Raw genomic sequence first — 126,843 nt, 5'->3', positions numbered from 1 at the left:
GATTTCTCACCCTTCACTGTGAACTTTCACGGCTCACAAGGGTGCTTTGGTCAGAGCAAGATGGCCTCAGAGGGGACAGTTCTGTTTCTCTGAATACCGCTGACTCTTAGAAAGACTGGATTTGCTGCTCAGTCTTTGCCCTTAGAGCAGCAGCCCTTACCCAGCTAAATTCGGCTGGGGGAATTCCACCTGTAAGACGTGCAAGTAAGGGCAAAGACATCCTCTGCCTTGTCCCTGTCAAGTTTCTGCTCCCCAAGGCCTTGCTTTCTCTGTTGGTAGCTCCTGCATGCAGCAGCAAGTCTGCTCCCCATGTGTTTTGCTAAAGCCGAGATGCCCACACATTTTTTCCATTGTGAACCTGGCTACATCCCTGCCAGCTCATGCAACCAGCTATTGTTAAGTAATTGTTTGAGTCATCCACTGAGCCCACGCCCAAGCAGGCTTTTCAGATTTAACACATGGGAGATTCACTACTGTTGGCGTGGCTTTGGGGTACTCTGCTTCCTGCCTCCCCCCAGCAGGGTGACAGCAAGGGAGACACACCAGATGGGCTAAATGTGGCCATTTGCACGACCATCCTTGGGTTCTCAGCTCCCAGCCACCAGTAACATGAACTTAATGTGTTACAGAAGAGCCACCAACTTGCCCCATGCTGGAACTCGCGTTTGCCTTGTGACGCTGCTAGAGATCAGAGGTCTCCTTTTCTTTGCCTATCCCTGCTGTCATTACCAGGTAATGCAGAACAAATATCAGAGCTCGTTCCCCCACCTGTGATGATGCCTTCTCCTGATCCCTACTTGACGTGTGGGATTTATAGTTCAATTTAAGTCTGGCACGTTTGCTACTCCCCAACTCCAGCAATTAGAGGATTTGAGAAGTGCATTATGGGGCCCTGATTTTTCATATGGTCATTCCGGCTGACACCACCCTTTTTACCGCCTTTTTACATACACAGCCAAACTGCTCGGCACATTTTCAGAACAGGCAAGATTAAAAACCCAACCAGAAAAGGCCCAGCAAAAAAAAAACCCCAAAATGAATTGCTAAAGTTTATAAGGCTAATACTTTATAGGGCTAGTATGCACAGGCCTGGGGCCTTCAAGATAATATAATCTAATACTCGGAGATCCCCTGATGAAAGGCACTATATATGCAAAGTGCTTTATAAACATTAATTAGTTAATGTTGAAAATTTTGCCCAGGGCAAAAAGGAAAAAAAAAAAAGGAAAAAAACCTACCAAAATCCCCCTTCCCTCCCTCCCGCTAGTCCCTAACTATGCAGAGTTAATGATCCTGTGTGTGCAAACTTAGAGCACATTTTAATTTCTGTTTACTTCTGGGGAGATGGAAGCACTGGAAGTACTTTCATATACATTACTCTTCTGCAAGCATTGGTAACAAGGCTGCTTCTCCTATCGTGTGATTTAAACTTCATGCATGAAGACACTGCAACATCTACAGCATAACCTTCACCACAGGGTTTGCAATCAAACTGCCCAAGAATTACTAGTGCATCCCTTCGTACTCTGTAATCACCAAACAACCAACCCATGTGTGAAGGTCTTTGTGATGATGGCTTTCATTCCAGCCCACCTTTCCAAACCTTGGGCAATCTCAAGCACAGGGCAGCTGTTTTCAGTGCCATCACCAAATCATATGCCACCACGTAATGTATGCACAGAGTGCAACGGGTAAAGTAACAGACTTGTCAGTTATCACAAAAGGAGGGAAACTGGCCAGTCTGAAGGATAAAGTAGACCTTGCTTTTGTAGCTGGTTGCATTGTAGTCTGGCCTCTTTCCTGGCCAGACTTCTCTAGCACGGGTGTCCCCAGAGCCTCTCGGCACCACCAGAGAGTAGTGGCCAGGCAGGTGAGTGACACAAGAACTCATCTTGAGTCATGAAGTGAAGAGGTGAAGAGGTGAGTTACTGAGCTTAAACAATTGTTGGACGATTGTTTAATGATTGAGCTTCAAGGAGCTCAGCCTTAGTGACAGCCTCCGTTAGTATCAATGACAGCTATTGATGGGGTCTTTGGAGAATCAAAGGCTGCAAAGCTTTGCCCTGGCCTGGTCCAGTCATGGTTCATCTGAACATCCAACTAGGGAGAGCCATCTCAAGGGAGTTCTGCCTGTACACAAATGCAAGATCAAGCTAGCAGAGAGCAATCACTTCCATGCATATCTAATACAGACATACCTGACTGGACTAAGTTATAGTTTCATCTCGTGCAGTTAAGGATGTTTAATTTTAATCCTGTGTCAATGGGAAATAAAAAAAAGGTATGAAGTTCTAATAAATAAATCATGCTGCCAAGTGCTCAGATCAGCACATCCTTGCTAGAAGCAGTACAGAAAAAGCCGCCTTCCAGCACTACAGGCTGCTTTAAGACATCCTTTAACATAGATGTTATTGCAACCCAGTGATACACCAGTGCTGTTGTGTTGACTTGAGATTTTGCCATTCTGAGGGTGTGCAAGAAGAAAAATGTGAAATATTTGGTAGTTTTCAATGACTGACTCGAGAATTCTTGAAGAACTCTGGTTTTCCGAAACCACTGCACATCTGCTCTCAGACAGCCTGGCTGCTTTCAGGTGCATCACGCTGGGCACCTGCCAAGGCAGTTGCTGAAATCACAAGTCTGCTTGGAAAATCTAGATGGGAGATCGTGATGGAGGAAACTGTCTACACTGCTATTGCTGAAGTTACTGATTTTTACCTCCTCTGTTTTTAAATTACTTTGCGGCATTATTCGCTCTCAAGGAGACAACTGGAAATTTAAAATGAGAGAAGACGCCTTTTGTAGTGCAACAGGCGAAAGACCTGATTTTCCTGGGATTTCTTGAGTGCTCAGACCCTGGTTAGGCTCCCACGATAGCAGCTAGCACAGAGAACTGTTACGTCTCAGATGCTACCAATTTTACCAAAGCCACCAGTCTGTACCACAGTAGAGTATTTGCAATATGTATTAGGACGAAAGCTGTTTACCACCCACTGATGAGCTTTTATGTGTAAAACATCCCTTTCACTCTGTGCTGAAGCAGACACTTGCTTTGATAGTTATATGAAAAAACCCTTCACTTTGCTTCGGGATATTTATAACCAAAACATGCAGAATTATTGCAACATAAAGTCTGCTTCACTGGGTCTTGCTGATATAAAAAGGAAAAAAAACAAAAAGGAAGAAAAAGAAGGTTAATGTAATACAGAAAAAAAAAGACAGATGAGTACACGGAATACAGTTCAGATATACAGCACTGTATCGCCCCACCAATGCCACCAGTCCAATTTAAATCCTAAGGAAAAATCTAATGCTATTAAAGCACTGCAAATTAACAGCAGCCCTGGCCTTGTACATCACCCCTCCACGACAACCGGCACATCAAACACCTTTGCTCCTCTGCACAGAGACAGAGCAGAGGAAAAGTAGTATGAAAGTAAAATGGTTTCTCATCCTCTGCCCTGCCAAAGGCAAATGCCAGCTCTTGCTGTTGTAAACTGTAAGGCAAGACAATTTACAGTGTTATGGAAAGAAAACGAATAACACACTAGCAGGCAGGCAGGAAGGCAGGCAGAATGAGACAGAGATATTTTTAATTGATGCTAGACGAACATAAATAGATGAAGCTGGCATTAAGCAGCACAGCCCTTTTTCTCTCTCTGCTCATAACCAAAGGCCAACATGACATCAGAAGCCCTATGGTGTTTTGCCTTTGGGCAACAGCCGGTAAAACTGGTTTAATCTGGCAGATGAGCGTGTGAGCTGAGGTAATTGGTGTGCTCTTCTCTGCCTCAGATTCCTTATCTCGTCCTGAATATTCCCATAACCTCCCATTTTCCAGCCCTTTTGTTTCTCAACAAAAAAAATATTTACATTGAAATAAACAGTGGGAGCCTCTAGATCGCATCGTTGGGGAGGCACAGGTGCCGGTAACTTCACAAATGAGCAATGCAATGACAGCTGCAGAAAAGATAAGCTGGAAATGGGGACTTTTTCTAGTGGGATCTTTCCTGCTAAACAGAAGGGGTTTGAGCAGACCCCGTCTGATAAAGGAGCTTTGCTCAAAACCAGCTGCTGCTCCATTTTTCTTTCACTCCAGAGATCGGTTTGGATTGTGTTTCTGCTGTGTTTTGCAATTGAAGAATAAAAAACATCTGAATGTAATGGGAGCTTAATGTGGATGTCTTTCCTTCTACACACCAAGGCTGGAAACAACCAGGGCTGCCTATTTCCAGAGGCTGTTTTGCCAGCACAGTCAATCCAGGTTATGCAGAGGTTGAGCAGGCTTCCCATGGGCATCCCTCACATCAGCCCTTGCTTTGCTGGCTGAGAAGAGCAGGATCATGGAATAAATCCTGCCAGCAAAACCATATTTTCTAGCATATCACTGAATGTACATTACAGGGTGGTGTTGTTAGATTAGCTATGTGGATGAGTGGGCTTCGCTCACCATAGCTGTTTTTCGGGATGGCCACAGCATGTCTACAGGATACACATGCTCAGAAAACTACCGGAGGGCAGCACCACAGTCTGGTAACAAGTGAGTGTGTAAGCTGGGTGATGGGACAGACATTTCTGGCTTTCCTGAAACACGTGAACCTCTATGAGCTGCCCATAGAGAGAGGTCGGAAGGCAAAAAAGATTAAATCCTTCATTCCAAATGTACTAGTGATATATATAAATGTAGCAGAAGGACTGGGCACGATGCCTAGCAGAGACTCACTGGATAAGGTCCCTGCTCTGACGTGTTGGATCAAACAAGGTAGGATGCTGTCTCTGTCATCTATAACCTAGGGAAACATGGTGGGCTTTGCAGAAACATTATTCTTTCTGCTTACTGGTCCCTTTGGAGCTGGAAGGTGCTGGGATCATGGAGTAACTTGGGAAATCTGGCATAGATAAACCCAGACACTTAGTTTTAGCCTCTCGCATTGGAACATTTTGAATGTTTTCCCCTGCTCCTGTGGAAATCACTGGTGAAGCTTCCCACTGAAGTCAAGCTGGATTCCAAGTCTGTAAACCTTGACATACAAGAGGGAGAAGAAAATGCAGAACAAAACAGAGAAAAGGGAGCCCTTAACCTGCCAAACAAGGCTAAAACACAAATCTAGTGGTTATGTTAAACAGTTCAAATGAAAATTATCCAAATGTAGAGGATTATAAGAGAAGAAAGAAAACAGACAAGTGGAAAAAGATGATGAAAATATGGGCTAAGGGAGGAGGAAGATATAAAAGATGGGAAAATCCACCCCAGGATGAGGGAAAGAACAAAGAAGATGTGAAAAGACGACACAAGTGGAGGAACACTGGTGTGAAACACAGGAGGTTCTGGGTGTGAGGGTAGACCCAGGGGTTTTGACACAGGATCTGAGCCCCATTGATGGCAGGAAGAGACTCTACTGAGGAGTATTTACACATCCAGAGAGGCTGGAAAATGTCTAAGCTTTTTGTGGTCTCGATGGAAAAGGACAGAGCAGTAATGGGGCATGAAAGGAGCAGGGAGGGTGTCCCCTTGTCTTGCCCACCTTGCTGGACATGTCCCAAGGACCAAGCCCAGGCAGGTGCTGCAGGAGCCCCTGCTTTATCCTGAGGGGTTTTAGCTCTTCCTGCAGGACTGAGGAGCACAGGGCAGGGATGTGCAGCACAGGGAGCAGGGCAGAACCAGGTGGCTCCTCCACCCTGCCCTGACACACACATGCGCACCCCTCTTTGCACCACCCTGCTGCTCTCAGTCAGCAAGCCAGCACTGGAGAGGGAGTGTACCTCAACTCTGTACTGCCTCCCCTACATGGCACATAGATATTTGGGAGTCAGGGAGCTTCAGAGGTTGCTGAGCTAACCCCAGGGGGCAGCTTTCCCCACAGACCCAGCCCTGTAAGTGCTGGGCAGCTAAGTGACAGCACGTGATGCTTCTTGGCCACCGGGTTTTAAACCAGGTCTATGCATATGAAGCAAGGAGCTCTGTTTTGACCTCTCCTATTTCTGTCCTCTCCTCTGCACTTGGAAAGTTTTGGCCACAGTTTGGCCAGGGTCTCAGCAGCAGAGACCCTCCTGTTTCCCCTTCTCTTCAATGAAATACTCCCCAACATACCACTTCAGCAAGGAGACAAATGCCTCATGTTCAGAAAACACATTCTGGACTTTTAAGAACAGTGAAATCAGGCAGATGCCCATTGTGGGCAATTTAGCTTAATGTGATACAGAATTCAGCTGTTTAATATACCCAGATGCTCCGGCAGTGAGTGTATTAAAAAAAATCCTCAATAAATAATTGAGATGTGAATAGGGGGGTCTTGTTTGTTTGTTTTCTTTTTTAATGAAAATGGCAAACCCAGGAATTTGCTACTGTACATCAGTTATTTAACATGACATCTTGCTGTAGTAATAATCCATCAATATCCAGTATTACATATGGGTTCATAAAAAGGTTTATGCTTGTGTTGGTGCGTTTGCTGTCTGCCAAACCAATTATATACGTTTTACGATAAATTATACATATTGAACTGAGAACCTGCTGTGTTAATTGCTCACATTTTTATAGGGGAAAAATGTGGTCATGAAGTGATTTTTCCTTTTAAGCATATTGAGAACATGGCAGAAGAAGATGCTGTCTTCAGTTTTTCAGAGCTGAAAAAGTCAATATTTAGCCCTACAATCAGTAAAACAAACAAAAAATCAGGAAGAATGAACTTTGGGGAACATTCTCCAGTGTCTTTTTGTCCCTCTTTCCTTTCGGCATCTGTGTCTTAGCTTGGCGAGGTATGGAAATATATGCACAATTTCAGTACTATGAAGACTAAAATTCTACTGTACCAACAGCTAAGGACACCCTGAAATGCCTTCCCAAATTGGGGCCCCACAAAGGAGCTGTGAGGAGCACTGGGTCTATCTTTCTACCTTTCTTGAAGCTCTGCTCCTCGTTTGTTCTTTCTTCATCCACAAAGTCATGCAATTATAGTCTGCAGCTTTGCTGTCCGTAGCTTTTCTATGAGTAACACTTTAAATATAGTTTATTACATCAAGCTTGGCACTGGCACCCAATGGCTTTCAGCCCCCACTAGGATGGCATCCCTATCCTGTTCCTTACTGAAGAAAATGTTGTAAAAGATCTCTTTGGATTGAAAGAAAAAACAGAGAGGACAGCATTAAACAGTTAGATAATATGACAAGGGGAGAAAAGCAGAATGAAGTGATGTCTTAGTTTTAAGAAGATAGAAGACAATTGTGGTGCTCCAGGAATAAACAGTGTAACATAACAGTGACACTTGGAGGAAGAAATGCATTTGTGGTCTCTTTGGATGGCTGAGAAGTGCAAGGAAGCATGAAAGCCCTTTCCCTGCTGGTTTTTATTTTTGAGGCAACACACACAGACTATTCTCTTTCCGACACTGCTTGAAAGACTCTGATTTTATTTATGCTTGTTTCATTTATGAGTTCCTAGTTGTCGCCTAGGAGAAGAGCTGTTCCTGCAAGTGAGTGTCATCAACTTTATCCCAGTGTATGGAGTGGAGAAGTTCTTCCTATGCTTCCCAAAGCAAACCTTTACTCAGGCTCTGCCCTGCCCAGGTCTTCTCAAAACACAATTAAAAGCCAAGGTGAAGGAATGGACAGACACTTTTAAGAAAAGCAGTCCTGTGTTAGTGTAAATAATGATTGTTTTTGAAAAAAATCCCTATATAGTTTCTATTTCTTTTGCTGAACTTTCTTACAGTCCATAGCACATTTTGAGCAAGACAGAATGAAGCGATGGCCAAGCAGACTTTGTAATTAATGTACAGATGGTGGTAGGAGAAAGTAATGAGAACATCATCTGTAACAAAATCTGTAGACATAAGGATGCATTTTCTTTTTTTGCCCAGCATAAAGTGGCTGGCTTGAATTTTTTGTTGCACTAACAGGAGTAACAGTGAAGTTTTGCTTCTTTAAAGAATGAAAGCAATCAAGATAATTTTCTCCTCCACGCATTTCAATCGGATTACTGTCTGTCTCTCACTTTGGCATGCTAAGGAAAAAGTATGTGCTAATCACTTCCTTGCATGCACATTTTACTTGTCCTTACTGTTTATCATTCCCACGTTTTGCCATCACTAGCCTGAATTAACAAGTGTCACACAAAGCATAGGCCTAATACCAGAGTTGCCATTGGCCCTGAATGCTTCACCTGTGACATTGCCGTTTACCATTTTTCATGACTTATAGCTTCGTTTTCCAACGTTAAGATCCTTTCTTGTTTACACAGTGTTCTTCCTTCCATACACTACTTCCACCCCTACAGAGCTGAGCTTGCACTACAAGAGCAGCAGGACTGGAACCCAGGGTGCTGAGCCCTCCATCCAACTAACTACTCAAGCATGCACTAATTCTCACTGGGGGACACAGCTGGCTCATCCCAGTAATGCCTTGCTCACATCCCAGAGTGCTTCACCAGCACGCGAGGCCTCCGGGGAGGCCGCAGCACCTTTCCACGACAGGCTTTGATGCCCTTCTCCAGCCTGCTTTCCCCTCTGTAATTGTTATAAACAAGTCTTGCCGGTTTATTCAAGGTGCTGTGAGCACCAGGTTTACATTAATGCTGTTTCATGCACACTTCTGTAGCCAACACTATCACCCCTCTGGAATTTTTTTGCATTACTGGTGCATTGCTCTGCAAAAAGAAGAGGACCTTGATGGCACCAAGTAGGCAAGTAGGGCCATGTTCCACTCTCCCTGGCAAACCTTTCACATCTGAGTCAGCCCAATCTTCTTGGAAATGACAAACAAAGAATGGTTGAGGTTGGAAGTGACCTCTGGAGATCACCTTGTCAATGCCCCCTGCTTGAGGGGGGCCTCCTCAAGCCGGTTGTCCAGGACTGTGGCCATGTTGCTTTTGAGTATCTCCAGGAGACCTGGAAGACTTGCCTGGAGGTCCCAGGACACCTCACTGCCAGCAGTACCCCCCACGATGCTGCCTGCAGCCTGGGCAGTCCATGGCAACAGGCTCCGGAGCTGTCTGGCCTGCAGCCCTCCCTCATTGCTGGTCATTACAGCCACAGTGACTTCTGAGTGGTTTCTCCTCACTAGTGTTGTTCTTGCAGCACTGGCTCATGCAGCCAGCTGTGGAGGTGACCATTACAATGGGGCCCTTGGTCACCCATGCTGATTGGTCACCACATCTGCTGCGCGGAGCATCAGCTGAGACCGGACCCACTGAGACTGCTGCCACAAAAATAAAGCCAAGGCAAACACTGAGGACAAGAAAATGCCTTAATTTTTAATGACGTGCTTTGGAAAAGGTGGTTCATCTTGTGTTGCAGCTGTTATCAGGCCAATGAGAAACACAACAAAAAAAAACCCAAAAGCAAGGATGTGGCTAAATCTCTCCAGTTAAAAAATAGATGCATATTTTAAATGAATGCATACTGCCTAAAAGATGCTAGAAAAACATTTATTACAAATATATGCAGAAACATATTGCTGCTCAGTTCCTCATCACGACATGGCCCCATATAATGTCTTTGTTGGAAGAGATTAGAAAAACACCAACAGAGAACAGGAAAGAAGCATTTCCTAAACACTTTGCAAAATGCACTTTTTCCCCCTACCAAAACAAACTGTATGCTGCTCTGATTGATTTATTATTTCAGCAGTGCCCTTTGGGCTTAGTGGATATATTAGCAGGTAAAGACTTAAGAATAATTTAAAATAGAGTGCAGCAATCACAGGCTGATTTCTGCTGTTGTGTGGTGAAAAAGAAAGAAATGCTCTACTAAATATAGAGACAAAGACAGTTGTGTTTAAATATGTTGGTGAGAAGGTGGTGAGACTACATATGGCAGTGAATTCACAGTCAAGCCTGCGTACGAGCAACACAGTGCAACTGGTGTCACCGAGAAGGTCCTTCCTTTGAGACTGACATCCGTTCACTCTCCACAGAGCAACTGGAGGATTTTTCCCTTTCAGAAAGTGGCAGATCAATCAGGAATGAACTTGAATGCTTGAAACATGTTAAAACCACCAAGTTACATGCACTGTGTTTGATTTTTCTTAAACATTGTTCCTTTGTACTTCCTCGCTAGCCTTCAAAGTACTCCAAGTACTCTGCTCATGCAATATCTGGTTTCAGGCAAACCAGCGTGGCAGTTTGCCTGAGCTGAGAAAATATGCTTGAAGTCTGCATTCACAGGCAGCTTCAACATCCTAAGGAAAATGCTTTGTTTTTGTAGCCTGAAAGTATGTCACAAACATGAATAGAATTATACGCTTGCTCTCCCTTGCCCTCAATCCTCTTTACCTTAGGAAAAAATTATACACTTCCAATTACAGGGCCAGTTAAAATCAATACAAAGGTGGGAGAAAACAGATCATTTTTCTTATGAAAGTAACTGTTTTCATTAATTTTTCATTAGTCCTGCTTTTGTTGTGCTATCCATCACTGAAGGAGCTGGTATGCAGTAGATTACATTTAGGTTATCTTACATGCTTCCAGGATTTAGTAGATATTGCCCGATAAAGCTGCGAGCTTTATGGCTTTAACTTACATCTATCAATAATGCATCAGAAGAGAATTTTTCTGCAGAACAGCTGTCCCTGAGCCAAGTAGCTCTCTCCTGGAATAGCTGCACTGGTTATGGTGGAGACGATAGCACAGCTTTTAAACTACTCATCTAAAGGCTACAACTGTGAGAAAGAGGAGCAGATGCTTAAGGAGGAAGATAATCCATGAGGGTTTGAGCCCTCGTTTCCCACTGTTGTAATTTTTTTTTTGAGTGTTTGAAGCCATGAGCCAGCTGTGCCTTGTCCCATCTCAGCAACCACACCTGAAACATGTTTCTGCCATCGATCATCCTGGTGTGCACCAGGATTATGTTGTGACCACTATCTGAACGACCGAAGCTCTTTCACAAATTGCACTGGTGCTTTTTGTTGTTATTCCCCTCTCCCTTTCCTGCCATAACACCTGAGTTCTGTGTCAAGGAACCAAAACATCATAAACAGAAAATTATAGTCATTAGAAGAAGAGCTGAGCCAGAGGAAGGAGATGAAGACATCAGTAGACCCTACTTAAAACATGAAAGGTGAAGCGAATTTTATTTCATTTGTTTTTCTCTCACTTGGGAAGGAATTAGGAAAAAAAAATAATCCCAAAGGCACATCAAGCTGCATCATGTAGTGTTACTTTTGAGCTTATTTAGACATCTTAAGGATGCCTCATATTTGGTTGAAGAGCTTGCAACTCTCAGCTTTAAAAAAACGTGTGTCATAGCACCTCACTGATTCCAACCTCTTTCTATACTGCGAGAGGGATTGTGAAAGAGGGTGGCAGCTGAGTGCGACTCTTGAAGCACAGCTTGCCACCTGGGTACGTAGAAGTCGAGCCTCTTCTGCCTTCCCAGCTGCAAGATGAGCTTCTTGCTACCCTCTTCCCTTACAGGTAGAGAGGTGCTTAATTGAAGGCTTGTACAATGCTTTGAAGAGACCAAGCATGGCACTGGCCAAAATTATTATTCTTGAGCTGCCCAGGCACACACCCAAGCAGAAGGAAAACAAGCCTCCTGAAAGGAAGAAAGCGAGGGGAAAATGCATAGATACTTTTGTTATTTTCTGGTAATAAGTATTTTTAAGGTGAGCCAACCAGAGCTGAAGTATTTATTCAGAAGTGGCAGGGATTAGGAAAATCACAGCTTCAGATCTTCAGAACTAGTGCCCACACTCTGCTTGTTTTGTCTTTTGTTTTTGCAATTTCTTAGAGGTTAATCAAATGAAGTATCAAACATCCACTGGTGATCCTTGCTGAGCCCTCTGGTTTGAACTGAAGCCAGAATGAGTGCAGTACATGAGTTTAGGGGACTTCAGCACATGCAGGTTTTAAGTCCATGCCCACTTGGCAGGTTGCCGTCCCGCTCCTTAGACAGCATCCCAACAGCAAACAGGCAACGCCAGCTATCCCACACTACACGCGTTCCTCAGGACGATTAATAACAACACTGACAAGCTACTTAATACAACAGAAGCTTAGAAGACCATTTTGGATTGTAGATGAGATCATTTATCAGTCCAAACTCCAGAGTACAGAGACAAATCTCCCTTCCTCTATCTTTTCCCAGACCAGCAAGCCAGAGCTGTGCTCTGAGGACCAGGAGATGAGTCTCACTGGGCTGGGCAAGGGCACCATCACCCCATGGTCCCTGAGGGGCACAAACCTAGCCTCTCCACGCTAGCAACAGCCTCTCCGGAGGGAAGAGGTCATGGACATACAGTTTCAGTGGGGCTGAGGGAGAAGTCTGATCAAACCACGCTTCCTCTGATCTGTTGTGGAAAATAGCTTTTTTTTGTTTTTTTAGAAGCAAAATGCAACCGAGACAACATGCTACGGATGTCGATGCAAAGATACTGACCACCAATCACCATGCCATCCCTCTTCTCATGATCCCTAAATTACAGTAATCTGTAATTCAGATCATAACTTCAGTGTGGGGCAAGTTCACCATGAATATGGAGGGCAGAATATGGGATCTGGCCCGTAATATCTGACAGCAGTTGAAAAATAAAACACTCTTCATTATTTTAGGGGCACAGAACTCAATAACATACTAAACCCCTAGTCAACAAACGTGAAAACAGAAAAACATAAAAATCACAGATTCGAGGAAAAGTGGAGATTTCCCCATCTGTCAGAGGACATCTCCCTTTCCAGAGCTCATCTTTGCACAAACAGAAAATGCTTCAGCAGGTTGGCAGTGGGTTTTCACCCCCAACATCACCATTAGCGTCATGGTTACTGGCTAGCAGAGCTAGTTCATGAACTATAGAATAGTTTGGGTTGGAAGGGACCTTCAAAGGTCATCTAGTCCAACCCCCTGCAATGAGCCAGGACATCTTCAACTAGATCAGGTTGCCCAGACCCACATCCAGCCTGGCCTTGAATATCTCGAGGGATGGTGCATACAGTACCTTTATGGACAACCTGGGCCAGTATTTTACCACCCTCATTGTAAAGATTTTTTTCCTCACATCCTGCCTGAATCTCCCCTCTTTTAGTTTAAAACCATCACCCCTCATCCTATTGCAGCACGCCCTGCTGAAAAATCTCTCCCCGTCTTTCTTATAGGCCCCTGTAGCTACTGCAAGGCTGCTATGAGGTCTCCCCAGAGCCTTCTCTTCTCCAGGCTGAACAACCCCAACTCTCTCAGCTTTTCCTCACAGGAGAGGTGCTCCAGCCCTTTTTACAAAGGGATGAACTTCCGTACTATGTGTCTGCATCCTTTTTCTTTTTAAGAGGAGTAGGGACATGATTTTAGCAGTTTCACTCTCAAATAGAGGATCCCAAATGCTAAGTCAGCTTTGGGGTCTTCAATAACCAGATCAATGAGGTAGCAGCCAAAGCCAACACAGGGACCTGACGCAACATATTGATTTTTGGTGGCGGCGATCCCTCCAGACCCTCAAGAAATAATAAACCACTCAAACTGAAGTCTGAGAAAAAGCAACTGGTCCACAGGCCCTAAGGATGTCTTGCTTTCATTTCCACTGTAAATAAACCTCAGGCAGCATGAATGCCGACATACAAATACCAGTTGTCCCTAGAAATAATTCATAATATAGAATTCCACAGTCAAGAAATGACAGATGGAAATAAATGTTTTTATTTCTCTGTAAGACTGTCCACTGGTCAGTAAATGTGTTTCTTTTTCTCACCCTCAAAAAACCAAACCCTTCTTCCCTGAAGTCTCCAAAAATGTGAACATTAAAGAAAAATGCACTTGACAAGTCATTTGGATGAAAGCAAGAACCCTGTAATTAGTATAGCAACCAATTTTTAAAGGTTGCTGCAAAAAATTATGCTCATGAACAAAATGTTTCTCTTCAAATTGAAATTGGTGCCTGTTTAGCATAAAGAAAAATAATTGAATGGGTGGCTCAGCTTTCATGTTTTCAGAAGGTAGCAGGTTGTCCTCATTGGATTCTATCAGGCATCAAAAACCAATGCTTTGACTACACCTGCTTGTGCCAGACGAGCACTGAAAAAAATGATCAGCTTCCTTTTAGACATGTGGCAATGGAGAGGAAAAACATTTGCCAGGCCAGACTATCTGGCCAGTAAGTACCAGGAGATAGAATAAATTAGCAGCACGTATTTGCAAGTAATGCTTCTATAAAGAGCGATTAACCTAGTGACTAAGTGGGACTTCATTTTCTCTTGTTCAGGGTAAACTTCAATGGGACACTCACAGTTTAAAGGTTCATCCAAGCATGCCAGGATCCACACTTGCACTGCATAGCTGTTTGGTGTATTAAGGAGGCAATAGGAGAACTAAACCATGCAGAAATCCAGCATTCACGTTACCAAAACACAGGTGAAGACCCAGTTCCTCTGCCTGTGCCTCATTGTAGGAATGGGTGCTAGGTAGCATCTGCAATCTCTGCATGTTCACAGCAGTTCTGCTGGCAGCTGCTCAACCAAGTTGCTGAAGTACAATGCTGGCAGCTACTGTTCCACTGCAGCTCTTCCTCTTGTTATTAAATACAGCACCACTGATAGCATAAAATGGAGTCATAGTTTTTAATAAAAAATTAGATCAATTTAAACTATGGTACATGTCAAAATTACTAACCTCCAGAAATGAGCTGACCATGATCTGGTCCTTCTTGGTTTCCCCATTTTCCCCCTTCCTAGATATATTGCTCATTTGTCTGCTGATCATATTTTCTAAAGGACATTTTAAAAACACATGGTTACAAGCCTCAATTGCAAACAGGACTAATCTCCTTTGCTTTCTAAAAATCTACATCTAGTTTATTCCTGCATACATTTTTCATCAGCCATCACTGTTTATTCATGACCTCTTGCTCCATGACCACATTGTGATTGCAGAGACGTTTACATTCAGGGTCTCAGAGTGATTTTTGACTTCATCAACAACAAATGCAGTGGGAGGGTTGGTGGGAGGGTGACCAGTCAATCAGGGATTTGGGAGGAGCACAAAGGTATCCTCAGTGTCACTGAGTTGGACAGGTACGTGCTGACCAAGCAAAACCACCAGCTGAGCACAACCTGCCAGTTTTGGAAGCAACACAACAAAAAACATTAGCGGCAAAGCTCCTCTCCCTCCACACCCAGCCTGTGCAAAGGCTGCAGGTGCTGCCAGTACTGGGGAGGCAATTTCAGATTTCATTGAAGCTCATGGTCAGGCAGGCTTGGGGCACCTGCTCTCCAAGCAGCAGGGAAAGGAGCTGCAGCCCCCTTGGCTCCAGCCTACATAAAAACATATGCCCGTACATACACATGGCAGCCAGCATGGTAAATCTGGATGCGAGACCACCTTTGGGCCTGACAGTGTAAACATATCCCTGGGTACACTGTAGAGGCCCTGGAAAGCAGGGCTCCACCTTGAAGCACAGGGAAGATTTCTGCAGCAAACAGTCTCTGAAGCACCACATAGCTGTGCAGTGGTACCCATGTACTAACAACCCATGGGCACTGGCATCTTTTTTGACACAGCAAATTTCATTCCACTTCCAAGGGTTTGAAGAGCTGTTAAAAATACTTATTCCCCAGGGTTTTAGCTTTCCAACTTCTATGCAAACTAACAACCAAATTGTGGGCAGCAAGAGCAAGCATTTGTTTATTTTGTAAGAGGACTACTTGCCGCTAATTGAAAACAAGCATTTTCAATGAGGCAGCTGTTTCAGTACTGTGAATAGACAGATCAACATCACATTGAAGATCTAATAACCCACTAATGAACCTTAATTTTTGGAGCCCCCTCCCTAACCCATTTCCATATTTCAGTAATTTCAATGCCATTACTATGTGCTGCCAGACAGTTATTCAAGTGTGCCCTCTAACATATCTTAATAAAAACCAGAAAAATGGTAGGGTTTTTTTTGAGTTATCAGACTATATTAAAAACCTTGTTACATGTATTTAACAACTTTTTTTTTTTTTCCCCTTAAATAAATAGCGAACTGTCACCAAAATGAATGGAATGCCGGCACCATTGCATCAGTAGAAACTTCCATACTAGGATGAATACACAGTCATATTGTGGAATCTTGCATAAAAAGATGTTTTGGAGGAAAAGTGGTGGTTGCTGGTGCATCTTAGGTGGTGAAAGCATCAACCCGTGAATGGTCCATGTAGCAGTATCGTGGCATACGGCCTTTGCAAAATCTCACCATCCTGAACCAGGCAGCTGCAGTGGTGGTCTTGGTGAGACTCTGCAAAAGAACAGCTCGCAGGACATCGACTTACCACCTGCTATTGAGAGCAATGCAGCTGATGGTGTAATGCAAGGGGCTGACCACCTCACTCTCCAGGCAGAAGAACACTAGCTTTAAAACAAGGGAAATGAACAACATTAAAACCAGGCTAACACTCAGCAGAGCAAGGGCTGGGACAGTTGAAGCCGACAACTCCTTAGTCAAGAGGGAAGGATGTAACTATTCACTGTTCCATTGAAGGTTACCGAACAAGGCATCTTCTTTTGATGGGTTTCCCTGGGCTGAGCTGGTGTTACTTTTAAGTCTGATCAACAGTCTCTCTTCAAACTGAGACAGAGCTTTAAAAGGGCAGTGCTGAAGGAAGACCAGTAACACAGAATCATAGAGTGGTTTGGGTTGAAAGGGACCTCAAAGATCATCTAGGACCAACCGCCCTGCCATAGGCAGGGACACCTTCCACTAGACCAGGTTGGTTACAGCCCCGTCCAACCTGGCCTTGAACACTGCCAGGGATGGGGCAGCCACAGCTTCTGTGGGCAACCTGTGCCAGAATCTCACACCACCCTCATAGTAAAGAACATGCAGCACAGGAGACAGATCCCACAATGGCATCTGCTGCCTTTGACTCACTCCACCGTGCGCAGGCAGCACTGCCTGCCTGCTGCCTGCCCGAGTGGCCGCCACTCCACGCACTGGAGCGCAGTGAGATAAATCCCACCTCTCTGCTTCTGTTGGCTTAAACCAGACCCTCATTATTTTAAACAGAGTTTATTGTATTTAATACATTATAAAATTTGAAAAAATTGTAGGAAAGCAGCAGATTCAAACCAGAGCATCTCTACCAAATATTAATTATTCTGGCCCCCTTTGAAAAAACCACAAAACTAAACAAAAACAAAAAAAAACCCAACAAAAAAACTCATTCAAAAGAAAAGTTAACCTTTCACATCTGTGAGGGCAGACAAAAAGTGTGCGACTTCTGTACAAACTACATTTAAAATTTCAGTTGACTAGCTTTCCACTGCAATGGATGGTCATTCCTGAACTCCTGCCCATCCACCTCTAAAAAAGACAGACATAAACCTCCATATGCAAATAAAGTTGAGTCAAGGTGTGTACACATTAAAAAGTGGATGGCTGTTTGGCAATGGAAAATGGGTGAAGAGTAGTCTATGCATCCCCCAATGGTAATGGCTTGTACACTGTTAAGTGGGGCCGACTAAGGCCTAGGACACTTAATGGCCATCACAGCACCAACCTCACCCACCACTTTTTTGTTGTTGTGTTTCCTACCCTTTGACATATACATACATATATATATGTACATACATACATATACATACATATTTTATATATATGCGTGTGTTTTCTTTTATACCTTGAGGTTATTATTATTACTACTATTCCAAATGTTCCCATATGAATTCAGGTGTGGTCTCTATATTTGATATAAATGTGTCTTTTATTCAATTTTTGTTCCAGGACTTGTTTGGAATCCAAACTGCACATGAAACGTCCCCCTTTTTATTAATCCTTTCTCTCTTTTCTTTTTTTTTTTTTTTCCATAAAGAAACATGTCCATTTTAGTCCAGAGGCTCTTGCTTTATTCGAATGACGGAGGGTGCACGAGATGTCCTTCTGAGTTCTCGTCTCAGTACGTATTCACTGAATTGGGAAGAGTCCACCCCACCTCCACATGAGCCAACAATCTCAAACCCTCTTTGCTGTAACCTCTCAAGTACCTGCAAAAAAGAGGAAACAAACACTGATGTATAAGTAAATAAACAGACTGTTTGCTGTCCTAGGATGATAACTGCTGTTTTCAAATGGATTCAGCTAGGAAACAAAAGAGGTTACACAGATTCTCTAACTGGTTCCCTCAGCTTCATTGTATTCAGCTGATTTCTGCTCACTTTGGCCACCGAGCAATAAGAAATAAAATGAAGAAAAATATACTTTGTATTTTTGGTCCTGTCAATGAATCCCGAATTCTTCTGGCCACAGAAACACGCCTGGAAAAATGCATTCTCTGCTTCACAAAATTTACAATACAAAAGGGCAAATACAGGATTGCACAGTGGATGTTGGAGGATGCTGAGCAAACACCTCAACTAAATGGTGACAATGCAGATACTGTGGTCATAATTTCAGAAAAGTTACCACCGTATTTTCTAGAGACTTCAAAACCCAACCACAACTACGAAGGTTTGTGGCTAGTTACCTGTGGTAAAACCTGGGACCTATTAACTTTAATTACAGGAGTAACATGTTCTGCCTAGTCACCTTTTTTCCCCTCCCTTTTCACAACCTGAGTGCTGCTTCTAGTGGGAAATACAATGGCAAAACCAAAAAGACAGGGGGAAAAAAAAAAACACAAGGAAAAAAGAAGAGTGAGGCAGAGCTCTTGGGGCAGCAGGAGGTTGCACCCAACACAGCTCATCCAACAAATGACAGCGCAAAGACCTTAGCTCCCAGCACCAGCTCCAGGCTGCTAAGACCATGGTCTCCTTCCACACCGCTATTCCACTATTATTCTTATTTTTTGAATTACCCATGCATGCTGGTTTACTGTAAGTGCAGGGCTGAGGAATTTTCCCCCGTTTATACTCTTTGGTACTTTTGTCATCATAGGATCATAGAGTGGTTTCGGTTGGAAGGGACTTTGAAGATCATTTAGTTCCAACCCCCTTGCCATGGGCAGGGACACCTTCCACTAGACCAGGTTGTTCAAAGCCCCGTCCAACCAGGCCTTGAAGAGTGCCAGGGATGGGGCATCCACAGCTTCTCGGGGCAACCTGTGCCAGGGCCTCAGCACCCTCATCTGTTGTGCTGCCTGGGCTCCCTTTGCCTCACCTTTACCTGTGGTAAAGCCCTTTCGGGTCAGCTGTGATGGCCACCAGCCCCAAGGGGAGGAAGGCTGATGCTCCTGCATCCTACAGGACAGGCGACCCTCTGTCCAGCATGACTGGACTTCACTGGAGTTGTGCTGGGAGTGGGTGCCTGCCAAGTCTTTCCCAGCTATTTCACCCATTAGCAAATTGGCTTGTATGTGTGCTGGGACAGCAAGGGCAAGCAGAGCAGCAGAAGGCTGTACAGGATTAGGGTGGGAGGAGAAGCAAGCTGCGGGTTAAAAATGCTTAAAACAAGATATGCCACGTCTTTACTTGTATTCTTCAGGTCAGCAAATGTCTTTCCAAAATATCTGAGCAGGGCTAGTTGCACAGCAAACAAATCTCAGAAAGGAGAGGGTGGGAAAAGAGACTCAGAAGCAACCATCAAAACTTCTGTGCAATTTTTGTTTACCCTGATCTTTAGCTTTCAACAATATAAGCCAAAAACCCCCTCCCAAATGTCTCAGTACAAGCCATTGAAAAATAGACTTCCTACCTGAACTGAGTTGAGGTGACAGTATCCGTTCAGTGGAAATCGGATGACGTGCGTTGAGTCGTGATTCCAGCCGGCGTTGACAGAATTACACATCACGTCACCGATTTCTGGAAACACTTCTTCTATCAATGACTTATCACCACTCAGTGTAATCCTCTCTCCAAGATCTGGAGCAACTCGCACCACCAGGCACTCACAAGACTTTGAGAAGCGGCCACTCTCCCGGTCCTGTTTCCACCTTTCCATCTCTCCTAGCATGGGCTGAAGCTGGAAATACTTTGCTTCTTCATATAACAAACTGTAGTCCTGAAAGACATATATTACTGTGCACAATTAAGAAAGAGGCATTGCTAATGTACCCCTTAATGTATATAATTATCCAGGCTAACACTGCTCTAGATCTGGAACCCTTCAGACATAGTTCATAATTACTTTGCAGGAAGGTAATAATAAATAAAATAAAAAATAAATAAAATAACAGTGCAAGCAAAAAGTAACCATCAGCCTCTTGAGGCAGACTGGGTATAGCAGCACTCACAAGGGGAGGGAGAGGCTGTGTTTGCTCAACTCCTTCCTGCTGTGGAATAATCCAGGCAAAAATCTCACTTTTCCCCATATTTTATCCCCACAGTGATGTCATAGAATAATGACCTCATTGAACAGATGGAAGAGAATTCAATCAGGATTCAGAAAATTCATCACTAGGATCCATAATTTCTTACAGCAATACTAGTGGGCATTGTAACAGGTATAAGAATGTAAATGAGGGAGCCTGCAATGGTTCTTAGTGTAAAATGATGCAGATATTTGCATAATGGATTGCAGATATTAATGCATTTTAAAAATTAAGTATTTTTTAATACCTCCCCATTTCGCCAACAGTATTGTTTACTACATTGTCTCAAATGCCAGAGCACACATTTCTAAGCATAGCCAGTACAGAAGGAACTTAGAAGTGATGACGTGGAGTCTGTCTACTGCCATTTTTTAAATTTAAAAAAAAAAAAAAAAAAATCAAATTCTTGCTTTTCTAGGCTTAAGAGCATGAGTCCGTTTGGAAAATATTTTTACAGAGAAAAGCAATACATGAGAATTAGGGAAGACAGAGAAAGAGAGTGACAACACTTGAGCTAGAAACCAAACACTTGACAAGAATGGGATGTCTAAATGCTAAAAAATACTTAAAAATACTTTAAAATACACCATATGCTTAAAACACTGTGCATATTTAATGTGCAACAAAAAAGCCCACTGATCTGTGTATTTCTAAGAAATAAGGACTGCTGTTCATTTTAAGCACTGATCTTTTGGACACCTTAAAGCATAAGGGAAGGATACCTCTTTGAACATCATGTTGGTTGGCCCAGCTACAGTTGTATTTTTATGTGTTTAAAAGGCTCTGCATATATGATTTCTTAATATTTCATGGAAGGTGGCTTTTCTTTTATTTCTGATTTCCTTTGGGACAAATGCTGAGAGCCGCACAAAGCCATGCTAAGGCTTCAAAAGAGGGATATGATGCTTATCAGCTAGTTCCAAACTCCCACATTACTCAGGTAGATCTAACTTTGTCACGCATGGAAGAAGTAAGCATGCATCTACAGCAGAGGATTCAAAGGTTGCTGTAATATGGGTCTTGAACTCAACCTCACACCTATTATGTCCCAAACACTGAAAATCTATTTCAAATATGAGGGATAAAAGACTGTACACCAGTGTGAACTGCTCTAACCCTTCCTCATCACCTCTCCTGTTCAATCTCAGTTGCTGTATTTCCTGCAGTGAACTAACAGCATAGACAGCTACACTGATAAGCATTCATTAAGTATCGATAAAGATCTGTTCTGATTGCAACTGCAGTCTCCAGCACTGACACCACATACGCACCCACATACCTACAAGCGGACATCATCACACAGAGTCTGAAGCTCTACCTCTGTAGGCTAATGTCTAACGTGGTGAACTCCACAAATTTAATTTGTTATTAAAAAGAAAAAAAAGCAGGCTCTTTAATAAAGCTTTAATACATGTGGAACTATTTATCCCTGACTTCTCTAAAACTCCAAAATTAAGCTTGCAGTATGCGTTCAAGAGTCTGAGGGAGAAAATATTTTATGACTTAATGCTCAAATATTACCATGTGTGCAGTTTATTTTGTCAATACTGTGATTCTCTGAATTTCAGCGTGGGAGTGGAAGCTGGAGCTGCTGCAATCAGAGGGGAAGCATAAAAGCGGATGAGAGGACAAGTAATCAGCAAAGCTCACGAGCAGTCAGTTGCAGATTGTAACATCCTTTCTGTCTTCATCAGCATCCTACAATATTTAATTTCCCCAGGTCAAACATGGCAAGGTTGCTCCATTACGCTAAAGCCAGGAGGGGGAAATTTACTATTGATGCCACTCTAGAAAAGGCTGACGGATGCCACTTTAGGAACCCCATGCTTACTTTTGCCACATACCTGAAATTAAACACCATGCCCTACAAGTTCCCCAGGTCTAGGGCTCTGTTTTGACTACATACTAGATACTTGCTTTACCAAGGTACATGCAAAACACCAAAGCGCCTTGAAATCTCACCTTGAAATCATCAGGAATGAGGAGTTTGGATGTCCTTAAAAAATTCAAGATATATCTGAACATCTGCCCATCTCTGTCGATGAAATAATGCTGCTTGAGACTGTCGAGGACAATGGGCTCTGTGCCATCGAAAAGTCGGCCGATTCTGGAGAGAAAACAAGAAGAGAGCAGCAGGGTCAGGCCAAGCCTTTCTCAGCAGCCATTCGAATGGCCTGATGCAAAACCCCCTCACACCAACTTCACCGAAGCAGCTTTACAGCTCCACTTAGTAAGAAAAGGGATGGTTTCAAACTGCAACTCAAGATGCATGGTTTCTAGTGTGGCCTTAAGCTTCTAAGTAGTGCAGCTGGGGAGGTGGAGCAGAAGCAGTCAGGGCAGGAGCCCCTCTCACACCAGCCTTGCTGCCCAAATAAGTGTATTGTGAGATGACACCCTCTTGATGATTTTGATACCTCTCTTCATAACCCAGATCAGCATACCCTATTCTCCAGATGCACCAACTCCTTGATTGACCCCATTCTTCTTTCCAGGAGACTGCACAGTGAATCTGATTTAGTTTAGAAATTGTACTTGGGAAATAGGGGTGGGTTTTGTTTGGTTGTTTCCTCGGTTTTTGTTTAGTTTTAAACGCAGTTCACTTTTTTTTTATGGCATTTAGGAGGATGCCATGTAGGTCAGGCTGGATGGGGCTGTAAGCAACCTGGTGTAGTGGAAGGTATCCCTGCCCATGGCAAGGGGGTTGGAACTAGATGGTCTTCAAGGTCCCTTCCAACCCAAACCATGCTATGACTTACTGCAACTAACAGCTAGGCAGGCACTGTGGGAATAAGAAGCTGGGGATACAAAGGTTATAACATTTCAATGCGAGAGAACTATTTCACAGTAAAAAATAACTGTTTGTGGCAGGTATCAATTAGCACACTCTAAAATAATCAGGAAAAATGCATCAGTTTTTAGATATCGAGCACCAGAACCACCCAGCCACCTATAGAGCCTTAGCTTGCCAAAAGTTCTTACATCAGCTGCTGGGTGCACACATGTTTTCTGGACACATGCCTCACAAACAAAGCTCTAGTTAGAGCATCAGGAAGGGGTGAAAACTCCTGACAAAACCCTCGCCAGAATTACGTGAAATATACATCGTGTTTCTGCACCAGGGTGTTTGCAAAACTCTCCTGAGTCACTGGTGGTTTCCCAATGAAATCAGCAGGAGTGACTGGGAGGTCTGATTTTATGTGCCTGTTCATATGTTTGTATGTGGAATGTGGAAGTACTTTTTGATTCTTTCCAACATTAGAACTGTAAACAAAATGGTCTCAAAATAGCTTGCTTGCAATGCATCACACAGACACTCTACATGAAATACTACTGACAATTTGGGGGGTGATTTTAGAGCCTTGTCACAACCTGTTACATTCTGCAGATACCGTGTTTTCATTATTCTAACGAAAAGACTCATTCGTATGTAGTTTTTGTCTCAGTATAACCAATCTGTTTCGGGAACCAGCACAGTAAAACCTCTGCAGGTTACTAAAGAGCATACAATAGTATCACCAGACATCAGCATGGAGCTAGGGGACCAACAGGCATTTTTATTCCCTAATCACATTCAGTTTGTGGTGGAGGTAAGGTACAAATCTGTCTTCTCATGAAAAGGATAGAGAGAGCACAACAAACAGTCATGGCACACTATTTTTGTTTTGAAAGAAGTGAAGAAACAACCATTCACCACGACCAGTAGAAAAACAACAAACCACACACAACCACCAAAAACTCAGGGTGATCAGCCCCCCTTGGCTGCACAAAGCATCCCAGGCTGAGAGATGCCCCACCCATTAGCCAGCAGAAAGGGATCTCCAAGGAAAGGCTCAAGAGGCAAAAGGCAGACGTGGTTCCCAAACAGGAGATAGCAGGGCTTGCTGTAGGGTCTTCAGGAACTGCAGAGGGATGGGGCTCCAGGTGACTACATGCCATCTTGCACCCACAGCCATACAGACTCCCTTTGAAAACAGCACAGGCAACCCAAATAGAGTTTGGAGGGATGTCTGTGCCCATAGCAGGGATCTCAGCAGTACACCCAGGAGTAAGTTGTGAACAGAATACAAGACTCCTCTATTTATTTTTCCTCACCAGCTGGAAGAGATGAAGACCAAGAAAGAAATAAAACCCCATTAATCTCAGCTGGCCATTTACAAGTCCGTAAGAAATGCCTAAATCAATTCTATTTGCATGAAATCTGTAACATATAAGGAATTAAATATATTTTGCAGAATGATCAAGTATAAAATATTTCTTTTCCAAAGCTGTCCCTTAGAACCAGTCCAGCTTTCTTCCTCCGATTCTTGTTACTGCCTGCCCTGCTGCTCAAAATTTAAGCTGTGAAAGCCCACATAACACAGGCTCCTGTTCACTAAGTGGATGAACAACATTTAAGTCTAATATGGATGTACTCAGCATTTAGAATTAATTTTCCCCTATACTCAAGCATGTCATCTTGGAATCTATTGTGGAATTCACATACAAAACGTATATATTTGGCCAAGTCAGTCATTACTGAAATATATAATTGTAATTGGTTTCTGCAGCATTTTCCTAGTTCTAAATTACTACTATAATTACATATTTTAAACCTCTAGGCTTTTTGGTCTTCATTTTATTAATTGTTTAGGAGAAAAACAAGATAGTATCAGAGGATGGAGCCTTCTGACAAAACCATAATGCTGACAAGAGCGCACAGCCATCGAGGGTGCTACTTGGGAATTGAAAGGCTTTGGGTCCAGGCTGGAAGAGCTAACAAAGTGCTGCCTTAGTGCACTACTACTCTGCAGCAGCAGAAAAACCCAAGGAACTGCAAAGTCCAAATTCCCTTCCAGCTCCCCTCCCAGGATCACTTTTCAATACACGACTGCACTTTCACACGTTAAAGCAGCTTTGGAAGGGTAGACCCCCAGCAGAGAGACCTCTGTACACAAAACTAAAAGGTCTTTTTCGTTTTCAGATGGAAAAATGTAGATTCCAGCTTCCTTCACATGGCCTCCAGGGAAAGACTTGAGATTATATGGGTCTCAAACCTGCTGGCATAGTCCTCCTCAGCTGCATTTGCTACACCCATCAGGAGAGGAGACCTGGCTATGGCAGGATCTGGGTGAGGTCCAATGCCTTCACCCTCCAGCCTCACCCTGTGCTCTGGGGTTCCTGGAAGCACAGTGGCAAGCGCTCTGCCATGCCTCGCTTGGCAACTTTTCTGTACAATATGACTTGAGCAACCATCCTCCCTGTCACCCACAGCTCCACTGTTACTCCTGCTTGGTCTCACACTGCCGTTATAAATGCTTAAGAGACATCAGTCCACTGGTACGAGAAGGGACTGTTAAGTCATGTTTATTATAATTTCACATCCCAGGAAAACCTGAAAGATGCTTTTCCCCATTTCCTTCTGGATGACACTGGCTGAAGATTGAATGGATTTCCAAACATGAAACTGCTTTGAAGGAGGCTTGCAAAATAGGCTGATAATTATATGCAGAATTAGCCAAATATCAAGGGGAAAGCGTAAGAAACTGTAGTCCATTTACAAGAAAATGTACTTCTGAAATATTTAATTAAAACTATCAGGCTGGAATTTTCTGTATATCAGGAAAATTAATGTCCCATGGGTTGAAAGTGCAACCTCCAATGGGTAATAATTAATGTCTGTGGCTTTAAGTATCACATTCGTCTCTCAGAAATCAAATCCTTCAAGGGTTGAAAATCTAACCAGTGGGAAACTCTGCTTCCATCAGAGAACTCAGTTTTACTGTAAGGACACGAAACAGGTACAGCCACAAGCTTGGTTTTAGTGGGGAGGAAACAACAGGACAGTACTTTATGGAATAAAATGGATCCTTCTCCCCACAGACCAGCACTCCCACAGCAGCATTTCTAGAACAAAAAGCTAGCATGGGAAGATGACAGGATGTCTCAAATTCTTCAGAAACAAGTTCTGTTTGTCAAGCACAAAAATATATAAAATATACTCAGTCCGCAGCAAAGCTGTACACATAGTATAAGTGGTTATAACCTTGCTTTCTCAGTGTAGAAATATTTACATATATATTATTATACACAGAAGGAAAAAGACTTCCCTTTAGTGTATTCTGCCTCAGTTGAGAATTTGGGAAAGCAGCAATAATTAGGAACGAGACAGCCAATATTAATTAAACAAGTCAACTATTGCACAACTTAAAACTAAGGGATATGACACAGGTCTGCAGATTGTTTCAGTGGCTTCTGTAGACAGAGCTAAAATTCTTCCCGTTTGTAATCAAAGGGATACAAGGAACATGGAAAAGATGCAAGCCTTAATGTTTGCAAGCATGCAGAACATTGCATTACTCTCAAACTCAGGCATATATAAACCTTTCCCCTCTCTCCTTTCTCATCCTCCCTCCCCCTGAGAAAATATAGATTCCTTACTATTGAATATAATCAGCATATTATTTCTCATGTTATCATCTCCATTAGAGGACACTGTGAACTCAAACTAACTGAAAAACTTTTGCAATATACTACTTTCAACAGGTCTAACCTGTCAGTTTTCCCTGTGTCTTTCGCAGAACTACAAAAAGGGAGAAAAACTGATGTGAAGCCCTTTTAATAACCCAGCAGAGGGAATTGTGCAGCAGGAGGAGGCTCAGCAATGCCCTAGCACCTGCAATCCCATGGTGAGGCCTGGGACTCTGCTGAGGTCGGATATTCAGTGGCTGGCAAGGGGCAAAGTACTCATGAAAACACACCTTTCTCCCTTCAAAAATGAATTGCATGGCAAAGAAAAAGTATTTTAGTTGAAATCTTATTCACTTGATTGGAGCCACTGCAGGCAAGTGAGTAGGGGTTTGGCCTTTATGGGGATAAGTGCATGCAAGTTTTATTATCACATCATTATATTTATGTGGCTAATGGGAATGCTTATTTAAAACTCTGGGGTGTGTGGATAGTGAGCTGGAATAGGCTTTTTACTTCTTTTTTTCCTCTGCAACTTTTTAGTCCTCATTGTCCTTATTAATTTCTTTTCATTTTCTTTTACTGAATGCTCAAAGGCAATTTGCATAAGAGCCCATTATAAATTAGATCCATTTAATGCTACGCTCATCTCATGGCTATTTAATTTTACTTCCTTGTATGTCTAAATCATATAATTTTGCACTGTCCCCTAGAAGCTAGTACATTTGAAGACATATCCACCTCTTCAACCAGGGAGAAATGGTATCCTACCCAAGTGGAGGTTTCTATTCTTTTTTCAGAGGACCACTTTGACAGTAACAACCTGCTCTTTTTTGAATACCTCACATCATTTGGATCTACAGTGGCTGAATACATAGCTACCTTTATAACTCTGCATAACAAAAGTTCCTCATAAACATGATATAACAGAATACATTTGCAATTTTCAGGAACATATATTATGAAAACCACATTTTAACCAAATACCCTGTCGTAATCTCTTGCTCTCAGTGCTATTGTAATTTGTTCTTATCTCTTCTTCCTTACATTTAATTTAAGGTTTCATGTCAATGAGTCTCAGGAATTCCTTGGCACAGACAGTTCCTATATTATCAGAAGAGGCATGAATACAATGATTATAAAGCAAAGGTAACAGGGGAAAAATGTATTAAAACCTAAAATCTCATTAAACCTTTCATAGGAAAGGTATTTATATAGGAGCAAAAGTGACAGAGCAAGAAGGATGTATGGGAGGAGGTATTAAAACACCAGTTCTTATGAGATTTAAAAGAAAATGTTACATTGCATTTTAAAGAACAGATAAATCCCAGATACTAAGTAGAAGGATGTCAAACCTTTGTGGAAATATTTGCTAAAGATTAAAGAACTGAATCATTTACGTGGAGATCATTTCAAACATCTTAAGATGGTTATTTGAACATGGAAGCAAAAGAGAAGGTAAAAGCAGGCTCAGAGGGCTAATAAAACATTTACAAGAAATTGAGATAGACAAGAAGTGGTGAATAGTCTTAAAGGCAGAGCAAAGCATGTGAAGAACAGATGGGAAGGACCTGAAATGATGAGTGAGGTGGTATCATCAGGGAACGTATCCGAGGAAAAAAAAACAAAGCATGGGATTTGCTATAACCTGCCTGATCAGAGGCAGTACCAGCAGAGAGATGAAAGCAAATCAGACATATTACAAAATGAACCAACAGTCATTGGATCTAACCCACATGGACAAACTGACACATTAACTGGAAAAGAATAAATTGCACAACACTGTGTAGTCATGTTGCAGGAATGCTACTTACACGAGAGTGAACTACAGCTTTCTACACTGCAGATGAGTGTGGAGATGTGCAACTAAGTGACAGCTGAACAAAAGAGCATATATGGGTCACAGGAAACACTGGGATGAATACAAAAAATGGATGGCTAAGACTCCAGAAGTCAGTAGCAACACCCTAATCTCTGCCTGAAAAGGAAGTTTTCCAAGAAAAAATAAAACCTGTATTTTCCCTGCTAAACGGGTGATCTAGGTATCTAGGAGATTCACACCAGAAGTAATAATTACACTACAAAATACAGCTAATACATGTACCTAACATACTGGTTGACAGCCTTACAGCATTCGCACAGTGCCCAAATGTCCAACAGAAGTAAGTCAAAAAAAGTAGGCTCTATCACAGCATTTTCCCAGGATGTTCAAGCCCTCATTCTCAAATTCAGGACCATCGTCCACCCAGAGACAAATGGCACTTGTAGAAACACTGACATTTTAGAAAAGAAAGGAATAAATAGTTGGGATGGGATATCAAGAGCTGGTGACTCATGGACAGAAAACTACACGTGGGCAGATGGAAACCAGCTCCCACATCGCACAACAGCAGCAAGGGTGAGGCCAGAAGAGCACTATCCCTGGACTGCAGATGATGGGTCAGAGAGTTTCTGTTTACCATATACCTTCTCCCTCTGCTCCAGTATACCAAATGTATACCGAAGAGATACAGACAGGTAAGACGAACAGGCTGCAACCCAAATCTGCATCTTTTCACACAAGGCTGGGCAGGTGTTTTAAAAGCAATTTCAATACCATGGCAGCCAATCCTCCTGAACCTCTAGGTTGCATTACAGGCTCCAGATGTGGCTGAGAGGGGCCTGTCCTCCACTCTGCATCTGCTCCCCCCAAACCACTATCCTCATGCCCCCAAAACCCATCACTTTTAACAAAGTGAGGTTCCTCCATCTGACAGACGCTGAAGGTGCTGATGCTTTCTAAGACATTGCATCTATCCCCGACTTTCACAGTTTTGCTTGTCTCCAGATACCAAGCACTGCCTCAAGACCTTTTGCTACCACACAGAGCCATCTCCAGAAGAGATGGGTTCTTGCAATCCCAAAATAGGCTGTTCTTTCAGCCAAATCACTATCCACAGAGCAGTACCACAGCTCCTCTCTTCCTCTCAGACTCTGAGATACCTCTCTGACCACCCAGCTCTCTATCAACCCACCCCACATGCCAAGCCAAGGAAACTCAGAGCAGGGGAGGAGGCTGCAGATACCTGCTGCCATCCCTTTCATCATGAGTGGCATTGTGCTTCAGCCATTTCTGAGGACATCAGGCAAAGAGCAGCTACACACAACAGCTCACCTGCATGCCCACTGCTTCATAGCCACAGCATTTTATGCTTTACACCACCATCTCTCCTTGCTCTCTTTTTTCAGGCTCACTCACACACTGGATATACTGAAGAGCAGACTACAAGCCTTTAAGCCCCACATCTCCTACAGTGTTTGGTATATTTTTCAAATAAGTCCTTAAAAACTTTTTAGTTTTCCAGAGCATATCAAAACCACTTTTCCTAAAATCATTTAAACCAATGAAATGTTAAATCAATTATCCATGCAAATACTTTTTTCCATCTCTGTTTTTGGTAACCAAGTTTTCTTGGCAATGATAACATTTCACAGAAAAATTAACAAATATTCTCTTTGCTTGCCAAGATAATTTTACTAAGCTTGAATCCGATTTCATTGAGGTATGTTATTTGTTTTATCTTGAGGGAAGCTGCCTATTAAGTTAGTAGCAACCGTGTCTTTTTGCTTATGATACGGTTATTACGAAGTTATCAGGAGTACCTTTAAGTTATTAGGGTGCAATGGCAAATTAAGTACTTTGCGTCATAATTAGCTAATAACTTTTGAATTATATTTTAATCATGTTTAAGATGGTCAGGTTTGCTGTGAGTACAGATAATGGAGGATAGGAGCAGAACTGGAGTATTTATCATTCAGTACCAAAAGCTAAACTGGTGAATGCACAACAACCCAAAGGCCATGATAAAATATATATTCAGAACACTGAATGCCTTCACAGGCAGCGATGTTAAAAAGTAGAACTTGTATCTCAGGATCATGTTTAAGTAAAAGTAAAAATACAACAGCTCCAACCCACTCTCCTTCAAGCCTGTCAATTTTTCTCCAAAGAGACATGCTAGCAATATCCCTTTTAAAATCTCTATCAATAAATCTGTAAATGCAGATTCCACAAAGAACACTGTTAAAGCAATTCAGAAAAAGCTACCAGAGCCATTTCCCTTTCAAAACTCTGAATGTTGAAGAAAACCCTAACCAACCAACAAAAAACTCTGTCAGAATAGAAGAAATTCTTTGATGTATTCCTTCGTACATTGAGTTTGCCCCTCAGCTTTCATGAATTTCATTCAAACCACTATTAGCTCTCACTATTCCCTCAAGAAGACTCAGCATCAAAATTCCATGTACAAATCACTGGAAATTAGGAAACATCCTGAGATTCTCCATGAAATCGCTTATTAAAAATAGCAGCAAAATGAGTTCTGGATCCAAACCCAGCAGATACTCCAGTTAAGCATGTATGTAAGAAGTGCTATGGTATTGCAAACTGCCCCTTTCCAGGACGTTAGTTTGGGAACCAGGCATCCCATTTCATACGCCTGGAGCCTGTGCCCTGTAAACAACAATCACTGCAGTGAAACCATAACGAATCAAGCTTCCCAACATCTTCACAGCCCTTAGCCAGAAATCCTGTCTATGTCGTTTTGTTAACTGCTGCCTCCTCTAAGAGAAAGGACAGCGTGTTTCCATAGACAGGACAAGAACGCACTTGCCCTTCCCTTTGCAAGAGTTACACAAACTCCTCCTGCATTGCAGTCCATAAAGACAAGAGATTGTACAACTAACCTCTGCATGCTGTACGGGGAATCCCGTGGGGGCTGCTTCTCAAGAGAGAAAGAGCTCACTTCTACATTAAAGCCTAAGTAAAAGCTTCTCATTAATCAACAAAATTCAGAGAAAGGGCTTCTAACACCTTTAGCTGTTAACTGTGGTGAGCCTGTGTCCCCAGAAAACACCATCCTCCAGAGCCCAGAATGGAATAAAGTATTCTCAAACATCCTCGCTCTTCTGCTCTCAATAAATACCAATGAAAGTCACTTGCAAAGTTCCTAACATCCTTCTCAAGTGCAGTTCACGCAGAGGGCAACAATGTGCTGCTGCTAGCTTGTGCAGCAGAAGCCTGTAAAACCGATCAACAAGTTTCAACCCTGCTGCTGAACTTGGGCTCGGACTGTCACAAGACAAATTTGCCAAGGAAGGTGGAAAGCATGTTCAGCCTGCTTTTTTAAAGCCCTACAAGAATAAACAAAGGAAAAAAATACACATATAAAGAACATTATTAAAGCAGTCAAAACAGGCTGCAGAAGTGATGTCAGATATTAAAGATGGTCCTGCAAACTTCATTTGCAAACCTCCCTCTGCATGAAACACTTTAGACTTGTTTTTTAATGACCTACTGTTTTCCCACATCACGCAATCTGGGGATAAGCCAGGGTTGTACAGTGTAGCAGACTTGTCCACAAGACTTCTGCTTCATCTGCTGCAGGAGCAGAAGGTCTGATGGATGAGGAAGGGGTTGCAGGAAGGGAACACAGGTAAGGCAGATGAGGGCTACCCTGGATAAATGAACTCTGCCCAAGCATATGCCAGATTTCCTTCATGGTGCTATCACTAAGCATGGTAGCCATGTTTTTTTGAGCTCCTTTGAGTGAAGCAAGAAGGTACTAGATTAAGGAATGCTGCAAGGAAAGCATGCAAGAATGACTCTTCAGAACAGGACACTTAATACACAGAAAATACAGCCCAAGGACATATGCTGCACTGAGGAGGAATAGGAGACGCTGATGACCTGTTTAGTAATTAAGCATCACATTTCTCTGTGCACAGCAGCAGGCAATCATGTATTGGAGACGGTATTACTACATATACACCGTGAAAACAACAAACTAAGGTCGCCTGGCTTCCCTAATAACATTCTTTTCCTATAAAGCTGACTAATTGCAATGAGACAAGCTGCAAGGCCAGCTACACAATAACATATTTACTACACTTCTCAAATATTTGTGTTTTGCTTTACTACTTAGCTCTCCTGCTCACAGATTCCTCCACCTAGACCAAAAATGGTACTTCCAGGCTAACATCCTACATTGTAACGTCTTTGAGAAAGGCAATCCAGATAGTGTGACAGCACACATAACAGAGGTAACAAAGATGCGATCACAGAATTAAGTATGAGAAATGCAGGACTGTACACTGCTCTTGTTTTGATTAATTTATATACATTACAATTACATTGCTATGGTTCCTAGTGTGGACATACATGTGTCTACAGAGACGTGTTTATACCTGTAGAACTTATTCCCATAAATTTACAATGCTTAATCACTTCCATGCTAGAGGTTGAAGTAATTCGAGCACCTCAGTAACTAGGAAAATCACACTATTAACCAAATCAGTTCATACAAAACCCATGCGCCAACCAGTTAAGAGGACAGGAAAGTCCACCTAAAACAGCTTAGGCAGTGGCTCTGAGCAATAAATAATGTTTAATGCATAGGTTAGAAATGCCAAAGCCACACCTGCACATTCTGCTGGTGGTAGGGTGATAAAAAACACATAGATAACATTATTTCCATTGACAAACTTCACATACACAAAATAGTGGCTTTATTGTTTATTAAATTAGATGCTGTCATGGTGTAATCATCCCTGCAGCCATACCAAACCCAACAGTACGTCAGATGTATTTCTGTTGAGAAGGTAGAGAATAAAGGAAGAGAACTGAGATACAGTAGAGAAGCAATATAGCCCCATAAATAGTGGTATAAGAAATAATTAATCCACGTATGTGAAAACAGACACTACCTGCAGACAGTGAAATCCTCAAAAATACCACATGACAGAACTATGTTACATCATTGTGCCCTGAACACACAACAGCCAGGATGTGATTCAGTTGCCCAAATGCAGGTGTCTGGTGCCACTCGAGATGTTCTAGGGCACCTCTGGGATCCCCTGAAGGGCTGGGGGATGGCACAGGGACACTACTGCAGACTCATGCTCTCCTGGAGGAGCAACAAGAGTCCAGAAAGGAACTGTGCACTAGCTGCCTGTGTTAAGGCAAGTGTATTCCACTCACAAAACGACCAGAAACTAACTACTGAAATCTGTATATTAAAGTCTAACACTATTCTTCCTAGATACTAATTTCGATACAAAATTGGGCTTTATTAAAATAAAAAAAATAGCAAATTTATATGACATGAAATTGTGAGCAATAGTTTGTAGTGCTCGTAAAACACGTAGGAATTTGTGATGTTTTTAATTTGAGCACTATTTTACCCTGCAGTTCAGGTTACCCTCACATAGCGGAGCTGACTGTTCCTAGCTTCTTCCTGAAATGTAGCTTTACCAGAGGAAATACAGAAGAGTGCCATCCGAAGTCGCATTATACTGCACGTGTGTTTAGGACCCCCATTTCCTAAACACAGGCAGGCAGCCTCAAGTACTTCATCAGGGTGTTGAAGTGACGTGACGCTGGGATATACCCAGTGGACAGACAGAGACACCTATGGAGGGCAGCCCACCCCACCTATGTGGGACTGGATCTCATTCCACGTATGCCTTGTGCACCACTGCGCTGGTGATCATGCGCCTGAAAATTTACAACTCTGTCATGTAGCGACTAATAAATTCTGAATGTAAGCAAACAAGAGGGAAACGGTCTGTGGAGAAACAGCCAAATAAGCATAACTCCTTCACTCTGGAAGACTTACAATAGTGAGGATATCTATCTTACATCTGCTGTGATCTTCCTGGTAGAAACCAGCACAACCCAACAGCCAAAATTTCCCTGTGGCAATTCCCGCCTGCTAATAAACAAGACATTGCCTACCAAACCAAGCACCGCTTTTAAACTGGCAGAAAGATGTTGATCATGGAGCAGCCTATTGCTTACGTGTGGATGTTTTCATTATTTTGTTCACTTCAATTTGAAGCCTTTCTCTAAGATAACAGAACTAAACTGAAGTACACTTGGATTAAAAAAAGGAAAGAAAACCCCAACACTGTCTAAGAGTTTTTCCATACTGCATCTGCCCTTGCCCCCAGACACTGGTACCGCCACACAACTCTCGTATCAATAGCTTAAATTGCAGCTTGCGTTAATACTGAAAAAACCCCTTCATCAACCACCAACACAGGCATGTATGCCAAAAGGCTACGACTCCCTTACCAGCAAGAAGAAAAAAAATCTAACACTTCAGTGAGAAAAATCCTGAATTTCAATCTAGAATTTTAGAATTCTTTTAGAATAATGAAGGTTCCAGTACAGGCACTTTCCAACACAGGGACAGAAAACTGTTCCAAGGAGTTCTTCCACCTCTCTGACTGCTGAAAATAAAACATGTTACAACAACCTTGCATTACCTCCTCCACTTGTGTAGCTACTTAATACCAGTACTTTTTGCTCTGTATCTGACTATAATAAAATTTTAATTTAGCAGAAATCCAGGTGTTTTGGTAGATTTCTGATTTTTTTTTTTTTTTTCCATGCATCACCACAAGGCATAGAGGTAATTGTTTTCTACTATCTTTACAGGAGATCTACAAAACCACATTATTGAAAGGTGCAGAAGCCGGAAAATAGTTTGGGGTAATGAAGAGCTGCACTGTTTCATCAAAGCACCACCTCTCCAGAAGCCACTGGTGATACAACAAACAGTTTGGGGCTATAGGATGATTCTGATCATTTCCCATTACTTTCCTAAAAACCTACTTTTTCACTGTTTAAAGGCAGGCAGAAGCCAATTAGCAGAATGAAAGAAAGGAGTCTGGAAAAATACAACGTCTGAAAACAACCAAGTCTGACTATGAAGCCAGACAACCAAACTATATGCTCTTGCTAAGCACCACATGCATAAAAGTTGCATTTCTTTGCATTAACCAAGCAACCCCTTGACGGAAACCTACAGTGCACTCCTTGGCCACTCACTTTTGCACAGATTTTCTTCCCCCAGTGTGTACCACAAGATGCCTACCAAAAAAAAAAACACAGCAGGTGAAACTACCTGGGTGTCCAGTTGTGAAGCAGAAGGCAGAATGGGCTGCTGAGCATCAGCTTCGTGATGGGTTTTAACAGGAGGGAGAAGGCACCTGAAGCCAGATCAGGCTCTGTGATATTACTACTCATATTGCAGCAATAAAGTCTATAGAAAAGAAGCAAGACACTGAGATTTGCTTGCAGCAGCCCCTGTCAGATGCCTGCCCCAAGCCCTACTGCTCATCAGCTGTGCCCATAACAAGCCCCACATTCCATCCCTGCATCCAGCAGCTCACCCAGAGCTCCAGCCACAGTGGGCAGCAGCAGCACAAGCACACAAGTGATCTCTGCTGCCTCTAATTGCCACCAGACACTACCTACCTACTCTGATGTTGGAAGACCTCCGGCAGGGATATGCCCCAGGGATTTGCACTGCTGTAAGGAAGGAAGGAGTCTGTCATATCTACACTGGTAGTGCAAAGGCAGTTAGCGAGGGCTTTGCTAACTGGGATCAGTGAGAACTGCTGACTAAGACTTGAACCTCACAACAGACTGATGAAAAGAAGTATTTCTCCACTGTGCTTCAAGGGCTGGTTGCTCTTCATGGAAAATCTTCTAAACAATACTGAAGAATACAGAAATAGCCAGTGTATGACTGTGGATAGCAGCTTCTTTGCAGGATCAAAGTCAGAAAAGACATGTTTGCTCCTTAGAGTCTGCGAACACAGGCAAAATTAAATTCCTCCACATCTAATTTTGGGAGCACATCACTGGCTTATCATTTAGACAAGTCAAAGAAGGGGTTTCACCTTAACCTCTGACGCAGCGAAAGCTGACAGAACAGGGGACCAGCTCTCCCCTGTACAACCCACCCTCCCACCCTGCTCCCTCACTGCCGCAAGTGTTTTGTTACTACGGCAGAATAATATTAGGACAGCGATGAGGAAAATAAACTCTCTCCGCTATGATGGATGTGCTCTCATTACAGACATACATTTAGTCAGCAATGTGCTACAACAAAACTGACCTTTAGCAGGACTACATTTCACCGACTCTGTTTTTTTGGAGACCTCAGCCCATTTATTTTGTTCTGTTTGCAGTCTCTGCAATTTCCAGCTGATAAACCTTTCATCACGACTCACCTCTCCAGCGGAAGCACACTGCAAAGAAAAATATTCAGCCATGCAAGGCCAAGGGATAGAGTCTTTCCTGAGGTTCTTCACAGCAACAGGAATGGCCCTTGGAAAAAACATTCCTGGGAGAGCCGCAGCCAAGCTACCCTGACGGGGAACAGCCTGGCACACTCCTGCAGACCTTCTGCAGGCTCAGGGACAGGTTAGGAGAACAACGTGACTAATTTTTCTTCTTTGAATGAGAACTGCGCTACCAGCTTTATGCTTTTCGCATGGTACAGAAGCTTATTGCAGGTTCTTCACCATTCCCAGGGCCCTTCAGGTTTGTCATGCTTCCAGGACTTCATTAATAAAGAGAAGGAAGAAGGACTCACACCTCTGATTTAACTACTTAGCATTCTAACAGGAAATAAAGAGACCCTTGTGGAAGCTAAACACAATTGAAAGTTACAGCCATACCAGCTGTTTATATTTTCAAACCAATGCTTTATGCCTCGTAATGACATCAGAGAAGCAGCGATTTCCAATAGCATCCTTCTCACCCCTCCTTTTGTTGAGCCTACCGAAGAGAGAAGCACAAAACATCTCTGATTAGTGCTTTTATTTCTACTTCCCAAGTAGGGAATTAAAAGCTCAACCTGGAACCAGACCTCCGCGGTTCGAAGAGCAGCACCCATTCAGTTTCAGAGAGCTGCACCATTAATCCAAAGCGGACACGAGAAAGCGCCAATTGTAGCTCTGCTGATGAGTTTATCGGGGTGAGCTACTAAGCAAGAAAAGGCTGGTATGAAAGGCATGGCCTAAGGCCCAGCTTTATGTGACAGCAGTATTAGAAACTGGGAAAATGAGAATGCCTGATAAAAAGTGGAGCCTCCAAATATGCTCTAGCTACAGAAAAGCAGGAGTTTTTCTCCTCTGCCTCAGTTAGATCTTCCATGGGGGAAATACAAGCAGGGAGGCATCTTTCCTGCCACTATTTCCCCAACTTACATCTTCCTAGAATAACATTTACCACCATTTTCCTTCTCGTGTATCTCCTTTGCACCAAAAGGACGGACACTGTCATGGGGCTTTCCCCTGCAGCAGCATGCTGGAGCCAGCATGACTCCCTGTGCTGTTACTGCAGGGGGGCTGGAAACTGCCATGAGTGGGGGTACAGCACCACCACCAAACCTTCAACAGGTTTTGGAACAGAAGGAAGATTAACATTCAGGGGAGCTTATTCACAGGAGAAGTTAGTAAAGTGAAATTTAACCTTCATATTCTGCAAAGGATGAGGACATTGTTTTTGAGAATGTTAGCAAGACGTGAGAGAAACCTATTTAAAAGTCAGATACTGGCGTATCAGGAGCCAATCATGATGGCCAGCAACATGTTTGGAAAAAATAGAAGAGGAAAATAAATACAGTCTGTATGTTTGAAAAGTAAACATGCAAACTGTCTGCTTTTCATATGCTTGATGGTGACTTCAGTCATAAGCAGCTGTACCCACATTTGGAGAACAAGCAAAATCATCTTTATTGTTCAAAACAGAATGTGAGCTGTTTCATGAGACAAGCTCCAAGTATAAAATTAAAAATAATCCAACATTTTTCTAAAACTCTGAAATTATACTGCCAGTAAACTAGAGTTTAATAGCAATAGCTGTTGAGGCTGGAGAAATTACCATCATGGTGTTATCTAATCTCTCCCCAGAAGTCAAGAATTATGACTAAACCTTTCCAACATAGATATAGCCTGAAATTCTATGTCAGAAGTATGTCCAATTGCATTTGGCAACCCTTAGTCAAGAGAGAGGCTGACTATAATTGGATGAATATTTGAAGTGCTTCATTATTCATGTAGGAAGGCTAGGTAAAAACTGTTCTGTAGTCCCGAGACACTGGAGGGTGTGTGTTATTGGGTAATAACCAATTAGGAATGTTGACAGCACTCTGCCTTTAGGATCACCCTGGCCAACAAAGCACCTGGGTGTATGTTGTTGTGCAAAGGCACACACCCATTGCTTACTGCTCAGTTTATTTAAGCAAACCTTTTACCAAAGGAAATGGAGGACACCCCAAAGGATGTGCATTTGACAACTCCGCTGCATTCAAAAATACTGCTTCTTCATTCTTCCCTTTGCCTTCCAAAAATATTTCTTTTTTTTTCAACAGCACTTCCGAATTATTTATACTACTGGTTATTGGAAACAAATCTGATCTCTCTTTTATTGCATATAATCTACCAAAGAGCAACATCCTTATTATTTGCAGCAAGGAAACACCAACAGCAAAAGATCAGCTCCTAACCACATAATCTGGTAAAACACACCACTATGCCATTAAGTAAATACTGTAAGCTCAGAACAACCGAAATCAAAGATCTTCCTTTCATGCTAGTCTACGAAAAACATGCGAATCATTAGCACAGACAGGCGAAAGATTTAAAAACTAACAGTTCTGACACTTGCCTGCAAAACCAGAAATTCAACACCAATTCAGCTCACGAGAGATCAGTCCAACCCTTTCACTACCTCCCAGAACAAGGCTAGAATGCATTGATGGTACAGTTTTTCCTTTCCTCCTTTCTTTTCTGAAAGTTTGTATTCTGATTGAAAACAAAGCAATTATCATACGAGATGCCTGATAGGACTTTCATACCTACAAATGAAGCATTCAAAACTTTACCTGAATGATTTTCCTGTTTCAAACCACAAAATATGAATTCAATTTGTTACAAAGAGGAACATATCAGTTTTTCTGCAGCTCTCATTTTCTGCCTTGTATCATATTTAGCCTGTCCTGTGGTACTGAGAGTACTGCAGCATCTTCTCTGAAATCCCTCAAACGCCAGCTCACCCTTTCCCCCATGTATCATCAAGACAATGATGTTTTGATGAAGCATCATCCACAGGCCCTCAAGATAATGGATGCAATGGGATACACTTAAAAGATCATTTTTCTCTTTTGTATTGACTGCTTGCGCTGCTCTAAGACAGGAAGGGCTTTCATTTTTTATGTAAGCTGTAAGACCCCGAGGGCCCTCTAAACAGTTTAAGAAGGATCAATTTTCAGATGGGTAGAAGGGGCCCAGCGGACCCTCACGGTTCGGAACGCCTTCTTCCCCTTGGATCCCTGACAAGTTTGGGCGAACCTAACACCAGCTCCCAACGGAGCTGCTCTCTGGTATGGCAGCGCTTTCCACTGTTTAGGATTTGTGGTTAGCATTCACACAGAACTATAATTTATAGTATGCATTCAGGGAACAAAATAAGAAAACACGAGTTTTGCAGAAGCAAAATAATCAGTACTGCTGATGGAGATAAATGGCAACAGAGCTGCTAAGCAAAGCAGTGCTTGGCACTGGCATAGTGGCAGGAAACCATTACCCCGTGACACGGGTTTAATATACTGACATTGCTGCAATTACACCCAGGCAACCTAACAAAACAAATTCATTGTATGGCACAAAATATTTCCAATTCAACATTGCAACATTTATTTTTTAATTACAGCACAAAGACGACTTTTGGGGTGTGGAAGGACGTAATCCATCATTTGCTCTGAAGTGACACACTTATGGCAAATGCTGTGCATTATAACTTTCTACGCCACAATAAGCAACTACAAGCAACTTCTTAGGCAAGGAATGCAAAGGGTTTGGGTGTGGTCCTGGGAGATGCTGCTTATCCCTCCATCTCCCTCCGTGTCAGCGGGAGCCGAAGGCAAGCCACATGTTGCTGCACTGGGACTTCAGTCGCTCCTCCCATTTTGTACGTGTCACAGAGCTTGTGACAACTCTCTACTCACATAAAAAGAGTTTTCACCGTTCAAATACGGCCTGTGCAAGAACACAGATACAATTTTTAATTAAAAGGAATGGGATTTTAACAGGTCAGTTAAAGAACAATTATGTCTACCATTTGACTGACAGGCATGTCACATTTTACTATGAAAACCCCACTGGGGTACAGGAGGTAGAATTAATCTTTATAAATTGAAGAACTACTGAAGTATACCCAATTGCATTTGATACTGCTACGCTCAACCGTCTCATCTTAAGAACAAAACCCTTGCCTCTTCCTATTACTCTTCCCTTTCACCTTTTTTAATCGTTCTCGAACAGAAAGTTTTTGATTCACAGCAGCTGAGCTGCCAGTGCTGCTCTCCTTCACTGAGTGCCAGTTCTGCAAAACGCAGCCGTGTGTAGAAATGTAAAAGATAGGTCTTCACTAATTAGCTTGGGTACCAGACAGCACAGCTGAGTTAGCTGGAAGCAGGATAAACGAGTCCAGGTGGAGCGCTGCGCTATATTGCTTTGAGCACCAGAGCTAGCCCAAGTGTCTACACACACCACACTGCACTGTGGAAGGACTGGGTGCGAAGGTGACTGTGAGCCCGCTGCTTTTCTAAAGGCATGCCCCTACAAATCATGCCACAAGAAGCAGCTACAAACTCAGCTTAAATGCTTTTAAACTGTTGCAGGAGCCCCTCAGTTCTCTGAAGCAGGCAGAAAGTGCCTAGAAAATTGTCCAAATGAAGCATAGAGACAACTGTGCTGGAAGAGTCCTAAAGACCCAAGCTAATGTACACATTGCAGCTGGAAACAATTTATTTGATTACTGATTCAAAGACTCAATGAAAGAGATCAATATCAATGAGTCTCAGAGCATCCTTTCAACTGATGTCACTAAGAGTGCAAGCACCATCTGAGATATCTATAAAATATGCTTGCTGCTTAACAACTCAAAGAAAGCTCACCATTATGAGCCAGAAAACCAAGGATGTGTGGGGAGAAAGGGACAATCACGGAGGCAATGTGCCTTGTTCTGGTCAGGTAAAGATCACTTATGACCTTTATGAGCTCTGACTCCTTCCATCAGAGATAGAAAAGTGTAGTCGAAAAAGAAATAAAGACAAAGCAATGAGGGAATTCAGATGATAAAAGTAAGGTCAATGCTCAAAGCAAAATGGGAACAGAAGCAAGGTACTGAAGGGCAGGAATCAAAGAGACAGCGACATTCTGAGAGTTGTAGACTAAGGGAGAAAGAAAGAGAACAAAAGACAAAAGCTTGCCAGATTACAGTTGTCTGGTTATAACATTTGAATAAACTGCAGACCAGTTAGTTAGAGGAAACATCCACGTAACAGAAACTGGTGACATTCCCTTGGCCAACACAGCATTTATGCTATATTTGCATTAAAACAAATGCAGATAAGCATTTGTCCTAAGCAGTTTTTACCATTTCCTATGCAACCTTTGCAAATACATCCCCAAATGCTGAGCAGACTTGTACATGTGAAACAGAGTGTTATGGTTTAAGCCCAGCCAGTAACTCGGAACCACGCAGCCGCTCGCTCACTCCCCCTCTTCTTCCTCCCCCCACTCGTGGAGGGATGGGGAGAAGAATCAAAAGAGTGTAGCTCCCACGGGTTGAGATAAGAACAGTCCAGTAACTAAGGTATAATACAAAACTACTACTGCTACCACCAATGATAATAATGATTAGTGAAATAACAAGGGGAGAGGATACAATTGCTCACCACCCGCTGACCGATACCCAGCCTGACCCGAGCAGTGATCTGGGCCTTCCGGGTAACTCCCCCCAGTTTATATACTGGGCATGACGTGCTGTGGTATGGAATACCCCTTTGGCTAGTTTGGGTCAGGTGTCCTGTCTCTGCTTCCTCCTGGCTTCCCCTCCTCCCTGGCAGAGCATGAGACTGAGAAAGTCCTTGGTCGGAGTAAACATTACTTAGCAACAACTAAAAACATCGGTGTTATCAGCGTTGTTCCCAGGCTGAAAGTCAAAAACACAGCACTGCACCAGCCACTAAGAAGGAGAAAAAAAATGAGTGCTCTAGCTGAACCCAGGACACACAGCCAGCAGGTTGATCATTACCAGAAAGAAGTAAGCCAGAAATTGGAATCTATATCCTAAAGCTCCAAACACACCCAAGAGGTGGCCGGGTGTTGACGGTAAAACTGGAAGCCAAATGTTTACTTCTGCAATTATGTACTTACTAGATGCCAATTTGCTTAGCAACTACATTGCAAGCAGTTTATGCAAGAGCAGGATAAGAACCTAGTGCTAACATACAGAACATATAGAGGTGCCCGAGTACAAGGACTGAGTACAGCAAAAGGCAAAACAAACCACTTAACCTCAAGACTATGCCTGAAACCTAGACTCTATCAGAAATGACCGATAAGTAGAATACTTCAGTGACACCTCAGTTGATAATGGGCTTTTCCTTATCAGATCAGCAAGACCCATAGACTCAACACTGCTTTTTTCCTTCCCCATATTTTCTTGGTCAGAACGAGAAATACTGCTTGGGTGCCTTCAGCTACTGGGTAGAAAAATACAAACGCTACAACAATAAACTGTTTCTCATTGACAAATTTCCATTCACAATGCTTATATCAAGCAGACTTTGCAAAGAAAGGATTTCTCAGAGCACAAACCCTTCACATAGTTATTGACAACCTCCCCTCTCCTGACTTACAGGTTGATCCAACCCATATGACCTCACACGAGCCTAGTGGGAAAGGCATCTATGAGCCATACTGACAATATGGATATGGATTTTCTTCTTTCCCCTCAAGAAATATGTTTGTTACTTCAGAAGACTACCAGCCTCAGAAACAAGGAGCTGAAGCCCTTAGCTCTGTAACACTCCTGAATGTGGGCATTTATTCCCCTGGATATTTCCATCCACAGTCATAGCCATGCAGCCATAGTTAAGCATGGCATGAACCCCTGCAATATTGAGTCTGCATATCTGCTTTCTCTGGGTCTGCATATATGTAAAGAGTACTTTAGCAATCCTCTATCTTGATTTTGCTGTCATTTTACACATTTGAGTGCACAAGCATTGAACAAGTACAAAACACCGCTTTTTATCCTCCAAATAAATAACACACAAAACCACTTTTACTGACACTCAGAACAGGAAGGCAACAGCTCCATGGCCCCTTTCAGCAAAGACTCACCACCAGTTACTGACCACATGATATGAGAACCTGCTAATCTGATCGTGCTATTTCTTCTACCTAGTCACCAGCCACAAACAGCAACAACTTGCTGACCTTGCAAGTTAGGCATATTACAGGACTAACATTTGGAAAATATTCACTTCTACTGAGGCAACAGTGATGATTGACCTGTGGTGATCATTAATTGAGGCAAAATGAGGTCAATATATACCATAAGTTCAATATATGCACCTAAAGATACAATTAATCTTGGTCAGAAAACTCCTCTCTGAGCTCTTCACTTATATGTGTTTTACAGGAGATTTCTCTTTACAACATCAGTTGTCTAAATTCTCTGAAATTCCTGAAATATGCATAATTTATACTATCACTGACAGTTCTCTTTTTATTTTGCCTCCCAAAAAACAACCAACTATTCTGCATAACTGTATTGAGTCAGGTCCTCATGAATCAACATTGAAGTTTTTACTAATACATGTTAGTGATGAGAAACAGCTGATGATGTTGGTGTATCTCAGTTACCGGCATCTATAAATATTTATGCTTAGAGATAGTAATCTTTTACACTTTCAATCAACATCTTAAAGCATTTTACAAATTGCTTTTTTGTTAACCTCAGTAAGAAGTAACCCAAGTTCAAAGTCAAATCAGTTATCTTGAGTCACAGAACGGGTCAGTGAGAGAGTCAACGTATTTCACTGTCCCAAGCCCTCCTTTTCCCGAGCCACAAGACCATGCAGCGATCAAGTGATGAAATTTAAAAGGTGAATAACTAGATGAGCAGTTTGAGAGGTACTATCCAAGGTGAGCAGGAAACTTGTGACGGGGCTGCTCTTGTGGAGGTGTTACAGAGGGAACTCTACACGAAGTGCAGAACGCCCTCACCACAACAGATCTCCTACAAACCAGAAGTCTCCAGCATGGTGTTGCAACTCGCAGAAGTTTGAACTCAGGGCCATGTCACTGTCTTATTTTGGAACTAGGGATAGTCTACAGAGAACAGAACTTGCCAAAGGTCTGGAACTGGTAAACAGTGCCAACCTACCTAATTCATAGCAAGTCCTTGGAGGTCTACCTATGTAACGTATGAAGGATAAGTCTCACTTGCAAACTGTCAAAAAAGGGCAAGGACAGTCTGGGCATTCTCCTAAGTAATTATGTGCCCCTGATGGGGAAAAAAAAAAAAAAAAAAAGACCAACCAAAAAAAAACCAACCAAAAAACCAACCAACCCTTACCAACCCCCAAAAAAATGCCAGTGTCCTAATTGGATGCAAGTGTGTGAAATTTAATTTCCCTGAGGGCTGAGAGTGAAGATTGGGTAAGAAAACTGGGACACAAATGGATTGGTTCATACGAAAACCTGAAACAGCCCTGGGCAGAAATTTGGAAGTATTGTGAAATACCGTATAAGAAGAATCCATCTTCATATGCAGGGAGTAACTCAAGATGGGAGATGTAGCAACGCAAACAGATATCTCAAGAGGTTCTACAAAGAAATATATAGAAGGTTTTAAATGAAATTTTCCCATTATGTGGTGAGAATACAGGATGCGGCAATCCAATTTCATGGTGTTATACAAATATTTGTACCAGATGACTCGGACAGAACTAATTAAAAAGTCCAGATCCTTTGAACATATGAGATAGACAACAACACTGCTGATATTGCTGATATTGCTGACATCAGAGATATCAGACAGCTGATGCTCATATGACCAAAGTTAAATGTCTTCCCATTTAGTTCTGATAGTCAGTTGAGGATGTTTTAGCCTGGTGCACAATAACTTTTGGTAGGTACCATACAGACAGCATTAAGGTTGAGAGATGTAGGAATGCAAACTCCAAGCAAAGGGTTCAACGCTATTGCAAGATGATAATGTACTGAAAGAAGGACAGTTGGCTGCTCAGGTTAAAATACCAGAACTAAGAGGCCTGTGCTTCCTGTACTCATAGTCATAAATTCTGAAACTTCAATCCATTTCCCTCAAGCTCTAGGGAACAATGGGACAGCATATATGTGCCTCAGCTCTCAGGGGAGCAAGACTCCATTAGTAGACCCTCATCCATATCCATCTTCCCTGCAGTGAAAAGCAGACCTATTTTTTAAAATCTTCACTTGCACCCCTCCTCCCCAAGAATAATAAAAATAATAGTGAACCCAGATCTTAATAACTTTGTGTTGCGCAATACCATCCTGGCAACTTAAAGCAAACCAAAGGTTGTTGAGGAGGGCATGATCAAGTTCAAAACAGAACAATTTCCAAAACCATAAGACTCCACACAGAATAGAAAGAATTTATGTGGTCCATTCACATGGACATATGAATAACCATCAGTTGACATCTCAAAAACAGGAGGAACAATCTGCACATGGGTGAATGCATGGAGGTGTAGTGTCTTGGTGAAGAGCGCTGCACAAAAGGACGCCTGCCCCCTCCTCAGGCATTTAAAGGAAATTACTATCTCTTTTAGCAGACTGACCTTATATTAGATCTTCCTGGTAGCTATACTGATTCAAAGTTCCTCTTCTTGAAGCCTAAACCTAGCAAATTGTATTATTCAGCTGCATGAGATTATGTCTGAAGCATGGTCTTACTGGTATCTTAGGAAAACCTGAAGCCTACTGGTGAGATAAAATAATCATATGGGATCTTCTGGTGGAAACAGTAGGTTCTCCTTGGTCTGGAAGGTAACTGGGCTCCTTTGAATTCTATGCTACTGGATTTTTAAAGGAAAATAATTTTTTTTTAGCATTATTTCAGCTTCAGAATTTAAAATTCTAGGATTACTTGATTCAAACCATCTATTAGATAAGCTGCTTGTCTGTTGGATTGCTTCACTGTACCAGCCTTTGGCCAAAACACAGATAGGCTCTGATTCCTCAGGTTCTTCAATCACAAGAGCATTTGAGAGAAGCCCTCACGGGTATCTCCATAGCAAAAGGCAGGGACCTAGCAACAGTAGTAAGACACTTTTATGATGACAACTGGGTTTCTTTGGAGGAATGAATGGATACCTGTCAGCAGGCATTTTACATATCAAGGAACAAAACAGGCTGGGGGATCTAACAAAAGAATTATGGAAAATGAGCCCTGTGAGCTACAAGTCTTTACCTGATATCATTTAAGAAAGTCTGTTTTTAAAGTACTCTTTTCAGTTCCTACTCTGCTGTCCAGGAAGGAGAAATTAAAGAGGCACAAGATGAGATGCTATTGAACCCAAAAGGAGAAGAAAGAGTACACTTGATCTGTGAAGAGACTGCTCTATCAGGACAGGTCTCCTTCACAGTAGCAAGTCACAGTGACTCCAAAGCTGCTGGTTTGGATATCACCCTCTCAATCTCACAAAGAAAGATGACTTTGGTACCTGGCCCACAGATGAAAGGTTCATTTTAGGCTTCTGGCCCTTAGACTACATGTAATACGAGTCAGAAGCCTAATGACTTTCATGTCTCAACTTGTTAGATGCTGGAGCCTGCAACCTATGCCTTGACTCATCCCTGGAGCAGTGCTCTTTCAGGCAAGATAATGAAGACCTTATTTTTCATAGACAATACTTCATATGACAGTAAGCCTCAGGAGGCTTCAACTGGCCAAAGATATCTATGAGACCCTGCCTTAGTTTTGATCTCATTCACATACACACGATATTGGCAGAAAAGGAAAACATACAAGCAATGTTGACCAAACCCTTGGATTAACTAACAAAATCAGACTGTAGATATAGACTAACTGGGTCAGGTTCCAAGGAACAATCTGTATTAAAGTCTAAATATTATTGGATAATTTGTACCCAGCAGTCACTGCAGATATATATGTATGTACACACACACAACCATTCAAAACCAACCACGTTAAGGTAAAATCTCACAGATAAAACCCAAATGACTATATCGTGATTGCCATCTTATTGCTTCATGCCATCATCTTGACATTCAAATGAGTTTAATAGTTGCTCTTTTGAAGCTGCTAAAGTTAAAAAAAACAAACAAACAAACAAATAAATAAATAAATAAAGTTCTGTAAGTGGCTGAGAATTCCAGGTTCTAACAGCTATGGTGGAAATACTCATCAAGGGGTTCAAAAGACACTTACTGTCAGAACTGAAACACAAACGCATGTCAGAACGACTTGAAACAAAATGACTGTAACTCAGAGCTTTGGTTTTCTTTAAATTATGTTTGAAGAGCTTTAAAATGCTTAATTTATTAAACCAGCTTTGATACTACAGGCATACCTTCCACTTTCAAGTGCTACAATGGCTGAATTGAACACAGAATACATTAAGCCTAAATTCCACTGCCACCATACACAGTTATGAAAGACTTCTTAGTGTTTCTTCACTTAAAGTAACATGCTGTCCTGTAAATTTGACCTGGAAACAGAAGGTGCATGTATTAATAGCCACAGCCTCTCATACTGCACATGCAACAGTTTCAGACACCATCGCTACTTCAACTACTGAAAAAACGCTAGTAATCACAACTCCTAGCAGCTGAACACAAGCAGCTCCTAAAAAAAAGTTTCCCAAAATGATAGATTTGGTTTTTGAAGAACAGTTCAAGTTTTTCCAGACATTGCTTCAATCTATTCTTGTGGGCCTGTGCTTTGGTGTGGCTTCTATTACTTCCCTCTGCCTGGCCGCCTTTGAGGAGCTTGTCTTAAGAAAGGCCATGTGTCCAGCTGTTTCTCTTTATTTACAGTTCTCTTCCTCTTGCCCTGTCAACTCCCAGTGTCAGAAGCACTACTCCAGTCCCACCTAAAACTACATAGGCAATGTTCAGAGGCAGTAGTACCAATGAAACCCGTGCTTAGAATGAAATCCTGTGAAGTGTGCCTTGCACTCTTTGGAAAGGCAAGTCAAGAGTTGCTGGATCAAGAAAAGTGCTAGAAAGACCAGGAGCGTAACACTGCCTTCCCTCTACTGCAGGATTGGGCAGTGAAGGACAATGTATAGACTAGTACTGTGGACACAATCAACCTGCTGACCGATAACCAACCCTTAGAATTACAGTATCACTACAGTGTTTGTCTGCCATCACTACGATGTAATATCCACATACGGCGTGTTCAATGCACTGCTGTTTTCTTAAAGCTGCACTCTTATTTCATCTACTCTACATACACTGTTTGCTCATGCATGCAGAAGTTTTCTAACTGCTTAACACCAGTGAGCTACCAGAGTCACAAACGTTTCATTCAGGAGGCAGGTGAGAGTTAAGAGTCTAATTATTTGAAAAGTCCTAAGATTCTATAAAAAGTATTCAGTTAACGCTGTTCTATATTTTGTTACATCCAACCTTGCCTTTACCTCAAGTGGCACATCTGAATTACACATGCAGGAGAGTGGTTACAGCTCCAAAAGAAACAAAATAAATACCCCAACACCCCCACCTTTGGACTTAAATGCAGTATCACTACAGGTTTTGAATGTAATAAACCACAGAACGGGTGCCCTGGCACAAAACCAGAATTCTAGGTGGTAGAAAGTAAGTGCTCTTTACTATCAACTTCATTTTAGTGCACACGCGCAGGGATTTGCAGAAGTGCCATTTGTCTGAAACACAGTGGAACAGGGAAAGAAATGTCAGTCTGTAACCTCTTACGAACAAAGAAACCTAATTTAATTTTGAAACAAAAGAAACTAAATCTATCATTCTGAGACAGCCCCAGGACATTCAAGCATGAAATGGAAGAAAAGGAGTTGCCAAAGACATGCAGAACAAGCTTTTTAAAGTTACCTGGAATCGGGATATTTTGTAAGCGTGGCCAAGCTGCTGGTATACATGTGCCCACCCACATCAATGTGAACTGGTGCGTTGGATTTTGTGAGCTGTGCTGGAGTGGGGATGCCTTGATTGTTCAATGGAGATGCAGGGGATCTAGTGATCAGAGGTCTTGACATATTGGGCCGACTGTCCTGTGAAGAGATAGACCTGGGTTAATGATCTCCTTAAAAACCTCACAGAAATCCACAGTCTTGAGTCAATAGCACTGTCTCATAGTCTCAGCTGCTTATGATTTTTATCTTATTAAAGCACAGACAAATATTCGGCAGTTTTAAAAAAAAAAAAAAAAAAAAAAATCAATCCAGCTCTAAGAGTCTTTACTGGCTACGTTTTAAATAAGTGGGGCAAATCCCCCCTTAGAAATCATGTTCAATAAAACAAGTTCTTCCTGAATACTGCTCATGACAGACAATCCATACCAAAAGAAGAAAGGTCATTTTCGTACTTAAGAGCTGATAAAGGTTCTGACAGAAAGAGCTGCAGACAGAAAGACCATGAAAATTACTATTTTCCTTAGTTCAGATGACCCCAGGTAGACTTTCTGTTCCTTCCCAAGCCCTCCATCACTGCCGTACAGTCAGAACAAAAATACAAACCCTCAGCTCCTCCATCCTGCACACTCTTCTCTCGAACTCCCAATTCACATAGCACGGAAACAGAAGCAGAAACACCTGGACTAGTCAACTGCTCATGGACTGCAGACCACTGGATATCGGCAGCCTTTGAGAAAGACATTTTCCATTTAAAAGTTATACGTATGGCGACAGATGCCCCCACGTGCCCGCATAGGCTGCAGGTCGGAGTGACTTCCCGAGGCAGGCGAGCTCCGGGAGCGGAGCGGGAGCCAATGCTTTGCTGATGAAACCAACTTTTAGTCACAAAGGAAGAGATGTAACGCCAGCAAACAGCAGAGACAGCCTGCGCGCGCGGCGGGTGGGGCAGGGCAGGGCGATTTGCTGGAGCCAGTAAGGCAGGCTGCATTCAAAGTTGGGGATTAAAATAGAAATGCGTTCGAGAGCGGTTTTGAGACAACCCCGCTTTCGACTGAAGGAAAGCTCCGTATGGGGTGGAATCTTATAGGGATGCCCTGAGAACTAAGAGCCCTTGCAAATTACTAAGTTTTACATTTAAAAGGTAAGCAAAGCAGCGAGAAGCCAGATACACTTCATCACAAAACTCTCTTTGTTCTTTCAACACGTCTTTCAGCTGCAAAATGCAATGGATTCCTCATAAACATTTCCACAGAGCCAGGCAGCAAGCCTTGCAGAAGTGGAGCATGGCTGTGAGAGAGAGTTATGGGGTATTCAGACTAGCAATGCCTACCGCCACTGAAAACATAATTTCTCCATTTTTCATGGCTGTTAAGAGGCTCAAACCATAAGAGCAATGCGAGCCAGGTAAATGTCTAACTGAAATGATTTACAGGCCAATGTTGCACAATAAATCCAAGTAATATGTAACAAAAGGCATCCATAAACCACAAGGTACTTAACTAATTTTCTTTCATACACAAAAGCAAGCTCAGGTCAAATACTGATAAAAATGAAGGGGATGAAGAAAAACATCTAGTTTAGATTTGGGGGGGGGGCTGGATTTCTTCTGTTTCTTTATAAGCAGAAGTTAATATAAATCTGCAGAATACCATGCTTAATCACTACAATTGCTTGAGGAGGTGCCTGCAGCGCAATGAAGACAAGTCCAGACAAAATAAGGTACACACGCTATGCAAAACTAATGTCTGCTATAAATGCTATGTGGTACAACCACCACCCAAGATGCTACTGATCTGCAGTATGATATTTAGTAAAATAATGAAGAAAAAATTAAAAACAACTGGAAAGGTGAAAGTAACAAGGCAAGGAATGATCCAAACTGGGAGGGTGAAAAAAAAAGCATGCATTGGATGATTAGCAAGAGGAAAGCAGCAAGTGTGAGGAATGGAACACATTTCAGTGCTTAAAACCAGACTAACAGTTTGATTTTATTTTAAGTCATCAACAAAGGCTGGAACTTAAAACAAAAAAACAAATTCTATAACTTGTACAAAACAGACACTACCACTTCCCTCAGCAGGATCTTCTCTGGCAGAAAAACACAGCCCTGTTGCAATTCAGCACACTGCAGCACCACCGAGTCTGTAATAGTTTTTCAATTGGACACATTCTCCTGTATACCCTGCCTGGGGCTGCTCGGGAGAAAATGAACAGATTTGCAGGGTTAATATTGTAGTTAGGCTGGGACCTCATTCAGCATAGCTGTGATAGCGCTGGCTGCATGAAACGGTAGAAGAATGTGTAGTATAAACATCACTGCCAGGATGGGAGATAGGTCAAAGGGCTGTGGGCATTTACAAAGCAAAAAACCCCCCAAAACCGTAAGAAAAAAGGGAACTTGCTTCCAAAACCAAGACGTAACCAAGCTGCCATTTACACACTTTACCTACTAAAACTCCCAAGAAATAAAAAAGCTTTATAATACAACCTTTTGCTATCTCATTTCACCCTCCTTCTTTCCAACATTCCCCCCTTCGAGTTACCTGCATTTATTGTGCCTCAAGAAACAACACCCATCTGCTCAGTGTTTAGGTATTAAACACAATAATGCTAACCTTGCTCCAGCCTTAGCTCACAAAGCACATTTCCCTGGATAAAACCAGTTCACTACAGTTTTGGAGACCACTTTGAAATTAGGCAATGGTATTTCTACTGCAGTTGCCTCAGAGAAATTAAAGCAGAAAAGGGATTTAGAGAACCAGGTGCTTAAAAAAAAAAAACCCAAACAGTTTATGTGGCCCAACCAACAGCATAGAACACCATCCAACATGTATGGCATTAAGACCACTGACATTTAACAGATCAGAATTAAGCCACTGCATTAGTAAAATCACTGTATTGTTTTCAGCTATGGAAAAGATAACACAGGGACAAATAGCCCCTCTGAAGAAATACATAGCTCATGTTGGATTACTGCAAACATGAAATGACCAAAGTTGGGTAAAAAATAGTTAGAACAAGGCACTGCTGGTAAATGAAACTTCTACTACCTAAAGTGATTACAAATATAATTCCTTAGAAACAACTATGGGAGGAGAGAAGGGAATCATAGAAACTAAACCTAACAGGATCCAGCAAGCTATCCAGAACAGCTGAAGACAAGGATCAAAAAGCTCTTCAAGAAGCCTTTCGTGGTGTGCTTGGTGTCAGGCAGGTGAGACTTGCACCCAGGAGGGGTTTATAGCTCAGCCACGGCTGTTCTCACATGGGAGATCACAGAGGTTGGCATCTGCCTCGGGAACTGCAACAGCTTTATTCACAAGCAGGACACAAAGCACAGCTAGCGCCTGCGCCTGACCTTCCTGATTGCTAACAGTCTATTTTTCACTTGGTACCTTTTCTTATCAAACATTGTAATATTTACCCTACAAAAAAATAAATAAGACATGAAATCCTAGGTTTTACAACAGTTCTTGTGGACCAAAATACTTCAAATACCTTGTAAAACATTTATCATTATTAGTACTCAAAAATTTTCCTTTTCTAACAACTTCTCAAAAAACATGAGTTCCGATTTCCAATCAGAATGAATTTATTACTGAAACTATGTACTCAAAAGTGCTAAAATCCCTCAGGTTAAATGCATTTAGGTCATATAAAACTTTTCAGTTTTGGTTCAGCACACAAAACTACTGCTCTATTAGAGCAGTTTGGGGCTCCTCCACTTTCCTGCTGATATTTGAAGGAGTCTTTCAACAACAAACAGTTTGTACGTCCATGTCTTTTGAGTATATCTGAACCTGCTTCTCATTTTCTGCTCTAGGCAAGCCCTTCTAGGGCAAGGCTCAACAAAAAAGCAAAAGCAGCCCTGCCTGAACTCCTCCTCCCTGGGATTTACAAAAATCCTTATGATTTAGAATTTCTTCTACCAAAGGGGATTGAGGATCATGAGAGAGAGCTTTTAGATCTTTTCTCTTCCCTGCCTTTTTCTTCTACACCACCTTCTTCCCAACTCAATTCAAGAATATTGTTAAAGAAGAAGCCTTTGAAAAAACACAGTAGCTGTAGGGCTGAGACACACACCCATGCAACTGGTCTACCAAAGAACAACAACATCAGAACCATGCCAATCTTCTGGTAGCAAGTGGAAAAAATGATAGCTGAAGAAAGTGAGCTATTACAATGTGCTGCTAAGCGTACCAAAAAAAAAAAAAAAAAAAAAAAAAAAAAATCAAAGACACAGGAGGCTTCCTCCTCCTGTCAATATATTCACTCATACACTCTATGATTAGCAGGGTGTTATTTACACTCTGTGGTCTTGAGTAAAGTCATTCCAGTTTCCTTCTTAAGCCAGAAACCTTGACAAAATCCATGCCACTACAAGACAACCCGAGCTCACTCACAGAAGGACCGACATTCAAGTACAAACATCTGCTTGACTCACTGGACTGCGGGGATCACTTTAGGTTGCAGGTCATGACATTGCTGGCTAGGGTTATTATAGCCAGCATCTTCCCTGCGAGCCAGCTCAGCTCAAGCAGGAGTGCATATATATGCTACTCAATGTACTGTACCTCCAACCTTTGTATCAAATTCTAAAACTATTGCACACTCCTTGTCACAGTCCAAGCAATTATTACTGCTGAGAAACTCGGAGTTACATATTTCAAACTCTCTTGGATTTTTGGGGGAGGCGAGGATAAGCTTGTCTTATCTAGTCTAGACATTAGACACTATAATCATGCAGTAGTTTATTCTAAAGCATCAAATCTGTCTGTATTTATTATCTTTGTTTTACAACAGAAAGCCACGAGAGAGATGTTTCTCCTCACAAAAGCTTGGTGATGCCCAGGAAAAGCTGGCAACAGCAGTTAGCACACCCACATCAGCCATCTCCAGCAGAAATGTCTCCTCCCCATACATCCCACTGCATGGGGAATGAATCCAAACAGTGAACGAACTTCAGAAGTTAGAGACAAATCACTTTTCCTTCAGTACAAAGCAGAAATCACTCAAGTGTCATTCAGGGACAGCTATGCACCTGACTCAGAAATAAACAGCAGTCTGATGCTTACGGGTGCTTCTGGGATGTGGGAAAGTCCTGTTCAAGTCCCTCATCCAAACCAAGAAGATTAGGACTACTCTCAGATTCAGCTCCCGCACAAGTGTCCCCAGTTTGAGGATGCACTTTTTCAAAACAAACATTTCATTAAAGATTAAAAAAATAATCCTGATCATGTCTTACCACAATGCTTAAACAAGCACGCCCACTTTTTCTATTTCAATTCAGCAAAAACAGTCACCACAACAAAGAGGCTGGAGAAAGCATTTATTCAACATAAACAATATCAGCACAGTACAAACAGCACTTCTGGAAGGTGTAGCAAGCAGGCAGAGATACAGTGGTATGTGTCTAGGAAGCCCAGGTGCTTGTCCTGCTCAAAAGGGGAAAATCCCATCCTCGGCACCTCTATGGGCTGGCAATATCCTCACACCAAATTCTCTGGCTGTGGCCATGGTACACTGAAACCACAGATGACACCAGGTTGCGCTGGCCTCTCAGACAGAGTCCTGCAAGGTGATCAAAGATGACCGCGTGCACAAGACAGAGCGTGCAAGCTGCATTTTGGTCTCTTAAGGTGTGCATGCCACCGTGGTGCCTTCTCTTCACCTTTGCTCTGAAGACTCCAGAAGCACAAAGAGGCTGCCTAGATCTTTGGCAAAAGTTCACACATGAGCACATCCATACCATTCCTGCTTCTTCACCCTTACACCGATGGTCAATAGCTCTCTGAGGCCATGGTTCGGCTGCACTGATGCCACTGGGTCTGCAAAACAAAGGAATAGCGTATTTTTTTTTTCCCCAGCAAAAATACGCTGATTGCACTTTCATGTTTTGCCTTTCATCAATATAATCCAACTGCTCTTTCCCTCACAGCTGTGAGCTTCAGTCTAGCTGACTCTGAACATTACGAATTACGTCTATAAAGCAAAACTCCGAAACAAGTGTTTGAGTGCCACATGAAAAACACTATCAGCTGCAATTCAGTGCCACAGTAAGCTGAAATATCAGGTCCCCCGAGACTCAATGGTAGTACTAGAATTACTGTTTTAAACCTCTGGAGGAAAAGCCTCATTTTAAATGCTGAATGTCTGTCAACATGTGGCAGAAGGTCAAATTATCCTCTGCAAGACAGTAAAATACAATGGAGAGCTTGAGAAGCAGGAAGGTTTTCTTGAGATGCTGAGGCAGACCTACTACTGTACCAAGCAGCTGCTTCCTCCTCCTCTCCATAAGCACAGTACTTGCAGCACTCAGTATTATTTGCAGAAACACATGCAGCAACACATTTTAGAAAGGTGGATGCTACAGGGCTGCCTGACAGAGGGGGCAGGAATACCCACAGGGTTCCATCATGGCCAAGGTATAAGGTATAGGCCATCTTGAAACAAAACCTTGGCTGAAACCCTTTCCTAGAGGTGCCAGGAACCACGTTAGGCTGTCTTCTATATCCTGCAATAGCCCATACACAGATCAAGCCTACAAAGGTGATAATGGACCTCTTTGTCACACCAGAGCGGCTATAGCAGTGGTGACCGGAGCACTTACCTGATGGGACAGTTTGAGCTGTTACATCCTCCTGTCCCAGAGGCACTGGACCCGGGGTGAGGCGCTGATCTGGCCCCCTCAAGATGGGGGTTCTTCGCTCCACATCCCACATGCTGGGTGCTCATAGCCTCCTCTTCCTCGAGATGCTGGTGCTGCTGAGCATGTACTCCACTCAGTGATGCAAGTGCTGGAAAGATTGTGGTTGCATTTCCTTGCTAAAACGAGCCTTGCTGGGATTTCATCAGAGCTGATCAGGACCTACGACAAATGCCACAGGTGCAGAGAAACAAATGCAAGGCAAGGGGCTGAAGGAAGTAAGGTATTTGTGATGGATGGAGAGACCTGCCTACCTGGAGACGCAGGACAGTTAAAAATGCCCTTGGATAAGAGCTTGAAGACACTTTGAGAATCCCAGTGCCCAGCAGCTGAGTCTGCAGCACACAGCTAACTTCAGCTCTAACTAACCACACCTTCATCAGAAACTGGCCACTGAGACCTTAAGAAAAAAAATCTATTAATTAACTGGAGAAAAAAGATTTAGGGATAAGGCAAGAGTCAAATCAGGACCTATGCTTATACCAGTACAGCAGTAAAGGCGAGTCCAAAATCTGGAAAAGGTAAAGTTTATAGAGACAGTATGTACCTTCTCATGTGCTTGTAAACTTCTTAGAAAACTTCCCTCAGCCTTGAAACTGCAGACAAAAGTTTAATACCTCCCTCAAGATATTCTGTATATTTGTACTGTTACGGAAGATTAACTCAGCCCCTTGCTTGTTTGGGTAAGCACTGCTGAGGCCAGCCCAAATGTTTTCATTTATTACATTCAGGCCCTGCAAGTAAAGCTCTGTTCTTCTGCACTGCCCACCCATTTCTTGCTGTGCACACCCTCTATGCTTTGGTCAAGCAAGTGGTAAATGTGGCTGACACAGGACTTGACTTAAACCCATGCAAGTAGGATCTCTGGCATATATCCAACCCATTGCACTATTAAAAAATCCACATGTAACTTGGGGGTCCAGCCCAGATTCATTACCCCCAAACACACCCACTTCCACTAGCCATGTTGTCTTTCATAATGGAAGTAGACGACTTCCACAGCCCTCAGACGTGCTGATTCGATTCTCACTCAGTAAAAGTGGCCATTTAATTTACAAGCAAAACTGGATTCGAAAGCTGCTCTCAATTACTGCACAGCACATCACTGCCCACCTGACACCATATAATCACAGGGTGGTTACCCCAGGATGCAGCAGGCAAAAACATCCCCTAACCATGCTGGAGGACGCAGTGTTTAGACAGAGGAGGACATGGGACCAAAGGTCAACAGACCTGCTGTGCTGCTTCTATGATAGGAGCGGACTGGATACCTGGCACTTCAGGCCACTTGCTCCACCAGGAGCTTGTCTGTTCTGCAGCGGCTTCTACTCAAGCTAGCAATAAAACTGATTTAGGAGTGGCAAAAAGGAATCATAACACCCCAGCCTGAGCCTTCTCTAACTGGACACATCCAGCTCAAAATAGTTCACAAGGTGTATCGCAAAGCACCTCCATGACCTTCACTCAGCCTTCTTTATTCTCACAGGCAAATGAGAGATCCTGCCAGATACTACAGAAACTATTACAAGCCAGTAAGTGCCAAGAGATCCCTTAGTCTCAGTGGAGAAAGGCTGCAGTCATTATGGACACTTAATAAAAAAATAAAAAAAACCCCACTATTAAACAGATGAGCAGTCCCTGGGAAAGAGGCTGCCAGCTCTGAAGAGCCTTTAGCAGCCTGGCAGCCCTGCCCACAACACTACAGCTGATACAAAAGTCTTTCCTTGTTCTGCCCTGAGGACAGTTTCATTTAGTTTCTTTTAAACCTGGAAAATAGGTCGCTTTTCTTCTCCTGCCTCTATCAAACCTCTGGTAGCAGAGACAACGTGAATTTACCTGTACTTCACAGGAAAGCAAGCACACAAAGGGAGTTTCACCTTTTGGCAAAGGACAAAGATGACAGACCAGTTCTCCTCCACACAAAGCTTCATTCATTCCAGCAAACATCATCAATCCAAACACCTTGGACCACTTCATCCTTGCTGCATGATGTGTGGCCTGACAGCGACTTTACAGATAACATACCTACATACTCTGGGGGTCCATCCAGAGTCTATACTTCCTCCATGAAAGAGGCAGCAGCTTGAGCAGCAATCCCCAGTCCCTGGGAATAGCCCTGCACACAGCAGCCAACAGCTCCTGCTGTCTCTGTGAGAGATGGCGAATCTCCCACCTTGTCTCCTGCACTGGTGAAGACAGGCGTGCAACAGCCACCTCTTCCTCACTGATGTACGTGGGGTTCGGGCTAGGAACGGACATGGGAAGGGATAGGGGAGCTCTGAACACTGGAATCCATCTTCCAGCTGTTCCCAGGTGGACACTTCTATAGGTGGAGATTATTAATAATGTAATTTTTAGTCAGACTTCTCACTCAAGTGTTGTTGCCTTTTATCCACTTCTAGCAGGCACTCCATGCATATTTTGTAAGAGTCTTTACATAAGAAAAGGACAAGAAAAAGAAAACACTCCCTCATGGGTTTAGAAGGAAAGGACTTCTGTTTGCCAGAACTATGCTGGCACATTTGAATGCAAAGTAAAACAAACCCTTAAAGATGGTGTCAAAATTGGAGTGAGAAAGAAACCAACAGGTTACATTCTTCTTGGACTGAGTTTGCAATTTGTCTGATAATCTTCTGGTGAGAAGCAACACCAAAAAACCAAGCATTGCTAAAATCTGTCTGTTTTGTTTGCGAGTTAAGATCCTATCAGTAGTACATGAATAAAGATTAACATCTTGAATTGCAGTCACATCTGAAGATTTTAAAGACCTATAAAAATGCAAACTTCAGTGGGGTAACTGGAAGATTGTCATGAACTGTCAGAATTTGAGAAATGGGGTTTTCTTCTTTAGATTTGACTCCCAAACTGAACAAAAATAAGCCCATACTGCGTTATTTGAAGTTAATTTACACTCCAGTTTGAATAGCACCTGCCCTTGGGTATGTTCCAGAAGAACATCTACCTTTCCACAAAGGGAGGCTAACACCCATTGTAAAACTTCCAGAGGCACATTAGATGTCTGTTCCCCCCGCAGCAATTTCACCCTTAGAAGTAGAAGGAACGCTGCCAGTTACAGCCTGTGCTGAGGAAACATGAGTTATAATTTTACCCTGGGAAAATTGCTGAACTGGGAGCTTCTGGTGTGGCATAGGTCTTGCCTTCGCAATCCAATGGTTCTTTTGATTCAGAGAGGCTTTGAAAGGGTGGTGATGAAAAACATAGCCTCTCCCTTTGAATCAGCCAGCTGCCTGCTTTCCTTTGCACTTTTAAAATTTGGTTTATTAATTTGCCTGGAAGCAGAAAGAGATAATACTGACCCATCTAGGGAAGAGACGCATTTTTGGACACATCAACAGAACATTATCTACTTCAGATTGAACATGCAAACACAACACACACCTTCAGATTACCCAAAAAATTTCGTATCTGGAATCACCTTACGAGGCTTAAGCAAAACACAAGAAAGCCTCTATTAGCTCTTCCTGCCATATGAAGAAGAAAAAGGGAAGGGACAAATTACAAGGATCTAATAAAACCATGTCTTTGAAATGCTGTAACACACAAGAGCTCTAAGCACTCTCCAGATGTTTCTTGCAGCAACCAATAATAAAATATTCTCAGATGGAATAGTAATTTTGAAGACATTGTGTCCACTTAGTAATTATGAGGCTAGACAATAAAACAGATAGACAGCTTCATCTATAACCTAGCCGCATAAGAAAGGCACAAAAGGGCTTTAAAGCCATACATTTGTAATGATCTAATTTGTAATGAAGACATAAACAGAACTGCAATTTTGACAGTTACGGTTCAGTCTGGAAGAGAATTAGAAATACAGTGTGAAATTGTAATCTTAAATCATACATCCCTCGCTCCAGTATCGACGGAATGGGCAAAAAGGGTGAACTTTTAAGAGCTCTGCATCATTGTTGAGTTCCTCTCCTCTCTCCCATCCACGTCCCCTCCCAGCAGGTCTCGAAAGCTGAACTTAGCCAAGCAACAATCCTATCTCTCAAAAATAATAATCTACTTGAAACCCCACCAGAGAGACAGAGACTGCCAAGAGGGAGGACAGCGCGAGGAAAGGGTAAAAGCTGAAATGACAGGCTTTTGGGAAGTCCTTGTTAAAACAGACTGCAATAGGAAGCATTTACTCAGCTCTACCTATGCATTTCCATGGCTGGCTGGGACCTTTTCGTCTCCTCTTGTAACTCCCATTAAAATTATCAGCCTACAGATTTCATAACAACCAGGAGAATGAAAAAGCCCAAACACTATAATGAGAGAAATCGTTTTATCGTTAGCTATTTCAAAATGCACGTGGGTTACTTAACACCTCGGGATAGGTGACATGACACCACACAGATGCTCTGGGTGCAAGGGCAGGAAACAGCTTCCTACTAAAAATACACACATCAACAGGGGGCCTCCCCAGAGCTCTGGAAGTGGGATATCAATACAGCACACAGGACATGAACTGAAAGCCATCAGTGACCCAGATACTTCCCTAACTCCGCCCCGTATTAAAATCTGTCCATCTTTAGATTTCAAATCTCTCGAAGGAGTAGGTATGCTTTTTGGTGGCTGGTAGGAAGGGACTAAAATTCTAAATTAAGCTAAATATAGATGGGGTTAAATTTAAAACACTCCTTTAATGCAGCAGCACATGAAGGTTTTTAGTTAGTTTTACCTCTTTCTTGGTGTTTTGTGGAAATGCATTTAGGGACAAAGGGAAAAAAGGAATGGCAGGCATATGACTGTGAGGGTCAAGCAGCAATTTGTTTTAGTTAGTGTGAAGGGCAGGATTTGAAGAAAGGAAAAGACAGGAGTCTGCTCTGGAAGGCAAGAAGAGTGCTTGGCAAGATGATGACCATATGGCATATGAACAAAGCATATTTTAGATTTGGTTCATTTGACTCCATTATGTGTAAAAGATACTTTAGGATCCAAGGCTAAGAAACACAATTTTGATGATTGTTTTCAGACCTGTAGGGATTTCTCCAAGTAGTCATTGTAGCTCATATGATAAAAACATCCATTTGGCAGCTAATTTTAGCATTTTCCCCACAAGGGTGAATTAACCATGAATCTATATAACCATGTGCTATATGCTACAGGAGCCATCACTGCCACTGCCAATGTCATGAAGCTACAAATCACAGTCTACTTGTAGACAGAATGACCTCTGCTAACTAGCTCAGTAAACTTTTAATTTTATATTAAAAGGCTTTGATTTGACCCAACACCACAACAGACCATACACATAACTTTAGAATAGTGGATGAAATCTTACATAATATACATTCCTTCTTCGAAGCATGACCTGCTTCTAAGTCTGTGTTTGTGCTTCTACAGTCATTAATAACACACAAAGCACCAGTGCTTAGACAATAAGACCACCTGAAAATGTTTAAAGAAGCAGAAAGGACTACACTTGTCAATCAACAAGAAATGCCTATCTCACTTTATCTTTTTTTGGAGGCTTTTATTGCCTCCAATATACAACACATTTCAGTAAAACTGAAAAACAAGAAATAGACACATTAACATAAACTGATAGTACATATAGCTGTGTTACAACACAGCAACCAACAACAGAGAAGAATCACATCATTAGATGATTCCAAGGGATAGCTCAAAATTATCCTCATTCAAAATAACACTTCAAGAAATCTTTTGTTGGGTTGATGAGGAAGGCGGGGGAAGACTTCATCTAACTGAAGCTAGAGAAAACAAACCCACTGAATATCTTGAGTGGCAATAACCAGTAAGAATATGCTAATAAAGGGAAGCATCTTTACAGCAATAGAGAAAAAACAACTTTAAAGAAGGATCAAGACTACAAGATCTTGAAGTATTGAAAAAAAAGGAGCAGTCTGAGTATCAAAAGTATGAGTACTTTTAACGATCATGAGCAAAACCCCCACCACATTCCAACAGAGATCTGAAAAGTGGAAGAAACCATCACAAGAGGAGCTGTTGAGAGGTAAAGAAGCAGATAAAGGGACAATCATACAGGAACACATCCGGAGTCTTTAAAAGAACAATTCCAGATAAAGTCTGGGAGATAACATTTGTGACGGACCTTATCTGGAACCAGGTTAAATTTGAGGGAAACATCAGGAAGACCTTACAGTTTGTGTCTTACTTTATCCTGTCTTCTGCCCAGGGGAGCAGTGCAGGAAGCCATCAGCTCCCTTCCCAGCACGGAAAGAGAAAAAAGTGAAGAGGCTGAAGCACTACCATTCCTGCAAGAGGCAAGGAAAGGAGGCAACAGGGATGCAAAGCTCATGTTCAGAGTGGGAAACCAAAGCATCCCCCACTGGAACAACAAAGATCTACAAGAAAAAGGAACGGGAAAGCAGAAGAAGGAGATAGCATTTAATAGGTAAGAATGGGGAGAAGGGTGGTGAAATTAAAAAAATAAAACAAAAAAACCCCCCACCAAACAAACAAAAACATTTACATTGACAGGCTTTGGTCTCCCCTCTGGAATAAATACTTGAAAAGCTTGCCTTCAGGAACAGATTAATTGTAATGTGAGAAACGGAAGATCATTTGAAACAAACAGGAAGAGTTTCAGGGGTCTTGTGGTGATCATCTAGCAAGGGGTAGCATAAATTAACTTCAACATCAATTCCTAAATTATAGATTTGTCTCACGGCAGCAGTCTTCCATCCTTTTACAGACACATTCGACTGAGCTCGATTTCTGCTGAACACCACCCTGGAGTTGAAGAACTAAAGAGGAATAGTTTGGGGAGAGATTTTTCTTGGGGGAAAGGCGTTGGAGAGGAAAGATGTGTGGCAAGTTTTGGTTTTCAGCAGAAACACTAAACCTCATGATTTCCACCCATGCTGCCTTGCACAAAGAACAGAGCTTCAATGCAGAAGACAACAAGGGGTGAGGGTATGCTTGTGCCTTATTCCACATACTTAACGAGCAGTGTGGAATGAGGCGTGGCAAGTGGAATTCGTTACTCCAGCCCTGGCCGGGAAAGGTGGCTGGAAGCCAACCGCGCCACAAAGGTCTCATCATCTAAACTTCAAGTAAGGTCCTGAGGATACCGACACTTTCTCATATTGAGGTGTGCCACAGATACAGAAAAAAATTATATTGCAGCCACTGGGTTTGATAGTCCTAGGGGTCTTACCTGCCACACACTTGCTTTAACAAAACCTCTTAACACATCTCACAGCGATGAGCCTTACAAAGTACTCAGCACCAAGCAGCTTCACAGAGAATAATACGCTCCTGCCAACAGCAACTTCGCTCGACCAGATGCAAGTCTGGAAGTTTCTAGGAGGCTGATGTTGTGGTAAGTAGTGGAAGGCATCTAGTAATAAGGATAGAGGTTCACCTATTGGGGGCACAATGAAGCAAAACAGGAGATTCATCTGGGACAGAAGAAACCCAGAAGAAATCTGAATGCATGGCTAAGCTTAAGCAGTAGCGGTTACACTAGAAATGGCTTTAAACACAAAAAGGGAACTGAAGACAACCAGATAAACTCTAATACTCACGTGCAAATTGTAATCAATGATGATGATGATTGATTTTTATAAAGGGTCTAACGATACAGTACAAGCTAATTCCTCCCATCTGAAGCCTTGCACCATTTGGAATATTTGATTCAAAAAAACCCAAGTGCGGGGATTTTTTTCTTCCTCCTGCTCTTCTGGCTTTTTTGCCATGCTGATGCTTGTTTGCATTATGTCTATTTTGAGCTAAATTAAATAAGAGAAGCAGAGTTTTGACTCAGTAGTAGCAATAAATGGGGTTAGCCTGGCATTGATCTGTGTAAAGGGGCCAAAGCTAGGACTGCCACAAGCAAAACATGGTCAGTGAACTCTACAGCACCAAGAGTGACCCTGCAGCTGAATTCCTAGCCCTGATTACAACAGAAAGAGACTTGCTGTCCTAAACAAAGAGTATTTCAGGCCACAGATTAGCAAGGGAAAGTCTACTTGCAATGGAAGACAGAGGAAATGGACCAAAAATAAGAATCACAGCACACTTCAGAGGATTTCAGAAAGCTTCTGAACAGTGCAAAACAAATGCCCTCCTTGCTCTGCATTTCTTGTAAGCCAGCATTAGGTGCAAATGCTGAAAGAAACAGTATTTTTCTTCTGCATCCGAGTTAAATAGCTTCAGTTAGTGAGTGTGCAGCAGTGAAGATGAGCCAAACCCACGTTAAGAATAGCATGCTGAAAAAGTTACCTTGCAGACTATGAACATCTGTCTTACAGCCCTATAGAAAGGGAAATCATGTTTACTACAAGAGGAAAGGCTCCTTTTATAAATCATGCTTAAAATTCAGCCAGCAAATTTATACAGAAGGAGAATTTCACAATCCTTAGGAAACACAGATCAAATTCGTTTGCTCTCTGGGTGTCTGTGCTGTTGTGCAATGCAAAACAGTGAGAGCACAGCAGTAAATCTAGCCTCATGACTATCGAGTTTAATTGCAGTCTATCTACAACAGAGAACAAAGTGCCTCTTATTCCTGCTGCACTGTGATCCCACCGGATCTGAAGCCAAGCAGGGTCGGGTCAGGCCAGCATTTGGCTAGAGGCTGGCAGAGTCCTGGAACTGGCCGCTCCAAGGCTGAAGCAAGCTTGCACCTCGCTCCTAGTGCGGCCGCTTTGCACAGCAGGAGCACACAAGGTGTTGGGCGCTCACAGACATTCCTATGGGGTCTTTCAACCACTGCGCCCACCACTTTGGCAGGTCTGACGGCTGCTCACAAGTCTCATACGCAGCAAGCAGCTGTCAAGAAGCACAGCCCTGCAAAGTGATCCAAAGCTGCTGAGCAGCAATGCTTCCTATCCTCATTTTTTAATCTGGGACATTCAGGTGGCACCAGGCTGTGTGATCAGAGCTCACCCTGGCTGGAAAACCTCAGATGGGCCTAGCGCTCCTTGTGCTGGTTTCACCAAGAGCAGTGGAGACCTCAGCCCCCTGAGCAAAGAGAGCTAAAGAGAGAATCCCTCATTATCACTACTTTGAATTTTAACCTATTTCTTTCCCATATTTTACAATAATTGCTCATTCACGAGTGTTTCCTTAAAAACAAGGATCACAAAGTACTGAGCCATGTCAAATCCTTATGAACAAGCTTTTAACGGTCTTCAGCCCATCCTTCCCCCACAAAGTCCCAGAATATATTTTTGCTTGCTGCTTTACCATGTAGCAAAGGGCAATGTGGGGACTCACAGAGGAAATGGAGGGTGATTCAAAGTCTGTTGGTGTACTGACAGCTCGCAGAAAATTGAGACAGAAATCTGCAAGACAGCACCCTGGTTTTTTAATAGCACTCATTTGGCTTGCCACTCTTATTACGGGTTGATTTCACCCTTCGCTTTAGTTTTGTGGTGGCTGCAGTGTCAGAGCATGAGACATGTGGTTGTCACAATTGGGAACTTGCTGACTGATTTATGGGAACTTACAAACCCACAAAACCAAAAGATATTTGCTATTCGCTTACATTCTGAATGTTCCTTTCACCTCTTATTGAATAAATCTTGGGCAAGTGAAAGTTTATTTCTAGTTTGAAACTCATTTTCCCTTCTGTAGAAGGGATCCTAAGCACAATACACCTTCACTATGGCAATGACCCCACAACATCTCCCCTGAACAGCTCGAGGTCAATATACCTACATTGGTAACAGCATCTTAAAATTAAGTTATCATTTTAAGTGCTTAGCGGGCATTGAGACATCTCAAATAAATCGGTTCATTATTAAAAGCAGCAATTATTGTAAATTACACTCTTCACAAGAACAACAGCCTAAGCTTTAAATACATTAAGATACCTGCCTGACCATTCCCTTTAAATGAGGATAGCTGAGGGCTCAGACTCACCGTCATGCAGCAAACAGCTGTGCAATTTAGGACTACTCTTTTTTTAATCACTCCTTTCCCTAAGGCTACCACCCCCATAGCAGAGCTGGCAAAACAGACCTTATGCCCATGCCTCCTGTGTTCCAGTTCACAGACTAAACATGGTAACTCCAAATTGCTGCCGATGATGACAGCACCCAAAAACCCCCCATAACAATCCCTTGACCCAGGTTTGCTGTAGCCACTGAAGCACAGGCACATGGTACCTTTTGCTGACTCTGCAAGGGAGCAAAAGCCTTCCACAAAGGAGGAAGGCAGCCGAGGGCAGTAACATCAAGCTAAGATTTGCCAGGGCTTGCCTGTCAGAGGACAACGTCTTGCATTTTAACCATTTTTGGCACATTCCACATTCAGTATTTTCAAGAGCTTTCTAGGATGTTTATGAAACAACTGCAAGTTAGGCAAGTAAATTGATGGTGGCACAAGGAATGCCTTCCCACATTCCTCTCCCATGCTCTACCGGGGAAATAAATGAAGATGTAGTTTATGTGTCCGTAATTACAGTTTGTTAAAAGGAGAACAGGTTGTTAAATTATGGTAAGGAGTCTGTGAGCCTGTACCCTGCTTTGAATACCACAGCGATGTAGTTTATACCGAATAGAGACCGGTCAAAACATTACTCAGAAGGAATCCACGCTCTGATATCATCCAGCATAAAACAATCTACCTTTAAACTAGTCATGTTAAATCAATCAATTGGAAGTTGTTCTTATGAGAGCTATAGGTGACATTCAGAACACTGTCAAGTTTCAGTCATTTAATACTAAATACCAAAAGGGTAATGTTACCCATTTGGTTTATGACACTTTTGTATCATGCATCATCTGCTGTTTGCTTTTAATCCTGCGTTTCCCCCATTAAATACTTACAGTATTTATACAGCCTTGTAAAACTGCAGTACAAAAGAATAAGCAACAAGAACTTTTCCCCATACATTACTTGCCAACTTAATTATGTAATGTAATGTGAAAGGTTTATGCACACCAGCTGGATCTCATTATAGTTAAGTTTCTGTCTTTTTAAAGTGTACTTTGTCTGGAACATTGAAGTCACTAAAGAATTTCACTTAAAAATACATTGAGCTGGCATACACACAAGTTTATACTGCAGGATGCTAGCTCATTAAATGGGTTCAGAACAAGTCAAGTTCATGGACATGTCTAAAATGCATCAGCTAAATTTAAATATTTAAATATCTGAAGCCAACTATGGATTATTAACTGAACACCTCAGCCTAAGTCAATCTTCCCTTCCTAAGCATCACAGTAACCAGAGATGCTACTCCTTGTACAGTAAGAAAACCAGCAAGAAACGCAAGAAGGGAAAAGTTTCAAGGGAGCATTGGTATCGCCTCCCTACTATTCAGTGCTAAGACTCAGAGGTGCTCTGGCTTTCTGTACCAAGAAACATCTAAAAAGCTGGAGTTTCAGAGCTGCAAAGAGTTTAATAGCAAGACCACCAAAGAGGTTATTAAATACCCAGCTGAACCAAAGCAGACTTGTCACACACTTCGGTATTACCAGTTGAGAGATTCCTGTTCAATCATGAGGCAAGAATTGTGGTTTAATAAATGCAGAGAACAAAACCAAGCATAAAAAAAATCATGTGCAGTGATTTTATTTTTGTTGTATATTTGAGTGTAATTACTGTCTTAAGTACTTTAATTGCCTGGCATCTCCTCAAGTGCCTTGCCTGTGGGGAGGGGAGGCAGGGCAGTTTATAGTTTGTTATTAATGAATGAAGTACAAACAAGTTTACCTTGTCTGTAATCAGCATTCCCATCAAAACAGTTTGAGAGAAAAATGCAAAGGGGTCCGTTCATCCTACAGGCCCAACAGGATTGCATTAATATCTGCTTTTTAATGATAAATGTCCTTCTGCCACATCACTTGCACCTCAGAGGGGGACCCGGCAAACATCTTTATAACATCCACACGAGAAGCACCACCTTCTTGTCCATTCCTATTCTCTTCAACAGACACCTGCTCTTGGCCACTGATGTGGGGATGGGGTGTGGGCGCAGACACCCCTCAGGTCTGGCCCCATATGACCTTTCTTGTATGCCTTCTAGGTGAGAAAAGGGGGTGGGCACCAAGGGGAAATATGTTCTGCTTTTTGCAAACAAATCTGTAGGGTCATTTACAATTGCTCTGGAATGACACACATCCAGCCCTTCTCAGCTGGAAATAATTTTTGCCTGGAGTAGAAATGGAGTGAAGGGAAATGAGTGACAAAAAGAAGCTCATGCAGGATAAAATAATCACCTGCTTCATGAAGAAATGATTAGACACAAGAAGCCATCATTAAAAAGTAGCACAGTTATATGAAGATGGTAAAGCCAGGAGGATGAAGAAGCAAACAGAGAAAATATGAATTTGACCATTAGTCTTGTTTTTCCACTCAAATTGGGATAAAAGTCTGCTACTTTTAGGTAACGTCACATCCACAGCCCAGCAGACCATCTAGACAGCGAGTGCACCACTGGCATAGCGAGCTGTCTCACACAGCTGTCAGCCCACACTGACTGTCAGGAGCCCACCTCTGAGGGAGGGCAGCTCTTCCCCTTGCCTTGCCACTCAGGCTGCCAACAGGAGTGACAATCAGTGTCAGTTCTGGTGGTCTGCGTTGCAAGGATACTTGTTCACTAGGATCCAGACTAAGACAGCTAATTTTCACACCAAAAAACATGCTTTCCATTACTACAGATAAGGACTTTCTTCCTCACCCAGTTTTGGGCTAGATGGCTGGTGCAACCAGATTAACATCTCTTACCAGCTTTCTCAGCCATGTAGCCTGTCTCCTCCTTACAGCTGAGACACCATCTCAAACACTGCCATCTCCTACCTCCTGAAGCACAGCTTCTTACTCTTGTGGTACCGTCCCACTGGCACACAGATGGCACACTTCTTGCTCCAGGGAGGCTTCACGATGCAGTTGCCACTTCTATTGTACTTTCTTCCATGGTAAAACACAAAGTTTTATTTTTCAAGTCACAGCAAAGCCAGTGTATTTGACGGTTTCTCCAACACACAATACTACTGCTTTTATAACAGTCTTCAAAGCATCCCCCTACCACTGCCAACAAGTAAACATTGCTGATCAGATGAAAACTTCTCCCTTGAGTAAGTTTCTTATAAAGTACATAACCATGCATCTTCATATAGCTGTATACATATAAAGCATGGGAAGAGATGCTGTAAATACTGATCTGAGATCTCTTAGTCATTATTTGCTTAGGCAGAAACATGATAGAAAAGAAATCTGAAAAGAGCCTGTGTAGAAGTTTAAAAATATTTATGAAAAAAGTGGACTACAGTATGATAGCCGCTTAATAACTTCTCAAGAATGGGTTGCTGAAAGCTAGCATCCAGCCATCTACCATGAGAACCAATGATAAATTCCTGACTTCAGAGCTATGACCCTATGCTGGTTTCCTTAGGGAAAAAAAAATATGTTTTGATCAAGCACACCACTAAGGCATTTAAGGTTCTCATATATAACATGAACTGACACAACAAAAATGCAGTCATTGATATACACAGAATAGAACTAGCATACACAAGTCATTCTGGATGCAGACAGCTATTCATGGAACTAATTCAACACCACCTGCATTCCACTAGGAAACTGCGAATCAGATAAATATAGAAAAAACAAGACTCTCCCACTGTGTCCCCTCCTCTAGACTCCTTAAACTTCCCACATGCCCTCCCGTCATGCAGTGAAGCTGCTCCTGCTCTGTTTGGCATCCAAGGAGGGATGAAGCAGGAACCCACCAGGGTTCTTCTCAATAATTTTATGAAATGGCTTAAAGATCAATAGAGTAGATGACTAGTTTATACAGCACTTTGATCAAAAACATGTTTTCCTAACTTCCTCACTGAGTTCTAGTAAGATGTGAATGAGAAATTGATCTGGACACTATAGTTTACAAGGGGTATTTCAAATAGCTTGAGAAAACTAGTTTATTGACCATTAGGCATAAAACCAAACACAATACTTACAGGCCATTTTACCACAGCACTCACAGTAGATTTCTTTTGGGATACATACCCAAGAACCAATGCTTACTCTGACACAAAATGCTATAGAAAACCACTGGTTTAAATGTCATTTTTCTTAAGGTTAAGGAAAAAAAAAATCTTTATATTTTAATTTCCATGAGACAGTAATACAATGTACTTGTCATACTCATGTCATACTCATTTTCTTTTAACTAACCTTAAAGTTGAAGAAAACCAAAACCTGCTCCCCACCCCTTCACCGTTCTTTTACATTCTCCTATAGCATTTCTACTTTAAAGAGAAAAATGCATAATTCCTCTTTGCCATCTCTCTGGATCCATCTTCTCCTTGATCAAATCTTGCTTCAGTGCACCTACTGTATTTGTTATTTAGCATTAGGAAAGAAGGTTTGGTTGTTTTTTTATTAAATCTTAATTTCTTCCTCCAATTTTAGCTCCTCTCCAAACAGAGCATTATTTCCCACCCCTTGAATCTATTAAACTAATCCAGCAGAAGCACACTGGTATACAGAACTAGTTTCCAAACTGATGTGCTACAAGACAGCTTTTAACATTTTCTCACCCTGCTTTCCCTCTCCCCCTCCTTTTCCATTTCAACTTATTTCTAGATCCCTTTTTTCTTGCAAAATCCTTATGTTCTGCCTTCAAAATCCTGCTGGCAGTTATTTAACCCTTGCTCTCTGACCTCCATATAAGCTGGTGTGCTCATCTCTGCTCTCCTCCCCTCCTAAAAGTCTAGTCCCTTGAGATAAAAGAGGTAACAGGTATTTCAGATCACTGTCAGTAACGTTCAACAGAATCCTCAAGAGCCCAGAGTCACAGGCTGTCAGCAGCAGTACTCAGCATCCCTGCGGTGGTCCCTGCTCATTTGTGCCGGAGGAGCCTGAACCAGCTCCCCACAGGCAGGATGGGGGCACAGAGGACTCTGCCACCCCACATATAGAGCAAGGGACCGCTGCTGTCAAGGTTAGAGTAGCTGGGTAGTTGTTGCAGCTCTGTCACTGGAAATCTGCACGGAAGAATATCAGAACATCACCACACCAAAGCATTTGACAGCAACAAACACCTGTAAGATCACACCCCTGTAGCAAAAAAAGTGTCCAGTGGAATTAGTCTAGCACTTTACAGAAACAGAAGTGCCTCAGTAAGTTACAGTATTCAGCTAAGGTACAAGCACAGGAAGGAGCAGAGGGAGGGAGGAATGTGTTTTGCTTTTTCAGCAAAAATTTGGACACAGGCCTTGTGAAATCTAAAAACAAACAAAACCAAACAAAAATATTTATCAGCTAGTATATCTTTTCCTGGAAAGATATGTATTTGACCTCATGCTTTGGTATCTCTCAACAACCCAAGCACATAAGCTTCTGGAAGTGCCTGCTGTACGTTTTACATGACTGCAACAGTTACTACCATATCATTATCCTGTACTGCAAATCTAGCCTACTATTATATTCTATATATGATCCTGAATATACCTATGAGCAGTCGGAAGTGAATATGCTGTACTGAAGAAAACTGACTGGTTAACATTCCACTTCAGCACAGGCATGAGGAATCTCTTCCCAATGAATTACCAGAGCAAACTTTAAAAAAACGGTGTTGAATTATCCTTCTCAGTACCATGGGGATACATTTACCATTTACACAGTAGTGTAGTGCTACTTCCATACACCAGTACAATACATTAGCATCTAAATTAATACTATATTTAGTACTGAGTCACTGTACATTTTAAACTCTATACCCATTTTGACACATTTGTATTTGCTAGTTTCAATGAACCTGGGTTTCCTTACTCTTTTTTTTTTTAATTCCTTACTTTTATACTTTTCAATGCCTAAAACTGAAGGGAACAGCTTGTATCTAAAAGTACTTTCAGACAAAACATTTGTGTTCAGGTCCTACTTAGAAGATACCAAAAAACTCATAATGTTTTATTTGAAACCCACTGACAAATGCAGGTGCATTTCAAAAATACCACATTAAAAATACACCCAATAAAAAGGTAACTTGCAAAAACTTTTGAAGAGAAAACCAGGAATAAGGCTGCTTTGGAAGTTCGTCGAATACTCCAAAAGGAAGGCAAAACTACAAAGTTATGAAAGGACATTAAAAATCAAACTGCAACTGTGTTACACATACTGATCTGGACTGGCAACAGCTTCAGAAAGCCAATTCTGCAGCAGTTAATTTTGAGTCTGACACTGAAACTGTGTTAGCCCCACTCTGTCTATTTTATTTTCAAACAGTACTTGGGTAGAAAAGACAGAGTCAAATGGATTTGCATTTCCATCCCTGCTAAGGAATATCACTTTTTCAAGTGCTTGTGCTGGAAAGAAATCATATTCCTACCAACATCACTCAGTTCTAGAGAACTTAAGTTCCCCTCATGTGGTTTCATGGACCACAGAGCTTTGCATTATCCATTTTGCCTCCAAGAACAGTTACTTTTCCACTCCCAAGTTTGGCAGTCACTGATTAGTGTGCATTTTCAGAAAAAGAGAGGTGTTTTGTTATGTTGTTGGGGTTTTGTTCCCCCAGAGAAACTGTATTTTCAAATACAGATAATCAGCAAGATACATACTTCAGCACTACCAAATGAAGAGACAAGAGAAAGTGTAAAATATACCAAAAAGCTAAACAGCTCTTTATGGACTGGTTATTTGCCAAAACACACAGGTTTAGAGCATCTTATTATTTCTCCACCCCCAAACAAAGGCATTTTAAAGAATTGAGCAGAAACATGAATCTGGTCTTACAATGGTCTAGGGAGAGCTTCCAGAAACTAGTGTTATGATGACAGGAAAAAGACAACATGTTTTCTAAACCCAAGATGGAAACTAGCACTGATAAGCTAGATAAAAGCCCACACAAATCATCACCTCCCAATAACCACAAACACGGTCTGTAATACTTTTCTAGCTAACTCCTCTGATAAACAACTGCAGCCATCATATCTGAGATGAGGAGGAAGAGCACACAGGTATCCTTTATGTGAGTGCTGCTAGCCATAACATTATTAGAAACGCTGGGAAACCCCCGAAGAGGCAACCAATTCAAACAGGTTCCCTCTTTATCTGACATTCACACACCATTCATACTACAGCCATAGGTTTGCCTGCTACAAAGTCTGTGCTCCCATTTACACTTTCCAACTTGTCAACCTCACTCTCACAGTTAGGTACTCCTAATTTGGCATCAAAACTAGATGGGTTAACTACAGCACTTCAGATGACTCGCATACTTCTGAATGGGGCGATTTCAATCCGAGGGAAGGAATTTATCAGGCATGTCACAGGTAACAGCCAGCCCTTACAAGAAGGGAGGAAGGAAGCTATTTAAGCCCACTTCACCTTTCTCACTCCTCTTCCTCCCCACACTTCAGGTACAAGGAGAAAACATCTCAACCCAAGTAGAACTGAAGTGAGAAGGGCAACGTGAGCGGATTTCCCCTTCTCTTTAGTGCTAAACCCACATACCCCATGCTCCCACCCCTGTGTCAGCCAGACATACCACATGCTTCCGCTGCTTGTTCTCCAGGGGAGCTTTAAGCCAGAGGGTGCCTGGTAATTAACCACTGATGATTTCCTCCTGCACCCGAGAGTTTCGGGTGCTGCTCCTTCGGCTGCACTGCAGACACCGCACCCATGAAACAAGAGCTCACACTGGCAAGGGGAGCACAAGCTCCGCAGCCAATAATCCTGACCACAGGAAGAACTCAGGATGCCAATACCGGACCTTAATAACTGAAAGTCAAAGCATCACAGTACGCTGTCCTTACTTCAGCCCAAACTCTCCCCGCCGCTTTTGAAGCCTACTAGAAATATACAGCGAAAATCGACAGCAGTGAAAGAAGCAGTTATATATATCACTGCAGTGAATAAAAGCTCACGATTCAGCTGAAGGATGTTGAGAAATTGCGCTTGAAATTTCTCCAGCAATCCTTAATTTTAAACATAAATAGACAGACGCCAAAAAAAAAAAAAAAAAAAAAAAAAAAATCCAAAACCAGGGAGAAGCTTAAAATATAGTGGTGTTTTAGGGAAATCATTCATTTATGCATTATGTTTCTGACAGATGACAAGTAGTAACAGCATACATAAGTGCCAGTTCTCAGGGCAGCTTGAGAGCTGTGGCCTCTTCATTAGAGCTATCAAGTGCAAGAATCCCAACTACACAGCCTCCTCTTCTTCCCACTTTCCATATTGAAAACCAAACTAAAACAAATAACAGCATCATCTGACCTGGTTCCTGGGCACTTCAAGGAGGAGAGTGTGAAATGGAACACTGTGCTAGAGGTAAGGCCAAATCAGAAATCACCCCAGCACCGTCACAAGATCTTTGGGATAAGAAAACAGAAGAAAAGTCAAAACTCATCCTTGTGCCTCACCTCCCATAAAGAGATTTCTGCCCTCCTCCTTTTGCAAGGACAAATGCTCCAACCTGTGTTACCTGAACAGCACCTACCCTCATGAGCTACATTCAAGCCGCCTCTCCTACCCCCACCTCGGGGAACCTTCACCAACAGATTTATAGCCCATTCCTCCCTGCAGATCACATCAGTTTTGTCCTCCTGGACTCCTATTGTTCCCCAATGGAAAGCCATAAGAGTACTACAGGAGAAGCAACAGTTTCACGCTGTCGGTGCCACTGTTTGAAAAGAAGTGATTACTCCTTGCCATAAGCTACATAATGCATTATCCAGGCTACGCTACCCAGTTTAAGTACCAGAAACACTGTAAGCCACATCAGCACAGTGCACCACCCAGGCTAGTACTTGAACCAAGTCAGAAGTCCCAAGGAGGTGCTAGCTCAAGTATCTATGCACAGGACTGGGTTATATGGAGCAGATGAGCCTTATGCATACAGTGAAAACAATGTTTTCATACATTGGTAAAGGGAACAGGGCGTAGAAATTTCACTCAGTTTCAATTTAATTAAAGTGATCTGTCCTAGCTATAGAAGTGTACAGATGCATTCAATAGGTAAGCATATCAAGTAAGTAGGAAGTTACTGGAAATGTATATACTGCATCTGTGCACTACAACTTTGATTATTCCCCAAACTAAAAATGGCAATAGGAACATGTGTAAGGCACTTGTCCTCATTAGGGATTAAGTTCTTAGCAAGTCTGAAGGTTTTCAGATCAACTAACTAAAACTGGCAGAGTGCAAAACCACATGAATTTCTAAACGCCTGGAAGAGCCATTTTTCCTTGTGGATAATCCTCAAAAAACAACCAGAATAGAATTAATTCCTATGTCTTCCAATGTTACTTTTAGATCAAGGTATTATTAGAAGTTCCCACCCCTTCCTCACTCCCCCCTCAAATGCCTGGAAGACACTTAGAAAGCATTCCCTGGAAACATGATTATATATTTTTACCATTACAACACTAATAAATCTCTTCCACATCAGATAAAATGCAGTTACCAACACTTGTCCCTTGAATCCAAAATACGATAAAAAATTATCTTGCACATACATATTTGGCTACATGCCCTTAATGATCTCCTTCTGAAAAGAAGGGTGCATTTATTGCTTCAGAAACAGAAAAGCAAAATAATAAGAAAGAAAGGACACAGGGAAAAAGATGAACAGAAGGGCTTCGAAAGTGACTGAAAATCTACAACATCACTAATTAGGTTCCAGCTTCTAACACAATAGTGGGTGTACCATGGTCTGTTATCAAGTTTATAGCCAAGGGCATAAGACAATACAACCCCACATTCAATTTAATTACAGCCTATGGCTTTTGCAGTAGTGCTGTGTTTCAAAGGGTTTAAGCACTCATTTATTTCTACACCATACACGAAATAAGGCAGCTCACTGTCATACAGACTCACCAATTAGACTGAACAGGTTTCTGATCTCTTGCTCTCTAGAAGGAGAGCAGTGGGCAACGGGAAATCTTTTACAGGATAATCACAGAAAACTTTTTGTTTAAAAAAAAAAAAAAAGCAGCTCTCTGCTACCTTTAAGTTTGTGCATTTTATCTTTGACGTGCACAGAGTACAAATATAGTCATTTCAGAGCCTACAGAATTTTAAAAAGTGTTAAGATACAACAGCGGTTCAGCGATGCTGGGGTTTTGCTCCTAACTGTACTAAAAAGGTCATCTTCATTCGAGTTATACAAAACAGATCATCTCTTGCATTCTTACCATCACTGAAGGCTGGACCAAGCAAGTTCTCTTACTCAGCTCATGTGATTCAACTAAATAAAGGAGTCTAATTTCTAAAAGTAAAAATATTTTTAAAACTAAAGTAATAGGAGGAGAAAATCACCATCTGAAATAGTTAGAAAGTTTAATACCTCCAATATATCGTGCCAATGCAACTAAAAGGACCTACAAAGACAAGTATTTGACTTTAAACTCCACAACCACAATTCTAAACACTTATATTGAAACACCATTCTCAGATCATCTGTAAAATATCATCCTGAGCCACCTTAAATCTGATAGCTGATGCAAAAATGGACCAACTTCAGTCTAGGAAAGTAAAAACAGTCCCTTAATTCCTTTCAGAGCATATACTGCCCTCAAATCTGCATACAAGGTCCCTAAGCCTAATCTCTATCCTGCTTTTCTTGTACTCATCTTGGGAAACACTCACATGCCTACCAAACCGGAAGTTAGTTGTAAGGACCATAGCCTGGGATATCCTACTGTCTTAAAAAAAAAACAAACCAAAACAAACCCCATCTCCATTCAACAATCTTCAGAAGCACTCAGTTACAAACAACACTGCCTTCCACTGAAGAGTGCAATAGTCAGGATTCACGTGTTTCACTACAGAGACTGGTAAGAAATCTGTCTTTGGGGACCATATCTGACACCCTTGCTACCCTACTCCCCACCTCCTGAGGATTTCAGAACAATTTTGATGACTGTCAGGTATAATAGGTCCCTTCTACGGTTAATCAATTTCCACATCTGTAACTTAGGAGCAGATGAAAATCTTCCCAATTAAAAAACCACAAACAACTAAGAAACAAACAGCAGCCTCTAAGGTAGGTACAGTTTCTTTAACTGTAGGTTAAAGTTCCTTTAACCCTCACACTTAAGATTTTAACCTCAGTGTTTCTTTTAAAGAAGACACCAAGCAAATCCCCGATTTTCTTGCAACCTGGGATAATCCATTAACCGAAGAGGACGGTACTAACTAGGCAGTAGGGCAGCCAGGACTAACCTCTGAAACGAGATCAACAGCAGTCCTGCCACAAGAACTAACACGGTATTTAGCAGTCATCAGTCTTAATAGCTTTAAGATAGGGATATTGCCTCATCTATTATCTGCATAGAAGTAAAGCCCAGCATCCTAACACCACTATCCTAAGCACCCTTCCCTGAAGCAGTCTGATGAGCTCTTCCTTCCCGTATACTCAGCAAGCACCTAGTGATAATTCTGGTCAGAGTATTACAAATATTTGTACAGAACAGAAGCCTTTTTTGTGGCTATTTTATGGAAGTGCAGGATGTTCCCAGATCAAAGATCAAACAGAAAAATTCTTATCCGCATTAAAAAAAAAAAAAAAAAAATTAAAAATCAACCAAACAAAAGGACTAAGAAGAGCTAGACTAATTTATTAGTTACTTTGATTTGCTTTCAGTTGTACCTGCTACCTCCTTATATTCATCATGTGCTACTCTTCTGCCTTCTTTTGCAAAACCTGCAGTCAGAACTAAATTTCTGGTTCTGGTCAAAGTAAACCCTTCAAAGAGAACATAAAGCAACCAAGATACATGTGCCAGATCAAAAGAAAACAAAAAGGGTGGCTCCGAATTTAAAGCAGGAGTAAAAAAAAGTTTAAGGATTCCCCAGAACAGCCAAGACAAATGCACGTGGCTTATGTTTCAATCACTGAGCATTTGGTAGATATCTTAATAGCTGAAGAAACTCTCCACAAGCAGCCCAGAGAAAACCAAGTCAGTTATAAAATCAAGATAAAAGAAGCATTTTCAAGTGACACACAACTCTCCTACCCATGGCAGACAACAATCTATTTTCTAGATCTATTTTGGGGTATTACTACTGTAGTAAGTTCAGCGTGTACCAGATCTATAAATCTCAACAACCACCACCACATTGTAGCATCAAAAGCTTAAACTTCAGCTATTGTTCATCTTTCAGTAACACGAGAGACTAACAACAGCCAAATTACATCCCTCTGTCATCAACTTGAGCTGAAGTACTGTTGTCAGTGGCAGGAAAATTGCTACACTTCAGAGCAAATAAGGACTGAAAAGAAAGTTGTGCCATGATGGCGCAGTGCTGTATGCTTAAAATACACTCCGTAAATGCTGCTCTCGAGGCTGCAACCTAAAGCAATCATTGGATCAAGAGGAACGTTTAATGTACCTTTCCCTAGCTCTGGAGGAGGCTCCTACAAACCCAGTGTTGAAAAGACATCTTGGGGCTAAAACAAAAGACGGGAGCAACCACGACAGAAAAACATAAAATTAACATCCTTGCTCAGATTCTTACGCTTAAAAGTTTGTAGTCAGTGCACACTGAAGACATTCCATTTAGAGCTTTTGTTTAACCTTTTCCATACCTTGCTTAATGCTATAAAAAAAGAGCATGCATGCATGCAGTAGAAAGATGCTGAGAAACCCACTCATCACACCACCACTTTTTCATCACAGTATTGCACAAGTCCGCAAGGGCAGCAGAATCCATCCCCTGGAAGAATAACCACAAAGACGACAAATACACCAGACTTATGACCTTCATGTTTTCAAGGAATCTGTAATATTTGTCAACAGCTGAATTTAGTGTCATGTTACTTGATGAGAGGCCTGGAAAGTCTTTGTTTATAATTCAGCAATAACGATTGAGGACCACAGCATTTCCTGGGGATTAATGACCAACTGGGAGAGTCGATGGCTTGAGGCAATGCCTTGGGCCATTAACCCCAGCCAGTCATTAATTTCCCCAGGAAATGCCCTGGACCTCTATTAGCCTAATTATTATAAAAGGTAGCCAGGGAGAAAAACTTTAGCATTAACATTCTCCCAAGGAAATTTATTCCACAGCCAGTATTTTTTCATTTTGTCACCTCCCAGAAGTGCATAAGTTAAAATTGACATGAGAAGAATGGGCAATTAAAAAAAGACTCTTTTCCTTCTCCTAAAGACTTAAATTAACGAGTTCTGCAGCAAAGGAAAGATTCAGCTACAAAAGTGGCTGGGCAGCTTGTTTAGCTCATTAAATTGTGAATGGAGATGAACATTTCCATGTAATTACATGGGAAAAAACCCCCACACTGTCTGGTATCCTTGCTGACTGCTCATTTTCTTTCTTGATATGCTTAAGAAAACAGCACATGCCTGTGCAGTCTATAATCTATTTTAGATATTTCTCCCTTTCTCCGTATAGCCCGCCACTAATGAGAATTACAGCTCTGAATGCTTCACGTAGGAAGCACAGCCTTGCAACAAACAGTACAGCAGCTGGGTTTCTCCTCACCTAAGCTTTACGCAAGTGTGAAGAGATCTGCGGGTAGAGATCAAGCTCTCCAGCCTGATGACTGAAGGTACCAAATGACCTCATTTAACAGGTTAAAGACACACGTACTCCATTACAGCTAACTGGATCAGAACTGCCCTGCCCAGATCCCTTTTCCCCTTCCCATGCCTGCATGTACTGCTGCTCTGAAAGAGATAAACTACGTTTGAAGTTTCAAAATTACTTTCAAGGTCATTAAAAGTGAGGGAAAGAGGAGTCTAGGGTTAAACACAGCGAAGAGCATTAGCTTATACCTGAAATAATGAGCTAGAACAAAAACATTATCTGCACATAATCAAGCCTCTAAGCCATTCAGAGACACCAGATACACACGGCAGGAGATCAAACTACAGCACTCCACTGAAGTGGTCCAAAGAAAAAAAACAACCAACCCTGCTAGAAGGAGAGGTCACAGGTACTTTAAAGAACATAGATGCTTATGCAGGCATTCACTGGAAGCCCCGCTCTCCCTCCCTCTTCCCTCCCCAATTAGCCTTCAGGCTGGTTGATTAGCTGGCAAACTCTTTGAAAGGGTCAGTCTGTCCAGAACTGGTATTTCCACTTGGGAAACAGCTCAGGCATGTCATATACCTGTGCTCGCCCAGCACCATGCTCTCCTGCTGTCGGCTGCAATCCCTGTTATTACTTGACACAAGAATGTCAGAGGGGTTTTGTAATCATGTAGGGCAGCCAGCAGTAAAGTTCTTGCCTGAAACACGGTATTTTATGGGGCACAAAGTAACCGCATACACTTTATAGATTTAGTGAGAATTACTTCCAAACTTCAAGCCAATTGCAGAGGTGTGAGTCTTTGAAGTAATTTAGCTCCAGCTCTCAAACATTCGAAAGGAAAGTGCTTTTGGAGGGGATAAGGAGCAGGCACCAGCATGTGTCACACACAGCAGAGGGGGTTCACAAGGCACGCATTATGGCACAGCTCAATGGCGCTCCTGGCAAGACCTTCTTCACCTCAATGAAACATATCTAATGAACTTGGGCTCGTTCCACAGTGAAGCTGCACCTAAACCTGTTTAATTGTGCTCTTACTGTGTATTTCACCAGTACAGTAACTAATGCAACTAAAGCCAATTTGCCTTATTTGAAAAAAACGGGGAAAAAGAAGAGGATCACTGCCAGGAAACAGAGCTATTTTAAATAAACAAATACAAGATGAATGCAATTGCTGTATTAACCCTCTTGTTAACTTCTGAAGTTTAAAATTACACCCTCATTAGTAGTGTGTTATTGAGTATTCAGCTGTTTCCTGCATTTGAGGTTATTCAAATAGTTCATTAGCACATTAAGACCACCACACACACTGATACCTGATGCCCTTATCTACTATTTTGGCCCAACTTTCGTAACTCTCATCTCCTGCAAAAAAGAGAAATAAAAAAAAGGGGGGGGGGGAAGAATAAATAAGGAGGGAAAGGGGGAGCCCACAGGGCTGAGCCACTGGTACTGCTGCCAACAGGGAGCATGGTGGCACCCAGGCACCTCTTGAGTCTGACCCACAGGCACACAGTGAGCAGCCACCGGACCAGAGGAAGTTGTGGGGCAAGGAAGTTGGGTAACTTGCATCTGGGCTCCTTGGGTGCCTGAACAGTGACAGCCGCTCCAGGAGCCACCCAGGGGCTGGTGGTGTGCGTTGGTGCCCAGCCTTGGGTGAGAGGGGAAAGAAAGGTGGGGTGCAGTGGGGGCTATGTGGGACAGGGTACAGGGTTGCCATTGCCACCATATTTTTTTTTTTTTTTCCTCCTTTTTCCAGTTACCTGTGTGGGGGAAACAATAGCAGGTGAAACTACTGTGGGTGAGGTGGTGCTTCTGTGCCCATTGGCTTCAGGGAGGAGGTGAGGCAGGGGGTCGTGTTTCACTGAGACCACCACCACGGCAGGCGCGGCGGCATCCAGGGGCTCAGCGGGGCGGCGGCAGAGTCTTTTGGGGGAGGCAGAGGGCCCACAGGCATCACCACCGGCGGCGGCCCCTGCCGGGAACACTGCCTCGTAGAGTGCCCGCTTGGCCGGGGCCACCGCGGCCGCTTCTGCCTTCACTGGCGCGGCATCACTGTCTTTGGGCAGCACGTAGGGGTTGGCAGCGGGCGGCCGGGGCCGTGGTCCACCATTGAGGGCGGCAGGGGTGTAGCAGCCCCCGCTGGCGGGGTGGTGGAGGAGGTGGTGGTGGTGGGGAGGGGGGTGGTGGGGTGGCGGCTGCAGGCCCCCCAGCTTGGTGCCGATGCCAGCGATGCTGTTGAGGGTGGCGATGGAGACGGCGCCGATGCAGTGGTTAGTGTAGGTCTTAGAGAGCTTGGCTGCCTTGGAGAGCATCTGCATGCGGGTGCCCAAGAGATTCTTGCCGATGGCCTTGTTCTCATACCAAGTGATGTCACCCTCACTGCAGTGGTCCCGCGGGCGCTGGAAGAAGGCCTTGCAGAGGGGGTTGCGCTTGGAGAGGTACTTGACAAAGCTGGCATAGGGGCAGAACTCGGTGCCAGTCTCATACATGCGGGGCAGGTTCTCCTCATCACTGCTCTCCGCCCGCTTTTTGCTCCAGGAGGATGAGCGCGACTTGTGGTAGGGCCCCAATGCCTTGAAGTAGACGAACTTGCGTCCATCCTCATCTACGGCCAGCCCAAAGGAGTCCTCCTCCAGCTCCCGCTGGTTCTCCCGGCCCCGGGTGCAGAAGTACATGCAGGTCTCAAACCAGACCTTGTTGAGGAGCCCAAAGGGGCTCTGGGTGCTGAAGACACTGCAAGTGTAGAGCTTGCGGAGGTCGGCACGGGTGATGGCCTGCTTCTGCACCACTGGCCCGGCACCCTGCTCCTCCAGCTTGCGGATGACAGCGGCCAGGGTGAGGTTGGCGGCGCGGAGCTCGGGGTCCTTGGTGAGGTCAAGGGTGCGGCAGTAGGGTGGCTCGTTGAGGTAGCGGTTGAGGGAGCTGCGGATGCTGATGAGGGAGGACTTGGAGTAGAGCTGTCCGCTCTTGGAGCGCGCCTCAGCATAGAAGGAGCGCAGGACCCGGCAGAGCGCCCCCTTGTCCATCGTCTCGAAGTCGGGGCTCTGCGCCTTCTCGCTCAGGTACTCGCGGAAGATGCGCACCGCGTAGCGGGTGGCCAGCCGCGTGTTCTCGCTCAGCCGCGCCCGCTCCGGCCGCTGCAGCAGCAGGGCCGCCTCCAGCTCCGCGTCCTCCGCCACCCCCCCGGGGCCACCGCCGCCCCCTGGGGCAGCCGCCGCGGCTCCCCCCGGGGCCGCCCCGACGCCGCTACCGCCGCCGCCCGGCGTACGGCCCGGGGCGGGCGGCAGCGGCTCCGTCTCCTCCTCGCCGTCCCACTCCAGACCCATCTCCTCTTCCTCCTCCTCCTCCTCCTCGTCCAGCAGCAGCCCCCCATCGGCTCCGTCCTCCTCCTCCTCGTCCCCCGTTATCTGCACCTCCTGGATCTCATCCTCCTCCTCGCCCTCCTCCTCCTCGCCGGCGCTGCAGTAGCGGTGCGGGCGGGGGGCGACGCCGCGGCCGGGCGGCCGGTCCCCGGCATTGTTCCCGCCGCCGCGTCCGCGGCCGCCTCCCCCGCCGCCGCTCCACTCTCCGCCGCCGCTGCCAGGCATTCTCGCCATATTGCCGTCTCCCTGCCAGTCCTCGGGCAGGGCGCATGCGCTATATTGGACCGCAGCGCTGGAGCGCTTTTGTGTTTTAATGACCTTCAGCTACCGGGAGGCAAAGCCGGGCTCTTAAAGGGGCCGCGCTCCCAGTGGTGGCGGCGGGGAAGGGGCGGGAGGGGTTGAGGATGAATGGGGAGGAGGCTGAAGGGGTACCGCGAGGAAGGGAGCGGTACTTACCGCGCCCGCCGCTCACCTCGGGTCCGTCCCGTCGAGCAACGGTGATGAGCACCGGGGGTGAGGAAGAAGCGCCGGGCCAAGGCGTCCGCCCTGACCCGATGGTTCCCCCCCACCGCCGGCGCCCGTCCCGCCTCCCCATCCCCGAAAAACCCCATATAATAAGCACTCTCTGTGTGGAGCGGCTCTTTCAGAAGGGACGGACCGCCACCAAGCAGCTGGGACGGAGGTCGGCACTCCTCACTTCACAGTAACTTGGAAACAAACGGGGGGGGGGTGAGGGGGGAAGAAAAAAGAAAAAAAAAGATCCACCCAAAAATCTTGTCCCTGCCCTCGACGGGATGCTGCGTGGGCGCCGGCCCCGACCAGTCTCGCACCTTTAGCCGGGCGCCGGGATTTCGGTCGAGGGGCTCAGGAAGAGACGGACCCTCGGGGTTTTGCATCCGTGCGGCTTGCAGTCCGCCCGGGAAGAGCCAGGTGGAAGCCGCGGCGCTCGCTTGGCTTGCGGGAGATGCGGCGATGTTGGTCGCGGGGAGAGAGTAATAAGGACTCGAGGGCTGGCAGGCGCCCCGGGATGGCTTCTGGCTCGCTGGGGCTGCAGACTTCAAGGCAGCCGGAGGGCCCTCGCCCCCCCCGCTGCTTCCCAGAGAGCCCAGCTCCTTCCTCAGCTATCCCCTTCAGCAACGGGGCAAAACCCGAGGGGACTTCAGCAACCGCAGCAGAGCGCACGAGGTACGGAGCCGCTGGACGCAGCGAGGCCGCTGCGCGGGGACTTCTACCGACTCCGCGCCCCCCGCCCGGCTCGGCCCCGGGGAAGCCGTAGCCAGCGGTGCCGCAGCCAGCCGCCTCGCTGCGCACTGCCTTACCCTTCCTTCCCCGGGAAGAGTCGTTTGTCGGGCTCAGGGGCACAAGCCCTGCGGCCGCGGGAACCTGTGCTACCCGGGATGGGGAAGCTCCCTACCGGTAGTATCCGCACTACACAAACCAAATTACACCACAGACCTGCCCATGCCGCCTCGCTGGGCGATTTCTTTTATTTGGTACCTTGAAATAAATATTCGTTATGACTACTGGCTACACCTGAAATTATAGCCTTAATTGCAGAGCTGCTGGCCTGAGTTACCACATTTGCTGCTTACTCATCCGTAGGCAATTGCTCCGTGCCCAGCCATGGTGGTTACCTTTGAGGGAAGCTCGGTGCCAGTACCGGGCAGCGCCGAGCCCCGGGGCTGCCTCCCCTCTTCCCCACCCCAGGCGGAGGCCGGCGGCCACGGACAGGGAGTCCGGGCAAATGTGGGATCCCAAAGACGGGATGCGCAAATTGTTGAGCAAATTAGCCAATTCGAAACAAATAAGCGCTCCGGGAAGAGAGCCTGCCACTCCCAGAGAATAATTGAAAAGAAATCCGGCACTGTTACATTGATGTAAGCGTCGAGTAATTACACGGAGGTCAAAGTTGTTGCACGCACTAAAGTAGTTGCGCTCACTCTGTAGTTTGAAAGCGGATTATGTTCCCTTTTAGGTCAATGGCATCTAGCTATATTCTAGAGTGTTTTGGTGTTTTGGTTTTTTTTTCCCCCGTGCACATATGGAGGATATAAATAACGGGGTTTGGCTGGGTTTTTTGTTCGCTTGGTTGTTGTGTTGGTTTTTGGTTTTGTTTTTTTCCCTTGTCATACGCTATCTGCTACCTGCAACCCAATCCTGAAACAAAGTCTCAAAAACCTGCAATGAGATGGACTAGATGCTGAACAGATAGCTAAACGCAGCAAGACCTTGTTGTGGTTAAAATCAGACAAGCTTCAGACAAACTCCTTTTAGGAGCTGTAGCATCCTACCTTGGAAGACAAAGAACTGCAGGGCTTGCAGCATACACCTCTTCTACTGAGATTTTTTTTTTCCTTTACTGTTCCCACAAATGCTAAAAATGACATGACTGGCATTGACCTTTGATCTCAATTCTGTCGCAAGACAAATGAAGCCACTTTTCCTTTTTTTAAGAAGAGCTTTTCAGAGCCACGTGAGTAAAAAGGGTAATTGAACATTTGGTTTCTTTTTAACTTTAAAAGAGATGAACACCAGGTTGACAGCTTCTGTACTTGAATGTTCATTTAATCACCATTTCCTGATTACAGGAGGTGAACTATGATGACAGACTTGGAGATGAATATGGAGCCCAGTATACTAATAGTAAGTATAAAGGACAAAAAGAACTTGCAGTGAGGTTGGAGGGGAAAAATGTATATCGAGCATCCATATTACACGCAACATTTGGAAGCACCTCAGCAGCCAGGGGGAATTCAGAGAGTAGCAAGTGAGGTGTTTAGAATGCTGCAGGTGCCCATAATTGGGCAGACATCCGCATAAGCTATATACCTGTCTAACCTATATGTATATATGTGTGTGTATGTGTACATATACATATGTAAGTTAATCACATTTATATGTTAACTTACTTATCTGTCTACATTCCTGAAGATAAGATTTAGCCTAGTCAGTTGTATTCCAGACTTTTAAATCCTATTGTTCAAACTTTCAAGGTAGACGAGGTAATCGAATTGCATTCCAAAAACGCCAGAGTTGCACAAGGTTGTCTAATCCAAGTTGGCATAATAACCTTAAACTTAAATCCACTCCACCCTCCACATCACTAACCAGGGTTTTATCCTGCCGAGAGCTCCACACAAGCATAGACAGCATTTTCTCCTAGGACTCAAGGTTTGAGGCTGATTCTCATATAGGTCCAGTCCACATTTAGAGAATACTTTTTACTATTGCTGTTAGTAAAGAAGATGTAATACCCACAGAACACTAATGTCGTGGTTTAAGCCCAGCTGGTAACTCGGAACCATGCAGCCACTTGCTCACTCTCCCCCTTCTTCTTCCCCCTGCTTCTCCCTCCTTTTTTTTTGTGGTCCTCCTATATCATCCTCCTATATGGTCGGAGTAAACATTACTTAACAACAACTAAAAACATCAGTGTTATCAGTGTTGTTCCCAGGCTGAAAGTCAAAACCACAGCACTGCACCAGCTACTAAGAAGGAGAAAAAATGACTGCTGTAGCTGAACCCAGGACAACTAATAATGCACCTGCCCTGCTAGGGTGGCAACCCTAGACCGGATTATGCTTCCTTGTGTATGCATGGAGAGCAGTTCATATGCCACAGAATTAGCATGCCAGGTTAAAAAACAAACCCTAAAAGCCTTCTCCATGAGTCAGTTGGTTTACAATAAAGGCTTGTAACCACATTAACAAGTAGTTTCAGGCTTTTCCTTACTTCTTTTTTAAGCTATTCTTCTTCTTACCCCTGGTCTCGCTCCCGGCAAGGAGAGAGCTTGCTAGATCTACGCACTTGTACAATCTGACTGTTGTGCTAAAGCTCTAAAGCTCCCCACAGCCTTATCCTCCTTCAGACTAACATAGGCTACTTCTCCTGTGGTCTCCGCAAGTAGTTATTTCACTTACAGCCACCTAACCCTTCCTGGTATGGTGTTTCTTTGTAGGTGTTTCATCATGAAGCTTCACTAGGAACTAAACTTGAATATCCCCCAAAAGTCAAGAAACGAAGAAAATCCATTGGGCTCATTTGCACCCCAGAATCCAGTCTAAGTATCTAGGACAGATTTTTAAAAACAGTGCTTAAAACAAGCTTGTTGCTTAACCCTAAGGCTGACCACATGGCATCTTTTTAAGAAAATAACTTTTTCTCCAAGTACAATTTTACTGTTACTTTAAATGCAATAAGCATGTTCTTAAAATGTGTTAATATGTTTTCTAAACACAAGATATTTTCACTGTAGAGGCAGGCTATGCAGAAATTGGTATGAGAAATCCATACTGACACTAGAGAACTAGAAGGCAAATAACACTTGGGACTCTTGGAAAATTCACTTAGGGAAAAAGCATGCCCTAAATATCCTTCTCCCACCCAGAAATATGCAGTTTTGAGGTAAGCTTTTTTAGTGTTTATGACTGTCACTCCAAAATGCTAATTGCATTTTTATTTTACTCTTTTACTTGTGTATATGATATTTCTGGCTGTTTCGTTACTTTTTTGATACTAGAGACAGCTGATGCTGACATATAATGTGCTATAATAGATTTTAAATCTCTTTTATCCTAAACTTTTCTTTTTTTAGATTAGTGTCTCTTGTCTGCGTGGCAATGAAACAGCTTTATATAACTCAAGAAAGGAGACATTGATTTAGGAAAGCAATGATGTATCCATCAGTGCTAAGTTGCAGCTGTTCTTAATGAATTTTAAAATACAAAAGCTATTTCACCTCTTAGATTGTCATATTATGAAATGTTAGTGGTAGTTGTGCATATCAAAGCACCAGCTACTACCGACACGTTGCAAAACGTGAAGGCAGCATCAAACCAGCCCCCTCACGAAGCTCCACACTGCCAATTGAAAGCGTATTTCCGACATATGCTCGTACTTTTTTCCCCACAGGTATTTGCCATTTTCACTTGACTGCCTTTTTTTTTTTTTTCCACCTTTTTCAAAAGCAGTATTTCTGTTGCTGAGGCCACGATTTGTTTCCCGATTGCTCCTTTTTCAAGACAAACCAGAGAAAACCTGAGTCATCATCTTTGTAAGAAAGCACGCGTTTAGTGCTTGGCAAATTAAAAGTCAAGGCTTCGTGAATCATCGTTATTTTCGGTGTCAAGCTGCTGGAGCATTTTTGCTTCCAAAAATAAAGAAGAGCTATGTTGTCAGACAGCTTGGAGAGAGGCAGATAATAAATTGCATTGCACTGCGTAAAGGTTTTAAGGGTCTTTTAGAATTGTGCTGGAGGTAAGTTGCCAGGAGAAATATTAATGTTATATATTAGTGTTTCAGTTTATGTTTGTCTTTGCTTCTGTGGTGATGAGGGCACTTGAAACAAATTGGCTGTCTACAGGGCACAGCAGTAACTGGTTAGAGTTGCTCTAGCAGTTGCCTGGCTACTTCTATGAACTACTGACACCAAGCAACCCAGCATGTTAGTGGCATAATGTTTATTCTCCATGGAGAGAAAGAGCTCTTTCCATCCAGGCTTATGACTTAGGTTAGTTTTTAGTCCTTTTCAACTGAGTCCATAAATTCTGCATCGATGTGAGGGAAATTTAGAAGGACCAAGCCAGTAACTCAAGCAAGGAACCTCCAAAGAGAGATCCCTGTGAAACCACAAAGCCTTGTTTATAGGTGTTGTAGGTCTGCATAAGTACAAGTTTTCACTCTATACAGTGTTTTTAGTACTATGTGTAATCGAGCATAAGCTAATGCTGTATTGGATATGGAGTTCTTGAAATCCTTTTTTCCGGTCATAATCTTCCAATAAGTACCTATTTTGAGCCAAAAGTTCAGGCTGGAAGTCACACTGGGCTGGATGAAGTCTAGAAATGCAGGGAGGGATAACCAGTAATATGACAACAGGGTCTGGATGAGAAGGCTCCTTAAACATTCCTTCAAGAAAAAAAAGGAAGAAAAATGCTGAGTCCTTACAATATAACAAACAAAAATGTAATGGGATGATACTTGGAAGAAATGTACTTTACACCTTGTTTCCGTACTGTAGGGATTCTTGTTTACTTTTTCCAGTCCCGTTGTGTGACCCAAGTTTCTGTGTTGCCATGAGGTATGCTGAGCAGTGATTCCTATGGAGGGCCAGAGGTAGGGCTTTGCACCTGACAAAACTTATTCACACCAGGCTTTTCTCAGAGCTGGGGGTTCTCAAAGGACAGGACAACAGCTGCCCTCCAGCACAACCTGGAAAAGGGAATCTTGCCCTGATCATCAGCTAGCGGCTTTAAAGCCTCTTTATACCATGAATTCACTGTCAATATACTTTTGTCTTGACTTAGTGACTGAAATAAACTGATTATTCTCCCTTTCTACCAATATTATGTCTGTGTCATTGTGAATTTGGAAGTTCCTTTTCAGGTATTTATGTAGCAAAAACCCCGGCACCAGTAGCCTGTCGACTTTGATTTTCTTTTCCCAATTGAGTTATCTCAGCTGGGTTGACACAAACCCAGTTTAAGCAACTTAAACTGGCTAAGTTCAAATGAAGCCCACAGAGGATGCAACCATACTATTAAGTAGTGCCAGAACCCTACTCAGGCTGTTACCCAGGCCCACCTTTCTGTTGCTGAAACAGTAACTTAAACACAACTCTTTCATTTTTGTACGCTTCCCCTTCATTCTCCCTCACTTTATTTGATGTGATGTTTGCAAATCTGACCTGTGCAAATTTTGCACCTATTTTCTGTTCAACCATTATCTGGTCATGATGTTTTCTGCCCCTAATAAGAGAATACCACATTCCCTTCTCATTGTGTGAGATGCTTAAAGCATCTCTAGTTATCCTGTGAGATCTAAACACAAACTCTTTACATAAGGTTTGCATCACAGACTACACTAATTTGTAAAGCAGCATTTGAGTAGAAGGGAATAAATTCATAGGTCATATGGAAGAAGATTACAGGAATAAAAAACTATAGCATGTTTACCACCAGCCCCCTTCACATCCTTTATCACAGTATGATTTGATTCATATAAAGAAAAAAGTGGTAGAACATGTGGCAGAATATTAACAGGAAAGGAAAATTTGCGTGGTATTTTTGATTTGACTGGTCTTTTATGCAAAAGCTTTCATGACCTAAATGTTGCTAGTGTATGTGATTTCAGGTAAAAGCGGGGGGGGGGTGGAATTCTTCAGGGTATTGTCAGGACTTTCATTTGAAGTTTAAAGCCAGATGACATGAAGTAAAAGAGACCTAAAAGGTCTCTTTGCAGTTTGCACCTGTATTTTGTTGTAGTTTTAAGTTATTGAGGGTAAAGCCTGGAAAAGTAGAAAAACTGAAATGTTTCAGAGCTAAGACAAAGAAAGCTTACAAAGTTTAGAGAAAAAGACTGGGTGCATTGTCTGTACCTCACTTGGGTTTTTACAGTATTAAAAATACCTTCTAACATCTGGTAAACATTAGTATTTTGTTAGAGTTTGCCATTTAAATAAATAAACAAACACTTCTGCAACTGTTGATAATGCCTAAGTGCAAAACTTTTTTGTCCATCCCTTGCTTTGAATGGCCTTGTCTTTTTGCATCCATGAAAGATTAAGCTGGGATTGATTCAAAGTTTCCTTATTTGAAGATCAAGGCTAAAATTCTTTTTCTTTTCACAGAACTAAAGGTCTCATTAAATAAATAAACATTTAAAACCCCCCTCAGAGCCAACACTTTGCACATTCATGGACTGAGTTCTTTAATTACAAGCAGGTAGTTATTTGCTAGTAAACCCCCTGTTTTTAGGGTCAATGAGCTTTGTTCAAATAAGCAAGAAAAAAATTGTAAACTCTTCTTTTGCCTAGCACAGAACAAGGTCACATTTGCAATTTGCAGTGCACAATCTCTTGATTAGAAATCTTGGCAAAGGTTTATCAAGTTATTCTGAATAATTTCCTCCAAGTTCTGAGTGTGTCACTTGGCCTGTTATGGACCTGCTCCTACAGTTTACTCTGCTGTTTACCTGTGTATTGTCAGACTCATTCTTGCTGATTGGTGTCAAAGGAAAAAAAGCAGGTTTTAAAATCAAAGCTTCAGTGTGGAAGGATATAAAGTGTGAAATCCAGACCCATTGCTTTCATTCTGGCTTTAGTGATCATAGAAACCTGCTGTAGGGCAGGACTAATCTGCCAGAAAATTATTACTGAGCCCTGGTAGCTCAAATATATGTGCAGACTTGAAAATGCTGTTCTTTGCGCCAATTCCAGGTCCTACAAGAGCCTCACATGGTATCCTCCACCTGGCTCAGAAATATGCTGCATTCCACCGTAAAGAGGAGAAAGTTTGTTAATTCCCAGGCAGCTGTGAACGATTTAATCTCTTTCCAAACAGCTCGGCATTCTATTCCAATTGCAAAGTTTCTTGGCGGATGAGTAGTTTGAAGAGTGGTGAGAGACAATAGGGCCTTTATTTCAAGGTCATTCCTACAGATTTGGCCTTGACAGTAACATCTTGATAAGAGGGTTGCCAAATCTCACAGTCTCATGATACTTAGTGGCTTTGGAGTTTCCTCCTTCATATGCCGGAATGGAGGGTTTGAAAATTCATGTTTGGAAGACAAGTTTGAAACCTTGAATTACTGCTCTGTAAAACTTGGAAATCAGGTGTAGAACCACAGTTTTGTAATTTTAGGAAGAAGAAATCCCCGTGATTTTTAAGATAGACTTCTTATTCTGAAGACTGGTGGTTGGCACTCCTGGGATTTCCCAGATAAACTTGCCTTTGAGAACTGAGCTGTTAACTTGACTTGGTTTTCTAGATAAGTCTCTAAATTACTGATTTCTTTTCCTCTCGAGATTTCTTTATCAAAAATTCACCATCCAAATCCTACACAAACCATTTTTGCCACCTCTTTGGTAATGTGTTTAGAAGAAAGAATCACAAGGAACTACTACAAGGAATTCGTCTCCAGATTTCTTGGAGTTCTCAGAACCAGTAACTTTGTTCTGATTATTAGAAGGTCTCTGCATTCAAAACCTGTTGTATAGGAATTTATGCCAGCAGTACTTCTATCAGGCTTGCACCTGATATGGTTTCCATGGGAGCTGTTTGGTGCTTAGCCATTTGCAAACATGGCTGCTTATGTAGATAATTAAATTAAAGTTAGTGAACACAGTGTTCTTCTGAAAGCCTGACCTTTGGTCTTTCTGTTGCACCAGTAGAAGAATGAAGGAAAATACATCCTTTCTGTGCTTTACATATTCTGCACTACTTTTTTTTTTTTTTTTACTCTAAAACTAGCTAGATGTGACTTTCAGGATCTTCTACCAAAAGTTTCCACTATTTCACTGCATTTTCAGCAGTTGTGGTAGGATTCTTCTGCCCAACCGTAAGTAGATAATCACCTTAGTTCTTCCATTTTCACATGGAGTTCCTAAATTTCAAAGCTTTTCTTTTGTTCAACAAGATATATTGGGTTTGGCTTAAATGAAAATGTTTAGTAATATTCTCTAAGAACTAGTTTTATCCCCTCAGAAATTGCTGGTGTTTAAGTACTTAGGAATCTCAGTCATACATAGAGTGGAGAGGCAGAATTACAGGAGCTTTGTTTCTGAAGCTAAAGGGATCAAAGTATCTGGATTAATTTGTAATGTTTTTGTAATGGGCACTGTATTTGAAGGGAAGTTCTAGATCCAATTTGCTAACCCATCACTTCAAATGAGCTTGTCATTCCCAAACAGGAAGGGACAGGATTTTGTCTTCTGAATTCCAGTTTGGCCACTAATGCCTGGGTTAATTAGGGCCAGGGAGGGAGAACCCCACATGCTGCTGAATAAACTAGAAAAATCCTGATGTCCCACTGAGGTCAGCAGCACTAATTAGCACCCATGGACAGGAAATCTGCTTGAACCCGCCTGCTGCACTTCCTGGCTTTGGCCACATCCAAAATCTTATGGGAAAATGATCCTGATGCTATATCATGGCAGAAACACATGGTGGGATGCTCATGGGCATCCTAGGATTGCCCATTATAAAAATCCTAGGATTTTTATAATCATTCTCACCTACAAAGTTTACTGAAATATTTTTGTACAGAGGGTACAAACCCAGAGGCTTTTTTGCCACCCAACAGAATAACAAGTTTTCTCCTTGCAGGAGCACCTCTCTACTCGGCTTTTAAGCTCTGTGAGGTCCAAGAAGCCTGGTACTATTGTGGGAAGTCACGTTGAGAGTTTCAGCTCTCAGCAGTAGTACCAGTAGCACACTGAAGCTACAGAACCACCTTCATGTTGGGGAAGTCATCAAGTCTTCAATTCCTCATTGTTTCTGGCCACAAACTCTGAGCTTTCATGAAGGTTCTCCCTAACACCTGGACAAATGCCACTACCCCTCTTTGCTGTCCTGCTCAGAAGCCCATTCGAGGGACAGGGTACTGCTCTCTTAAGGGCTGTCTAGACTTTATCTATCTAGATCTGGGTGACCATTGTTAAAACAACAAATATACCTAAACCCAATACTTTTTTGGTATTTTTTGATGTGTTAGTGGAGTAATACCCGCAAGCTTATAGTGTTTTCACTTTTTTATCTGCTGGTCAATAGGAGAATTTTAAATGAATAAGTAAGAAGAATTTTCACCCTCTGAAAGCTTCAGAAAAGACAAACAACATTTTTCATCACAGTTTGAACATAAGCACTGTGATATTTGTATTAGGCAAGTCTCCTTCACGTAGTACATAAGTAATAATACATTTTTTAATGAAAGGTGGTAAATTGGCCCTAGAGTAGTTTCTTAAAGTACTATACACAAATGATTATTTTAATAGGCAGTAGGCAAGCTAGCACTTGCCTGTATGAAAGGTTTACCCTTCATTTTAACCTCCAAGAGAGAACCATTCCTCTCATTTTCCACTGTTTTGTGGAAACGACATGTTGTGAATATAGAACATTCACAACATGAATGCAAAACAAAATGTTGTGAATGTTCTACAACTTTGGATAAGTTTTAAACCAGAATTAAAAAGCCTCAACAAACCAAACAACAACAACAAAATCACCTAAGCTGAAAATAGACTAATGCAAATAAGGAAACAAACAAAACCAGTGAATTAAACTTCTGGCTTGGACGACACAAGACTTTTACACCATGCTAAAAGAGGATTTTTCCCCTCAACTCTATCTAAAATATCACCAAGTCAACAGAACAGTATGCAGAAATGGGCAGTAATTGTATTGTATTGGCATAACTAGTTTGAAGACACTTGGCTGGATAATGAAGAGGACACATTTGACATGTGGAAATTACCTATTCCTACAAAGTACCTATTACCTAATACTGCAAAGTACTTAAAGAAGCACCCCAAAAGCAAGGAAAGAGAAAACCCTGAACCAAAGACCACTGGTCGCACCTCTTCGTTTTCATTCTACTTTGAAGAGCATCCTTCTCTTCTGTGCTGACATAGTCTGAGTTGATTCTGCTGAATCTGCCAGCAGAAAAAGGCTTAGCAAATCGACTGGGGAAAGGAGAATTGAGTCTCAGCTCTTTGCAGTCATCTGAGAGCTTGTGGTGGTCCATGCCACACTGTTTGTGCTTGCTGCAAAATGTATGCACCTTGGGGAAAATATTAGTAATCTGGGCAAAAGAGCTAAAGACTTTCCGCTAGAATAAACTGCATCACATATTTGGCTTAGTTTCCTCATGGGAGAAATAGGAGGTCTCCTTGCTCTGTGTAGTCAACCGTCATTCAACTTACTATTATATTTTCAAAGGACATTCTCAGTAAACAGCAAGGATGCCAAGACTGCTGCTGTGCCCTAACGATATATGCGAGACCTTAATGTTCCCCTGCTAATACAGAGCTCAGACTCATGAAGATCTGCTAGGAGAGAGCAGGAAATCTAGATCTCCCAGTACATTTGCAAAACCAGCAATATCAGGGGAGCTCATCTTGAACTCATGGCAACCAGTCTGACACATGGTGACTTGCAATGTCATAACAGATAGAGGTACAATTTCACCATGGGCATTCTTCTTAAATAAAGACACCCTCTCAAAAAAAAACAAACCGTAAACCCCAAACAGAAATCCAGAACAAATAGATGGCTATTTCCTCCATTAGCATCCTGTCTTGCTTCTTTTGAACCACTGCCACAGCTGCATCAAAGAACTGAGATCAGGATGTCAGGGCTGTGCTGGGTTAACCAACGAAAATAAGTTGGAGCAACGGTGAATGGCAGGAAAAGGTGGAAGGATGGAGCTGGGCTACAAAATAATATGAAATGGTTCTGAAATTGCTCCCACTCAGGTTGCACTTTTCTTCAACAATCCCTGTGTGCCCCCTAAGTCTGTTGGCAATTATCTGAACCTTTATAGCCCTAAAGCCATCCTGTTGTCAAACTGTGTGCAATTCATCCTACACTTTGCTGAAAGAAGCATTTAATAGAAGAAGATGTGGTCTGGCTGTCTGCAGTTTCTTCCCATCAGCAGTCCCAGTGGATAGAAAGAGTCATTGTGGGAGCATTCCTACAGCCCTCATCCACCTATGATCCTTGGGCACATACAGGTATATTCATGAGCTCTATATTCAAAACAGGTGAATGCTTCTCAGTAGCACAACTAAATTTGAACTTTGCTGTCCTAGTGAAAGGGCAGTAGTGGACAGCATTCAGGGCCAAAGCACAGCTGTCACAGAAGAGGAAGGGAACAGATATGGCAGAGACAGAAAAAGGGTGCTGCAGAAGTGACTTCCTTCATCCCACAGCTGACAAGAAGTGGGATCTGATTCTTTTCCATCCCAGCAGTGACTCTCCCTTGGTGAAGGCAGCAGTAGGAGCAAGTCTCGTTTTCTAGGGCTCTGGCACGGGTGACATAGAATTGAGGCAGAGCTGGTTTGGTCCTCAAGGCAATCTGCTGCGCTCCGCAGCTTCTACTTTGCTAGAGCCTGAGGTCAGCTCTGTTCAAAACCTCTAGTAACTTTCTCTCAAGTCAAACTGCTGGACTCACAAGCAAAGCCTAAGCAAATTTGCTGTGCCTGCAGAGGCAAGAGAGGATTTCTTCTGGGACACTGATAAGGACTCTAGACAGTAGTGCCAAGCAGCACGTCGTGCAAGTGTTGCCATTGGCAGACAGGGTTGCTTTGCCCCAAAGGTGGCTGAAAGTGACCAAGAAGTCGGGTTTTAAGGCACACCAAGGCTTCTTGCATTTGCCTTTTTCCAACATCCAAGAGGTACAAGATATAATAGTTTCTGTCTGCTCATTATGGTTAAAAGCAAATGTGGATAAATTCATTTTAGGCCTCTTCTCCCTCTTTTCTTTCTTTGATTCTACTCTTGGAGGTCCAGTCTTATGCTGGTAAAACTGGCTGATAAAGGTCCTGGCACTCTTCTTTCTGCTGTTATTCTTCTATGAGAAACTCTGTAGTTTTCCCCCTCTCCCTGTGCATCACACTCAGGTAAGGGAAATGCTGCACATCAGTCCTAACTCAAACAATACTTCCTCTCCTCATCTGTCCTCCACTCTCTCCAAATCACCTAGTTCTTTCTCCCATACCGTTTCCTTTGCCCCCTGTTCTTCCTTCAGCAATGAGTAGAGGTACGTGTCCAGCTGCCTAAACTATTTCCTGTATTTCTTTTAGTGGGGATTGGGAAGATGAAAGACAGGGAAAGGTGAGGCAGAAAATACACTAAACTGATATGCAAAGCTACCCTGAACATCTCTTCTACTATCTCCTCCTTCTGCTTTATCAGAACAGACAGCACTAATATCTGTGGGAAAGACAGGATGATCCTCCACCTCTTTCTCCAAGTTTCTTCATTTTTGTATAACCCTGCCTGCCACCTTGGGAGGTGCCAACTCCTCACCTTGGGACATGGCACAAAACCACTGTGGTTTTCTACTCAAGGTGGCACCAAGTGCTGCAGCAGTCTGCCAGTACTGACCTCCCTAGCCATGCGTAGGGGGACCTCCATGCTTTCAGCCACGTGTCCTTGAAAGTGTTTGGGTACAACAGTGCCCAGTCCTTGCCAATCTCAAGTATTCATGACTACAAGACTTTCCCAAACAAAGCATGAAGAAAGAGAAAAAAACCTAGACTAATTTTTAAACAGTGTATTTGGGAGTATTCACTTAACTTCTGGTTTTGAGTTTTTCAGATTGCATTTGTTTACAAGTCTTGTTCTGCTGTCCTCTTCTCCCACTGCCCTATCCATTTACCCTCTATCCCAAACATAAGGGCTAAGGATGATTGTTTCTCCCTTTGAAATCCAAGAATCTCTCAATTCCTGGATGTGATGCACTGAGAAATTTACTGGGAGGTGAGGGAAGAGGCTTGGCAACCCAAGAAAGAATACAATAAACTAGTCATTTATTTTCAAAACATTAATCCCCACACCCTAGAGCTAGTGGTCTATATGACAGCCTAGTCAAATGGAAAAAGACTCAGAAAAGCAGACAAGAAAGGTCCTATGTTTCCAAACTGATGCACGGACAAAGTGCCAAATGACTGCATTTCTTTTATTTGCCACAAACTGGGTTAGCTTTGAGCTTGAAGGAGAGACAATAGCAGGTTTTAAAGTACTGCTTCTGGGGCTGGCATCAACACTTCTGTTGCCATAATGAGTCAGACGTCAGAGGCAATACACAAGAAAGGATGCAGGCCAATGCCTAGGCACATAGAGGTGGAAAACAAGGAGTAAAAAATAAATGCATGTGGCAGGGAAGAAGGACTCCATCCCCACAAATGTTTTGAAATTATAACCTCAATTTCCTGCATTTCAGCAAATAAAGTCACTACAAAACAAAACCAATGAAAAAACCCTCTAGAATTCTGTGTAAGGCTAATTTGCCAGAGGCAGATTTTGTTCTGTTAACTGTCATTTGCCATGTACCAAAGCCACAGTCCCCAAATGCTCTTGTACATTTCCATTCAGGCAAGCACACACACGATTAAGAACATTTGAGCAGTCATCCTTAGAACTGTGAAAAAGATAAATTCTTAAATGAAGGGAAATTAGTCTTTCCAGCCGCAGAAACCATGGCCTCAGATGCTCCTTCCCCTTGCCATCTACTGGGTCTCCTGAATGGCTGTTTGATGACTGGGGGTAGATAACTATCTCTGGGGACAGACTGTGCAACGGAAAGCGCATTGATGGAAAACATTTGAAACTTTGAAGTGCACCTTCACGTGGGCACTCCACTGGGAACTCAGAGCAGTCTAGAGGCACATATTTGGCACTTCTACCTCAGCTGTCAAGTAATGCCCTGATTTGTTCTCTTCTACCTCATACTTCCACTGTTTTTCCTCCCTCCTTTTTATTTTCAGACCATCCCTTCTTCCCTGCCCTCTCTTTCAACTTGTATCACTATGTCCTGGAGAACTGATATGCATTGTCTAGTGTTCTTTAGTTTTCCTTGTTCTCTCCAACACTTCATCAAACATACTTATCATGAAGAAAATATTTACTTCTAGAAATTACAGCAATCTGATAATCAACTAGTACAAAATGATCAACTACAGAACTCTAAAGGACCTCCCAAGTCCCTCCCATTCTCTGTTACTAGGCCTCCTTTACCATTTCAGGACTTGTTTACCTTTGACAGTTTTACTAATGTGACTGATTAATGGAGGAGTTTTAATTTTATTTTGGCCAACAAACTGATAGTCTCATCACCATTATAACAGTTGCATTGCTGTGAAGATGACCCACATGAGCCACCTTTCTGAGGAGAACACCACCACCCAAGTGCTGTGCAGCTACAAGTTTGATTTTGTATATAACATGGAGACTGCCTTCCATCTTAGGAATTAGAATGAGAGGCTGCAAACTTTTGTCTTACAAAATTGTGCGACATGAAAAACCTCTACTAAAGCACACAGAATTCAATAACCATGTTTAAAACCTCTGTTACCTCCATTTCTACAGTGTTAGACAGCACTAACATGATACAAGCCAAAATGGTGAGATCACTATCCCAATGAGAACACAGTAATGAGGTCCAATATCCACAAAGAATTTGCATTCACATGCTATTGTTCTGGAGTCAGTTAATGATTAACATGGATTAGCTTCTGTGCCTTACGGACATAATATCAGGGTTTTCCTAAAATGCAGGGTTACACAGATACACTGCAGCAATTTTGAAATAAACCATATTCTTTAAGACTACATAGTGGTAAAAAGCAAAAAATTTTACACAATATTAAAAATACATACAATTCCTGAGTTTACTGCCAAGAACCAGCCATTATTTTACATGCAGTGCCTTGGCATTTCATGTCACTCCTGCCTTGTGTGATCCCACACACATGCAAATAAAGAGAATGTGATAAGGCAGCAGGAACATGATTAAACTTCGATCTGAGGACGGATCCTGACTCTCTTCTGTTCCTGAGAGTTTGTGGGCACCAAAGAGAATATGGTAAGTTTGCTTAGCAAACTAAGGGTGTGACATTAATACAAGTCACCCAACACTGGGGTCTTCCATACAACCATATCTACAATAAAACCATTTCCCCACTAGTTAGATTAAAGCCAGCATGGCTATACTTCTTCTCGTACTGCCACATTTTCTTTTGCAATTAATGATCTAATCACATCCTGTTTTTTCTACAGGGCCTTTGCCTCATTCCGTGCCCAGGATGGATGCGACACGTTGAATAGGCATCTGTAGTCTGACAGTTTGTCTGCAGATTTGCCTGGAGCTGAAGATACATCTTTTGACTCTATCCCTGCTCTGCCACTAAGTTCCTATGTTAAGATACTGGACTAGTCACTTAAACCAAAGCAAAGTGGGCACCAAGAGCCTCTTTTTTATGTTGTGGGTGCCTGACTTGAGTCACTTGAAATCTCATTTGTGAAAGACCTAAGCATTCATTGCATGCAACTGCGGCAGAATGTTGCAAAAATGCTCAATATTCTGAACAAGATAGACACTCAGCAACTCAAACTTAAAAATAGTAGACAGTTCTGGCCATGATCTCCCTGGACTTCTTTTCCTGTATGCAAAATACTTCTTCCAGCATGAAGACAGCGTGACAGTTACAAGTACGTCTTTAGGATATGGTATTTTTGAAGTTTCAAATCCCCATCATGACAAAAAAAATCCCAACTCACAGTTCTGAGAGGAGGACCTCCCATACAGCTTACATGTGTTCAGGTTGTCCTAGGTAGTTGCTTGAATGAGCCAACTTTTGGCATTTCTAGGTCATTTGTACACTCAGTTTAACTGGGAAACCTTTCCCTGTCAGGATTTCATCAAAACTGAAAACTTCCAGCAAAGAGCTTCAGTTTTGACAGAACTTTTCTTGTCAGACAACTGCTTGGTTCACGTTTCCTGTCTGGGCTCCTGAGACTATGGCAGGACTCTAGAAAGAGTCTACCTGTCCTGCTGTACAAGTTTCTGTTTTCAAAGGTATTTGCTCTGGGTGAAGTCAAACTAGGCTTGCAAAGGCACCTCTTTCATCTGAACTCTGCTATACCAGCTATGGATGCTCCACTGCTGCTGCGTTAGTAGAGCATGCTCACCTGGCTCAGGTTGTTGTGCCATGCAACAGACACAATCTCCTTGGTCTCCAATAACTCTGGGCCACCTATCCAACTTGCAAGGCCTTCAGATTTGCCCAAAAGGGTGTGCTGCTTCTGACTTAAAGTAGCCAATTGGTACAACATTATATAAAACATTTGAATAAAGCTTCCACCTATGTAAATATCAAAGCTTTATGTCTTCTTCACATACGTATGTCATCGTCCACACTACATCTGAATCTCTTAATCTTTCAGGAAAAGACAATCTCTCAGAGGAGAGATCACCTGTCCTTCAAGGCCAGCAATAGCACCTTGCGTGGGCCTATTTACTACTGCCTACTACACAAGCAGGCACAATCAAAGCTGTTCCAAGGAGAGGAGACAGTCATCCCATCCCTCTTGGACTCCAGCCAGGTATTTCTATATCATTTTTCAGCAAAGCTTCCTACCCTTGGAAGTTGACAAAATTTAGGCAAGTCTATTAAAAGAAATTGAAAGATTTCAGGAGGTTGTGGCAGCAACTACAGGATTTGCTGGGTTCTGTGCACATCACTTCTAACAGGGATCAGTGCAATGTGGCATTTAAATAATGTTGCTGTGGGAGCGGTTCTTTCTGCAGCATGCTACAGTTTCTTGTGCAGCTTCAAAGTTGGTATCATTCTGACATCTGGTCTGCGGCACTGATCCATCTGTTGTAACTGAGTAGGTGTTGGGTGGGGTTGGCAGGAGAGGCTTGTTTAAGTGTTTGTTTTCACCCTGTAGAGGAACTGCAGAGCCAGCTCAGCAATTAAATAAATACCATCTTTAAGAAAAATGTGTGCACTTAATATTCTAAAGAAATGGCAAACAAGGCAGCTGGTGCTTCTCACTACTGAAATTCAGAGACTTTGCTCCCGTTCCTCCTTCATTCCACGTTGTGTCAGGAAGCCTTCCCCATTGGACTGGCACTTCGGTTTCTGTTCCTGACTCGGCCAAATGCCTCCTGGCTGAATTTGGATAGGTCACTCCATCTTCTGTGCAGCACTTTCCCTGTCTGTAAAATGCATCCGAAGTTAAACACCTCTTCTGTTATAAACTCTGAAATCTGCTGATAAAAAACGTAGCGGAAGAGTTGGCCATTATCATTACTGTCATCACCTTGCTTTGTGTTATTCTGTTCAAATAATAACCTTTTTGAATTAACCTTTGGTGTCATCTGCTCATAGCAAAAGAGAGGTTCTATTGAGCATAGTGGAAACAAGTCCACAGTTTCCATGGCTGCCTCTCTAGGTAAATCTGTGCCTTTTGGGGACCTGTTACTCTCATTTCACCCTGAATAGGGCATAAAAGCACTTCTCTCTATTTAACTGCTTACCCATAACCTTTCATAAATACATGGTGTACCAAGCAACCTTTTTCTCCTTCATGCATGACTAGGGAATGCTCCACTTTAACTTCTAGACAGACCCTGGTATTCATTTCTTTGTCTTAGGACAGTGGCTCCTGCCATTCTCTTTGCCAGCCTATCAAGACACAGTTACACTTTCTATCTAGCTATCAGTTTTATCCTGCTCTGTGATCAGTTTATGGGTTAAAAAGTTATTGATAGCATTTATTAATGCCTTCAGCAGAACATCTATTTGCAAATGTAATAGATAAAGAAAGAGGGGAAATCCCTATGCATAGTTAAATATAGCAGGTTTTGTCTAATCCTATGAGGTTCTGACTACGTCCACAAAAACCCTGGCACAGAGAGGGGTGCTCGGAGCTGCTTGCAGATTGCTATTTTGTGACTGGCAGACATGAATGCTAAATACATTAATACTCAGAATATCTTTAAAGATGTGCACCCACCTATGGAGATCACGCTATCTGCCCTTGTGAACAGAAAAGAAATCTGTGATCTGGCTGTTCTCTTTCCTCCCTTCTCACGTACATATAGCAATAGGTGTTACCCTCAGAGTCTCTGTGAGTTTGTGGGAAGTTCATCACATACTGAATGCTTCCTATTTTCTGGTGGCCCGTGTAAGACCTGGTATCTCAGCACTCTCACAAGTTAGCAATTTTACACCTATGATCATCAGTCCTGTTAGACAAAATCAGATGTCAAACACTGGGCTTTTGAATTCAATTTCTTATAAAACACTCTGTAAGAGCATGAACAGCAGCAGCCACTGGGGATACTGATTAAAAAGGACAAAAATGTGACCTTCCTTTTTTTTTTTTTTTTTTTTTTAGCTAAGTAACGAAAAAATCAGTGTTTGTATTATCACCCTGAAGTCACCTGCATTTTACCCACACTGTCACTCTTTACTGCCAGAAAAAGGTGGAAGAATTAAATTGATTCTACTTGTAGATCAGATTAGGCAGAGAGGTTTTGTATTATTATTTCTTAGCTTGCAGACTAAAGCATGTAGTGTATCTGGGAACAAATTAATCTTCCGTCTCTCCACTGTGATTTGTGTCATAATAAACTTTTAGTTTCTTCTCTAAATTATTTTCCTCTCTGTAATTTCCTCTGGTGACTTGTGGACCCTGAAGTGCCACTAGCCACAAAATTACATAAAAATAGGAGTATTAAATGTATTAAATGTATTAAAATACATTAAAATAGGAGTATTTTAAACTCCAGTGATTCACAAGAAACAATCCTGACACCCCACAAGTATTTGCTGTGAGATGAAAGGAGCTTATTCTGTGCTTTAATCATGTCCCCTACATTTCCATAAACTAGAATTTCTCCTTATTCAATCGGTTCTCCATGTCTTTCTTGCCCATCCCAGGACTGACAAAATTTCAAATAATCCACACCAAACTGAACATTTTTCACTATTTTGCAGCGGAACATGACCACTGCAGGATTAAGGGAAGGAAAACATGCAAGAACAGTGAAAGGAACCTCTGGATTACACAATCTAGTAATTTTTATAGCCAAAATATACGAAGGATCCAGTACAGTTCTCCTTAAAAATGAATCACAGCTTTTTTGTCTCTCTCCCAAGGACCAGCCCGGGTGGACCTTGCTGTGACAGCTCATGCTGTCGGTTACAGAATCATAGTATCACATAATAGTCTGGGTTGGAAGGGGTCCTTTAAAGGTCACCTAGTCCATTCTGCATCAGGGAGTTTTCATTTGGTATCAAAATATAATTCCTCTTATCAGCTTTAGACTTGCTGGCTTTATGTTTTATTGTATTTCTGATCTTTGTGAGAGCATTGCTCTGGCTGTTCCAGTTTGCAAAAGCAGGAAAACACACATGGAAACAGGCAGGAGTGATGCCTGTTTCCTGCAGCCAGTTCTGGGCAAAAACATAGAAAAGCTGAGTCTTGCAGGAACACCACCAGTTTCTTTGATACAAACTAACAGGGTCACACAAACTTGCTTCTAATATTATGAAAAAGTAAAATGAAACATATAATTTCTTTTCTCAGCTGTATTCATTGTATCATCTACCTTTATCATATTCTCAGTCTTCTCTTTAAACAAACCAGCTTTCACAGAGCCCAGTGGTGATGTTTCATGCCTCTGGTCTTGTGCATTTTCGGTCCCTTCTGTGCATAACTTTTGTATAAGAGGGTGACCAGACCAGTTCACTCAGGTCAGAGGCTCTCTCCTTGCAGGCCAGGCTTTTTACCTCCCTGGTCCTGGGCAGCCCTCAGCGCAGGACAAAGAGCCTGGCTGCGTTATGGGAGCCCCTTCTCACTGCCCTTTGGATCTCATGCTGCTTGAGCCTCTGCACCTCTGCCTTCAGCAACCGAGTGCCATGATCTGCCCCTTCCACTGCTGCTTTGCTGTCTCAAGACACATAAAATAAGTCTTTAAGAAGTTTTTCATAACCTGAAAGTGTCTGAAGAGAACTCAAATCTTTTTGTCACATTCGTCACTTTCTGTGTTGGAAAAACAACAAAATTAATGCCATCTTCTTCTCCACATAACTGTATTTCGGTCTCAAGTTTTTTTGAGTCTTGTCTTGCCCTGGGTGACCAAGAGGCCAGGCAATTTTGACAATGTTTATACCTCCAAATGTCCCAGCTCATTGTTCTTATAATTCATTAAAGTTCTAAAGATCGCCCCTATGGTCTATTTGTGGGTATTCTACTGCAATTCCTTGCAAATCCTTCACTCTTCCTTTCTGCAATACTTGCTTTCTCTCATAAAACAGATGCCAGGGCAGAATTTTGCATCTCACGTCATGACTGCTAGATTTTCTTAACAGCATCTTCTGAGAAAAGTTATCAAAGGCTCAATGAAATTTCCTCTAAGATTTATATATTAAATGGTTCTGCATAATACATGGCTCATTGAGATACTTCAAGGTTTTTTTTAGGAAGTTAAAAAGGCTAACTTATATTTCAACTTTTTTTTCTTCATGTGGCTGAGATGATTTTAAAGTAAATTCATGCCAAGTTCCAGTGATCTGGTATATGAGAATAGTCTATTTTTAAGGGAAACTAGCATGAGTTTGTTAACAGCTATCAGCCTTGATTGATGCCATCTGCTCTGGGAGGTTTGTTACTTTAGCATGTCAATCCTGCAGTTCCTGTTCTGATACCTCAATGTTTGACAGGCCCTCATCCTTAGTAATTAAATAAAATATGTAGAGAGTGAATGTATTTTCAATCAGTAAAGACTGATGGGAGGATATAATGCAGTCTCTGCAATACCCTTGTCATTTTTAACTGCCCCTTTGATCCAGCAAATCCACTAATTCTCTTTCAGATATTTGTATTTCTTATTTGTTTGCAGAAATGTGTCTGTTTGCACTTGAAATTTCCAATCAGTCCTCCTGTTTTCCATCTTTCATTTTACCTTGCCAGTTTACGTTCTTTTCTTTTGGGTTAGCCAGGGCTAGATTTCCTTTTCCTGAAGGTTACCTGTTTGGTTCATCATACTGTGTTTGTTTTTCTTGCCTTCCTGCTTCCTATTTGGTTTCGGGGTATGCATACCTTCTGTGATGCAATTATGGTATGCTTAAGTAGTTCCATGTTGAGGCTAAGGATTGTAATGTCTTCACTTCTGACTCGTTTCCTTCTCTATACTTCTTTCCAACCCTCTCCTCCCTCCAAATCCAAGAAATTTAAAGGATTATATTTTAATTGCAGTGCAGTTTAAGTGTTAGCTGGCTATTAGATTTCTATCTCCACCCTAGAAGGCTTTGAACTATGTTTTGCACTGCTTGTGTTTTGTTGGGGTGGGAGGTGTTTGCATTAGCTCCTTTATTTAAGACTGGCCCAGACCCAAGCCTCTGCACTTCTAGAAACTGCATGAAGTGCAGTTGTGACACAAACAAGGAGTAAATGCAATTTCAGATAAAGATCCTGCTAAAGCACATTGAAGGGAAATCACACATTCAGATTGGCTAGACAATTTGATGCTGGAGCATGCTTCAGTAAGTTCAAGGGCACTAACAGGGTTTTGGAAAAAAGCTGGATGTGTTATCTGGCTGGTGCTTTCCAGGAAGGGAGGAGATGCTTTGCTTTTTTTTACACTATGATCCTGCTTAACCATGTTTGCTAAGGAACTGGGAAAAGAATAAGAAAAATGCTGGTTTACAACCAAGAGACACACATGCTTTTTTTTAGCATCTCCCTGCCATAGCAGGACAAACTGCTTTAATCAGTTTCAACCACCACACACAGCTCTGGAACCTAGAGGAAGAAAAGAGGCATTTAAAGGAAAATGCCAAGAGCGCTGGGGAGGGGGGAAATGAGAAGATCAGGGAGGAAAGAAGTGACATCTTGCCTTCTGCTCACACACTGAAAGCACGACTATGATCCGTACAGGAGGTGAAAAGGGGCAAAAATGAGGAAAAGGCCAGGCAAGGCTCTGAATATGAACAGATGGTTTGCATATAAAGGCTGGCCATAAATGACACCAAATCACTGGACTGCAAAACTGCTACCAAATCCACTGAGGTCCATCTTAGAGCAGGGGACCTGGTAGTGTTTTCAATATGGATGCCTGATCCAGTCCCACCCCAGCTCTGCTCTTGGCAAGAACCTGCTTCCTTTCCCTGCGAGCCAGCGTGGCACCCAGGTGGGAGCTGAGCACCTTCAAGCCACATCTCCTGTTTGGACATCTTGGGAGCACAGCAGGCACAGTGCCACCACATACAGTGGAGGTCACTTCAGAAAGAGTGTCATCAACTTCAGCATGGTGCTATGGGGCCTATTGAGCTGTGGCTAAATGAAGTCAATGGGAAGCGTCCTTCCCAGTATAAGTACAGAAACCTCTGCTCTTCACTGTGAGGGTGGTGAGACACTGGCACAGGTTGCCCAGAGAAGTTGTGGCTGCCCCATCCCTGGCAGTGTTCAACGCCAGGTTGGACGGGGCTTTGAGCAACCTGGTCTAGCGGAAGGTGTCCCTGCCTGTGGCAGGGGGGTTTGAACTAGATGATCTTTTAGGTCTCTTCTAACCCAAACCTCTCTATGATTCTATGGGAGAGGAAGAAGCAACCTCTAGTTGTACACTAAGTTCTCCGTGGCCTTGGCAGTAAGGCAACATTACGCTCACTTGACCAAATTTAAAAGGAGATGTATAAAAGAAAAGAATTTTTAGGACACAGAAAATAAAATTTAAAAAACCATATTTTGAAGCTGACCCTTGGCGACCTGTTTAAAAGAGCTTGAAACTATCTGAACTACACAAGGGAAAAAAAAAAAAAAAGAAAAACGTGCCCACAAGGGCTGAAAAATCACTTCAGCAGTAGACAACTTTTAACTTTACATCAGAAAATGTTTGGCAGGCATAATTTTAAAGTGTTAGGGAAATGTGCGGGATAACTGCTTGGGTGAAAGAGCAAATGTAGTCCACAGTGAGATTTATCAAATGTTCACATAAGCGACCAGAATCTGGCGTGGCCAGCTGCCTGTGCGGAGGGGCAAAGAGGATCACAGCTCTAAACTTTGAAAATTTAATGAAGCCCACTGATTTCTCACAGGAAATTTCTCTTTGAGCATGTTCATGTGTCATGGGAATGCTAGTGCGCAGAAAGCTCTGACAAAATGCCAGCTATAAGGCATAAAGGAAACAAACCCCTCCAAGCTCTACCAAAGGCCAAACCACCCTTTTCCTCTTTTAAAGCTGAAAAGATTCTTGATGCCCCAACACCCCTGAGCATCCTTATGTGTAATCCTTAATCACACAAACAGGACTATTGACATGAGTGGGGTTATCAGGAGAGTCTTGCAGGACTGGCCCCTCTTCAAAGAGGCCAGAAGAGCTCTGAACTTTCTGGGGCTTGTGTGGGAATGTGCGCAAAGGCTTGAGCCCACCAGTGAAAAGAGCAGGCAGTGTATTCATGGGAACAGTAGCTGACTATCTGCCTGCAAAGGGAAAGAGGGACATCAAGGCAAAAAAGGAGGTAAAAAGCTAGAGGGATAACAAGCAGACAAAAAAAAATATGCAGTTTAAACCAGAGTTTAGTTATCCTTAGTTTTATGTTACAATTATCTAAGCAGCTTGCTTTTGCTGTTCTGCTGGAGTAGCAACCTTTCAAAGAAGCGTATTCTTTTAGCAGGTTTTGTGGCACAAGATGTTTTAAAAAAAGTAGGTTTTGTAGTTCAGAAACCTCAAAGATCTCTTATCCTAGTGATTGAGACATGACCGTTTTGTAGCAAGTGATGCCATTTGGGAACCCATTTGCTTGTGAGATCCTTGAAGCATGGGGCCACAACAGCAGTGCAGCCCCAGCTGCAGCATTGCAGGCTCCTGCATGCCAGCACTGAGAAGTCACTGAATGACGCACCAAGGCATTGAGATGCCCCAGACATGAAGCAGGATTTTGGAGAGTGATAGAGGCACTAGAACTATGTAGCAGCCAGGCCTAGCTGAAAACATCAGGGGAGGGAACTATATGGGCGAGTCCTACGTTCCTTGAGAGAGTCTTGACAGGTTGTGGGTAATTAGTTCATTTAGACTGGGGACAAGCCAGCAATACCTTAGTCTTGATCCCACCTGTGGGAAGTATGAGTGGGAGTGAGGGAGTACATCCAGCGCCCCCCAGGAATGGGCCATGTCCTACATGTAAAAGGTCAGAATTTGATTCTGTTTTTCAATTTCAGCAGGACTATGATGGCTTTCCAAGTCCCCAAGGACGCATGAAAGCCATGTGTCTGTTTGGCCAAATCATTTGTAACTCATACTTTCCATATGAAGTTCACCATAAAATAACAAGGAGAAATGACTTAATCGAATTTGTTCTGAACCCAGTATCAGAGGAGTGTAACAAATAGAAAACAGTCAAGCACCATACAATCAAACAGGGAGAAGTCACAAATTTCAACACACATGCAGCTGCCTTGTGAAAAAAACAATCAAAACTACTACATTTAAGATGGCTGTGCTTCTATAATAATTTCCATCCAGCTGTGGAGAAGCTATAAACATATTTTGCTTGAAATTTCCCCATACCGTTTCCTGGAACTAAAAGGGAAACTGTGGATCTCTGCAGCTGAGCAATCAGTCCAAGGCCATAGGGCAGGAGATCTGGAAGCAGAACTTTGGACTCTCAGTGATGTACTTTAACCACAAGACCATCCTTCAGTCTCCTTCACGCCGATGACTTTGGAACTAGCTTTAAAAGACCCAGTGAGACGCAGTGATGGGAGTGCTAGATAGCTACACTAGATGGCCAGAGGCAAGAAAAATGATTAGAGACATGTGGGGGTATTTCAAAACAAAAAGATTAAGACCAGAACTATTTCATTTAGAAAGGAAAACAGTAAAAGATGATAGAATTGAGGTATATAAAATAATGAATGGTGAGAAGGAGAAATCAGATGCCCTTCATAAAACAAGAGGGCACCTAATGGAATTTAAAAAGGCATTAGCTTATACATGGATAAGGGTATTACCCTCCAACTTATCTTTCAGCAACCTATGGAACTCTCAGTTGCAAGACATTGATATAAATAGCTCAAGAAGATTAAGAAAAAAGGGAAGATTCTATGTAGCCAGTAATAAATACAGGTTTTTGAGCTAAAGAAAACACTTCTTCAAAGCTTCAGTTTTCCCCTGAAAGAACCACCTCTTTTCCTGAGAAAAATCTAGCTTTTTCATTCCTGATTGAGTCTCACCTGCCCAAGTGCAGAAGGCCCAGCAAAAACTGCAGTTGCTTTCTCCTATGTCGCCAGAGCAGGAACACTACTGGCTACATGTTTTTCAGGAAGCTTCTTCCTCAGAACAGCCTCAGCAGCCTTGGAAATTCGGTTTTCTACTGATAGCAAAAATCGGTCCTCATTTTGCCTCCAGGAATCCTAAGCTGTCTTTGTACCACAGAAGCCATTGTAAGGAAAAGCTGGAGGATATGGAAGGTTGCACGGTCTCGTTTTCTCAGCTCACACCTGCAGCCACCTCCAAGCTCCATTGCTTCTTTCCCTCCCTTTCACTTTTCCTCCAGAACCAAGCTGCAGGTCCACGTAAGAGCCCACCTGGATCTCATCAAGACCATCTCTTGGATGTCTAGGGAATATCCATCATATTTTTTTGTCTACAAAAAAATCAACCTCAACCTTTTTTGTTTGTCTACACAGAACGGAGCCGTAACTGTCCATCTATCCCTTTTGACTCTCTTTGAATCCCTCCATTGGTGTTGCATCTGCCGATTTTCACTAGTCCTCGAGGCTCTCCCTAACTTCCCTGCATTTGTGAGCTCCCTTTGATAATCAGGCTGTTAACTGTCCTCTGTTGATCTAGACTGCCCTTTTCTCATTTTCTTCATGCCTTCTCCTCCAGTCACCAACTGGTACAGCTGCCTTGACATGACCCTCAAGACTCCCTATGATATAGTTGGTAAGCCTGTCTAACCCCTTTGCTGCCATACCAGTTACAGAGAAACACACTGCTGCAGATAAATGGTGTTAAATTTGCCTGTTACTGGCAAGCCGGGAAGGTCTGTTTACCTTGTGTGAGTGGCCCTTAGTGTGTGGATTATCTCTCTTCAGTGTTTAGAAAAGTGGTATAATGGGTACATAATGGCCTGCAGAAATGATAATGATCCTCTGAATTATTCAGCACTGATCCCCAGTGCTGAATGGATGGACCATCAATCTCTCTTAGGACGTCTTAACTAAACCTCTAGGTGGGTCTTGGCTTATTTAGAAAGCAATACACCTTGGGAGACCTGGCATTCTCGGTATTCTAGTTAGAGACCCCCATTTCATTCCCTCCCCTGGGTCTGGAGACCACTGCACTCCTACCTGCCTCCTTGACAGCTCTGTGATCATCTTGGTGGGCCTGTACTCCCTTTGTAAGACATGATAAGCACAGCACCTCTTCCATCTAATGCTGATGCCAAGTTCAGTTCTCACAGGAAAATAAAGCTGGTTTTATTTCCTAAGAGGACTTTACCTTAACTTTGAGCTACTGCAGCAGCCCCTGGATACTTTGGTTTCCAATAGTTATTTATACGTTCTCAGTCTGGCACACCTCTCCTCTCTTCCCCCTGCTCCTCTGGCAACACTGATACCAGGAGCTAATATTAATTACTTGTTGAATACCTGCAGTGCTCTGCTGCAGCAGGAGAGACGATCCTTCCCCATCGGGATTTATAAGCTGGGTATACAACTAAACCAGTGCACAGAAAGTTTGCTGGTTGATTGGATGATGAAGAGGATGTTTTTAAGCTAATGTTTGCAAGAAGGTGAGGAAAAGAGAAAAGGGCTCTTTGGTCATGTTTCTTTATTAAATCTCTCCTCTCCTCGTTATAGCATATGATGAAAATAAAGTGAATGCCACTAAATAAACTAGAGGAAAACTTTAAGCATTAAAGGTCTAACTTGGAAAAAATGAAGAACTATAGAAATATAAACAGTTTTGCAGCTGGAACAGAGAAGGAATAAAGGATCATATCTAAAGAGCAAACCAGAAATGCCTCCCACTGACAAACACTTCTGCACAATTTTCATAGATCATAAAACTAGACACTGACTGAGGATTTTTTCAGTGAAAAATTCAGAATGATTTTTTTTTTTCTGTCAGATTGTCTTTTTCACATTTCTATCTAATGAAAATTCAAAATAACTAGTGGTTTTCAGGTATGAGAAAGGTATTGTTTCAATTTTGTAAATGAATCTCAAATTGCTTTTTGATAGATTTCTTTAATGTCCGCTTTTCTTTAAAAAAAGAAAAAAACCACAACTTTTTCTCCACTTGACAGAAATGTTGATGAAAAACCTTAGTGGACCATAGCCTGTTGGAACGGTGCAGGTAAGGTCACTGAGGTAAAGGATTGGCAGTGCTTTTTCATGGAATCATAGAATCATAGAATGGTTTTGGAAATATTCTCCAAGTAGTCCAGGTTTTAAAGACATGCCCAAAGCAGAGTATCACCAATTTCAAGGTCTCTCTTTCTTCTAGGTAAGGTAACAGAAAGTGATCTTGGAAACTACTGCCAAAACAGAGCCAGTTTATAGCCACTTTTCTTGTAATTTAGCTTGAAGAGTTAGTTGTCTTCTCTCTGGGATTCATTACCCATATGTATTTATAGGGATTAGCCATATCGCTTTCCATACTACGCTTTGCTAACATGGACATTCAAGCCTCTTCTAAACTTCTTTCACAAGACAGACCCTCCATTCCCCAGTTGTCCTCGTAGCTGCAGCTCCAGCTGATGTTCACCTTTCTCAAAGGTAAATGCTCAGAGTTGTGCACTGTGTTCTAGGCCAAGTTTCACCCATCCTTACACAGAAGTATCAACATTTCCTCATGTCTGCTGGAAATACCCTGCCTGATACAGCCACCCATCATTTCTGCTTGACCAAGTCACAAGGTGGCTTCACAGTTCTTCATGAGAACCAAAAGCTATGAGAGGTGAGGTCTGACAGAACCTACTACCACTTTAGGAGATGGTTTTGTCCTCACACCAGCTGCCTGTTTGATAGAGGCAGCCACAGTCACAGTCAGGAGTGGGGTGCACATGCCTGAGTCCACGTACTACCAGTTACAGTCCTGCAAGTTAGCTATCCTGCAAGTCATCCTGAATTACACCAGTGAAAATAAAGGAAAACCCACAGATGCCTGCACTGAAGCTGAGGTTTGAGACAGAACTGAATCATAAATGCTGGCTGAGGGGGAATGACCACAACTGTAAAGGTCTCATTTGAGAATCAGGAGTAGAAAAAGCCATTACCCTGGGTGAGACAGAACTCATTTCCCTATCATTTCAGGGAAACCCTGCTGTGCAATGTTACTTTCTGTATTTTTAAAGGCTGCTCCTTATTCATGAGTGCATTGGGTAAGGAAAACTAGTTAAATAAGAGCCACTAAATAATTTGTCCTTTGCCCCAACAAGCACTTCCAAGGTTCATATCCCTCACCCATAGACTTCGGCTATGTACAAACCACCTGCAAAGCCGCATTTGAGCTAACCTGCCAACCACATCAAACAAGTAACTTCCATTGCCAGTGGGGATAGCCAGCCAGCTGAAGACCTATCAGGAAAAGGTTATCAGGTGAGCCATTCATTTCATAAACATGGGCTTACAACAACTGAACATGCAACAGCATCAACTTTGGTTCAGTTGGATATGGGGTATTGTTTATTTGACTTCTGGATCAAAACCATGATTAAAATACACATTACAGAACCCAAGATTATTAAAGCTACAACATACATCATCAATATGGAATGTGCTAATGACTTTCACGTACATTAAGATTTTTTTAAGGTTTTATCAGCTAGGAAAATAGTAGTTACTCTCTCCTCCCACCTATAGACATTCTCTAAATGTATATATATACATATTCAACTTAATTTCCCAGAGTAGCAAAAAAGAGATACCCTCTGCCTGCACAAGTAGTGAAGGTGGGCAAAATAAAAAGATGTGCATTTTATACTTTTCTCTTTCAAACTGAAACAAACAAAACAAAACAAAACAAAAAAATATTGTATTCTTTGGAAAGTAGGACAACAGAAATCTGTATTTCAACACAGAAAGGCAAATTAATTCTTTGTGAAGCAACACAGAAGTCAATGGCACTATACCAGAGATGAATTTTACCCAGGCTGTAAAAAGAAAACATAAGCGCAACACAGACCAACAGAAGAGATTCCATTTAAAGTAAGAATTATGTTTCTGTCAGAAAAAAAACAACAACTAACTAAATTTGTTTCCTGGAAGGAGATCCAACTTGGCTCCACTGCAGCAGTGTAAAAGGATCCAAAATAAGTAACAGCAGGCATCTCCGCTAAAATTTGCTTCTGATCGACATTATTTTTCCTCTGGAACCAGAGAGGAGTTGAACACATATTGCAAGTGAGGCACAGCAGTTTACTGCACAGAACGTGAGAAAGGGGGCTAAAGCTCTGGCACTTAAAACTCAGCTCAGCCAGGGAGTCAGTACATGGTCTTGAACAAACCACATATGCTCTGTATGGCTAATTTCCACCTGAATGATTTCTATTTCAGACATATAAGTTGAAATTTAGGATAGTCTTAATGACGCCCATATTTTATGTCTGCTTCCACAAACGTTAAGACGTGGGGTCAGACCCTCATGGCAGGGGTGTGAGCTACACCGAGGGACTATCAGCTCCCTGAAGTATCAGCATCTCAAGTAAATCCCTCTGATGACTAGAAGAAAACAGGAACATTAAATTATGCTTTAGCAGTGGCAGTTTGTATATACCAGCACATATTAATAAATGAACAGTAAAGCACCATAATCACAATCTGTGCATCTGTGTCTGTTTTATGGTATTCTGAAAATGTTTCTAAAGTAGTTGGAATACAGAAAGCAGAAATTGTCATTCCTTCCCAGCTGGGCTCATGTGAAATGCTGTCTGACTGTGACTGGCAGATTTGATATTTTGTTAATTGTGAGAGACCCCACTTTGAATAATGTACTCACATTTGTTATGATCAGTGAATATTTCCTTTCACAGTGCATTTTCTCCATACATAAACTTATCATAATCCAATAAAGAGCCTACGTGAGCAAGTCTTCTGCATGCAGCCTTCCCTCTGTGCATGGGAAAGGCTGGGGTTTTGTATGCGATGGTCATGCAATTTTCCAGTTCTTCCTGACACCCACAACAAATGGAAGTCTTCCTCGTGCAAAATCATTTGTTGTTCCTACATAAAACCGAAGGCTTCATTCAGAGACATCTAGTAAGAAGCGCTTCTCAGAAGCCAGCAACAAAAGCTGCACTAGACATGAGGAAATTGTTCATTAAAAACCAACCAAACAAAAAACAATACCAAAAACCAACTAAGGAACTATGCTGATGTGATGGATGAAATCGCAATGGGAAAAAGAAAAGAAAAAAAGATAAAAATAGATGAATCAAAAGCCATCGTAGTCCTAAAGTTTCACAGTAATTTGTCTTTTAAAAATTAGATATGCACCAAATATCCCCCCAAAATCGTTCACTAATTCAGTCATGTTGAAAATGGAATTCAGAGGAAGCCAGTGTTTCTAAGGGACAAAGCAACACCTAAGATCCGAATCAGGCTTCAATCCAGAAGAATTCCATTGAAATCAATGGTTACAGCAGTGCAAATCAGCAAGAGATCTAAATCTGTCCTAGCTGATTCCAGATCTATGTTTTATTTGCTATATGGCTTTAGGCAAGTCTGTGACCTTCTTTTTATTTCTCAGTTTCTCCATCCATAAAATGGTGATACTACGGCTTGTAATACACGAAGACTGGCGGACTAGTTAGTTCCCTAACACAGTCTGGTCATGAAAATTGCTGGAGATCGATCATTTTTACTCGCCTCTATCACCTTTATTGACTTTTTATAAACTTAATACCCGGCTTTTTGCTCGTTTGTATATTTCTCATTTAAAACCCACGAATCATACCCTGGCATCCTTATTCAAGTTCCACTCTGTTTACTTCCACGGCAGGATTCACACGAGAAAAGCGAGTAACAAATTTGAAACTTGGCCCCAACAACAACAACAAACTGCGAGGATATTTCGAAGAGAACTAAGAAATCACGGCATGAAATTAAGCCCGTTTATGCTCGTGTTTTCTAGAGCGCAGAGGAATGTATGTATTAAGTGACCCACCGATGCCCAAACAACACACAAACGCACAGGGCACAAACAAAACCGTCGCAAATCCGTCTTCACCATTACTTGAATAAGGTACTGCTGCGCTGGGATTTGCAGCAATAGTCGATATTGTTCAAACAGTGAAACCGGGGACGGGGGGAAATAAATAAATAATAATGAACAACCTGAAAACACCCTGTCAGCTCTGAGAGGGACCTCTAGTGTGTGCTAGAACATTTTATGTCGCGCTTCGGGCGTAATTAATACACCAAAATCACCGTAGTCATTTTGAATAGGCGAGGGCAAGTTCCGCCAAGTCCCTCCGACCCTCGGGGCCAGCATCTTCTCCCGGCCGCTGCTGAACCCAAACCGGCACCCATTACACGGACACTTCTTAAATTCGTTTTCCTTTTTGTGCGCCAATCACCAACTTCCTCTCATCAACTCGGAGTTTCCCCGCAGCCCCCGGCGCCGGTGGCCTCCGCCAAACCTCCCCCGGCACTCTGGGGAAGGCGAGGATGGGAGATGAGAATAGAAAGTTGCGTTTAAGGCTTCCTACAGCGCTGGTGGCAGAGGGCAACCCGGCAACTCGAACCACCAGCCCCAAAGCTTCCCCCCGCCCCCGCTCCTTCCCGCACACGGAGCGGTGCGGGCGGCGCGTCGGGCTGCTCTGTCTCTTCCCTCTCGCAGCGGGAAGAGCCGGAGGAGGTCCCTGGCCAGCCCCCGCCGCTGAGAAGGGAGAAGCGTTTCGCCCATTTTTTAATTTGCCCGAACAATCCGAGCACGCTCGATGCCCGCAGGGCGGGCTCGAATAAACTTGTACCGCGCTGATTGGAAACAGGCGGCGAGCGGCTTCTTTCTTTCCCTTTTTTTTATTATTTTTGAGGTTTGGGGGTTTTTTTGGGACGGCGGACGCGGCTCCCTCTCTTCCGAGACGGCGTTCGACACCGGGGGACGGAGCAGTGCGGGGCCGGGGAGGGGGGAGAACAACCGCCGTTCCGCACCACCGGCGCCTCAGTCCCCACGGGGGAACAGCGGGCGGCGCGGAGGAAGGGCGGCCGCTGCCCCGCGGCCCCGCCGCCTCGCGCCGCGGGGCCGCCCTTCCCTCCGCCGCCCCGGCAACAAAGGAGGGGGGCCGCGGGGAGCTCCGGGGGGGCGGGGAGGAAGGTGCTTCCCGCTCGCTCTCACAGACACACACACAATGGCGGCCCCCTCCTGCAGCCCGGCAGAGAACAATGCCAGCCGTGCAGCCCCCGCGCGGAAACACGCACCCTTCAACTAAATAAATCCCCCCCTCCACGCAAACGCCACCCCCGAGTCCCCCCCTCGGAGAGGCGGTGGGGAAAGGAGGAGCACCCCCCACCCAACACCCGCCCGCCGCGCGGCCCCCTCCTTCCCTCGCTCTTCCCCCCGTCTCCCTCCTTCCCTCCCTCCCTCCCGCCCGCCGCCCCGCGGCGCTGCGCGGGGGCGCGGGTTGCGCGGCGGAGCGCGGCGGCCGCGCCGCGTCCCCGCGCGGGGTGCGAGCGCCCGGCACATGCGTGGAAGCGAGCGGCGCCCGAGTCCCTCCGCACCCTCCGCTGCAAACAACAACAACGATCCCGAGCAGCCCTTACCTGGAACATCGGAGCCGCCAAAGTGTCCCTTTTTTATTTTTTTTCCCCTCTATTTTTTTTTTTTTTTTATTTTTTTCCCCCTTTTTTCTCCCCTTTTCCCCCCCTCCTCAACTCACACTTCCGATATTTCTCTCTCCCGGCAGCGGTCTGCTCTCCTCGCTACACCAGAGAGAAATGCAATAGCTTGGCTAAGGTAGACAGAGCAAAATACAGAGAATAGTTGCTCCAGGGCTTTGAAACCCCTCAAGGCAAGGATCAGGATACAATTAGCTCATGTCTCTACCTCCAGTCTGAATCAATCTCCGAAATAAAAGTTAAATTAAATTAACTGATCACACGGGCATAAAATTGATCTCCTTCGAAATGTGCATATATATATATATATATATATAGCGTGTGGGTTTTTTTCCCGGATTTTTTTTTTGGTGGAAAAAACAGTCTCATTCCAGCCTCCAACTTGCTTTTTACTCTCCTCTTGCACAGAAAAGCTGATTTTAATCGTTGTGATTAGTTTTGATGTAACGTTTCCGCGGGCGATTTCTGCAAATGGATGGAGTGTTTCTTTGCCAGAAGAGGGAAAAGCAGCAGATGATGATAATTATAAGGATTGTTGGTTGGTTGTTCCTTTCTTTCTGTCTCTCTCTTTCTTTTTATTTGTATTTAGGTCTGTCTCTTCACTTTCCCGAGCTGACCTGACATTGCCATTGCACTAAGGTCGCACAACTTGTTGATTAGGATCACCTCCCGTTTTGATCGAGGGATACGGGATAATTTGGCAGTGGAGCAACACATTTTCTGTTCCCTTGGCTATATAACTTCCCAAATGACGTGTATAAAAATAAGCACATGGAGACTGCTTTGCCCCAATCAAGTCTGAATCAATGCCTCGGGGTGATACACAAACTCATTTCAAATGTTCAACCATGCAGAATTGCAAAAGATTGAAGGAGTTGCACTCCATTTTTTTTTTAATTTTATTTATATTATTTTAAAAAGCAGTAAAATTAAAAGGAGGAAAAAAGATTCTATGTAAGCAAATCCAGGAATTTGCCACTTAGGTTCATGTGACCATGGCTCGCAGATGCTACTAACTTTCCTTTTCCAATTATCCAGTTGAAATGGAGCCTTGGCTTTTTCCTTCTTTTCACCCAGGAGTTTGCAGCTTCCTTCTCCTGAAGAAAACAAAGCCGGGCATAAACAAATAATTTACAAATCTTATTTTTGAGCAGTTTTCCCTTATTCTACCATCCTTCACTTCCCACTCCACTGTATATCGCTTTGTGCAAAGCTACTGCGTACAGACGCTGCATTAATTTGTTGATGTGGTTGTTAGAGTGGACTGTTTTGTCACAGCCCCCCTGGGTCACCTCCCATTAGTGTCACATCCTCACAGTACACTTTTGTGAAACGGTATGTTTCTGAGCTCTTCACAGTCCATTAATTCAGAGACTTTGCTGATATTTCTTATGAAAAAGACCAGGCTGTGAGGCCAAAACTGCCCAACAAAGCCCCTGAATAGAACCGGACGTGTCCCGCGAAAACTTACAATTAGCTTTTTATTATATGGGTTTAGTATTTTAAAGGAAGTAATGCAAAATATGACAATCGCCTTTTTTTCCTAAGGCAGTTGCTGCATCCTAAGGAATGACGAATTCTCTTGCTTAAAAATATGTCCAACCCAACACGTTCCTTTTGTCTTCCCTCTTCTCTTCAAACGATAAGCGCAATAACGCGGTAGGACTTCTCACGTAGCAATCACACCATTTGCGAATGCTTTGTCACTGCGAGCACAAATACATTAGATTAATTAACCATGAATGACTGTTAGAATCGAAAAGGAAAAACTTTAAGTAACCACATACTTAAATGCCCCAAGAAACATTCAACATGCCTTCGTCTTCAAATTTTATTTTTAGTATTCTTCCAAAACCTAGCAGCACACAAGAGGAAAACCTCCCCAACTAGGTTTATGTGGAGCAGGGTCACTGCAACCCTCACTAATGTTACAAAACGTTAGCAACGGAGTCATTTTTAAGTACTTAAACCTGGTTTAATAACGTCAAGATTCTCATGGTTTGTCAATTAAACCACAGTAAATAAAAAAACCCAAGTTTTCTGTCCAGATGAATCAAAGAGTTTACAAAGGTCAGTAGACCTGGGTCTTGACCTAACTTTATTTCTTTCTTACAGTGTGTCACCACAAAAAAATTTGACGGGTCTTTGTACGTGACTACTTTAAATGCTTCACTGCCCTTCTCTTCCCAATAAATAAATACAGCAATGCCAGCAGCCTGGCAGCCTGGCACTCATTAGCGGCCTGCATAGTATAGAGAGGAAAAAATCAGTAAAGAAACAAATTTTAATTTAAAGCTAGCAAGTCGCCATTATGGAGAAAGGTGAAGAAAAATAGCAGTGTAGCATGTAGAAAGTATCTTTGTGCTGTTATTTTACCTGCAGCAAAGAGTTTATCAAATGATGTCAGCACTAGATAAGAAAAAGGTGTATTTTCTTAAGAAGTAAGAAAATGTATTTATTATCTCAAGAAGGCTCATTTGGTAAAATTTTCATCTCCGACTCAGAAAACAAGAGGCTTAAGTCTCACACCACATTCATGGGATAGGGGAAATGCCCACTGGGGTAGCAGCAAACTGTTTTGGATAGGTATTGGTGTCTCCATTTGTCCCCTGTAATGCAGTGATGGGACTGCAGCCTGGTCCTTCCCTGTGCATGGTGGTCAAAAATATAAACTCACATGACTAAAATGGAGGTGTTCTCAAGGAAGTCGATATTAACTGCTACACTGAAGTACAATCTGCATCTCTTTTCACATGCAAATGAAACATTTCCATAGTACTTCCCCAGGAGAGGAAAGACCCTGGCTTTGGTTATTCTTCCTTCTCACAGCTTTCAGTATCCGCTGCCTTAACTCAGGCCCGAATTTACAAGTGGTGTAGCTGTACTCTGATCTAGGGATGCATTTTTGACATCAGTAATGTTCACAAGATATAACCCGTGAGAACTGCCACATATATCTACATAAGTTAGCAAGGTTTACCTTTATTAACTGCTTGGAGGTAATTTGCATACAAAGGAGCACACACTAAACCAAATTCTGTTCTCTTTTACTTGGAGTTATCTTTTTTAAAACATGTTTACATAAAACTACATTGTGTTTGTGCATTATGAATATTTTACTGATGCTGAATTCAACTGTAATGAGCTCAAACTGAGCTCAATATTTGATTTCTGAATTTTTTCCTCAAATCGTCACCTGTTCATAATTAGCCTCTGGAAAACTATAGTAGTTTTTTCTGTATCATTGTCAATGTTAACAGTTTGGAAAATTGCAGCTTTTGAAGAGGCAGGTTTTCCAGCGGCTGCAGATCATATGTGTCCACCTGCTAAAGGGCATTATTTCTGATTTAGCTGTAATCCTGTCTGGAAACAAGCACAGGGGCTCTTCTCAGGAAGGCCCTCATGCCAGCTTGACCTTCTTTTGAAAGTTCCCTCCTGCAGTCCTTACGCTTGGAATGTGCTGCAATCTTGTTTCAAACATATTAAGAAGATCAGCTTAGTGTGGCAATAAAAGCTAGTAACTGTTTCCTACATTAGATATTTTGTCAGTGGCTGGGGGTTTTTTTAGACAAATAGAAAGGATTTTGCATCGCATTCAAAGGGGGAGATTTATGAACACTGTTTCTCCAGATTTGTTTTCCCCAAGGAGTGTTAAAAATAATGTTTTTTCTTTATTACCAGTAATATTTTGATGCAGTATTTGAAGAAACAAATTTTGTTATTTAGCTGTCAAATGGACTGAACAGTGAAAACCACAACAAACAGTGAAGCAACCTAAGAAGTAGCATCCCTTCTGCATTTGTGAGAGTAACAGGAAATCAAGCCACAGCTCTGCTATAAGAAGGTGACTGAACCAATGAAGCAGCAAGTGCTTCTACCCTGTTTCTAAGTAGTCATTACGTACTGCTTGCATGTATGTATGCCATGCGCTTTTGCTCTTGGTTAAAAAACATAAGCTGAAAAAAAGTATTTCCACATCTCACTACAATTCCCAGTTGTGGGGTTGTCTCTGTTTTAGGCAATGCAAACGCATACAGAAACAGTAGTGGTGGATTTCCATGTGGGTCCCTTAGCTCTGTCCTCAGCTGCACAGATATGACCATTCTCCCTGCCAATCACTGTTAGAGGAGGTGATGTCTCCCCCTGCATCACAGCACCAGAATCTCTTGAACTCTGAGCTCACTCAGTTGTCTGGTTCAGAGAATAAGACCAGAGTTTTTAGATAGCTCTTTTAAGGAGAAAAAGTATCAGTGGAGTGGGATGTGCAGCTCCTTTATATTGATATGAGAACTCCCAAATTGAACTGGGTTCTTCTCTGGAAACATCAATTTTTAGTGTGCCAAAACCTGCTGGGAGTTTCTGGGCCCCCTGTGAAGATATGGATAATTGCACAGACTGTCTGGGTAGTTTCACAGAAAGCCTCTCTTCAGGTTTTTGGGGCTCTTCCATGGGTGTCTTTCAGAAGCCTCAGGACCAGCAATGGGAGCTTGAGATGTTAAGGCCTCTAACAAATCATGACACTTGTGGATAGGTGAAAAAAGAGGGTCTCAGAAGATTGCCTTTGAGCGTGCAGCATTGAAAATGTGAACCCTGGTGTCATTGCCCTCTATCTGTCTATGCATCTATAATGAAGTTTGGGAAATTCTATGCATTTCTCTGCTGCTTCCCACTTCCCTCCACAGTTATTCCTTCCCCTGAGAAGCAGTTCCTCTGCTTGCTCAGCGATTGCAGAGGCTTTCTGAGGGGCACAACAGGATAGTACCACACTAGCTTTGTTACCTGCCTTCAGACATTTGTTGCACAGAAAATCTGTCTGTGCTGCAAAACAGGTGAGAAAGGTCCCATTCTGTACAAGCTATGAAGGCAGAGAGCAAATCAGAGTTCACCTCTGCTCCTTCTATCTTTTACTTTGGCTAGATTTCTCTTACGCATATCTGAAACCGCTCCTCTCATAGCAAGCCAGATGTTTTACTCTGATTAAGTCAGTATGCTTGGCAAAAGGACTAATGCACCCTTATGGTCACTGTAAGCTTTTCTGAGCTGGATCTTGTGAAATACCAGCACAGATGAATACGGAAGAAACTTCAGTTGGCCTAACCATTCAGGTAAAGCATGCAGAATTCAGGGCATAACTGGTAACGCACCTCATGAGAATGTACAAATTGCTCTAAGATCACTCCAATTTAACTGCTCAACTCATTCTAATTAAAGACTAGACTGAGGAAAAGAGGGTAAAATGTGAGCATGTGTATGTGTGTTTGTGTTGGGGTGAAGGGAAATCAGTAAGGAGAAAAATAACTTGTTTTTGCTGTTTTATATTCCAGTACCCTGTAACAAAAAACATGGTTTCTAGAGGTGGTGTAACCTGTCTCAGTTTTAGTTCATCTAGTCCAGGACCACTCAGTTCTACTTCATGGTCCTACTGCCTGAGCCAAAACTGCTCACCGAAAGCCCTATAATGCAATGGCAGTACCTTCAGGGCACCATGGAAATTTATGTTAGTGTATCTCTTTGTGTATCCTTTGGGTGTCAGAATCTCTTTGCTTTCCTACCTATAAAAATTATTCCCTGAGCACAGCTATATACACATAAAGACAACGAGCAGAGGCATTTGGTGTTAAATAACAAAACACACCAACAACCTTCCCTCCTGGGTTTTTAGTGTTACTCAACTGTACCATGAGTTTTCAGAGAGAAAATGGGCATTGATGCTACAATACTGTCTCTCAATATGTCTGTATTTTGAAACACACTCTTCCAGAAAGTGTGAGATATCAGCATAATAGGGTAATACATCAAGATAGTTATTTGAAGTATGAATTTCCACGCAATAAACCATCCTATTCAATCAAGGATATATTTCAGAGGGATACACAATACAGCTGCAAGAGAAAACTCAGGCTGCAAAATCTGGATTTGCATCTGTGTTTTGAATAGCCCAAAGTCTGGGAGAGTGTATATTGGTCTGGGATTGTCAAACAGCTGATCTGGATGAAGAAGGGGGCAGATTATCGAATCTGAACAGGGCTGTTACTATATCCACCCTTCAGAAACAGGCGGTTCCAAGGTTTTAGACTTACAAATACTGACTGTATTGAGTGATCTGCAGTTTTTGCAACCAGACTAATTTTCTAGACTCATAGAGCAAGTGTTTCTTTTAAAAAGGGTATTTGAAAGAGACACCCACTACCCTTCTGCTAAAGAAGCAGCAACTGGAACATTCCGTTTCCAAAACAAAAGTGTATTATAGTTTGTGTTGTATTTCTGTGTGACAGAAATTACCCTATGCTTTCAGTGCTATGCATGAGCTTTGAAAAAATGATGTTTCTAGCATCTCCTTGCTCTCTGTAGAAACAGGAATCTGTAGAAAGCAGCTGTACTTTTCTGTTTGCAATAATTTGGAGAAATCCACTTTTAAATCACTGATGTTTTACTCCCTAGTCACTTTCTGAAAAGCAGCAGTTTTTCACCTCATACCAAGTTTACATCACTGTTGTTTCCCAGGTTTGCAAGGAGTTATAAGAGCTGGGCTACTCTGGACATACTTGGTGGATGGGTTTATGCAAAGGAGGAAAGGTGCATAAATGTTAAGCTTTGTTCTTGGTTCCATATGTAGAGTATATATCACAGCTGCAGTTATAAGAGTAATTTTCATGGTTTAATAAGGTTCCAGTGTCTTGTTTCATGCAAGAAACTTGTGGACACTGAGCAGGGATAGACAACAGTAGGTTTTTGGGTGGTGATAATAGTAAGGGGTATGAACCTTCCGGCCTCATCACAATTCTTATTTGTTCATCTCCTGGTCAAAAATAGTGGTTTGCCAGAAGCTCATCAGCATTTTAATCCATGCCCTGCTGCTCTTGTCACAGCTGCTAGGGGACATGAAGACACCTACAAGTTTAAAGAAGATTTTAATTGACTGCCTGTGAAAATAGACACAGTCATCTCCTAAGGAAGAGGCTGAAAGTGTCTGCCAGGGAAAAATGCCCATCTGGCAAAACTCTCCTCTCATGCCACACTCATGGAGAATGGTTCTGCTAGTTGATGCAAAGGCAATACTCCAACATATACCTCCGGGCAACCTTTCTCTGTCCTGAACAGTGTAAGACAGATGTTGAGAGAAGTCCTACCTGGTCAGCCAATCTCCTGCTAGCCTGCTTTAGGTTTTGCTGTGGTATTTCTTCCAGTCTTCAGTCTTCTCGTGAGCGACTAAACCATGGAATGTAGATGGTAAAGGGGAGACCCTAGAAAAGAAAGGACATGACGATCACCAAATATAAATCCAAAGACAGTTCAAGGAAGGTGGCATGAGAGAGGCCTCTCACAAGTACACATCAGCAAGCAAGCGTTGCTGCCAAAGCCATGTCTATGTAGGAACACTCCCTGATAATAGCAAATAGTGCTGCCAAAGAGTCAGTGGCTTGATGTAGCTGACAGTTGTTGGTGCAAAGAAAGGAATAGGGCTCTGTGACAAGGCAATTGACTGCCTTCTCCTCTCTCTGCAACTGTACTACCTGTGTATAGAAATAACTATTCCAAACTGAAAAACGACTGCTGCAGATGCACTCACACTGGGAAACTTGGCTTATCCCTCTGTGTCCTGCACCTCTTTTCCCCAGCAGAAAATGCAGGGTTTTGCTATTGCAGCAGCAGCTGCCTTTGCTCTCCTGACAGAGAAAAGCAGTTTCCAAAATGATCAGGAAAGATCACAAATACTGAGAAAATATTCCTTTGCCTGGGGATTTGCTGCCACTTATCAATGGCTTGGCTATGATACTGTCTCTCTTGATTTCTCTCTTAGTTTTAAAGAACGATGTTTTCAATTTACCTTTTTAACTCAATGGTCAGCTAAACCACCCACACTGATGCCTAGCACAGGAGCAAACCTTTCTCAGTTATTTCTCTGTGCTATCATACAGATAGGCGTGGAAACATACTGGTGTGACTGTGCAGCAAAGTCAAAACAAACTTAAATCAAAGAAAATCTATGAGATCACAGACAGAACTGTGCCAATGTTTGTATTCTCTTATATTCAATCCAAGACAATTTTCACTTGATCATCAATCATCCCCAAATTCAGGATACACCAATGCTTTTTAATTCATCACAGGCTTCTCACAATTCTTTTCAACTGCATGGGATGATGAGTACCGTCAGCTAGTGTCACTCACTCCCTGTTTGTTTTCCTTTGCCAGCTCACTAGTGCAAACACTTGTTGAGAGAGGTGTCAGTGTCCCTTTTAGGAACACTCCATTCTCTCTCCTTTCTCACCAGCAGCTACAGCCCAAAACCTGAAGGACGCCAAACAGCCCTGGGGAGATCCTGGGCTCCTTTGACAGCTACAGGAGGGAAGTTACTGTGTGCAGCCTTTTTCAGGAACAAGCTGAACTAAACCAGGTGTAGTCTGCATCAAGGCTGGGTTCATTTTTCTCCTGGTATTTATTTTGTATAGCATGCCTTAGAACTTATTGGTCATGACTTCCCAAGAAGCTGAGTGTCCCTGCTTCCCTGGGAGAATTGGGACAATACTCTTTCTGCTGCCTTACAAACATTGTCTAACTAATCCACGCAATACCCCTCAAGATAGGAAAACAAGGCAGAGAGATTATATGACTTGCCCAGAGCCATAGAAGGAATAAGTGTCAGGCTTATTATGTACAGGGCATATAGATCAAAGGAAATACAATGAGAACTCTGGAGTTCCTGTCTCCCAGTCTGCTTTTTACAACAGAGAACAACACTGCTTTTCTACAGTACAGCTTTTACAGGATTTTTTTAGTATAGGATTTTGTCAAAAGCTTGAAGGAAATTCAAATAAATCATCTTAGCTATCCTATATTGGTGCAGATGACTTATGCTTGTGAAAGGAACTTGCACACTTGCCAGCTTTCAGTGAGAAATGATGTCTTCAGAACACAAAGGCACAATCTCTTTCTCAAGTAAAGTTAACATAAAAACTTCCCTCTACAGCCTTAGCTATACAGCTGTAGGATTTTTTTTCTCTTTACAGACGTGTTTTAAATCTTCTATTTTTAACTAATTTAGTTGCAAAGCTTTACTAACTGGAAGATTTAAGTTGAAAACTTCCTTGTACTGAAAGCTTGTTTTTTTTTTAATCATAGCCCTTCAGGGAATGAGGAACTTGCAAATAGATGTGTACCACACACCACCCTTCTGGATTTTTCAGAGTTACTTGGTGCAGTTCAGTGATTTTGTATGTCCCAAGAAAAAATAATTTTCATGCCAACTGTACTTCTTGCCAAAATGAAGTCAATAACAAAGTTCCTATAGATTTAAATACCCCAGGTTTGTACTCATTTATATTTTGATCTCTAAATACATTTTGCCGTGGGGATCATATCACAGAGTCAAAGTGTAAGCTTGTGAAAGCAAACCTACTGTAACTTCATTATTCATATTACTTTTATTACTAGTAACAAATATATTGTGCTATATTTTTTCAGGTTTTAAACATTACAGAAACTCCTTTACAGGAGTAGTAGCACTGAGTACTCTTTTTCATATATCTGTATGTGTGCAAATACACAAATATATCTCTATCTGTCTGTGAGAAACAAAGCTATGCCCAAACCCCTTACTTCTGCGTTGCCTAATTTTCAAACGATAAGCTATACAATCAATGCCCTATTCAGAATGGCTTTCTCCTACTGAGTTTCCTAAAATAATGCCTTTTTTAGAGAAAAATGGGAAAATCACAAA

The 126,843-nt window shown here is 42.6% G+C and overlaps 1 protein-coding gene and 1 long non-coding RNA gene across 7 annotated transcripts; one reads left to right on the top strand and one right to left on the bottom strand.

The window, feature by feature from the left end:
• Window positions 1-16,952: 16,952 nt before the first annotated feature.
• On the bottom strand, window positions 16,953-117,228 carry KCTD1 (potassium channel tetramerization domain containing 1). 6 transcript variants are annotated; one of them, XM_030501412.1, is made up of 5 exons: window positions 81,382-83,234; window positions 49,424-49,602; window positions 22,166-22,310; window positions 19,588-19,893; window positions 16,953-17,942 (listed from the first exon to the last, which is right to left on the bottom strand). In XM_030501412.1, exons 1-5 carry the CDS (start codon window positions 83,215-83,217, stop codon window positions 17,784-17,786), a joined length of 2,625 nt encoding a protein of 874 aa, XP_030357272.1. In that variant the 5' UTR covers window positions 83,218-83,234; the 3' UTR covers window positions 16,953-17,783. The 6 variants fall into 6 exon arrangements, with proteins under 6 accessions (XP_030357272.1, XP_030357291.1, XP_030357307.1 ...); XM_030501431.1 differs by lacking the exon at window positions 81,382-83,234 and adding an exon at window positions 117,048-117,228 and having other exon boundaries at window positions 17,715-17,942; XM_030501447.1 differs by lacking the exon at window positions 81,382-83,234 and adding an exon at window positions 117,164-117,196 and having other exon boundaries at window positions 17,715-17,942.
• Window positions 83,357-100,635, top strand: LOC115614492. Its single transcript, XR_003993738.2, has 3 exons — window positions 83,357-83,665; window positions 85,572-85,626; window positions 99,540-100,635. It is a non-coding gene; the product is annotated as an uncharacterized LOC115614492 (long non-coding RNA).
• Window positions 117,229-126,843: the final 9,615 nt, after the last annotated feature.

Source organism: Strigops habroptila, chromosome 1, assembly GCF_004027225.2.
Source record: "Strigops habroptila isolate Jane chromosome 1, bStrHab1.2.pri, whole genome shotgun sequence".
NCBI classification, from domain to species: Eukaryota; Metazoa; Chordata; class Aves; order Psittaciformes; family Psittacidae; genus Strigops; species Strigops habroptila.
This window is presented reverse-complemented; position numbering and strand designations above follow the sequence as displayed.

Excerpts from the sequence above, each read along its gene's own strand:
- KCTD1 (XM_030501412.1), bottom strand. The coding sequence starts at position 83,217 with ATGGCGAGAATGCCTGGCAGCGGCGGCGGAGAGTGGAGCGGCGGCGGG. Across the intron at positions 22,311-49,423 it reads ACAAAATATCCCGATTCCAG|AATCGGCCGACTTTTCGATG; the intron begins GTAACTTTAAAA and ends TTTTCTCTCCAG. Across the intron at positions 19,894-22,165 it reads TCATTCCTGATGATTTCAAG|GACTACAGTTTGTTATATGA; the intron begins GTGAGATTTCAA and ends TATGTCTTTCAG.